This window comes from Mobula hypostoma, chromosome 14 (assembly GCF_963921235.1).
Source record: "Mobula hypostoma chromosome 14, sMobHyp1.1, whole genome shotgun sequence".
In the NCBI taxonomy this organism is placed as follows: Eukaryota; Metazoa; Chordata; class Chondrichthyes; order Myliobatiformes; family Myliobatidae; genus Mobula; species Mobula hypostoma.
In genome coordinates this window covers 10,315,560-10,459,738 of record NC_086110.1, presented here as the reverse complement: position 1 = coordinate 10,459,738, position 144,179 = coordinate 10,315,560, and the positions used below count along the sequence as shown (strand labels likewise).

At 44.7% G+C, this 144,179-nt stretch overlaps 2 protein-coding genes across 2 annotated transcripts in view; both read right to left on the bottom strand.

The window, feature by feature from the left end:
* tmem208 (transmembrane protein 208) overlaps positions 1-19,671 on the bottom strand; it is a 20,648-nt gene extending 977 nt beyond the window's left edge. Inside the window, exons 1-6 of the mRNA XM_063066664.1 lie at positions 19,530-19,671; positions 19,181-19,279; positions 15,734-15,793; positions 11,345-11,481; positions 6,137-6,221; positions 1-1,743 (exon numbers count right to left, since the gene is read on the bottom strand). The exon at positions 1-1,743 is cut by the window's left edge and continues 977 nt beyond it. Coding sequence (XP_062922734.1) covers positions 1,606-1,743; positions 6,137-6,221; positions 11,345-11,481; positions 15,734-15,793; positions 19,181-19,279; positions 19,530-19,535 — 525 coding nt within the window. The 5' untranslated portion in view covers positions 19,536-19,671 and the 3' untranslated portion in view covers positions 1-1,605. The remainder of the gene's footprint in view (positions 1,744-6,136; positions 6,222-11,344; positions 11,482-15,733; positions 15,794-19,180; positions 19,280-19,529) is intronic.
* An 11,838-nt stretch (positions 19,672-31,509) lies between these two features.
* On the bottom strand, positions 31,510-140,629 carry exoc3l1 (exocyst complex component 3-like 1). Its single transcript, XM_063066663.1, has 13 exons — positions 140,596-140,629; positions 108,034-108,194; positions 99,626-99,845; positions 91,939-92,611; positions 79,395-79,512; positions 69,264-69,389; positions 67,553-67,653; positions 66,840-66,947; positions 66,184-66,334; positions 65,016-65,138; positions 62,641-62,796; positions 44,417-44,541; positions 31,510-39,644 (listed from the first exon to the last, which is right to left on the bottom strand). The coding sequence occupies exons 1-13, from the start codon at positions 140,627-140,629 to the stop codon at positions 39,461-39,463; spliced, it is 2,280 nt and encodes a 759-aa protein (XP_062922733.1). The 3' UTR covers positions 31,510-39,460.
* Positions 140,630-144,179: the final 3,550 nt, after the last annotated feature.

Sequence of the window (144,179 nt, the reverse complement as noted above, 5' to 3'; positions counted from 1 at the left end):
GCCAATGAAGTACTCGTTAACCTGGGCAAAAGGTTTACACACAGTAAGATTCCACACATAGCAATAAGGTTATAACCCAAATCCCATTCTAAGATACCTTCATGAGATAAATACTTACCATGGCATCCAGGATAATCCCCTACTCTTATAACAACAATGCCTTGGGGTCTTTCACCAATACACACCCTCATCTGAGCCACACCACCTCCAGATCATAAGCCTGCTCCGAATGGCTAAGCAGTATCTGCTGAGAATTTGTGCTCATTTCTCCAAAGACAGTGAGTAGCAGAGTTCAACTTACGGTGTTGTGGACGACCGAGGTAGGAAAAGGAGAGTGCTAAGAAAACAAGTCTTGCAGGGGAGGTTAGATTAAGCATGCTGGCAGAAGGTTGCCAACATTCCAAGAGTTTTACATTTTGAGAAAGTATTACAAACTGCACTTGAACTTACTGGAGCAGAATCATAGACCCTAGGAAATAATTTCAAGTTCTAATTTCCAATCACAAATGGTAAAGGGGGGGTCACAAGTTCAGGGTACTCAGAAACAAGGAAGAAGTTCATAAACTTCTACTAAAATTAGATGTAAAAAGTTAGTTCCTGCTTAGCCAAGTTTCTACTGAGTAGGAATTAACTCAATTCATTTAAAAGACAATACTAGTAGGATTTTTCTAGCCAAGGAAACTATGGGAAATAGAGTCAAAGTGGTGGATGGAGTTACAGATCACTGATTGCTGAAAGGACAGATTCCTTTTGCTATTTCTGTACTTGTATCCACACGCGGACAACTAGGCCATGGACCACATCCCGAGCAATGATCCGCTGGAATCAGGTTTGCTAGCTCATAGTACAAAAATTGAAAAAGTGTGTCTGTGTATGGGGATGAAGGCATGCAGTTGCCATGGTAATGGCACGTGACTGGCCATATTAGCAAAAGATTGGAGACATCAGCGAACACAAGCATTCTCAGACTCAGGTCCTGGTCAAGTGGTGATAGGCTTCATGTTTGATAACTGACCGTGGGTTTCACCGGCGTTCAGCTGGGTCAGAGATGAGTCTCCATCGGTGCCAACGGTTCCACACTCAGGCTCTGCAGTGCAAAGGAGATGTGGACACCAAAAACAGAGCTCAGTCCATCCACAGTTCTTCCTTTGTCCAAGGCTTTCACATTAGCAATGTCCAAGTTGCTTAGTCCCAAACAATATCTGACACCTGAGGAATTATGCCCTAGTTATGAATTTGAGTAGACAAGGCATTGGGGAGGAATACTGCAGTGAACAACCACAGGGGATAACTAACAAACTGCAGCATGAGGTAGTGATCCACAAATGTCAACACATCTCATTTACCTTCGATCCACCCACCAGTTCAGTGACACAAGGCAGGATTCGAAGCTTGAGTAGTGCTCTTTTGGCCAGGGATAAATGCAGCATAGAAGTGTGGGGGCTGTAGTTCAGAAGCAGCGACTGTCTCTCAGTGCAGACAGGGCTTCAACAAAGTGGTGTCTGGGAACTTGGCAACAGGAGGGGTTGGGGGGGGTGGGGAGGTGGTGAGACTAGCTTCCAGCAATCCATCTGTTAACAAGTGTCTAGGAACAGCCCTGCCACCCTACTGCAGCTTCCTCATCTGTCGTCGCTCTTGCCTCTTCTGTTTCTTTTCGGATACATCCGAGTTCGTGGGAGGTTCTGCAGTAAACCAGGGTCCTAGGATATTCACCCACAGTAAGTAAAGAGCTCTTGCTGGTGCCTAAAAAAAAATCGAAATGTCAGAGTCAATCTGGGAGTACAAGCTTAAATGCTTAACTGAGTGAGAGCAGAAGTTTCCTCAGGGTTATAACTGTTTTGTAGGTACTATGTAGGGGAAAAAAAAGGGAGCTGGATTGGGAATTTCAGCTTTGTTCTCTGTCACACTGCAATTCCATACGCCTTGTTGATATGAATGAACTGATGGGTTGTGGGTTCAAGAGCCCCTTCAAATACTTTCATAACTATAACACCTTCATGGCTATAAGCAGCCATGTTTACCTAATATACCTTGGACTTCAGATACACCACCAAGTCATGTCATCTGCATAAATTCTCTGATGACTCAGCATTAGTTGGGGTGTATAAAGGGAGGATGGGAGGATGAATACAGAACTCTCTGGTGGAGAACTTTGTCAAATAGTGCAAGCTGAATCATCTGTAGCTCAACACCAGTACGATGGTGATGTACTTTAGGAAGACTAAAGGCTGATTTATACTTGTAGGTACTAGCTTACGCCGCAGCCTACGCAGGTGGGCTACGCCGTTGACAGCATTTATACTTGTGCGTTGGTGTGTCTGCATCGCTCTGCAATTCACCGCCAAAACGCTAGTTGGTGGTGGGGTTTCTATGCCACTGTGTTGAGTTTCTTCGTGTTGAAACTCAACACAAAGAAACTCAAACTTCAAACAATGGCGACTGAAACTGAAGGGGGGTGAATTTTCTGTGCTTGTCCGGCCACTGAGAGACATGGATGAGGAAATGCATTTCAAATATTTTCGGATGCCGGCAGGTAGATTTGTCGATTTGGTTCATCGTCGCCAACCATTTATTTCACATCAGTGTACGCACAATATACTCAGAGACTGGCAATCACCATTCGAGTTTTAGCTTCAGGTGAAAGTCAACAGGCTGTAGCAGCTGGCTACAAACTGGCATTAAGCACAGGGTCCTCCGTAATTTCGGAGGTCTGGAAAGCTTTATGGAAAGCATTGCAGCCAGAGTTCCTTCCCTGCCCTTCAGTCGCCCAATGGGAAGCTATTGCAGCGTAGGAGGAAATGCAATGCTACCAAGCGGACCAATCACAGTTGTTGCGGTCTGCGACGACGCGACGCGTAGTTACATTTTGGGAGAGGTGCATGTTAGGCTACGGCGTAGATACAGCGTAGGGTTCGCAGTTACGACATACATTTGACGCACAAGTATAAATCAGCCTTAAGCCTGCATTGCTCTGTTACTACTGATGGTAAGGATGCGAATGTGGTGAGGACCTACAAGTACCTAGGGGTGCACCTGGATCACAGACTTGAGTGGAGCACCAACACAGAAGCTTTGTCACAAGAAGGGCCAGAGTTACCTTTGCTTCCCGAGGAGACTGAGCTTTGGAGTATGGAGGCCTCTCCTTCACATGTCTATCAGACTGTTGTTACCAGTACAATCTTTTATGCGGTGGTGTGCTAGGGCAATAGCATCTACACAAGTTATGCCAACAGGCTGAATAAACTGATCATGAAGGTTGGCTCTGTTATTGGAGTCAAACTGGACACACTGGAGGCTGTGGTAGAACAAGGACCCGACGAAAAATCCTGGCAATTCTGGATAGTGTTACTCACCCTCTGATTGTGACTTTGGCTGAACAGAGGAACACTTTTAGTAACAGACTAAGACAACTGCGCTGCTCCAATGAGGTCATTCTTACTCTTGACCATTTTGCTCTATAATGAGTCAACCTATAGCCAGGGTTGCGATGACCAGCATAATGGGGGATTCGCATTACGCTTCCTGGGACTGCTCAGATGGAGTTTAGAGTCCTACAGTACAGAAACAGGCCACATGGCCCATTCATGCACATGCAATCCATGAAACACTCTTGGTGCCTTCACGATTCAAGTGCTTGTGTAGATACTGATTAAATGTTAACTGCTGAGACAAAGTATTTCAGATTCCAAGCACCCTCGGGCTCAATTAAAACTTCTTCCCTGGATTCCTTGTAAACCTTTTGCTCTTTACTCTGAGCCCATGTCCTCTCGTTTTAGGTATCTCCATGATTGGGAAAAAGTTTGTAACATCTGTCTCCCCTTTGTCCCTCGTGATTGTGTACACCTCTATTAGCTTCCTTGTCTGCTCCATGGAAAACAAACTCAATCTATCCATGTAACCAAAATGCTTCAATGAGACAGCATCCTGAAAAAGCTCTCTTCGAACCTCCCTAGTCCAACAGCATGGCAACGGCAACTGTACAAAATACTTCAACACCTGCCAAAGCAATGTTCTATGATATAGCACTATGACCTTCCTGCTCTTGTATTCTATGCACGAGCTAATGAAAGCATGTTTCCTATATACTTCCTCATCATCTCGTGCTTTTGTGCTGCCATCTTTGGGGATTCTTACGACTTGTACACCAAGGTCTCTATTTCTCATTGTCCAGGGGCATATCATTCAATATGCATGTCCTGCACCAAACACAAGTTTGGCTACAAGAGCTGTCAGCCTTTATAGTATACAGGCAGTACAATTAAACTAAAATGTCTGACTGGCAGTTCGTTCCTTCTTCATCTCCTGCACATCATGTTGTGCCCTTAACCGTTGTTCCTTCTTGAACTACACCCCATCACTACTCGGAAAAAATCCCTTGAAAACACAAGCATGCAGTAAATGGTGGAGGGGATCCTAACTGATTGTGTCTCAGCCTGGTATGGTAAGAATGCCTGAGAATGGAAGTCTGCAAAAAGTGGTGGAATCAACCCAGTGCATCAGAAGCCATGCCATTTTCAGCACTGAGCACATCTGCAAGACACCATTGCCATAAGAAAGCAGCAGCCATCATCATGGACCCCCACGGAGCTACGATGACACCTAACAGCGACTCCTTTGAGATAATTTGCGGAAACAGAACAGCTTATTTTCTTCCTTTGATGTCTCTCTTTCCTTTTTAGGATGGAGATCCTGAGCTGGAGTTACACTCAGACTTGGGTTCTATGTGGTGGTGTTACCCGCTCTCGGGAGCTCAGGACCGGCCACTTTTCGATATCCCAAGGATGCCGACTAGAAAACTAGCATGCCTTCGGGGTTCTGGGGCTTCACCGACTGAAATGTTGCAGGTGAAAAGGAACATGGATTGGCTGTCGGGTGTTCTGTACTCGGCAAATTGTGTGCTCTCTCTCTCTCTGATAGTGCGGGAAGATTTTGTTGCCGATTCTTGAGTTGGAGAACTCAGAATAAAAGCGACGCAGCAGACTTTATCATTGCAAGTTTTTTGTTTACCTCTCCCTGCTTGCTGTGTGAACGATTAGTTTTTGTGATATTGCAGATCATGAGATCATGTTCTCTCTTGGGGCTTTGCTATAGCTTGCTTTGTGGGTGGAGCTGATGCTTTTTGCCAAAGTGGGGGGAGGGGAGGGCTGTTGCTTTGCTGCTGCTTGTGCATGGGAGGTGGAGTGGGGGGGGGGCTTTGGGGTTCTAATGTTTTTACTGTCACTCATTCTTTGGTGCACTCTTCAGTTTTCATGTATGTCTACAAAGAACAAGAATTTCAGGATGTATATTGTATACATTTCTGATATGAAATGGAACTATTGAAGCATTCAGGCTAAATTCCCTTCTTGCTATTACCATCAGGCAGGAGGTACCACCTTGGCCTCACATCACCAGGTTCAGAAACAATCATTACCCCTCAGGCTCCTGAACAAGCGAGAATAACTTCACTCACCTCACCTCTGAACTATTCCACAACCTATAAGCATTAGAGATTCAGCAGATGCTGGAAATCTAGACCAACACAAAAAATGTTGGAGGAACTCAGCACCTATAAAAAAAAGATCAGCCGATGTTTTGCGCTGAGGCCCTTCGGATTCACTTCCAAGGACGCTACAACTCACGTCCTCAGTATTGGTCATTTACTTATTTTCTATTTGCACATTTTGCCTTCTTCTGCACTTTGGTTGCTTGTCTCAGTCTTTGTTTATAAGATCAGATATAGGAGCGGAATTAGGCCATTCAGCCCATTGAGATTGAGTCTCCTCTGTCATTTCATCACAGCTGATCCACTTTCCCTCTCAGCTTCAATCTCCTGTCTTCCCCCTGTATCCCTTCATGCCCTGACCAATCAAGAATGTATCAACCTGACTTAAATATACCCAACGACTTGGCCTCCACAGCTGCCTATGGCAATGAATTCCACAGATTCACCACTCTCTGGCTAAAGAACTTCATTCACTCTGTTTTAAAAGGACACCCCCTCTATTCAGAGGCTATGTCATCTGGTCTTACACATGTAGTTTTTCCAGAAATTTTATTGTATTTCTTTATATTCTTGTAAATGCTTGCAAAAAAAACTCACGATAGTATATGATGACATATACATAGGTTGATAATGAATTTAGTTTGAACTTACTAGGAGCCATAAGTACCAGAAATACATGGACACACAGCTGAGGACTTGCAGAATAGCAGTAAGCAAAATAATGTCCTTCAAATGCCTGCAAGAGAAAGAATGGGAGGTTAGCACCCATCAAGACAAGCTTTATGGAACTACCAATGACACACCCAACAATTTTCATTGACAGAAACAGCATTTAAACACACATATTTACTCCCTCAGTGTTGCACCAATGAGATTGCAGCTTTCTTACCATACATTGCTTCATTCCTTTTTGGCTATTAAACAAGTTTTAAAATTAACAATCGACGTTGCATCAGCTGAGCTTTTGCCACTTTCTGTGTGCCGAATACTCATGTTAGATGTAAATGAAGTTAAGACAGGGCCATTATAAATTCAGTGGTCACTTTATCAGATACCTCCTGTACCTAATAAAGTAGCCACACTGCGTTTACATTCATGGTTTTTTGCTGCTGTCTTCAAGGTCCATTTAGAGATGCTCTTCCACACACCACTGTTGTAACATGTGGTTATTTAAGTTAATTTCACCTTGAACAAGTCTGGCCATTTTCCTCTGACCTCTCTGATTAAAGAAGGTGTTTTTGCCCACAGAGCTGCTGCTCACTGGATGCTTTTTTCATTTTTCACACCAGACTCTGTAATCTCGAGTCTTTGAGCATGAAAATCTCAGGAGATCAGCAGTTTCTTAGATAATCAAACCACCCTGCCTGGCACCAATTATTCCACAAAGTCACGTAGAGCACATTTCTTCCCCTTTCAAATGCTCGGTTTGAACAACAACTGAACCTTTTGACCATGTCTGCATGCTTTTATGAACTGAGTTGCTACCACGATTGGCTAATCAGCTAAACGTATTAAAGGGCAGATGGGCAGGTCCATGAAATTAAGTCAGGCCCATCATAAATTCTGGAGTAAGAGATCGGGTGAAGATGACCAAGTTCTGTTTCATGCTCCTCCCTGTAAAAGTGGTTGTTAATGGTCTTAAACAGCAAGTCAGATTCCATTCAAATACTCTTGAAAAGAGTAGCTTTAGCAGCTTGTATGTCTGTGTGAAATGAAAATTGTTTTACTCTCAACCTGGTCATTTGCATCATTTATTTAGATACAATGCAGAACAGGCCCTACCGGCCCTTCAATCCACACAGACCAGCAATCCCTCGATTTAATCAGAGCCTAATCATGGGACAATTTACAATGATCAACCAACCTACCAACCATACATTTTTGGACTGTTGGAGGAAGCTCACAAGGTCACAGGGGTTGGGGTGGTGTTGGGGGTGGGGTGGGGGAAGAGATTCTGACTCTGAATTTATGTGCTACTGATACTTGTTCATCCCACATTATGTACTTAACAGTGAAAATTATTACATACCATTAATATGACAATATAATGTGTGCAGGGTAACAAAAGCAGCACTGCAGCATCAAGAGAATACCTGGTGTTGAACAACAACAAACAGCAGGCTTTCAATCTGCACCTATGATGCTGTGCTTTGATTAAAAGCTTACAGTACACTGTACAGGTATCTTACTTCTTCAGGTTTTTTGCAAAGTATAAAAACAATCGGCATCTTCGACTTGTTTTGGTGTTAGATTTTCATGATTAGCAGATGCTTTAAAAATTTAAGAAAAGGCACAGCATTAAATTTCTGCAACCAGCTTGCTGAACATTCACAATTACCTTCAATTTTCACTTCGTCATGCTAGATCTTTGCCTGTTTCATGATCAGCATACTGTTAAGTGGCATATATTCCAAAAGATCGTAAGACAGAGGAACAGAATTAGCAGAATTGACAAATCGAGACTATTCCGCTGTTAAATCATGGCTGATCCTTTTTTCTCCTCCTCAGCCCCACTCCCTGTAACCCGAGATGCCGTATCCAATCAAGAGCCTATCAATCTGTGCCTTAAATACACCCATCCACTTGGCCTCCACAGCTGCCTGTGATAACAAATTCCACAAATTCACCACCCTCTGGCTGAAAAAATTTATCTGCATCTATGCTTTAAATGGACACCCCTCTATCCTGAGGCTGTACCCTCCTGTCCTAGACTCCCCTACCATGGGAAACACCATCTCCACAACTACTGTCTAGGCCTTTCAACATTTGAAAGGTTTGAGAATCCTGATTGAGAAGTTGTAGAACCTGGGCCTCTGTACCTCCCTCTGCAATTGGATCCTCGACTTCCTAACCAAAAGACCACAATCTGTACAGATTGGTGATAACATATCCTCCTCGCTGACAATCAATACTGGCGCACCTCAGGGGTGTGTACCTAGCCCACCGCTCTTCTCTCTGTATACCAATGACTGTGCAGCTAGGCATAGCTCAAATACCATCCATAAATTTGCTGACGATACAACCATTGTTGGTAGAATCTCAGGTGGTGACGAGAGGGCGTACAGGAGTGAGATATGCCAACTAGTGGAATGGTGCCGCAGCAACAACCTGGCACTCAATGTCAGTAAGACGAAACAGCTGATTGTGGACTTCAGGAAGGGTAAGACAAAGGAGCACATACCAATCCTCACAGAGGGATCAGAAGTGGAGAGAGTGAGCAGCTTCAAGTTCCTCGGTGTCAAGATCTCTGAGGATCTAACCTGGTCCCAACACATCGATGTACTTATAAACATAGAAACATAGAAACATAGAAAATAGGTGCAGGAGTAGGCCATTCGGCCCTTCGAGCCTGCACCGCCATTTATTATGATCATGGCTGATCATCCAACTCAGAACCCAGCCTTCCCTCCATACCCCCTGACCCCTGTAGCCACAAGGGCCATATCTAACTTCCTTTTAAACATAGCTAATGAACTGGCCTCAACAGTTTGCTGTGGCAGAGAATTCCACAGATTCACCACTCTCTGTGTGAAGAAGTTTTTCCTAACCTCGGTCCTAAAAGGCTTCCCCTCTATCCTCAAACTGTGACCCCTCGTTCTAGACCTCCCCAACATCGGGAACAATCTTCCTGCATCTAGCCTGTCCAATCCCTTTAGGATCTTATACATTTCAATCAGATCCCCCCTCAATCTTCTAAATTCCAACGAGTACAAGCCCAGTTCATCCAGTCTTTCTTCATATAAAGGAGGCAAGACAGCGGCTATACTTTATTAGGAGTTAGAAGAGAATTTGCAAGACAACAAATACACTCAAAAACTTCTATAGTTCTACCATGGAGAGCATTCTGACAGGCTGCATCACTGTCTGGTATGGGGGTGCTACTGCACAGGGACCGAAAGAAGTTGCAGAAGGTTATAACTCTAGTCAGTTCCATCTTGGGCACTAGCCTACAAAGTACCCAGGACATCTTTAGGGAGCAGTGTCTCAGAAAGGCAGCGTCCATTATTTAAGACCTCCAGCACCCAGGGCATGCCCATTTCTCACTGTTACCATCGGGTAGGAGGTTAAAAAAAAAGCCTGAAGGCACACACAGTGATTCAGGAACAGCTTCTTCCTCTCTACCATCCGATTCCTAAACGGACATTGAATCTTTGGATATTACCTCACTTAAAAAAAAAATTTCTGTTTTTGCATGTTTTTAAAAAATTATTCAATATCATTGATTTACCTCTATTTATTATTACTTTTATTTTATTTATTATTACTATTTTTCTCTCTGCTAGATTATGTATTGCATTGAAGTGCTGCTGCTAAGTTAACAAATTTCACGTCACATACCGGTGATAATAAACCTGATTCTGATTCAATGAGAACCCCCTCATCCTTCTAAATTCCAGCGAGTACAGATCCAAAGCTACCAAACGTTCCTCATATGATAATCCTTTCATTCACGGAATCATCATGTGAACCGCCTCTGGACCCACTCCAATGCCAGAACGTCTTCTCTTAGATGAAGAGCCTAAAACTGTTCACAACACTCAAATTGCAGCCTCATGCGTGCCTTATAAAGCCTCAGCATCACATCCCTGCTCTTGTATTCTAGATGGCTTGAAATGAATGCTAACATTGCAATTGCCTTCCTCACCACTGATTCAACCTGCAAGTTAACCTTTAGAGTGTTCTGCACAAGGACTCCCAAGACCCTATGCACCTCAGATTTTTGGATATTTTCCCCCATTTAGAAAATAGTCTGCACATTTATTTTTACTACCAAAGTGCATGACCATGCTTTTTCCAACATTGTATTTCATTTGCCCACTCTTACCCACTCTCCTAATCTGTCCAAGACCTTCTTCAGCTTGCCTGTTTCCTCAACACTACCTGCCCCTCTACCAATCTTTGTATCATCTGTAAACCTGGCATCAAAGTCATCTATTCCACCATCTAAATCGTTTATATGCAGCATAAAAAGAAGTGGTCCCAACACTGACACCTGTGGAACACCAGTAGTCACTGACAGCCAACCAGACAAGGATCCTTTGATTCCCACTCGCTGCCTCCTACCAATCAGCCAATGCCCTAACCATGCCAGTAACTTTCCTGGGCTCTTAACTTGATAAGCAGCCTTATGTGTGGTACCTTGTCAAAGGACTGAACGTGCAAATATACAACATTCACTGCATCCCCTTTATCTTGTAGTTTCCTCAAAGAATTCCAACAGGTTCGCCAGGCAAGATTTGCCCTGAAGGAAACCATGCTGACTTTGTCCTAGCTTGTCCTGTGTCATCAAGTACTCCATAACCTTATCGCTCCAACACGGATGAATCTATTCTTTCTATCCACGAACAATTTAAAAATTTTTTTTGCTTTATAGTGTTTTTCTATTTTTTCATTAATTTCTGTTCATTACATACATGAGGTTTCTTCTCAGACTGCACAGAGACATGCTTGTTACCTGAAAAGCTTTCCAGCATTTTGTGACGTCATGTCAGCGATAAATAAAAACGAATGATGAAATTTTGGATAACCTGTACTGGAGTTTGATTCCTGCAAGGAGTTTGTACATTCTCCCCATGACTCCCACATTCAAAAAGACATAGACAGTTAGGGTCAGTGAGCAGTAGGCACTCTACGTTGGCACTGGAAACACACATGGGTTTCTCAGGACAATACTTGCTGATTTGAATAGACACAAAGTGCTGCATTTCACTGTATATTTCCATATACACATGACAAAACTAATGTTTTTCTTTATTTTTCAAAATTAATGACAGTGTTTCTCCTTTGGCTAATTCACTAAAATACAACATTCCAATACTTGAACAAACTGGGCTTTATTGCAGCACTGTGGACACTCACTCTGCCATACCCTGCTCCATGTTCAGGTCAATGCCGCTGTCGACAAGTGTGTTGTCGCTAGAGAACACGGGCTGGGCCATCCCTTGCATCCAACGGTAGCTAAAGCTGTAGACAACCACGGCAAAGGCCAGCAATCCCTGCCACAGAAAGAATGGAGTTTACTGAAGGAATCAGATTCAGTTTTGTTATTACTGACATACTGTAGTGCGGTTACAGTAAATGCAATACATAATATATGCTATAAAATGTAGTAAGAACTATATACAGTGGATTTTGGGTAATTGGGCCATTTGTCTATCAGGGCAGCCACTTGTTTGGGACGACTCAAAGCAGAAAAACTAATGCCGCTACACCAGTTAATTGGGACGGGAGACTTGCCGAAGTTTCTAACTAGCGCCAGTCACGTGAACTTGTTCGGCCATTAGACGCTACACCAGAATTAGAGCGTACAGCTTCTAAATAGCGTCAGTTGCATATGCTTGTGTAATATTATCCATTTTGGCTGACGGCCACCAATTCAAAAAGCAGCAATCTTTGATAATTTTGCTTCTTTTGACTTAAAAGAATTTAAACACTTGCCAATACATCAGGAAAAAAAAATGACACTAGCTGAAAAAAAATGACAGTACTGGACCAAATGAAAAACCAACCACCTAACACTATGTATTTATTGTTAGAATACAACACTACTTCATACAGAAAGGCAATGAAGGCAGTCTATTATTTTTACTAAGTGGGTGCACTGATTTTGTTCATTTACAGTCAATCAAAAGAACACACCAGCATACATTGGATGAACATCTATTAGAAACTAATAGTTTTATAGTACTGTAGTAGTATTGGTAGCATTCTAATTTGTTCTACATTTCATTTAAATACATAATTCGTTAATCAGTTAAACAACAGTTTTCTAAAAAAAACATTTTTAACTATCTCCATGAAACTAATTGGGCAGCTATTTCCATTTCAGCGAATTGGGGCAGCTACTTAACTGTGCAAAAACATACTGGTCCTGATATTGTACGATCAACTGGAATCCACTGTTTATAAAAAACAAATATGTAGTGCAAAATGAGAGCAAACAAGTGAGGAGATGTTCATGGAGTCAATGTCCATTCACAAATCTGTTGGTGCAGGGGAAGAAGCCGTTTTGAAAATGTTGAATGTGTCTTCAAGCGCCTGTACCTCCCCTCTGATGGTAGCAATGAGAAGAGGGCATGTCCTGGGTGGTGAGGGTCCTTAATGATGGATGCCACCTTTTGAAGATGTCCTCGATGATGAAGTGGCTAGTACCCATGATGAGCTAGCTGAGTTTACAACCCTCTGCAACTTTTTCTGATGCTGTGCACTGGCTCCTCTATACTAGATGGTGGGATGGTGCAGACATGTTTATGTAGTATGTCACCTACAGCCGTGTGACCCGGATTCAGGACCAGGTCGATCTCAGCAGTCTATATTCATAAAGCAGCGAAGAGCATCGCTGTGGTGCAACTGCCAGCCAAGTTTCCATGGATTGTGTATTTCGAGTGGGTTTGAAGAGAGCCGCGAGCTCTGTGTTGCATTCTCTAACACTGTGGCCCCACCTTCCCAACGCGGCCCGCAGACGCGGCCCCACCCTCCCGACGCGGCCCGCAGACGCGGCCCCACCCTCCCGACGCGGCCCGCAGACGCGGCCCCACCCTCCCGACGCGGCCCGCAGACGCGGCCCCACCCTCCCGACGCGGCCCCACCCGCCCGACGCGGCCCGCAGACGCGGCCCCACCCGCCCGACGCGGCCCCACCTTCCCGACGCGGCCCCACCTTCCCGACGCGGTCCGCAGACGTAGAACCACCTTCCCAACGCGGTCCGCAGACTAGGCGGAAAAGGTAATGCACTATGACCGTTCTTGAATGCTAACTATCCAAAAGGGTCAATTTTCATCTGCGATCCAGTCAGCTCGTGTCAACAGGGCACAAGGTCCTCGTGGTCCTTCCACACATTGTACAAATAAATAATACTGAATTTACAATCTACAAGAAAGATGCCAGTAGCTAGAAAAACTCCAGAGAATATTTACAAGGATGCTGCTGGGAGATGAGAACCTGAGTTATTGGGCAAGGTGAATAGGTTTGGACTTTATTCCACAGAATGTAGGAGAATGAGGGGAGATTTGATAGAGCTACACAAGAATACGAGGGCTATAAATGGGGTAAATGCAAGCAGACTTCTTCCACTGAGGTTGGGCGAGACTAGAACTAGAGGTTAAGGCTGAAAGGTTAACTGTTTAAGGGGAACATTACAGGAAACTTCTTCACTCAGGATAGTGAGAGAGTGTAACGAGCTGTCAGCAGAAGTGATGGATGTGGGCTCGATTTCAACATTTGGATAAGTATGTGGATGAGAGGGGTATGGAGGGCTATGGTCCAGGTGCAGGCCAATTGAAATAAGGAAGAATAATAGTTCATAATAGTCCAAAAGGCCTTCAATTGGGAAGTTTGGTACTGTGTAATTCAAGCCTTCCATTCCAACTAAAAGGACCAGCCTCAAAGGTCACTTGCAAATCTCTAACATCAAGCCAGAATCAGAAAACCACAACCATCTTGGACTGTTCAAAATCACCTTTTCAGGAGATTTATAGTGTTCAAGGTAGAAAGTAAATTTATTTTTTGCTTTGCTTTTAGTTAGTTGCATGGTGGGTTTTTTTTGGGGGGGGGGTTTTCCTTTTCTCTATTGATATATATATAAAAATTAGTATACTATTATGTTACCTTGGTATGTTATGTTTAAATTACATTGTTTGTAGTATTTTTTTTGTATTAATATCTTCTGTAATTTTATTATATTCTAACAGTGTATTAGTGTCTATATGGCTTACCTTTTTGTATACTTATTCAATAAAAAGATTTAAAAAGAAAGAAAGTAAATTTATTTTCAAAGTATGTATATGTTACCACATTATACCTTGAGATTCATTTTCTGCAGGCATTTACAAAGAAGAAACACTATAGAATTTTACAGAAAGATATACATAAACAAAGACTGACAAACAACCTATAAGCAAAATAAAATAAACTGCAAACAAAAATAATACTGAGAATGCGAGCTGCAGAGAGTCCTTGTACGTGAGTTGTTAGGCTGTAGAATGGGTTCATTCACACTGGTTCAGGAAGCCAGTGGTTGTAGTGTAATAACTGTACCTGAACGTGGTGATGTAGGTCCCAAGGCTTCCGTATCTTTTCCCTGATGGTAGTAACGAGGAGGGCATAACTTGGATGGTGGCTGGGTTGGTGGGGGGGGGGGGAAGAAAGGTCTTTTATGATGGATGCTGCTTTCTTGTAGTGGGAGTGCTCCATCAATATACTCAACGGTGGAGAAGCTTTTGCTTGTGATAGATGGACTAAATCCACGTTTTGCACTCATATCAGCTGGTGAAATCTGATGGGGGAGGGGAAGAAGCCATTTCTAAATCATTGAGTGCAGGTCTTCAGGCTCCTGTATGACCTCCCTGCTGGTAGCAATGAGAACAGGCTCTGTCCTGGATGTTTAGGGCTGTAGTGATGGATGCTGACTTCTTGAGTTGCCCCCTCCTGAGTATGACCTCAATGGTGGGGAGGGTTGTGTCCAAGATGGAGTTGACTGAGTGCAGCCTCTTCCAATCTTGTACATTGGAGCCACCATGCCAAGCTGCGAGTAGTCCACAAACTAGAAAGTTATTCCCTTCCTTGCAGTATTTATTTTTATGATTTAGAATAATTTTATGTCTTTGCACTGTACTGTTGCCACAAAACAACAAATTTTATGTCATAAGTCAGTGATAATAAATCTGATTCTGGAGCAGAGGTCAGACTGGGTTGTTGGGAGTCGTGAGGTAAACTCTACTTGCTGTACCACTATCCTGTATTCATCACCTGCCTGAACTCAAGCTTGTCCCTCTTGCAGGCAAATAGCCCAACGTCATTTTTGTAACCATCAACAGTCACTTAGTTAAGGCAACAAAAAGCATCACCATATGTGGTACCAAAGCCTTTAGTGTTAGAGATATGTTCAAAGTACAGTTTTTAATTAAAGTATGTATGCAGTATACAACCCTGAAATTCGTCTTCCCCACAGTCACAAAACAAACCAATCAGTTCAAAGAAAGAACATCAAATATCAAAACCCCCTCCCCAAGCACAAAAAACTCATGCGAATGGCAACAAAACAAAAAAACCGAGCAAAAGCACAGAATCTAAAAACACAAAATCAAAAGGCACATGATACTCATGGAAACATTTATCTTCAGGTAACTGCCTTCTACCACTTGATTACAAAGCCACTAAATAAAAGACTGAGGCTTCTGTCGGACTGCAGAAACAAAAACTAGATTGAATGACTAACACCATCAGGTTCAGCCTGATACAGTAACTTACCCAGGTCCAGAATGTGACAGAGCTATAGAAAAGGAGAAGCTTCACCGCTCCGTAAATAGCCTGTGGCAAAGAGAATGAGCAGGTTAAGGAGGCAACAAACCAGATAGAAAAGCAAGCTCTTGTTCATCTTTCTAGGGTACACTGAAGACGATTCAAAGGAGGTTCACAAAAATGATTTTGGGATTGAAAGACATCATGTGAGGAGCATTTGAAGGCTTTGGGCTTTTAGTCACTGGAATTCAGAAGAAAGAGGGGGAATTTCATTGAAACCTATTGAATGTTGAAAGGCCTCGATAGAGTGGCTATGGAGAAGATGTTCCCTATGCTGGGGGAGTCAAAGACCACAGAGCACAGCCTCAGAACAGAGGGGAATCCATTTGGAACAGAGTTGCTTTAGCCAAAGGGTGGTAAATCTGTGTTATTCTTTGCCACAGGTCGCCGTGGAGGCCAAGTCATTGGGCACATTTCAGGCGGAGGCTGAGATATATTTGATTAGTCAGGGCATAAAGGGATACAGGGAGAAGGCAGGAGATTGGTGCCGAGAGGGAGATGGATCAGCACACTCAATGGCCCAAATGGCCTAATTCTGCTCCTATATCTTAAGGTCTTTTAAAAAAAAATTATTTATTGAGATACAGCACAGAAGAGGCCCTTCCAGCTGCGCCGCCCAGCAGTCTCCCGATTTAATCCTAATTTACAATGACCAATTAACCAAACAACCTGTACCTCTTTGGATTGTGGGAGGATACCTGGGCACCCGGAGGAAACCCACGCAGTCATGAGGAGAAAGAACGTACAAGCTCCCTGTAGGTTGCTGTGGGAATTGAACCCAAGTTGCTCGTACTGTAAAGTGTTGTGCCAACCACTATGCCTGCATGCTGCATCAATGGTCTTAATATCTCATATAGTGGGAAGAAAACGTAACTCACAGGGCTGGAATAAATTCATAGATAAAGCACACCATACTGGTGTGGTCCACTGTATTACTTATTCTCGATTGAAATCATGTTTTAACAGGCAAGAATAAAGCAGAATAGGAACAGAGAGACCTTCAGTCAGATATCCAGTAAAAGCTGAGAGGGTCAGACTCTGCAAGGAAAGCGAAGGTTAACACAGATCAAGTTAGAGATTAAGCCAAGGGATAAAGCAGGCATCATTTGCCAAAGAGGTAGAATGGAATGCTAGAAGGGGCAAGAGAAATGGGCTCTATAGCAGCATGACACTATTAAAGCTCGGTGTTCAATGGAGTTCTGAGTTCAATTCCAACGTCATCTGTAAAGAGTCTGTATGTTCTTCCCGCGGAATGCATGGGTTCCCTCCTGGTGCTCTGGTTTCCTCCCACAGTCCAAAGACATACCAGTTAGAAGGTTAATTGGTCATTGTAAACTGGCCCTGATTAAGCTAGGGTTAAAACAGGGATTGCTGGGTGATGCAGCTGGAAAGATCGGAAGGGCCTATTCCACAATGTATTGCAGTCAATCAATAAATAAAGCTGGAGAAGATGGAGTAATGCTGGATATAAAGCAGACAAACTACCAAATAAAGTTGCAACCTCAGCCTGCTCCATCATGGGCACTATCCACATCAAGGGGATATAGTAATTTATAGTTTTCATTATGTACTGCAACGTACTGCTGTCGCAACACAACCAATTTCACAAATTGTATCTTCGCAAGAAAAAGTTTGTGAAACCTTTGCAGTTACCTGGTTTTCTGCACTAATTATCATAAAATGTGGTCTAATCTTCATCTAATTCACAATAATAGACAAACACAATCTGCCTAAACTAGCTATTGTACAACTTCTCGTCAATTCTGAAAACACCATTTAAACAATCAGTCTAAGTTCAAAAAAGTATGTGAACCTCTGGGGTAATGCCTTCTACAAAAACTATTTGGAGTCAGGTATTCCATTCAAGGGGATGAGATTGGAGATGTGTGTCGTAGAGTTGCCCTGCCCTATAAAGAAAAGACACACAAAGTCAGGTTACTGACAAAGCCTGCTCTTCTTAAGAAAGATCTGTTTCTGTGCACCATGCCTTGATTGAAACAACTTTCAGAGGACCTTGGAAGAAGGATTGTAGAGATGCATGAAGCTAGAGAAGGCTACAAAACCATTTCTAAAGACCTGAGTGTTCATCAGTCCACACCAAGAGAAATTGTCTGCAGATGGAGGAAATTCAGTCCTGTTGCTACTCTCCCTAGGAATGGACGTCCTGCAAAGATCACACCAAGAGCACAGCGTGCAACGTTGAAGGAAGTGAAAAAGAACGCAAAGGTAAAAGCAAAAGACCTACAGAAATCTCTAGAACTTGCAAAAGTTTCTGTTCATGTGCCCACTACAAGAAAAACACTGAACAAGAATGGTGGTCATAGAAGAATACCACTGCTCTCCAAACATGTCTCAAGTTTGCAAGAGACCACCTGGATATTTTACAATACTTCTGGGACAATGTTCTGTGGACAGATGAGACAAAGGTTGAACTTTTTCGCATAAATGCACACCGCTATGCTTGAAGGCAAAAAGGCACTGAACACCAACACCAAAGCATGGTGGAAGGAGATCATTGTTTGGGGCTGCTTTGCTGCCTTGGATCTTGGACAGCTTGCAAGCATTGAGGGAACAATTCAAAATTGTATCAAGGCATTTTTACAGGAGAATGTCAAGGTAGCGATTGAATGATGCAACAAAACATTGACCTGAAACATTAGAGTAAATCAACAACAGAATGGTTTAAAAAGGAAAAAAATTCCTGTTTTGGAATGACCAAGTCAGAGTCCGGACCTTAACCCAATTGAAATGCTGTGGCATGATCTGAAGGGGGTTGTTCACGCAAGGTTATCCCAGAAATATTGATAAATTGAAACAGTTTTGTATGGAGGAATGGTCTAAAATTCCTCCTTGCTGTTGTGCAAGTCTGATCAGCTGCTACAGGAAACATTAGGTGGAGGTTATTGCCATTATAGGAGGCTCTACCAGTTATTAAATACAAGGATTCACATACATTTTCCAGCCTGGACTGTGAATGACTAAACAACGTGTTCAACTGCAAAGTACAATTGTTTGTATGTTATTAGTTTAGGCAGAAAGTGTTTGTTTATTATTGTGACTGAGATGAAGATCAGACCACATTTTGAATAATTAATGCAGAAAACCAGGTAATTGCAAAGGGTTGACAAACTTTATCTGGCAACTGTGAGCTGGTGATATTAAACCTGATTTTGAAAGGGAAAAAGAAACTGATAATGCTAAAAATTCAATACAGAGCAGTTATGGTTAGGAGTTAGTTAAGTCAACCAAAATGGTTGAATGGTGTTTTATAAAGGTTAGAGCAAAACAGCATAGATACAAGGTCTTCAGTACATCGAGTCTATGCCAATTACCCTAGCAACCTGTGTCTTTGGAATATAGCAAGAACTAGTGTATGCAAAGGGACCTCCAACTTACATTAGCCCCCAGAATAATCCTCAGGTAGAACTTCAACGTCTGCTTGTTCTCTTCAAAAATCTGCTTCTTGCCTTTTGTTCCAACCTTGCCGGTTTTCGGCTACACAAGCCAGAAAGTATTTAATCAGAATCAGTGAGGCAAAGTATAAAGTTATATTTTATCCGTCCCGAGATATACCAAGAAACATTCCAAAAACACACACGGGGTATTATTAACGAAGGCAAAGTCCTTCAATTTGATGACCTGCACAGATTTTCCCCTCCCAATCCGTTCTTGCATCTTGCTCCAACCCACCCTGAACTCTGGCTCAGAAAGTCCTGGCCTCAGCCTCCCAATGCTCCGCACTCACCGCCATAGCTGCTGGTTCTCACCCAATATCGGTGACTGAACCACCGACCGAGGCCCCCGAACGGCTAGTCAGCGCTCCACCGTATTTCCGGCGCACAGTGTAATCGTCAACGACGTGACATACGCATTGACGTCGAGTGGTCGGGCGGGCTCTGGGGGTATGTCAGACAGGTGAGACCCCGCCCATGTCCTCGGAGCACCCTCCCGGTGTAAGCTCCGCTCACCTGTTTCTTTGGCAGTACAGTATCTGCGGGTCAAGTAGCTCGGCTTCCTCCACTGGATGATGCCTGTACCTGAATCCTTTCCTGCTCTTGCAGGTGTGAAGCACCTTCAATTACTCCAAAAGACTGAGGTTTGGTAAAATACTGAAAGGCTTTTATTCGCTGTACAATACGACCTCCACAGTGAGTGTCTGCCCCCGGACTGAGGGGCAGGGGCAAGGCGAACACCTTTATACAGGATTCTGTGGGAGGAGCCACAGAGGCAGTCAGCAGAGGGGTGTGTCCAGACAGGTAACCCAGTTACAACATATATACATGGTTTACCACATTCACCCCTCCTTTTTTTAAAAAAGAGTCCCGCGGGGTGAAGTGACTGACAATATTTACAAGAAGTATATTTACAGGTTAAGTCTATCAGGCGATCGAGTCTGTCGCTGTGATCTACGTAGCACCGGCGATGGCGGTTGTGCTGGCTCCGGCCTGACTTCAGGTGCCAGCATGTTAGGCATCGGTAATCCCTCGTGCGTGTGCGTCGCGCCCGATATGGGAGTGTCGTGTGGTGTCTGTATAGGGTTTGGGGTGCACGGTGTCTCGTAGGTACATACATTGGTGGGTACAGGGTCAGTAGTCACCACGGAGTGTTCAGCGTAGGGGCCCGGAGCGCCTGCGGGCGCCAGGTCGCGGATGGAGACCGTGTCCTCCCGCCCATCAGGTAAAACCATGTAGGCATACTGGGGGTTCGCATGAAGTAAGTGAACCCTCTCGACTATCGGGGAGTATTTATTGCTCCTCGCATGTTTCCGGAGCAGCACTGGCCCCGGGGACGTCAGCCAAGATGGTAGGGTGGTTCCAGTGGTCGATTTTCTGGGAAAAAAAAAGAGCCGCTCATGAGGGGTGGCATTGGTGGCTGTGCATAACGGAGCGGATGGAGTGGAGTGCCTCGGGAAGGACCTCCTGCCAGCGGGAGACCGGCAGTCCCTTTGACCTGAGGGCTAAGAGTGTGGCTTTCCACACTGTGCCATTCTCCTTCTCTACCTGTCCATTCCCCTGGGGATTATAGCTCGTGGTCCTACTGGTTGCAATTCCCCTAGCCAGTAGGTATTGGCGCAGCTCGTCACTCATAAATGAGGACCCTCTGTCACTGTGGATATAGCATGGGTATCCGAACAGAGTGAAGAGCTTGCGCAGGGCTTTTATAACTGACGTGGTAGTGGTGTCGGGGCAGGGGATGGCGAAGGGGAACCGCGAGTACTTGTCAATTACGTTAAGAAAGTACACATTGCGGTCGGTGGAGGGAAGGGGGCCCTTAAAGTCAACACTCAGTCGCTCAAAGGGGCAGGTGGCCTTGATGAGTGGTGCCTTTTTGGGTCGGTAGAAGTGCGGTTTGCACTCTGCGCAGACTTGGCAGTCCCTGGTCATCATCCTGATCTCCTCAAGGGAGTACAGGTTCCAGGCTTTCACGAAGTGGAAAAGCCGGGTGACTCCCGGGTGGCAAAGGTCTACATGTAGGGCGTATAGCCGGTCGATCTGTGTGCTGGCGCATGTTCCCCGGGATAGGGCATTGGAGGGCTCGTTGAGCTTCCCAGGCCTGTACATGATGTCATAGTTGTAGGTGGAGAGTTCGATTCTCCACCTCAGAATTTTATCATTTTTGATTTTGCTCCGCTGCTGATTATTAAACATGAATGCGACTGAGCGCTGGTCAGTTAGCAGGGTGAACCTTTTGCCAGCAAGATAGTGCCTCCAGTGCCTTATAGCTTCCACTATGGCCTGGGCCTCTTTCTCTACCGCAGAGTGCCGAATTTCAGGGCCTTGAAGGGTACGGGAGAAGAACGCCACTGGTCTTCCTGCCTGGTTGAGAGTAGCAGCCAGCGCAAAGTCGGAGGCGTCACTCTCTACTTGGAAGGGAATGGCCTCATCCACCGCATGCATTGCTGCTTTGGCAATGTCCCCTTTTATGCGGTTGAAGGCCGCGTGGGCCTCGGCAGAGAGGGGGAATGTGGTGGACTTGACCAGGGGGCGGGCCTTGTCTGCATAGTTAGAGACCCATTGAGCGTAATATGAAAAGAAGCCCAGGCACCTTTTGAGGGCTCTGAGGGTATTGGGAAGAGGGAGTTCCAACAAGGGGTGCATACAGTTGGGGTCAGGGCCAATGACTCCATTCTCCGTGACACACCCAAGGATAGCAAGTCGGGTGGTCCCAAATACATACTTGTCCTTGTCATAGGTGAGGTTGAAAGATTTGGCCGCTTGGAGAAATTTTTGGAGGTTGTTGTTGTGATCCTGTTGGTCGTGACCGCAGATGGTGATGTTATCCAGATATGGGAACGTGGCCTTCAGTTGGCACTGGTCCACCATCCTGTCCATTGCCCTCTGGAAGACAGATACACCATTCGTGACACCAAAGGGGACGCGCAGGAATTGATAAAGCCTGCCGTCCGCCTCAAAGGCAGTGCAAGGGCGGTCCTCCCGGCGGATGGGGAGCTGACGGTAAGCAGATTTTAGGTCTATGGTCGAGTACACCTTGTACTGTGCTATCTGATTGACCATATCCGCGATGCGGGGTAGAGGGTACGCGTCGAGCTGCGTGAACCTATTGATGGTCTTGCTATAGTCCACGACCATCCTATTCTTCTCCTCATTCTGAACAACGACCACCTGAGCCCTCCAAGGACTTGTGCTTGCCTCACTGACCCCCTCCCTGAGCAGCCGCTGCACCTCCGACTTAATGAAAGCTCTGTACCCCACGCTGTACCTCCTGCTTTTAGTTGCCACAGGTTTACAGTCGGGGGTCAGGTTGGCGAACAGCAGTGGGGGAGGGATCCTGAGGGTGGAGAGGCCGCAGGTGGTGTCGGTAGTGTGGCAGTTGGCATGATGTTGGGTGGGATGCGCGGGTCGGTGGGTGTGTGTGGTCAGTAGCGGGGTACGTGACATATCTCTACAAAACTGAGGATTTATGACAGTAATTGGCGGGAGGGCCCATCATACTTCATTGTCACGCTTTTCAGGTGGCTCTGGAAGTCCAACCCCAACAGCACAGGGGCACACAGTTGAGGCAAGACCAGTAACTTAAAGTCCCGATATTCTGTGCCCTGCACCACTAGCGTCGCCTCACAACCCCCCCCGGATGTCTGTTGTATGCGACCCGGAGGCCATGGTGACCCTCTGACTTACCGGCCGTATCATGAGTCCACAATGCTGCACCGTGGCTGGGTGGATAAAACTCTCCGTGCTGCCTGTGTCAAACAGGCAGCTTGTCCTGCACCCTTCCACCAGGATGTCAATCGTTGACCTTGCGAGCTGGTGGGGAGCGCTTTGGTCGAGGGTCACGGAAGCCAGGGTGGGGTCGCTGTCTTGGTCCGGCGTGGTGGGGTGCCCCGTGAGCACCCGTTAGTCGTAGGCGGTGGGAGGTGGCGCCGACCAAGATGGCCGCCCCCATGTCTCGCACGTGGTAGTGGCGTGCAGGGAAGATGGCGGCAGGGAAGATGGCAGCTCCCATGTCTCGCACGTGGTGGCAGTGTGCAGGGAAGATGGCGACCCTCACGTCTCGCACGTGGCGCTGCTCGATCCCGCTCGCGGTTTTGACTTACAGACCTTGGCGAAGTGGCCCTTCTTTCCGCAGCTGGAGCAGTTAGCTTGTTGGGCCGGGCAGCGTTTCCGGGGGTGCTTCTCCAGTCCGCAGAAGTAGCACTTCGCAGACTCACGACTGGCTGCAGCCGAGGTCGATTCGCCGGCAGGTTGCGGGGTCTGCGGCACCCACGAGGCCATCGGGGGATCGCGTGCCTGGAGAGCCTCGGAGTTATGCAGAGCGGCCTCCAGCGTGTCGGCCAGCTCGATCGCCGAATTTAGGGTAAGATCGGCTTTTTCCAGCAGCCGCTGGCGCACGTACACTGACCTGGTCCCCGTAACGAAGGCGTCTCTCACTAGGAGTTCTGCATGCTGCGCCGCCGTCAGCTCCTGGCAATTGCAGGCCCATACGAGTGTCTGTAGGGCCCGGACAAACTCAGCACTCGATTCCCCGGACCGTTGTTGCCGTGTCGCTAAGCGATGCCGAGCATAGACGCTGTTTATCGGCCGCAGGTATTGTCTTTTGAGTGCGTTCATCGCGCCGTCGTAGTTCGGCTGGTCTCTGATCAGCGAATAAACCCGTGGACTGACCCTGGAGAGTAGAACTCTGCGCTTTGCTACGGGGTCGGTCGCTTTAATCTCCTCTAGATACGCTTCGAAGCAGGCCAGCCAGAGTTCGAAAGCGTTTCCAGCGTCAGGCAATTGCGGATCGTGGTCTAATTTTTCTGGTCTCAGGGTCTGTTCCATGTTTTAAAACGTACAGCGAATAAAATTGGAGCACCTTCAATTACTCCAAAAGACTGAGGTTTGGTAAAATACTGAAAGGCTTTTATTCGCTGTACAATACGACCTCCACAGTGAGTGTCTGCCCCCGGACTGAGGGGGAGGGGCAAGGCGAACATATTTATACAGGAGTCTGTGGGAGGAGCCACAGAGGCAGTCAGCAGAGGGGTGTGTCCAGACAGGTAACCGAGTTACAACATGGTTTACCACAAGGTGATATAAGAATTTTTAGTAGGCTATTTGGCCCCTCGAACCTGCTTCACTATTCAGTAAGATCATACATGATCCAGCTTTGGCCTCAGAACTTTCTTATCATGTCACTTCTCATACCATTGACCTTCTTATAGTTCGAACATGTGCCAATCACTGCCTTCAAGATCCTTTAAAAATGCTGATGAGCGGAAGGATCTTGGGGTCCAAATTATTATTATTATTATTAGTAGTAGTAGTAGTAGTACTTTATTGATCCTGAGTGGGAAATCCTTTCATTACAGCAGCAACGTTTAAAAACACACTTAGCAGTGTGCAAACTGAACTAATAATAATGTACAGACTGATACACAATAATAATTTACTAATGTGCAATAATTTGCAATAATGTGCAATGATTATGTATGAAATAAAACAGAGACTATTGTACTATGATATGTGTTCTCCTGTCGCACAGAGATGAACTGTTGTATATGCTTATTGCACTTGGTAGGAAAGATTTTTTGTAACGATTCTTGTGACAGGGGAGCTGAATGAGTCTGTTCAAAAGGGTGCTCCACTGCTTATTCAGTAGGTCATGGAGAGGATGAGCCTGATTGTCCATCATAGATAACAGTTTGTTTAGTGACCTCCTATCCACCACTAACTCAAAAGGGTCCGGTTGTAGCCAAGAATGGATCCAGCCTTTTTATTTAATTTATTTAGTCTTTTTGCATCACCTGCACCAATGCAACTCCCCCAACAAAAAGCAGCAAAGGAGAGTGCAGTGGCTACAACAGACTGATGAAAGACCTCCAACATCCTGCTGCACACATTGAAGGATCTCAGCTTCCTTAGAAAATAGATAGCTCTGTGAAAGTGGCTCCAGTGGTAAGGAAGATGGTACGGAATGCTTGCCTTCAGTAATCAAGGGACTGAGTTCAAGAGTTAAGTTGTAGTTTTATGGAAGTCTAGTTAGATTCCACACACTCCAAACAGTCACTCTTCTCCCCTTTTCCATCAGGCAGAAGATATAAGAGCTGAAGGCATGTAACATTAGGCTCCTGGGGAGCCCCTATCCCACAGTTCCCTGTGGTAGAATGGACTCTTGACCACACAATATACTTTGTCATGATCCTGCTCCTTATTGCTCATCTGCACTTTCTCAGCAGTTGCTACACTTTGTTTTTCACTGTGTCGTGGTATATGTGACAATAATAAACTCCAAAAAACTGTTTCTTTCCTTCAGTTCTATTTGCCCATTACAGGATGGATGTGGAGGGTTTGGAGATGGTGCAAAAGAGGTTTATTGCATGCTTCCTGAATTAGAGAGCATTTACTAAATGGAGACATTGGACAAACTTAGGTTGTTTTCTGTGCAGCAGGGAGACCTGATAGAGGTTTATAAGATTATAAGAGGCATAGACAGAGTATATAGCCAGTATATTTTTCCCAGGGTTGGACTGTCCGATACCAGAAGACGTGCATTTAAGATGAGAGGGAGTAAGTTCAAAGGGGATTGTGTGGCATGCTTTTACTGTAGCGTGGTTGGTGGCTGGAGTGCCAATGTGGGTGGTAGAGGCAAATATGTGAGGGGTATTCAAGATAGGCACAGGAATGTGCAGGAAATGTAGACAGATGGGATTAGTTTAGTTGGGCATTTAATTATTAATTTCACCTGTTTGGCATGACACGTTCCCGTGTTTTACCATTCTATGTTCTATGCTCTACATTCTATGTTCTATGACTGTACCACCAATGGACAGCGGGGTAAGTAATTGCAAGAAGTCACAGCACCCTTAGAAAAGAAATTCTTCTTTGTCTCTGTTGGAAATGCTGAAATCTTAATCTGGAACTGAACCCATTGTTCTATTAAGAGAAACGTACTCTAATTACCCATCTTTGTCAGTGCCCCACAGATTCTTGTGCTTCAACAAAATCACCATTCTTTCATCTCTGCTCTAGTAAGCATAGCCCCAACCTGAACAATTTTTCTTCACACTGGGAACAAATCTGGTGGAACTTCTCTGCACTGTCCCCAATGCAAGTACATTTTTCTTTAAATTTGGAGACAGAAACTGTACAATGTTGTCAAAATGCCCGATCAATTTAATCAAAGCGTTGTACCAGACAGAAATAATCCCTTTAGCCAACCACTTCCATGTAGAACCTTTTGCCCATCTACACTATGGTATGGAAACACCAATTCCCTTGAATGGAAAATCGTATAAAAAGTAATGGATACGGTCCAATCCATCATGGGTAAAGCCCTCTCCAGCATTGAGTACATCTACCAGTAACACTGTCACAGGAAAGCAGCATCCATCATTAAGAACTCCCTTCACCCTGGCCATGATCGCTTCTCACTGCTGCCATCAGGAATAAGATTCAGGACCTTCACGACCCACCCCACCACGTTCCAGAACAGTGTTTACCCCTCAACCATCAGGCTCTTGAACAAGTGGGGATAACAGCACTTGCCCTATCACTGAATTGTTTTCACAAATTTAAGAATCATATTCAAAGACTCTTCATCTCATGTTCTCAATATTATTATTTATTTATTTATTATTGTGATGATTCTTTTTTCTTTTGTATTTGAAAAGAAAATAAGAGGTACTTCATGAATACTTCAGTATTCACTACGGAAAAGGATAGTCATAGTCATACTTTATTGATCCCGGGGGAAATTGGTTTTCGTTACAGTTGCACCATAAATAATAAATAGTAATAGAACAATAAATAGTTAAATAGTAATATGTAAATTATGCCAGTAAATTATGAAATAAGTCCAGGAGCAGCCTATTGACTCAGGGTGTCTGACCCTCCAAGGGAGGAGTTGTAAAGTTTGATGGCCACAGTCAGGAATAACTTCCTATGACGCTCTGTGCTGCATCTCAGTGGAATGAATCTCTGGCTGAATGTACTCCTGTGCCCACCCAGTACATTATGTAGTGGATGGGAGACATTGACCAACATGGCATGCAACTTGGACAGCATCCTCTTTTCAGACACCACCGTGAGAGAGTCCAGTTCCATCCTCACGACATCACTGGCCTTACGAATGAGTTTGTTGATTCTGTTGGTGTCTGCTGCCCTCAGCCTGCTGCCCCAGCACACAACAGCAAACATGATAGCACTGGCCACCACAGACTCCTGGAACATCCTCAACATCGTCTGGCAGATGTTAAAGGACTTCAGTCTCCTCAGGAAATAGAGATGGGAGATGGGCTCTGACCCTTCTTGTAGACAGCTTCAGTGTTTTTTGACCAGTCCAATTTATTGTCAATTCATATCCCCAGGTATTTGTAATCCTCCATCATGTCCACACTGACCCCCTGGATGGAAACAGGGGTCAACGGTACCTTAGCTCTCCTCAGGTCTACCATCAGCTCCTTAGTCTTTATCACATTAATTCTGCTCACACCATGTGACAAAGTTTCCTACCGTAGCCCTGTCCTCAGCCTCATCTCCCTTGCTGATGCATCCAACTATGGCAGAGTCATCCGAAAACTTCTGAAGATGACAAGACTCTGTGCAGTAGTTGAAGTCCGAGGTGTAAATGGTGAAGAGAAGGGGAGACAAGACAGTCCCCTGTGGAGCCCCAGTGCTGCTGATCACTCTGTCGGACACACAGTGTTGCAAGCACATGTACTGTGGTCTGCTAGTCAGGTAATCAAGAATCCATAATACCAGGGAAGCATCCACCTGCATCGCTGTCAGCTTCTCAGATCTTGTCAGCTGTCAGATCTTGGTGATTGTAGTGATGACTTGCAACTGGAGCATGTAGATGTTAAGAAGGAGAATGTGCTGGAGCCTTTGGAAAGCATCAAGTTGGATAAGTCACCGGGACCGGATGAGTTGTACCCCAGGCTACTGTGGGAGGCGAGGGAGCAGATTGCTGAGCCTCTGGCGATGACCTTTGCATCATCAATGGGGACGGGAGAGGTTCCAGAGGATTGGAGGCTTGCAGATGTTGTTCTCTTATTCAAGAAAGGGAGTTGAGATAGCCCAGGAAGTTATAGACCAGTGAGTCTTACTTCAGTGGTCAGTAAATTGATGGAGAAGATCCTGAGAGGCAGGATTTATGAACATTTGGAGAGGTATAATATGATTAGGAATAGTCAGAGAGGAGATATAAGAGTCTCAGGACCATTAGTGAGGTGATACTAGAGCCTCAACACTCTTATGGAGGAGATACAGGAGTCTGAAAGACCATTCGAGGGGATATAAAGGAGTCTCACGTCCATTAGTGAGGAGACACAGGAGACTCAAGGTCATTAGTAGGAGATACAAGAGTCACAAGACCAGTTTATAGGAAATACAGGAGTCTCAAGAGTGTTAGAGAGGAGATACGGGAGCCTCAAGACTATTGGAGTGGAGATACATGAGTCTCAATACCCTTAGAGAAGATATACTGGTGTCTCAAGTCCATTAAAGAGCAGATAGAGAACCCTCAGGACCATTAGTGAGAAGGTACAGGAGCCTGAAGACCAGTAGAGAGGATATACAGGAGCCTGGAGATCTTTAGTAAGGAGAGATAGGAGTCTCAAGACAATTAGGGAGGAGATGTAGGAGTCTCAAGACCATTAGACAGGAGATACAGGAGCTTCAAGACAATTAGTGAGAAGTTACAGGAGTCTGAAGAGCATTAGAGAGGAGATACAGGAGCTTCAGGACCATTAGAGAGGAGATGTGGGAGTCTCAAGGCCATTAGAGAGGAGATGTGGGAGTCTCAAGACTACTGGAGTGGAGATACACGAGTCTCAAAACCTTTAGAGAAAATATACTGGTGTCTCAAGTCAATTAGAGAGCAGATAGAGAACCCTCAGAACCATTAGTGAGAAGGTACGGGAGCCTGAAGACCTTTAGAGAGGAGATACAGGAGCTTCAACACCATTAGAGTGGAGATACAGGAGTCTCAAGGCCAGCAGAGTGGACATACAGGAGCCTCAAGACCATTTCAGAGGAGATACAGGACCCTCAAGTCCATTAGAGAGGAGATGCAGGAGGAGCCTCAAGACCATTAGAAAGGATTTGCAGGAGCCCATGACCACTTGAAAGGAGATGCAGGATTCTGACGACCATTAGAGAGGAGATACAGGAGTCTCAAGGGCAGCAGCGAGGAGATACGAGAGTGTCAAGAGCATTAGGGAGGAGGTACAGGAGTCTGAAGACCATTAGGCAGGAGTTACAGGACTCTCAAGGCCATTAGAGTGGAGATACAGGAATTTCAAGACCATTTTATAGGAGATACAGGAGTCTCAAGAGTGTTAGAGAGGAGATGCAGCAGCCTCAAGACTACTGGAGTAGAAATACATGAGTTTCAAGACCATTAGAGAGGAGATACAGGAGTCTTAAGACTATTAGAGAAGAGATACAGGAGTTTCAAGACCATTAGAGTGGAGACAGACAAGTCTCAGTACCATTACAGAAGATATACTGGTGTCTCAATTCCATTAGAAAGGAGATACAGAACTCTCAAGTGCAATAGAAAGGATATACGGAGTTTTAAGACCTTGTGAGAGGAGATATATGCTTCAAGACCATTGGAGAGGAGGTACAGGAGCGTCAAGATGATTAGAGAGGATATAGTGGAGTCTCAAGACCATCAGAGGGAGATTCAGGAGTCTCAAGACCCTTGGAGAGGAAATACAGGAGCCTCAAGACCAGTACAGAGGAGGAACAGGTCTCTCAAGACAATGAGAGGAGATACAGGGATCTCAAGACCACTAGACAGGAGATATAGGAGTCTCAACACCATTAGAGAGGAGATATAGAAGTCTCAACATCATTAGGGAGGATTTATAGAAGTCTCAGGGCCTTTAGAGAGGAGATATAGGAGTCTCAAGATGCTTAGGGAGGAGAGCGGAGTTTAGGATGATGCCGCCTAACAGCGACTGCTTTGCTTGCATCTTTGGAAACAGCTCTATTCCTATCTTTAATATCTCTTTATCTTCCCTTTCAGGGTTCTTTTGAAGACCCTGACCTGGAGCTACATGCTGACTTCGGTTCTTTGCGGAAATGGGACCCGCTCTTAGGGCCTCACACTTTTCGATATGCTAAGGATGCGGCCTGGAAGACTACTGCGCTTCAGGGTGCTGGATTTTTGTGGCTCTGGAGGTAGGCAAATTCGAGGTCGGTGCCGCCGCCTGAGTACGCGGAAGATCAAAAGCAGCGAGCTGGCTGTTGGCTGTGTGCCCAGAGACCCAAGTTCTTTTGGGCCCAGAGCTCGGAAAAAGCAACGCAACGGACTTCTAACACCGTAAATCAGCAAGTTGTTTTGTTATGTCTCCCCTCTCGCTGTGAAACGGGGACATCACCTCGTTTTTCCTTATTAGGTGGGGAGAGAGTCTTTGGGGTGCTGCAAGTCTGTGTCTTTATTGATGCTTTACTCTTCTTCAGTCCTTTTCCTCTTCCACCTGTCACCTTCTTGCTTCTCACTTCAACCACCCTCCTCCACCTAACCACCTGGTCACCTGCTCCTCACCTGGTCTCACCTACCACCTGTCAGCTTGTACTCCTTCCCCTCCCCCTACCTTTTTATTCTGGCTTCTTGCCCCTTTGTTTCCAGTCCTGATGAAGGGTCTCAGCCTGAGACGTGTTGGTTACTCCTCTCTGCAGATGTTGCCTGATCTCCAGCATTTTGTGTGTGTTGCACATTCATCCTCAATGTCTACCACACAGTCTGTAAACTCCATCTCACACACATACAACATGTTGGAGGAGAACAGTTTAAAACCTTTGAAAATGATTGCTGATCATATTACAAGACAAAAACCTCCCTATCACCAGCAACATCAGATTAAATATATTAAACCCTGATTAGATATCTGGAGTCATTTGAAATGTTTGACCACCATCTTCATCCATACTCCTGTACCTAGGTCCTGTCACTCTGTATATATAATCAATCTATCTAATATTAGCTAATCTTATGTAATTATATTTATTTTTTATTATGTCCTTTATGTTTATTGTGTTTTTTTATGTTGCATTGGATCCGGAGTAACAATCATTTTATTCTCCTCTACACTCGTGTACTGAAGAATGTCAATAAACTATCTTGAACTCAATCCCAGGCTCCTGAAGTTTATGAGGAATGTGTTGGATAATCCTACCAATGCTGATGGCACACCATACCATGATGGAACCAATGGCTGTAAACTTATCATTCACAAAGAAAGAGCCAGACAGAATCCAAATCCATTGTGCTTTTATTTTTAGGCAGGAATAAATATATCTAGGAAGCAAGCAAAAGTGTCTTTGAACCAGAAATATCCATGGTTTCTCTTCGAGTTTACACAATGTTCCTGGAACCATGAAAATTCAGATACCATGGGCAGTTCATTGGCTGCATTATTGGGTTGTGTTGCTGCCTCCTGGTGTCAGGGCATTTTCTTGCAGCTACTTTTAGCATTTACATTGCAATCCAGCAAGCAAGCAGCATTCCACTTCCCTAGCACCGTCTGCTTGAATCTAACAAGCCCCTGTGCAGAGTGGCTGTGGGGAGCCTTGCTGCTGTAGGTTTTGGTGGTGGAATGAAGAGGGGGAGATTGCATAGCCTCAGAACGAAGCAGTGCTGCATCATCTTCAATCTTTTTTTAAAATCTGGGATTCCATGCTTCTCATTCGGGGGAAGATCATCTGAGATTTAGGATCGTCTTTGGTGGAGGAGGTGATTATGGTGATTATCTTGGGTGATTATGCTGCATTCTGGGGGAGTAATTCGGCTGTGATTCATTGGTATCCTGCAAATGAGGGAGTGCCAGCTTCACAAACCAAAAATCGGACACAGTATGTCCAAGCTACCCTTTGGATGAGTATTGTCCCATCGGCAGCATACTAAGGAAGGCTGTGATTAGTCAATGTCCCTCCCCTAATCGGATCAGTATGAGTGAACCATATGGTGCAGTGGCACAGCTGTAGAGCTGCTGCCTTTCAGCCCTAGAGATGCAAGTTCGATCCTGACCTCAGGCACTGTCTGTGTGGAGTTTGCACATTCTCTCTGGGAGCTCTTGCCTTACCCCCCCCCATGCTCCAATTTCCTCCCACAACACACAAATGTGCAGGATAGTGGATGCTGTAAGTAGGTGAGCGTTAGAACTTGGGGGGAGTTGAAGGGAATGTGGAGAGAGTGAACAGGATTAGGGTGGTTGATGTCAGTTCATCTGCAAAACATTATTACATCATGGGTGTTGGTGGGATCTCACCCATCAGCTGCTCCAACTTCCTTCAGTATCCATGGATCTACTGACTGTGGAGCCCCTTGGCATGTCCTGAGGTTGTGAAAGGAGTGGCATAAATGTATGCCATTTATTGTAGACTGACAGGCTTAGCTAGATCCTGGTTCTGCCTGAGAATTATAAACATTGGTAACGGATAGTGGTCCTGGAATGAGCCAACATAAGGAGCCACCTACCAGGATGGACTGGGTTTTCCATCAACATCTCTTGGCATGGCCCTGGAGAAAAGAACTTACAACAATCTATTGGAGGCTCTCAGACAGTTGAGTAGCATCTGTGGTGGTGGAGGTTGGGAAAGGAATTGTCCATGCTTCGGGTCAAAATGTTGACAGTTCCTTTTCTCCCACGGATGCCCCATGGCCCACCGAGTTCCTCCTGCAGGATTGTGCTTGTTGCCTCAGATTCCAGTATCTGCAGTCTCTTCGGTCTCAGGGAGAGAGCTTTGCTTGTGAATAGTGGCAGTGTTTACCAAGCCATCAGGGTCTGCACACAGCCTCACGCAGTACTGCAGATGGCCAGAGCTGCGAGTTTACAACTCTCTACAAGTCTGCTGGGGAAGTCAAAGGCCCAATGTCTGCAAACATACGAGTCTGCTGGAGGCTGAATATGGCTGGTGCTGGGTTAGAGAAATGTGTATGTGCATGGGAGGGTGGGAGGGAGGAAGGAATGGTGTTGTGATTTGTTGCTTGGCATGTTCAGTTTTTGTTGCGTTCTGTGTTGTTCTGCCAAGAATGGTGGGCCTGCTATGTTGGCACTGAAATGTGAGGCAAAACTTGCAGGCTGCTCCCAGTGGTGTTTTGATTGTTAACATAAACAACACACTTCATTGCACGTCTCACTGTACAGGTGCTAAATAAATCTGAATCTGAGACCACAAGCTTTCAGAACCCTTTTCTTCCCAGTCCACAGAGCAGATAAAGGGTACCAGGGTGCGGTCTGAGTTCCAGTTCCAGCTCTAGGGATGGGACCCTGAGGATGTGGTCAGGCATTTGAAGCCCAAGTCCTGGAGTGAACTGCTGTCTAGCAATTGGACATCAGATAGGTTGGTGTTGGAATTGGGCAGCAGACTCCTGAAGGGTTGATAGGTGAGGGGTTAGTGGAGGAAGGATTTTCAGCTGTGGCTTTTTCTTTTCTTCATGTCCCTGATCTGGGCACTGCTGATGGCCAGCATTTATTTACCCTTGAGAAGGTAATTGTGAGTTGCCTTCTCCAATTACATCTGGCGGAGGTATTCCTATTGTGCTTTTGGGGAGCAAAATGGAAGATTTGGACCCTGCGATGATGAAGGGGTGGTGATATATTTACATGTCAGGATGGTGTGCAACTTGGAGGGGTATATGCAGGTTATGGTATTTTCATGTACCTGCACTATTGGGCATTCAAGCCACACAGGTTGCTGTTATGGGAGGTGCTGTCCATAAGATCATACGACATAGGAGCAGAATTAGGCCATTTGGCCCATTGGGGCTGCTTCATTATGCTGATTTATTTTCCCTCTTAACCCCATATTCCTGCCTTCTCTCCGTAACCTTTGACACCCTTATTAATCAAGAACCTATCAATTTCCACTTTATATATACCCAAGACTTGTCCTCTACAGCCATCTGTGGCAATGAGTTCCACAGATTCAGTTCAAAGTAAATTTATTATTAAGGTGAGACTTATTGTGGCTGCGCCCATCCAGGCTAGTGGATGGTAACGTATTAACCTCTTGATTTGTGCATTGGAAGTGGTGGGAAGTGCTGTGTATTTACTATTTCAATAATATTTGAGTGGTCTTGTATACAGTATATAGGTTGATTAGCTTTCCTGTTTGTTTAAATAATTAATTATGGGTTATATGTAAAAATACATTAATTGCATACATCATCACGGTACCACATGATACATGCGTGCCTCACTGAAAGTAAACTTGAATTTAGACCTGGATTTTGAACTCACGTGTCTTCCTTTGAAGTTTTGAAGTTACAAAACATAACAGGAAGTCTGGATGGGATTTGGAGCAACAGTTTGACAAGTCCATAATGGAGTCTGGAACAGAGTATTTGTGACAGAATCCAGACCAGGGACTATAGAGCAAGTGGTATTTGACAGCATTATTGACAATGGCTTCTGTCACTTTGCTGATGATTGAAAGTAGACAGCTTAAGTATCATTCAGCTGGGTTGGAATAGCAAACCATAAACACAAGAGATTCTGCAGATGCTAGAAATCCAGAGCAACAAGCAAAAAATGCTGGTGGAACTCGGCCTATCAGGCTACATCTATCTGTCAACTGTTTATTCATTTTCATAGATGCTGCCTGACTTGTTGAGTTCCTCTCCATTTTGTGTTTGTTCTGGATTGGATTGTAGCTGCTTTTGGTGCAGAAGACTTACCTGGGCAATTTTCTACATGGCCAGGTAGATGTCAATGTGGTAACTGCCTTGAAAGAGTTGCTTAGAGGCTGGGCTAATTGTGGAGCACAGATGTCTAGTACAACAGCCAGATGTAGACTGGGCCCTCCCGTGTTTGTTGAATTGGGTTTGTAGTCATTTCTTGATAGACCAGAGAGAATTGATTTGGCAGAAGTCAGGTTCAGTGATGGAGGGGACCTCAGGATGGACCAGTGATGGATCAGTCAGTTCCTCTTATGGCTGAACATGGCAAGGCAGCATGTAGGGCAACTGGAAAGAGTGTCAGGACTTGCCTAAGGCATGGGTCACAGCTGGGGATCCAGCTCCACCAAGAGAGCGGGGAAATATCTGCCTCGACATTCATGGCTGGGATGGGTCAGCCTTAAGGACAAGGGTGAAGAGGTTGTTTTTCCCATCAGAACATAAAGCTAATGAACAGTGAAAGAGACATCGCTCAATACAGCAAACATAGGGGATGCAATAGAAAACAATATTCACTACATTTGAAGTGTTTGAGCAGTGTTTTAAATCAATAGGTAGATGATCCAATGAGAGGAGAGACTGTACTGGGCTTGGTGTTGGGTAATGAGCATGGCCAGGCAATTGAGGAACAGTTGGAGAACAGTAACCACAACTCCATAACTTCCAGAATAGCTATAGAAAAGGATAGGTATGGTCCTTGTGGAATATTCTTAAATTGGAATAGAGCAAATTAAGGGCATTAGGCAGGAACTAATTAGAGTAAATTGGGAACACCTTTTTTCTGGCAAGTCCGCATCAGACATGTGGAGAGTGTTTAAAGATCTATTGCACAGAGTACAGGAAAGCTATGTTCCTACTAGAAGGAAGGACAGGGATGGAAAGATGGGAAAACTTTGTATGTCCAGAGAGGTGATGAAATTAGTCAAGGAAAAAAAAGGAAAAGTATGGAAAGCTTTGGAAGTTAAGATCAAACGGAGCACATGAGGAGTATAAAGAAGCCAGAAAAGAACTCAAGAAGAGAATTAGGAAAGCCAGGAAGGGCCATGAAAAGCCCTTGGCAAGTAGGATTAAGGGAATCCCAAGCCATTCTATACATACATCAAGAGCAAGAGGATAACTAGGGAGAGCGTAGGACCACTCAAGGATAGAGAGGGAACATTTGCTTGGATGCAGAGAATGTGAGTGAGGTACCTTGCTTCAGTATTTACTAAGGAAAAGGACATGGAGGACTAGTGCTGAGTGCATAAATATGCCAGGGCATTTTAAGGTCAAGGAGGAAGAGGTTTTGGGTGTCTTAATGGGTATGAAGGTGGATGTTCCCAGGGTCTGAGGGAATTAACCTTAGGTTATTGAGGGAGGCAAAAGATGAGGTTTCCAGGGCTTTGACAAGTATCTTCGTGTCCTCTCTAGCCACAGGTGAGGTCCTGGAGAACTGGCGAGTGGCTAACGTTGTACCTTAATTTAAGAAGGGAACAAGGAAAAATCCTGGAAACTATAGTTTCTTAGGGATAGGATATATGAGAATCTGGAAACCCATGGCCTAATTAGGGAGAGCCAGCATGGTTTTGTATGGGGCAAGTCAAGTTTTACCAACTTGATTGAGTTTTTCGACAGGGTGGTGAGAGAGATTGATGAGGACGGGGCAGTGAATATTGTCTACATGGATCTTAGTAAGGTATTTTTCAAATTCCCTCATGGGATGCTAATCTAGAAGATTAAGGTGCATGGGGTCCACAGCGAATTGGCTGTTTGGATTCAGAACTGGCTTACGTGTAGAGACAGAGACCTGGGTGAAAATGTAGATTAGTGGGTTAGTAAATTTGTGGATTATACCAAGATTTGTAAAGTTGTGAATAGAGTAGAAAACTGGCAAAGAATATAGCATGATATAGAGCACTTGCAAATATGGTCAGAGAAATGGCAGATAGAGTTTAACCCAGATAAATGTGAGTTGGTGCAGTTTGGTAGAAATATAAGGAGACAGTACACTGTTAAGGGCAAGTTCATAGCTCCTTGAAAGGTCGATAGGGTGGTTAGGATGGCTGATGGAATGCTGGTTTTTATTAATCAAGGGATTGTGTTCTAAAGTCAAGAGGTTATGTTGCAACTTTATAGAACTCTGGTCACATTTGGAGTATTGTATACAGTTCTGGTTACCCCACTGTGAGAAGGATGTTGTGGCTTTGGGGAGGGTGCAGAAGAGGTTTACTAGGATGCTGCCTGGTTTAGAGGGCATGTGCTATCATAAGAGGCTGGACAAGCTTGGGTTGTTTTCTCTGCAGCAGCAGAGGGTGAGGGGAGATTTGATAGAGGTTTATAAGATTATGAGAGGCATAGATAGAGTAGACATTGAGTATCTTTACCCTGGAGTAGAAATGTCTGATACCAGAGGGCATGCATTGAAGGTGAGAGGGGTGTAGGTTGAAAGGGAATGTGTGGTGTAAGAGCTTTACTCCGAGATGTGTGGATGCCTCGGATGCACTGCCTTGTTTGGTGGTAGAGGTAAATACATCAGAGGCTTTTAAGAGACATTAAGATTGGCACATGAATATGAGGAAGATGGAGGGGTATGGACATGGTGTAGGTAGGAGAGATTAGTTTTTGGGGATTTTGGTTTATGTTTCTGGTTTGGCGCAACATTGTGGACTGAAGAACCTGTTCCTCTGCTGTACTGTTCTGTGACTATGTCTATGTCTGTGACTTCTCAGTGAGTAAGGTTGGGTTGCAGTGGCTGTCCCCTGAACTAGGTTTGGGTGGTTTTCAGTGAGTGGGAAGGGGATGGTGCTCCAACTCAGGGACTGTGTGCTGGGGCCTCTCCAATAATGGTGAAATGGCAGGGTGAAAGCTGGCAGGAAGTTATACAGTGACTCAAGAGGTTCATTATATAGATAACCTGGTGAGCTCTGCGTTTGACCCTGGTGTTTCCTGGATTGGCTCCAGGAACTTCAGTGCAAAGCATCAGATCACTATGGCCTGAACTGGACAAGCACAATGGTTCCTTGTCTTGGCTCACCAGGTGTTAGATAGATGTGGGTTGACCCACCAGATCTCCTCCTCAACTTCCAAGCAGAATCAGACTTGAACAACAGGAATTCTGCAGATGCTGGAAATTCAAGCAACACACATCAAAGTTGCTGGTGAACGCAGCAGGCCAGGCAGCATCTATAGGAAGAGGCGCAGTCGACGTTTCAGGCCGAGACCCTTCGTCAGAATCAGACTTGACCTGTTTCAGGAGGTCTTCAGAAGATCAATCCGTGTATTGGTCTCCTCATGTTAATCTGAGACCAATCCAACATAGGAATGTGGCACAATGTGAACAAGTGTTTGATGTTGGCTTATCCTTGCTGCAGTGACATCTGACTTTGATGCCTTCCTACATCATGGACTACAGGGACATGTCAGTATGCTATTGTAAAACTGACCGCTCCTCTGGAAATTAACAATGTTATATGGTTATAATGCTCTAGTTTTTCATTCACCAGAAGGAACATGGCTAGCTTCAGCGTCTCAAATCCAGCAAAGACAGTGGTTAGTGAGACCAGCAAAAGGGAGGGTTGGGGGGATGGCTTCTGCCCTCAGCTGGAGAGCCTGTTCTCTGAGTGTGCTCCTTGCAGCTACTTCCTTCCTTTGGATGGGACAGGCCCCAGCCAACCTGAGAGGAGCTCAGGGAGTGGAAGGTTGAACTGAAGTGGGGAGCAAACCAAGGTCAGCAACAGTCAACATTTCCCCTCCCTTCCTCTCTCTTCTGCCAATCCACCAGAACCTAACCTAGGTGAAGGGCAGCCCCCAAACTTTTGTCTCAAGAGACTAATGGTGGCCATAATCCATGGTCTGTTGCAGACCAGGGACAATGTCTTTGAATGTGTCCTTATTTCCAGGCCTTTGAGGGTCTTTGGGAATGCTACCCTGGGAATACCCCCTGGGTAGAATGATACCTGGCAACCCCTTGCCTTGGAGACATTCCCTGCATCTGTGGGAGTGTCTGGAGTCATAGAACATAGGAACAAGGCAGCACAATACAGGCCCTTCAGCCCATAGTCATCACGATAACCATCCAAAGTAATCTTGACTGTCACATAGAGATTAACAGAGCTCATTCTAATCCCAGCCTCCTTGTGGGTGGGCCTGGCCAGTGAGAGAGGGAAAGAGGCAAATGGGAGAGGCTTGAAAAGCCAGGCTGGTCTGATGCTGCTCTCAATGTTGTCCCACGTGCTGCTTTGGAATAATGGATAATCTGCTGGGAATTCCAGGCAGAGTTAAATCCAGGTTGTGTGGGGTACATGCCTGTTGGCTGCATCGACTGAGCCAAGAAGGGAGGTCATTCCAGGAATCTGTAACATGCTGTATAAGTAGGAAAGGCTTGTACGTGCTGCAGAGATCTGAGGCCCTTGGTGCCCAGGGTTACCTGTCCAGAAAGCCCACCCAGGCTTGGGCATGGTGGTAGAAAAAAATCCTAACTCACACTGCCACCCAGCTGCCCACGATCACCACACCAGTTGTCTGTTATTGAGGGAGCCTCTTCTGAGGACAGAATTGATGCCCTGCGATCTAACCGCATTTGACAGTGGGGAGGCAGAAGGGAAGGATTGGAGCTGGCACCAAGATATCGGAGAAGATGGGCTGGTAGCCTTCTGGAGGCTGGCTGTTCTGCTCCAGCATGTCCAGCACTGTGCCGCGAACCTCTTTGGACACGTCCCCCCTGATGTCCAGCAGTACCGAAACATGCTCATCACTGGGAAAGGAAACGGTCTCTTAGTAAGGAACGAAGATGAAGTCTACACAAGTCTTTGCTAATGTCTCCTGGCTTGTTCATCCTCACTTACGCACAACCTACCAATACAGAATAGTTGAGCATCCATTCCACCTGATGCCCTCAAGTGCAAAGTTCTAAATCAGTGGGACGGCTGGCTGAAACACTGAATTGTAGTTGCCACAAAGTTAAATCAAGGCAAATATAGACCATAAGACCATAAAACATAGGCAATTCAAAACATTGACTCTGCTCCTCCACTCTGCCATGACTGCTTTGTTGTTCCTCTCAAGCTCATTCTCCTGCCTTTTCTATGACCTTTGACACCCTGACTAATCAAGAAACTATCAACCTCCACTTTAAATATACCCAATGACTTGGCCTCCACAGCCATCTGTGGCAATGAATTCCAAAGATTCAGTTCAAAGTAAATTTATTATCTAAGTACATACATGTCATATCATCATACACAACTCTGAGATTCAACACCCTCTGGCTAAAGAAATCCCTCCTCATCTCTGTCCTAAAGGAAAGTCCTATTTTTAGGCTGTGCCCTCTGAACCTATAGGAATAGAAAACATCCACTCTATGCCCACTCTATTTAGACTTTTCAGTATTTAGTAGGTTTCAATGAGATCCCCCTCCCCATTAGAAACATAGAAACATAGAAAATAGGTGCAGGAGTAGGCCATGCGGCCCTTCGAGCCTGCACCGCCATTCAGTATGATCATGGCTGATCATCCAACTCAGAACCCTGTACCAGCCTTCCCTCCATACCCCCTGATCCCTTTAGCCACAAGGGCCATATCTAACCCCCTCTTAAATATAGCCTCAACTGTTTCCTGTGGCAGAGAATTCCACAGATTCACCACTCTCTGTGTGAAGAAGTTTTTCCTCATCTCGGTCCTAAAAGTCTTCCCCTTTATCCTCAAACTGTGACCCCTCGTTCTGGACTTTCCCAACATCGGGAACAATCTTCCTGCATCTAGCCTGTCCAATCCCTTTAGGATTTTATACGTTTCAATAAGATCCTCCCTCAATCTTCTAAATTCCAACGAGTATAAGCCTAGTCAATCCAGTCTTTCATTATATGAAAGCCCTGCCATCCCAGGAATCAATCTGGTAAACCTTCTTTGTACTCCCTCTATGACAAGAATGTCTTTCCTCAGATTAGGGGACCAAAACTGCACACAATACTCCAGGTGTGGTCTCACCAAGGTCTTGTACAACTGCAGTAGTACCTCCCTGCTCCTGTACTCGAATCATCTTGCTATGAATGCCAGCATACCATTCGCCTTTTTCACCGCCTGCTGTACCTGCATGCCCACTTTCAATGACTGGTGTATAATGACACCCAGGTCTCGTTGCACCTCCCCTTTTCCTAATCGGCCACCATTCAGATAATAATCTGTTTTCCTGTTTTTGCCACCAAAGTGGATAACCTCACATTTATCCACATTAAATTGCGTCGGCCATGAATTTGCACTCACCTAACCTATCCAAGTCACCCTGCATCCTCTTAGCATCCTCCTCACAGCTAACACTGCCGCCCAGCTTCGTGTCATCCGCAAACTTGGAGATGCTGCATTTAATTCCCTCATCTAAGTCATTAATATATATTGTAAACAACTGGGGTCCTAGCACCAAGCCTTGCGGTACCCCACTAGTCACTGCCTGCCATTCTGAAAAGGTCCCATTTATTCCCACTCTTTGCTTCATGTCTGCCAAACAATTCTCTATCCACATCAATACTTTACCCCCAATACCGTGTGCTTTAAGTTTGCACTCTAATCTCCTGTGTGGGACCTTGTCAAAAGCCTTTTGAAAATCCAAATATACCACATCCACTGGTTTTCCCCTATCCACTCTACTAGTTACATTCTCAAAAAATTCTATGAGATTTGTCAGACATGATTTTCCTTTCACAAATCCATGCTGACTTTGTCCGATGATTTCACCGCTTTCCAAATGTGTTGTTATCACATCTTTGATAACTGACTCTAGCATTTTCCCCACCACCGATGCTAGGCTAACGGGTCTATAATTCCCCAGTTTCTCTCTCTCTCCTTTTTTAAAAGGTGGGGTTACATTAACCACCCTCCAATCCTCAGGAACTAGTCCAGAACCTAAAAAGTTTTGAAAAATTATCACTAATGCATCCACTATTTCTTGGGCTACTTCCTTAAGCACTCTGGGATGCAGACCATCTGGCCCTGGGGATTTATCTGCCTTTAATCCCTTCAATTTACCTAACACCACTTCCCTACTAACATGTATTTCCCTCAGTTCCTCCATCTCACTAGACCCTCTATCCCCTACTATTTCCGGAAGATTATTTATGTTCTCCTTAGTGAAGACAGAACCAAAGTAGTTATTCAATTGGTCTGCCATGTCCTTGTTCCCCATAATCAATTTACCTGTTTCTGTCTGTAGGGGACCTACATTTGTCTTAACCAATCTTTTTCTTTTCACATATCTATAAAAGCATTTACAGTCAGTTTTTATGTTCCTGCCAGTTTTCTCTCATAATCTTTTTTCCCTTTCCTAATTAAGCCCTTTGTCCTCCTCTGCTGGACTCTGAATTTCTCCCAGTCCTCAGGTGAGCTGCTTTTTCTGGCTAATTTGTATGCTTCTTCTTTGGAATTGATACTATCCCTAATTTCCCTTGTCAGCCATGGGTGCACTACCTTCCCTGATTTATTCTTTTGCCAAACTGGGATGAACAATTGTTGTAGTTCATCCATGTGATCTTTAAATGCTTGCCATTGCATATCCACCGTCAATCCTTTTAGTATCATTTGCCAGTCTATCTTAGCTAATTCACGTCTCATACCTTCAAAGTTACCCTTCTTTCAAGTTCAGAACCTTTGTTTCTGAATTAACTATGTCCCTCTACATCTTAATAAAGAATTCCACCATATTATGGTCACTCTTACCCAAGGGGCCTCTCACGACAAGATTGCTAATTAACCCTTCCTCATTGCTCAATACTCAGTCTAGCTCTCTAGTTGGTTCCTCAACATGTTGGTTCAAAAAACCATCCCGCATACATTCCAAGAAATCCTCTTCCTCAGCACCCTTACCAATTTGGTGCACCCAATCTATATGTAGATTGAAGTCACCCATTATAACTACTGTTCCTTTATTGCACGCATTTCTAATTTCCTGTTTAATGCCATCCCCAACCTCACTACTGTTAGGTGGCCTGTACACAACTCCCACCAGTGTTTTCTGCCCCTTAGTGTTATGCAGCTCTACCCAAATTGATTCCACATCCTCCCGGCTAATGTCCTTCCTTTCTATTGCGTTAATCTCCTCTCTAACCAGCAATGCTACCTCACATCCTTTTCTTTCATGTCTATCCCTCCTGAATATTGAATATCCCTGAATGTTGAGCTCCCATCCTTGGTCACCCTGGAGCCATGTCTCTAAACTCCAGCAAGGAACTCAGGGTGGATGGTCTGACATTTGCTATTGATCGGCTATCTCCGGTTTTAACTCACACCTACTCCCCAATGCCCAGGAATTCTGCTCATACTTCCTGCTGATTACACCAGCTACACTTCAATCACCAGGCCCCCAGTTTCTCTTTGGCTTTCCCCTGCTTTAATCCATGGTCACACACTCTACCCCATCGGGTTTTGTTCACCCTTCCTGCAGGCCACACTGATTGCACTTCAATTATCAAGCCCCATCACCCCACCCACTCCCTCCCACCACCCCCCCCACCCCCATCCAAGTTCCCATGCTCCCTGTACAATCACCAGGTTTAGTTTCTTGTGCTTCCTTTCTTATCGGGTTATTTGGAAAATGTACTGTCTACTGTATAACATCAAGAAGAAGTGATTTGGAAGTGTGTTGGAGTATTAATGGAATTACTTCTGTTAGTTTAGAAAATCTGCTTGTTTAGTACCATCAAAGTCCTCAAAGTGGCAGATTAACTGGGTTTTACTGTATTTCCTCCACTAAAAGTCTTTTAGTGGATGAAATCTGTGCCTTTATGTAGTCTGAACTGTGTGTTGCACCAATCTCACCTATACAGTTCATCATTAAAATACTCCCCCGAACAGCCACACAAAGCCCTCTGTTAATGGGTTATCAGAGATAGCCAATAAATGCTGGCTACTCAGGGATGAGTAATAAATGCTGGCCACTCCAGGATGGACGATAAATGCTGTCTTGCTAGTGATGTCCAGATCATGAAACATGAGTGCATGAGTATTAAGAGTGTTGATGAGAGCATTGCATCCCTCCCCACCCCCCATGGCCAGTGGGCACTGCTGCACTCTGAGAGGAGAGATGTAGCATTAGGGTCTCTCATTCTTCCAAGGGAAGGACACATAGTTCCATCATGATTGCACAAAGATAGATGTTCTCAGATGTTCTTAGGGGGAACTAGCGAGGTAGATTCAGATTTGGCTCGGTGATAGGGTAATGGTTCAATTTCAATTCTTCGACTGGAGACCTGTAGTGGGTGGGGATGGGGGCTGGGGTAGTGCACAGAGGTCAGTGTTGAGATCTCTGTTATTCATTATTTATGGAAATGATTTGGATATGAGTGCACACGGCATAAACAGCAAGATTGCTAATGATAGTAAATGTTGTTCGTAGTGAAACAGGTTACAATGAATTACAAAGAGATCTCAGTCAGTTCGGGAGGTGGGCCGAGGATTGGAGTGTGGCTGAAATACTCAGTGCCACACTGAGTCCATATGGACTGGTGAAGGAAGTGCAGCTTTGGTGGGAAGTGTTACCTGATATCGGGATAATTGGCCACCAAGCCAGAGACCTCCAGGCTGAGCAGGGAGCTGTCCGTCAGCTTGATGAATTCCGAGATGGAGGAAATCACGTTGGTGAGCCGATCAGCATCTCCCAGTCCCTGTAGTGGGCAGAAGCAAAGGGGAGGTGTCAGCAAGGTTCACCCTGTTAATCCCTGCCTTTCCTTACCATCTCAGCACCTTTGCCCAGTAAGTCTCAAATTTAACATCTAGATCAGTATTTGAGTACCATTACACTGGAAATGAGATCTTTGGAGCAAATGTCCAATGAAGGCATGGTGTCGCTGCTCAGTGTGAGTGATAACGTGGCAGTACTTCAGTAAGGAAGAGTTTTGGGTGCAAACTTCTCTCCCTGTTCCTTCATACCACCACCCATACCAACTCACAATTAATAGTTATCACTGCTACAGAAACTAACTGGCCATTTCCTTCCTTGCTGAGTTCATCACAAAAATAAGACACTTATTGCCTGTAAAGTGCTTTTAGGGTGTCTAGCAGTTTAGAAGGACCTGTATAAATGCAAGGCTTTCTTTCTTTGGAAGCAGAAAAACTCTCCCTCGAGTGTCTGTGCACTGAGTGTACATGGTACAGTATGTGGTACCCTTCATACCATGATGGTGTCACTTGTTACAGCTACCTAGTGATAGAGGGACCAGAAACAGCGTGAGAGGGCATGCTGGAATTCGTGCTAGGTTATAGGCTAACCCCAGTGGGCCGGCTGTCCCGTCACCGCTCTCTAGTGTCGCTCCCAGGAAACAAACTGGATTATCTTTGTCTGCAACTGACAAATTGCTATGAGCTTATTCTTACAGAAATATGTCTCCAGGACAACATCCCATGCACCATCAAATTGTGCTGATATTGTTGTGTGATCGTATGTGCTGTGATTTGCACTTTGGTCCCAGAGGAACATTGATTCATTTAACTGTATACCTGTGTAGGGTTGAATGATGATAAATTTGAACTTGAACTTAAAATGGAGAATTACAGTGGTTACTGTCTCACAAGTCCCTCTCCTCCAACAGTATGGCTGGAAACAATACTGAAGTGAATCCAAATAGTTATGTTTGGTATGGGGAGGGGGGGTCTCACCAAAGATTCAACTCCAGTCCACAGAAAGCAAAGGCTTTGAGAAGCTGAAAGCAGCTGTGAGATCTTACCTAGACACACAAAACAGGGATTAACGTAATAGATAGATGATTTAAATTATTTGTTTGTGGAACTTAATGTTACAGGGATACACTGTTAAAGAAATGAAAAATAGGTAAAAAAACAGAACTTGACAAATTGGTGTTCCTCCTCCTTTCCTTTCTTCCATGGTCCACTGTCCTCTCCCATCAGGTTCTTTTTTCTTCAGCCTTTACCTCTTCCACCTATCGCAGAAGTTCTCAAGCTTTTTGGGTTACCACCCCTTGGCTCCCAGACTACATCCCCAGTATCCACTTCCCTTTCCGGCCATTGCATAAAAACAATAAAGAATTTTGGTTTACAATACACAGTGAAAGAAATAGGAACTGTAAATTCAAAGCAGTGACAAATAGTTGCAAAAACATTCAAATTTAGTTAAAGCTACAAATAATATTATTTCTTTATTTAATTACTGTAAAACAAATTTTCATCAACAATTTTTAAGTGTATATTTGTAGTCCAGCTATTCAGTACTTCACTGCTTTTTCACCCTTCAATGAGATGGATAGGTTTGGTGCAGTGATATCAGCTTCTCAACATGAGCACAACTGCAAGCCCCCGGGGTTTAGATGTTCTAACTCTCTGGAATATGGATAGCTGGCCTTTAAAGATTCAAGCCCACCCTGCTAATTGGCAGCCATGCTTTGTTGCCAGGATTTTAATATTTAAATAGCATCTGAACTGAGGTTCAGCGCTCAATCATGAGCTCTACTTGAATTATCAGAATCAGAATCAGGTCTATTATCACCGGCACGTGAGGTGAAATTTGTTAACTTAGCAGCAGCGGTTCAATGCAATACATAATCTAGCAAAGAAACCAATTAATAATAATAAATAAATAATAATAATAAATAAACAAATCAATTACAGTATATGTATATTGAATAGATTTTAAAAATGTGCAACAACAGAAAAACTGCATATTTAAAAAAAAAAGTGAGGCAGTGTCCAAAGATTCAATGTCCTTTTAGGAATTGGATGGCAGAGGGGAAGAAGCTGTTCCTGAATTGCTGAGTTTGTGCCTTCAGGCTTCTGTACCTCCTGCCTGATGGTAACAGTGAGAAATGGGCATGCCCTGGGTGCTGGAGGTCCTTAATAATGGACGCTGCCTTTCTGAGACACTGCTCCCCGAAGACGTCCTGGGTACTTTGTAGGCTAGTGCCCAAGATGGAGCTGACTAGATTTACAACCTTCTGCAGCTTCTTTCGGTTCTGTGCAGTAGCCCCTCCATTCTAGACAGTGATGCAGCCTGTCAGAATGCTTTCCACGGTACAACTATAGAAGTTTTTGAGTGTCTAATGTCTAGTTTAGTACTCTGTTCTTATTTCAGTCTTGTATCGTGTCTCAATTCTACTCCAGCACTTGGGTCCTAACCACCCTCGTCTAGATCTCTCATCACAGTACGATTGAGCCTAACATGGATCGGGTGGGGTTTTAGAGCTTCCTGTCAGCTATGGGTAGCCATAGTGAGAAAATTTCTAGACAGAGCTGGGAGATACATGACCTCCAGGTCACCAGGCATCACAAGCTGGAAACCAGAGTCACTTGGGTGAGGCTGTCCATCATTCTGCAGAGTCAGTCCATCTTCCAACCCTGGAGAGATTTGATGGTGACTTGGCTCTTATGACGGCTTCCTCACTGAGTGTTCGCCGGTGTTTGAGCTCCGGCCATCCTGGCTCCCTACAGAGTGCTGAAAGATGGCCTTCATGATCTCTCTCCTGACCAGGAGAGCACCGGCATGGGCCAAGGCGCATTGGGAGTGGAGGTTGGAGATTTTCTCAGATTTAGAAGAATTCATGGTCACCATGAAGAAAGTGTTCCATCATCCATCAGGAGCAAACAGAACCTCAGGCCGTCTGAGGAAGGTGTGCCAAGGCAGTTGGTCAGCAGCCGACTAAGCTATTGAGTTTCAGACTTTGGCCGAAGAGAATGGCTGGAAAAGGGAGGTCCTGGCTCGGATCAATTAGTCTATCTGCCTCGATAATTGCCTGGTGTGGGCTACCTCAAAAGGTCGAAGAGGGTGAGGCTGAGCCCAGCCTCAACGTATGGCAGTTCCACTTGCTGACCTGGACAATAACAAGTCCATCTCCTGCTCAGGATCTTGTTGAGCCCATGCAAATCGGCTGCACAAGACTCTCCGCTTATGAGAGGTCCCGGAGTTGAGGTCAAGGTTGCTGCCAATACCACGGGTAAGCAGGTCACCTGTGGGCCAAACGTCCGAAGCTGCAGCTGTCAGGAGAACAGCTTAGATTGTCCAGTGTCAGGAGGACCGTGACGCTAGCTGCCATTCCTCCCAACCCTACTAATTATAGCGTCACACTGAAGGTGCAGATCTCCTGGGGAAGGAACCGGCGAGAGGTGAAGGCCTTTGTGGACTCTGGGGCAGCAAGGAAATTTTCTGGACTTGGGGACTGCCCATCGGCTCAAAATACCCCTCCAGGAGTTGAGCCACCACATGCCTGCAACAGCCCTGGATGGTTGTCCACTTGTTTCAGGGCACATCCTGCAGCAGATATCAGTTTTGCAGATGAGGAAAGAGGAACACGTGGAGGACATTTATTTCTATATCATCGTTTCCCCTCACACACCCCTGGTCATTGGGCACCCTTGGCTGTCCCAGCATAACCCTTCTGTCAGCTGAAAGGAAGGGAGGATCATTGACTGATCCAGTCTCTGCAAGAGTGTATGTTTTCGGCTTGGTGTTCTGTCCTCAGACTCTCCTGAGACCAGTGGCCAACAAGGAGGCACTTTTTTCGGAATAACTTGGAGGCTTCAGGAGACCCAGTCCTGCCTCCAAGGGCAGATAAGCCGGCTCCAGCCAGCAGGACTGTGCAAGTCCTGACCCTGTCTAGTCGAGGGGGGGGGGTGGAGTGTACTTGAACTAGAGAGAGGGGGTCTCTAGTTCAGGAGAAAGCCAAGGAGGTGCCCAAACAGTCTGGAATTCCATCAGCTAAGCCTAGGGGATCCAGTCACCAGGTCTCATCCAAGGGAAAGGCTCTTAAATGTAGACAGTTGGAGCCTAGTCCCAGGAGCACAAACACGATTTATAACACCTCATTGGCATTGTCTGAAGACTTGGATGAGGATTTGGACTCTGATTTGGTCTTTTGTTTCAACTAAAGACTCTAGTGAACCTATGGAGGAAACTCGAGTCTGCCGAATCACCCCTGCTACCTAAGGGGCCTCAGGAATCATCCTTGGAGGGAGGTTTGGGGTAGTTGAAACACCCAAGTGGGTTGAAATCCCTTCCGTCTACAAGGATTTGGAAGAGGTCTTCAGCAAGAGAAAAGCCTTGACTCTTCCACTGCTCCGACCCTATGATTGTGCTCTCGATCTACTGCTTGGTACTTGTCCTCTGCGGGGTCGATTACACGCGCTCTCAGGCCTGGAGAGAAACGCTCTGGAGACGCACATAAAGGAGGCTCTTGCCAAGGGGCTCATTTGGCCCTCCACCTCACCAGCCAGCGCAGGCTTCTTCCTCGTACAGAAATAGGATGGGAGCCTGCAGCCATGCATCAATTACAGAGGGCTGAATCGCATAGCAGCTAAAAAATCATTACTCCTTTCCACTCATGAACACTGCCTTCGAGGTTCTTCGAGGAGTAAGAGTATTCTGGAACCTAGACTTGTGAAGTGTGTACAATTTATTTTGCATAAAGGAGGGTGATGAGTGGAAGACTGCATTAGACAGACTGACGGGGCACTATGAATATCTGGTCATGTCCTTCGACCTTGTGAACGCGCAAGCGGTTTTCCAGACCTTTATAAACAACGTGCTCTGGGATGCTTTCCATAAATACGCCTTTGTCTTCTTGGATGATATCTTAATCTTCTTGAAGCCCGTGGATGAGAGTGTCGCTCATGTCAGACATATCAAAAAGAGGCTTCTAGATGATGAACTTTATGTCGAGCTGTGTTGGATCGCGGTCCTCAATTTGCGTCAGATTTATGGAGGGTGATCTGTACACTGATTGGGGCAACAGCAAGTCTTTCCTCTGGATTTCACCTGAAGTCCAATGGCCAGATGGAATGGGTGAACCAGGATATGGAATGAACCATCAAGTACCTGGCTTCAAAAAATCCAGATGAGTGATGCAACTATTTGATGTGGGCAGAGGTCACTCATAACACTTTGCAGCATTCTGCAGATGGGTTTTACAGGTTTGAATGCCAATTTTAATATTCTCTGCCGCTCTTTCCTGAGCAGTAGGCTGAGGTTGGGGTCCCTGCGGCCGAAGATCTCGTCCGATGCTACAAGGTAAAACGGACTAGGGCAAGGGAGATTTTGTTGGTCTCTACCCAAAGGCTGAAATAAAGGCTAACCACAGGAGTAGAGACCAACATTACAGCCTGGGCATCAGGTCTGGCTATCTATTCAGGATTTTCCTCTCCAGGTGGAGTCCAGGAAGTTGGCACCCAAGTTCATTGGATCCTTCAAGGTTCTCAAGAAAGCAAACCCAGTGGCTTATACCTTGCAGCTCCCCAAGATCCTCAAGATCAATTCCACTTTCCACAGTTCTAAATTAAAACCTGTGAACACCAGTCCTTTAGCCCGCCACAATCAATCCCGCTGTCACCCAGATTTGTCAATGGGGAACAGGTCTTCACCATAAAAAGAATTATGGGCTCATGAACTGTGCGGGGTGTTTGGCAGTTCCTCATGGACTGGAAAGGATTTGGACCTAAGGAACAGGGCTGAGCTTCTGAAACAGGCATCTTGGATCCAGCTCTTATCCTTGACTATCAACATTGTCTCTCCGAGGTTCAGTCCTCAATCATCAGCTCTACTTCGATTATCGTCTGGTGTCTAGTTTAGTAACACACAAAAAATGCTGGAGGAACTCAGCAGACCAGATAGCATCTGTGGAAAACAGTCGACTGGCTACTTGGATTTCCAGCATCTGTGGATTTTCTCTTATTTGTGATTGGTCTAGTTTAGCCAATTGGTCCTGTTCTCATTCTTCTCAGTTGCCTCCAACCTCTTTCGAAGAAACATATTGATGCAGTTATAAAGAAGGCAAGACAGCGAATATACTTTATTAGGACTTTGAAGAGATTTGGTATGTAAACAAAAACATTCAAGAGCTTCTATAGATGTACTGTGGAGAGCATTCTGACAGGCTGCATCACTGTCTGGTGTGGGGGCTACTGCACAGGACTGAAAGAAGCTGCAGAGGGTCATGAATTTAGTCGGTTCCATCTTGGGTACAAGTCTACAAAGTACCCAGGACATCTTCAAGGAGTAGTGTCTCAGAAAAGCAGCGTCCATTATTAAGGACCCCCAGCACCCAGGGCATGCCCTTTTCTCATCAGAGAGAAGGTACAGAAGCCTGAAGGCACACACTCAGTGATTCAGGAGCAGCTTCTTCCCCTCTGCCATCCGATTCCTAAATGGACATTGAACCCATCAGCACTACCTCACTTTTTCAATATATATTATTTATGATTTTGCACGGTTTTTAACCTTCAATATACATAAACTGCAATTTATTTATTTTCCCCCTTCTATATGTATTGCATTGAACTGCTGCTGCTAAGTTAACAAAGTTCATGATACATGCCGGTAATAATAAACCTGATTCTGATTCTGATGTGCAATGTGCAATTTATAGTAATTTGTAATAAATACTGTAGTATGTACAACAGGGCAGTCAATATAGCATAGAAATACAATTGTATCTGCATGAATTAATCAGTCTGATGGTGGGATGTTGGAAATGCATGGTCATGCACTTTGGTAGCAGAAATAAATGTGCAGACTATTTTCTAAACGGGGAGAAAATCCAGGAATCTGAGATGCAGAGGGACTTGGGAGTCCTTATGCAGAACACCCTGAAGGTTAATTTGCAGGTTGAGTCGGTGGTAAGGAAGGTAAGTGCCATGTTAGCACTCATTTCAAGAGATCTAGAATACAAGACCTCTGCAAGGGACTGGCAGCTGATGGTGGACCTCGAATGGCAGCTGAAGTTCCCCAACCATATTGCAGCCACCACCCTGCGACCAGACATTGTCCTAGTGTCTGAGTCTACTAAGCAAGTGGTGCTGCTGGAGCTGACAGTCCCATGGGAAGATAGCTTGGAAGAGGCTTTTGAAAGGAAGCTCTCCGAGTACACAGGACTGGTCAGCAATTGTCAGCAGGCTGGATGGAGAGCGAGGTGTCTCCCAGTGGAGGTTGGTTGTAGGGGATTCGCAGCCCGTTCCTTAGTTAGAGCCTTCAGCATTTTGGGCATCGAGGGAGAGAGGAAGAGGAGAGCCATCCGCAGTACCGCCGATGCAGCAGAGAGGGCCTCAAGATGGCTGTGGCTCAAAAGAGGGGAGCCATGGAGTCATAAGTAGCTAGCCATCTGGACACAAGGTGGGGTCTGATCAGCCCCAGCTGGGTCACCTGGAGGAGGTTGTATGATGTTGAAAGACCCGAAACACCTGATAATTCCAGGAACATCACTGAAGATGTGTCCAGAAGCATCAATAGATGTATGTACACAGCGTGAATTAATCAGTCTGATGGCCTGGTGGAATGTTGGAAATGCATGGTCATGCACTTTGGTAGTAGAAATAAATGTGCAGACTATTTTCTAAGTGGGGAGAAAATCCAGGAATCTGAGATGCAGAGGGACTTGGGAGTCCTTATGCAGAACACCCTGAAGGTCTAGAATACAAGAGCAGGGATGTTATGCTGAGGCTTTCTAAGGCATTGGCGAGGCCTCAACTTGAGTATTGTGAACAGTTTTGGGCCCCTCATCTTAGAAAAGTGCTGGCATTGGAGAAGGTCCAGAGGAGGTTCACAAGGATGATTCCAGGAATGAAAGGGTTATCATACGAGAAACATTTGAAGGCTCTGGGTCTGTACTCACTGGAATTCAGAACAATGAAGGGCGAGTCTCATTGAAACCTTTCGAATGTTGAACGGCCTAGACAGAATAGATGTGGAAAGGATGTTTCCCATGGTGGGAGAACCCAGGACACGAGGACAGAGCCTCAGGATAGAGGGGGACCCTTTCAAAACAGAAATGTGGAGGAATTTCTTTAGCCAAAGGGTGGTGAATGTGTGGAATTTGTTGCCACATGCAGCCGTGGAGGCCAGCTCGTCGGGTATATTTAAGGCAGAGATTGATAGGTTCTTGATTGGACATGGCATCAAAGGTTATGGGGAAAAGGCCAGGAACTGGGCTTGAGGAAGATATAGAAAAAAGTATCAGCCATGATTGAATGGCGGAGCAGAATCGATGGGCCAGATGGCCTAGTTCTGCTGCTATGTCTTAAGGTCTTATTGTCCTGGCTTTTATGCTGCGGTACCATTTCCCGGATGGTAACAGCTGGAGCAGTTTGTGGCTGGGGTGACTCAGCTCCCCAATGATCCTTCGAGCCCTTTTTATACACCTGGCTCTGTAAATGTCCTGAATAGAGGGAAGTTCACATCCACAGATGTGCTGGGCTGTCCGCACCACTCTCTGCACAGTCCTGCGATTGAGGGAAGTACAGTTCCCATACCAGGCAGTGATACAGCAAGTCAGGACACTCTCAATTGTGCCCCTGTAGAATGTCCTTAGGATTTGGGAAGTCATGCCAAATTTCTTCAACCGTATGAGGTGAAAGAGGTGCTGTCGTGTTTTTTTCACCACACGGCTGGTATGTCAGACATCCCACCCTGCAAAAATTCATTTCAGGGAGGTAGCACCATCAATTTGCGGGCGACTTCTGGGAGAGGTGGGATGTCTGCAGCCGGCCAGCTGGTTTAAATAACGTTAGCTATGCTAATGAACGAATGATACCTGTTAAACTCACCTCAACATGTCTTTCACAGTCTTAACCCGCCATGGGCAATAGAAGAGTCACTGTTGCAAACAGTGCAGCGAGCAACACTGTCATTATTTTCGACCCCTATTAGGCAGGGGTACACTTTAGTGTAGTCTGGGGTGACGTACGTTTTTTTTTTTTTGGAACACTCTGCCATGGTGCGCTGTCGCTCGTGCGCTCTCTCTCTCTCGTGGTCGCTCGCGCGCTCTCAAGCGCTCTCGCTTGCTTTCTCTCTTGCTCTCTCGCACTCCCTGTCGCTCTCTCGCTCGCGTGCTCTCGCTTGCTTTCTCTCTCGCTCGCTTGCTTGCTCTCGCTCTCTCTCGCGCGCACGCTCTCTCGCTCTCTCGTGGTCGCTCTCGCGCTCTCTTTTGCTTTCTCTCGCTCGCTCTCAAAAAAATTGATTTCCATGATATTGTATATAATTTGCGGGCATCAGGGAGCCACTATTCATATGCGGGAGACTCCTGGAACTTCCGGGAGAGGTGGGATGTCTGGTATGTACGGCCACTTGAGATCCTTGGTGATGTGTATGCCGAGGAACTTAAAGCTGTTCACCCTCTCAACCCCCAGATCCATTGATGTCAATAGGGGTTAGCCTGTCTCCATTCCTCCTGTAGTCCACAACCAACACATTTGTTTTTGCGACATTGAGGGAGAGGTTGTTTTGTGACTGTAGTGGACAATATGGGCTTGGTGAGGTCTGGGAATTCACCCAACAGTCGAGTAAACTCATATGTGGTGGTTCATGCGCTTGACAGGGTTGCTGTGGGGAACTTACTGGGGGAGCAGGGTAACTACCCAAAATCCTTGACATCCACAAGCTGGCAGTTATTAAGATCAACCAATGGTCCCTTGAGCACACAGGAAATCCACACCGAGGAGAGGTCTAGCCACTTCAGCCAGGACAAAGTCACATATGTAACGTTGTCCTTTGAAGTAAAGCATCACCTGTTGTGTCCCATAAGTCTGGATCTTGCTGCCATTGGTGGCCTCCTGCGAGGTTTCGTCCCTCTTTGCCTTCTCATCAGCAGTAGACGACCCTGGCAGCTGAAACCTCTGATGTCCCAATGCGCTGGCAGTGTTGAAGCAGCAAGGCAGTCAGCACTCCCTAGTGTTTGTACTAAAGCAAGCATGTAAAAACACAGGCCCGGCTCTTTTCCATCCGTTTTGCAGGCACGGGCATCCTTATGTTGGGGGCCTTGCTGACTGGGCTTATTGGGGTAGAGGAAGGAGGAGGAATGATGTACCGCAGCCTAGCTGAGTGTAGACTATCAGTCATCTTAGCAAGCTCCCTGTAGTCATTCATGGGTGCATTAGCGAATGCTATGCAAACTTGACCAGGCATTTGTTGCATGAAGAGTTCTTTAAAAAATAAAACAAGAATGGTGATTTCCCAGGAGAGACAGCATGAGGTCCATTAGCTCCAAAGGCTTACTTTTGCTGAGACCAGGTAAGGTAAGGTAAGCAACTGTTTGGCATGCTCAGACACTGATAGTCCAAAAGTCTATAAAAGGTGAGTTTTGAGGGATCAGTATTTATCCCAAGGAGGTGTTCTAGCAGACTCAACACTTGCAGCTGAGGAATTGTTGAATGATGCTACCACGTAGTAGAGTTTGGTGCTGTTGGTGGAAATTTCTCAAAGTGCGAATTTGGCCTCATCTTGTACAAACCAAGTGATGGCATTTTGCTCCCAAAACTCCATCAGTTTCAAAGTGACAAAGTCGCCAACAGATTCAATAACTGTGGAATTGTCCTAGAGCATTGGGGTCACCAATGTAGGTTTTCAGAAATAAAACCAAGTAAGGTGTTTTATGTTTAATGAAACCCATAGCACATTTTATTGAACTCCTAAATCTGAACACAAAATGTGCTAAAAAATCCTTATGTAACAAAATCATCAAATCAGATCAGTTTGTTAAAGAGGAACCCTAACTCAATGTCGGTGGTTGTGAATTATGTACATTTCTCCCAATTACGTTACCCTACAGACCAGCATGTTCTCTGTAGAAGGAATTGCAAATTCAAACCCAATAGAATGCACACAAAATTGATCAAAAAGAAAATTTACAAGTATGTAATAAAATGGGAAATTTACAAGGACGTTGCTGGAAGCTGAGGATCTGAATTATAGGGAAAGGTTGAACAGGTTAGGACTGTATTCCCTGGAGTGCAGGGGAATGAGGGGAGATTTAATAGAGGTATACAAAATTATGTGAGATATAAATGTGGTGAATGCATGCAGGTTTATTCCTCTCAGGTTGGGTGAGACTAAAACTAGTGGTTATAGTTGGGTGAAAGGTGAAACATTTAAGAATAATTTGAGGTGAAACATCTTCACAGAGGGTGGTGGAGTGTGGAGATAGTAGACGTGTGTTCAATTGTAACATTTAAGAGAAGCTTGAATGAAAGGGTTTCAGAGGGATATGGTCCAGGTGCAAGTAGATGGGACTAGGCAGAAGATCAGGTCAGCATGGACTAGATAGGCAGAAGATCAGGTCAGCATCTACATGAAACACTGTCATAGGAAAGCAGCATCCATCATCAGAGATCCTCACCAATCCTCTTTTCTCGCTGCCATCAGGTGGAAGGACAAGAGCCTCAGGACTCACACCACCAGGTTCAAGAACAGTTACTACCCCTTAACCATCAGGCTCTTGAATAAAAGGAGATAACTACACTCACTTGCCTAGCCATTGAGATGTTCCCACCACCAATCATCTCATTTTAAGGATTCTTTATGTTGTTATCTCATGTTCTTGTGATATATTGCTGTTTATCTATATTTACATTTTTACAGTTTGTTATCTTCTGCACTTTGTTTGATCTTTTATAGTTAAGAGTATGCACACAGAAAATCAATCTCAGGGTTGGGTATGGTGACATGTATGTACTTTGATAATGAATTTACTCTACCTTGAACTTTAGTACTCAATGACCCTAAAGGTTGCTGGCTAATAGGCAGTGGCAACATTTTAATGATTCCATAGACAGGAATAGTCTCCATACTGAATGAAAGGGTGGAATGCCAAAGGAGCAGCGCACAGGTAAATGGGTTACCATCAGGCGAGGGAAGGGGAAAGGGCAGGCAGAACAGGGTTCCCCTGTGGCCATTCCCCTCAACAACAAGTATACCAATTTGGATACTGTTGGGGGGGATGACCTACCTGGGACAAGCTGCGGCAGCCGGATCTCTGGCACTGCAGTGCAGAAGGGAGGGTGGAAGAAGAGGAGAGTGGTAGTGATAGGGGACTCGATAGTTAGAGGTACAGAAAGGAGATTCTGTGGTCGTGACAGTGACTCCCACATGGTATGTTCCCTCCCGGGTGCCAGGGTCAGGGATGTCTCTGACCATGTGCACAGCATTCTGAAGTAGGAGGGTGACCAGCCAGATGTCATGGTACACATTGGTACCAATGACGTAGGAAGAAAGAATGAGGAGGTCCTGAAGGGTGAACATAGAGAGCTTGGTAGGAAGTTAAAAAGCAGGAGCTCGAGGGTGGTAGTCTCAGGATTGCTACCTGTGTTACGTGCCACTGAGGGTAAGAATAGGATGCTCTGGAGGGTGAACACGTGGCTGGGGAACTGGTGTAGGGGGCAGGGTTTCAGATTTCAGGATCATTGGGACCTCTTCTGGGGCAGGTGGGACCTGTACAAGAGAGATAGGTTACACCTGAACTACAAGGGGACCAATATCCTTGCAGGCAGGTTTGTTAGTGCTTTTGGGGAGGGTTTAAACTAGATTTTCAGGGGGATGGGAACCAGAGTGCCAGAGCAGATAGTGGAGCGGGGTTGAAAATAAATGATGTTAAAAGTTCATGCAAAGTCACAAGTAGAAGGGTTGTGTGTGGTGGTAATAATCTTCTGAGGTGTGTCTATTTCAATGCAAGGAGTATTGTGGGGAAGGCTGACGAGCTGAGGGCGTGGATTGACACATGGAATTACGATATTATAGCCATTAGTGAAACTTGGCTGCAGGAGGGGCAGGACTGGCAGCTTAATGTTCCAGGGTTCCGATGTTTCAGACGTGATAGAGGCAGAGGAATGAAGAGTGGGCGGGGGGGGGGGGTGGCGTGGCATTGCTAGTCAGGGAAAATGTTACTGCAGTGCTCAGGTAGGACAGATTAGAGGGCTTGTCTACCGAGGCCATATGGGTGGAGCTGAGAAGCAGGAAAGGTATGACCACATTAATGGGGTTGTATTATAGACCACCCAACAGTCAGCGAGAATTGGAGGAGCAAATCTGCAGAGAGATAGCAGACAAATGCAAGAAACATAAAGTTGTGATAGTAGGGATTTTAATTTTCCACGTATTGATTGGGATTCCCATACTGTTAAAGGTCTAGACGGATTAGAGTTTGTAAAATGTGTTCAGGAAAGTTTTCTAGATCAATATATAGAGGTTCCAAAACGAGAGATTGCAATATTAGATCTCTTATTAGGAAATGAGTTAGGACAGGTGACGTAAGTGTGTGCAGGGGAACACTTTGGTTCCAGTGATCATAACACCATTAGATTCAACTTGATCATGGATACAGATAGATCTGGTCCTTGGGTTGAGATTCTAAACTGGAGAAAAGCCAAATTTGAAGAAATGAGAAGGATCTAAAAAGCGTGGATTGGGACAGGTTGTTCTCTGGCAAGGATGTGATTGGTAAGTGGGAGACCTTCAAAGGAGAAATTTTGAGAGTACAGAGTTTGTATGTTCCTGTCAGAATTAAAGGCAAAGTGAATACGAATAAGGAACCTTGGTTCTCAAGGAATATTAGAACTCTGATAAAGAAGAAGAGAGAGATGTATGACATGTATAGGAAACAGGGAGCAAATGAGGTGCTTGAGGAGTATAAAAAGTGCAAAAAATACTTAAGAAAGAAATCAGGAGGGCTAAAAGAAGACATGAGGTTGCTTTGGCAGTCAAGGTGAAGGATAATCCAAAGAGCTTCTACAGGTATATTAAGATCAAAAGGATAGTAAAGGATAGAATTGGTCCTCTTGAAGATCAGAGTGGTCGGCTATGTATGGAACCAAAAGAAATAGGGGAGATCTTAACCATAGAACCATAGAAACTCAGCACAGAAACAGGCCTTTTGGCCCTTCTTGGCTGTGCCGAACCATTTTCTGCCTAGTCCCACTGACCTGCACACGGACCATATCCCTCCATACACCTCCCATCCATGTATCTGTCCAATTTATTCTTAAACGTTAAAAAAGAACCCACATTTACCACCTCGTCTGGCAGCTCATTCCATACTCCCACCACTCTCTGTGTGAAGAAGCCCCCCCTAATGTTCCCTTTAAACTTCCCCCCCTCACCCTTAACCCATGTCCTCTGGTTTTTTTCTCCCCTTGCCTGAGTGGAAAAAGCCTGCTTGCATACCCATCATAATTCTGTATACCTCTATCAAATCTCCCCTCATTCTTCTACGCTCCAGGGAATGAAGTCCTAACCTATTCAACCTTTCTCTGTAACTGAGTTTCTTAAGTCCCGGCAACATCCTTGTAAACCTTCTCTGCACTCTTTCAACCTTAGTTATATCCTTCCTGTAATTTGGTGACCAAAACTGAACATAATACTCCAGATTTGGCGATATCCTTGCAGGGAGTTTTTTGCCTCCGTATCTACTAAGGAAACTGGCATGGAGTCAATGGAAATAAGGCAAACAATTAGTGATGTCATGGAATCTATACAGATTGAGGAGGAGGAGGTGCTTGCTATCTTGAGGCAAGTCAGAGTAAATAAATCCCCAGGACCTGACAGGGTATTCCCCGGGACCTTGAAGGAGACTAAGTGTTGAAATTGCAGGGGCCCTGGCAGATATATTTAAAACGTCGGTATCTACAGGTGAGGTGCCAGAGGATTGGAGGATAGCTCATGTTGTTCCGTTATTTAAAAAAGGCTCTAAAAGTAATCCAGGAAATTATAGGCCGGTAAATTTGACGTTGGTAGCAGGTAAATTATTGGAAGGAGTACTGAGAGGTAGAGTCTACAAGTATTTGAATAGACTGGGACTTATTAGGGAGAGTCAACATGGCTTTCTGCGTGGTAGATCATGTTGAACCAATCTATTAGAGTTTTTCGAGGAGGTTACCAGGAAAGTGGATGAAGGGAAGGCAGTGGACTTCAGTAAGGCCTTTGACAAGGTCCCGCATGGGAGGTTAGTTAGGAAGATTCAGTCGTTAAGTATACATGGAGAGGTAGTAAATTGGATTAGACATTGGCTCAATGGAGGAAGCCAGAGAATGGTAGTGGAGGATTGCTTCTCTGAGTGGAGGCCTGTAGATAGTGGTCTGCCACAGGGATCAGTGCTGGGTCCATTGTTATTTGTCATCTATATCAATGATCTGGATGATAATGTGGTAAATTGGATCAGCAAATTTGCTGATGATACAAAGATTGGATGTGTAGTGGACAGTGAGGAAGGTTTTCAAAGCTTGCAGAGGGATTTGGACCAGCTGGGAAAATGAGCTGAAAAATGGCAGATGGAGTTTAAGACAGACAAGTGTGAGGTATTGCACCTTGGAAGGACAAACCAAGGTAGAACATACAAGGTAAATGGTAGGGCACTGAGGAGTGCAGTGGAACAGAGGGATCTGGGAATACAGATACAAAATTCCCTAAAAGTGGCGTCACAGGTAGATAGGGTCGTAAAGAGAGCTTTTGGTACATTGGCCTTTATAAATCGAAGTATTGAGTACAGGAGCTGGAATGTTATGGTGAGGCATTGGTGAGGCCGAATTTGGAGTATTGTGTACAGTTTTGGTCACCAAGTTACAGGAAGGATATTAATAATGTTGAAATAGTGCAGAGAAGGTTTACAAGGATGTTGCTGGGACCTGAGTTACAGAGAAAGCTGAATAGGTTAGGACTTTATTCCCTGGAGCGTAGAAGGATGAGGGGAGATTTGATAGAGGTATATAAAATGATGATGGGTATAGATAGAGTGAATGCAAGCAGGCTTTTTCCACTGAGGCAAGGGGAGAAAAAAACCAGAGGACATGGGTTAAGGGTGAAGGGGGGAAAGTTTAAAGGGAACATTGGGGGGGGACTCCTTCACACAGAGAGTGGTGGGAGTGTGGAATGAGCTGCCAGATGAAGTGGTAAATGCGAGCACACTTTTAACATTTTAAGAAAAACTTGGACAGATACATGGATGAGAGGTGTGTTAGAGTGAGTTTTTTGTGTAGATGATTTGTTTACACTTAAATGACTTTGGTCACCAGACTTCTATTTGACAAAGTATTGTGGATTGAGTCCACCACAATGGGCTTCCTAAAAAGGTGTGAATACCAGATGCTTCTGGCGCTGTAATTTGACCTAATGCTGTAGTTTCGAAGACAGTATTATCTATACATTATAAATATCAATTGTCTTTTATATTAGCACATAAAATGCCAAGTAAATCCTAAATGCTGTGGATACCAACTCAGACACGTTGGCGTCGGAAGGAAAGGGTGGTGTGATATTTTGTATGTAGCGTCAAAAGGATGCATTGTCTGTAACTTTTTAAGTAGGGATTGCCTTTATGTTTAGCATATAAATATCAAGCCCACATTGAGCTAGCAGACCTTTCTGCGGAAAGCGTCTCCGTCCATAAGATGCCTGCTGTACCTTGTTGTGTCGAAGAAAGAAGCTGCTTTGTGACTCTGTCTCTCCGGTAATTTCATCCATGCTACAACAAGGTGTATGGAGGGATATGGTCCAGGTACAGGCCAGTGGGACTAGGCAGAAAAATGGTTCAGCACAGCCAAGAAGGGCCAAAAGGCCTGTTTCTGTGCTGTAATGTTCTATGATTCTATGGTTTGGAAGGTACAGTGGAGTCATAGAGTGGTACAGTACAGAAATGAGTCCTTTAGATAGATAGATAGATTGACATACTTTATTAATCCCGAGGGAAATTGACTTTGGCCTGCAATGTCCATCTGCATTCATCTTCACCTGCATAAGGTCCAATTGCTCTCTTTGCCTTTGTGACTCAAGTATTTGTATAGATGTTTATTAATTGTTCCAACTCATATTGGTTAGTCTAGGTAGGGAGAGCAGATTTCCTTCCATGGAGGGCATTAGTAAACCGAATGGATCTTAAAACAATAATTGATGTTTTAGTAGTTGTGGGGCCTCTCAAAGTGCTCTCAAATATCACTCAAAGTGGAGTGATATTTGGAAACTTGACTTTTTGAAGCATATCACACATGAACTGTGTGCAAAAGCTCTGCAAGAAAATCCTTCATGACCCGCTACAGGCCTGCTATGTATGTTTTATGAGAGTGCAGATGAATGAGAGTGAAAACGATCAAACCTCAAGGAGATCAGAGTTCTTATTGACGTGTTTGTTGCTGTTAAAATGAATACCTCTATATATAAAATGCAGTGAGCACATGTTGTTGTAACCGGGCAAAACAGAACATAAGATTTTTGCGCACACTGGTCATTGCAAATGAGAGAGAACACTGGAGAGATTGGACCATAGGAGAAAGGGAAAGATGGGGGGACCCAGGGGGAAGTGAAAGACAGGTGAGAAGAGGTAAAATGTCAGAGTGGGGAATAGAAGAAGAGCAAAGGGGATAGAAGAAGAAGAGCGAAGGGGGGACACATTTTTTTTACAGAAGGGGAAATTGATATTCATGCCACCAATTTGGAGGCTACCAAGATGGAATATAAGGTGTTGCTCCTCCACCTTCAGGGTGGCCTCATCATGACACAAGAGTAAACATACGGCTGGTTACTAGCCTAGCAGTGGCTTCTTAAAACTCCAGGATGGAAGCCTGCCATTGTACTCATCAGGTAAAAGTGGAACTGCACACATCGAAATTTGGTGCTAACGCTTGACACTGCAAAAGGGCTTACCTCGCTCAATGTATACACAGCACATGTGAAGTAGAGACAGTGGGAGAAAAGTAGATACATACTATAAGAATAATAGAAACTTTGGATCGGGGAGCATTCTTTCTTGGATGAGCGACTCCCCAATTGACATCAGCTTGTAATAACAAGAGAGTCTGTTCTGAACATAAACCCTGGACTCGGTGTGAATTCTTTCCATCTACATTTACCCTGGCAAACTAATGGTTGGGGACTGAGCATCAACAGTTATTCCTTAAGCACGTGACTAACTCTCCAACCCACATAAATATGCAACAAATAGCACAAAAGCTGAATGAAGGACAACACAGGTCAGTGCTTTGCAATTTATTAAATGTTATGACTGTAGCTCACTCACCAGATTACAGAAGAGTTCTTGCAGCTGTGTGGCATCGTGAAACATTCTGTGCGACATCTTCTCCCGTTCAGTGGGATTCTTGCAGACAATCTTCTTCAGCAACAGCCTGCGTAAGTATTCAACGACCACCATACGAAGGCCCTCGACCAGCATGAACTGTGGGGTCAGCACAGCATGGAGACTTCATCATGACACCCGGGAATATGCGGTGGCTATAAATGGGCAGCTTTGCCACTGCTTTCGCTTTCCATTATAGCTCTGCTTCTTAGTGAATCACACTCCTCTCTTACCCTCAGTCAGGAATCATCAATTCCCAATGAATTAGAGCACCCCATTGTGTGGATGCATGGCTCAGTCACCCCTGGGGTCACTGTCCACTTACATTGCTTCTCACAACTCCAACATTATTTGTCTACGTTCTCACCCTCTGACTTCTCCCAGTCACCCAGTGACCTTGCCTACAGCTTATCTCCAAGGTCACCCTATCAGAGATTTCCCCCACTCCCCCAACTTCTTCTGTCTCCTTCCCAGCTCCGATAAAAGTTCTTCAGTCTTGCAGACATCAACAAAGTCATGAGGAGGATAAATAAGGTGGTGGTCACAGTCCTCTTTCCATGGTAGGGGAGTCAGGTTTAGAGTGGGAGGGGAAGGCTTTAAACAGGACCTGAGGGGAATCCACTTCACACAGAGGGTGCTGGATGTTTGGAAAAAATAACCAGGAGGAAGTGGTAGAGGTGAGGTGCTAATACACAATGTGACAAGACACTTGGACAGGTACACAGATAAGAAAGGCGCAGAGGGAAATGGGTCAAATAGCGGCAAATGGGACCTGCTCAAACACACATATTGGTTGGCATGGACAGTTGGGCTGAAAAGCCAGTTTCCATGCTGTATGACCTGAGACATTAACTCCGCTTCTCTTCCCACAGACACTACCTGACTGGTGGGTATCCCCAGTACTTTCTGTTTTTAATCTTAGCTTGTTGTCAGCTGGCTGAAACAACAGCATGAGAATGGGGATGATGGGCATTAGTGTCTGGGCTCTATTGTCACTTGGCCTCATTGTCTCTAGGTCCCAGTGAGACCCTCATAAACCTACTGCAGCGGCATCATAACTTGCCTTTCACATTCTCACACACTTGCATTGCGAATCCCCCTGAATCATAAAGATTGAAAGGAAATTAAAGTAGAATGCTCATGACCTTCTACAGATGCTCAGTAGAGAGCATCCTAACATGCTGCCTCACTGTACAGTACAGAAGCTGCACAGCAGCGGGCAGGAAAGCTCTACAATGAGCAGTCAAAACTGCCCAATGCATCACCAGCAGCAGCCTGCCCACCATCAAGGACATATATACAGAAAGGTGCTGGACAAAGGATATCATGAAGGAGCCCACCCACCCTGCTCATCCCCAATTTACATTAGGAAGGGGACTATGTAGCATCCATGCCAGGACCACCGGACTCAAAAACAGTTACTTTCCCTAAGCAGTAAGGCAGAACAACACCTCCACCCACTAACGCAGTCCTCCACCACTACTTTGTCATTTCCAGTCAGTCACCTTAGGTACAGACACTCCTGTACCTACAGTCACTAAATGTATATACAATCAATCCATGTATATAAGGTATCTTATGGATTTATATTTATTGTGTTTTTTAATTGTGTTCTTTATCTCATTGTGTTTCTTTTGTGCTTCATCAGATCCGGAGTAATAATTATTTTGTTCTCCTTTATACTTGTGTACTGGAAATGACATTAAACAATCTCAAATATACAAGAGCTACTGATGATCATGGGCTTCCTCCTCACCATTTTACATCCTTAGTAAAATCAAAATGGGGATGGAGATAAAATAATAATTAAAAGAACAGCAGAAAATCTGAAATAAGGATAGGAAATGCTGGAAATGCTACACCAGCAGATTGGTGTATCTGTGGAAAGAGAAACAGTTAAATGTTTCAAGTCAAAATAAAATAAACAAATTGAACCTTAGTGTAGTGGTTACATAATGCAATTACAGCACCAGTGGCCCAGGTTCATTTCCCACTGCTGTCTGTAAGGAGTTTGTACGTTCTCCCCGTGACTGCCTGGGGTTCCTCCAGATGCTCTGGTTTCCTCGCACTTTCTAAAGGTGTTTGGGTTTGTAGGTTAATTGGTCACATGGGTGTAACTGGACAGCATGGGCTCATTGGACCAGAAGGACCTGCATCTCTAAATAAGTAAACAAAGGAAGTTGCTATTGGTTCATAGTTGGATTACCCAAGCATCCTGCTTTCTGTCCCTTTACAGCGGGTCATTAAACTTCTTGCTGGGTCACATTAGAGATGGGCAGAAGGCAGACACTGAGTGAATGGCAGAGCTCAATTCTCACCTGGAAGATGGGCTCCCTGATGCGGATGAAATAACTGTAGTATGTGTCCAAAATACTGCAGGCGGAGTCAATGAACTCGGAACCAGAGAGCCAGGACCCAGACATCAATGTAAGGAAATGAGGCTAAAAAGAGTGTTCCCAGTGAGTTTAACACCCAACAACCAATGCCAAAATACACTTTAAATAACAAGATTCAAGACTACACAATGGACATGAAAGACCTTTGATCAGATAAATGGGATATTCCCCCATTTTTAACCACCCTAGTCTCTATCCAAATTTGCGTAAGGCTGATAAAGCATGGGTTGGTTATACAGTACTCCACTAGTTACTGAAGTTCATAGGCCATTTTCAGAGGGGAAACAATAGTTTGCCAACTTGCTATGGGACAGGACTCATGTTGGTGAGGCCTAATTGGGAGCATTGTGTGGAGTTCTGTCCACCTGCCTACAGGAAAATTATTGAAAAGATTGAAAGAGCACAGAGAAAATTTACAAGGATGTTGCCAGGACTTGAGAACCTGAGTTACAGGGAAAGGTTGAGTAGGTTAGGACTTTATTCCCTGGAGCGTAGGAGAATGAAAGTGCGGTTTGATAGAGGTATTCAAAATTATGAGGGGTATACAGTAAACGAAAGCAGTCTTTTTCCACTGTGGTTGTGTGAGTCTAGAACTAAAGGTCGTAGGTTAAGGGTGAAAGGTGAAATACTTAATGAGAACATGAGAGGGAACTTCTTCGCTCAGAGGGTGGTGTGGGTGTGGAATGAGCTGCCAGTGGAAGTCGTGGCTGTGGGCTTGATATCAATATTTAAGATTTGGATAGGTACATGGATAGGAGGAATATGGAGGGCTATGGTCCAGGAGTGGATTGATGGGACTTGGTATAGCATGGACCAGATAGGCTGAAGGGCCAGTTTCTGTGCTGCAGTGCTCTGTGATTCAATCTGAATAAGATCAAAAGTTTCCTTCCCCAAAGTAAATAGGTTTTTGATGCCAGAATTGTAAACTCTGTACAGAATTGTAAATCCTAAATTGCCTGATTGGAACCCACAACTTGCTGCTTTGGGTGCCTGAAGTGATCCAGTATTAACACTTCCAATCCCTGCTTATTAAACTGGTGATCCCACCCACTCCAGTCCTTCACTGAGTGAGCAACGCTCAGTTGAGTACCTGCAGCTCCAGGAGCATTTCATCTATCAGTAGCCTGCAGCTCTTCTTCATGGCTCGATCCACAGCCGTGTCAACGGTGTGAGCAGCTTTCAAGCAGCAGTCATTGTGGGATCCTCCATCGCTTTGCTGCTGTAGCCACTGAACTGATTTCCTGAAACACAAGGGGGACAACGTCACTCAACCCATGCCCAAATGAAACAACCTGGTTCCTCCTCCTCCCAACCACTTTTCTTGTTCATCCAGCCAATAGGAACTTCGGAGCAGTTTCAGTTCTCCCCTTCTGCCAAGATCCTTGTTTCTATGGACCCTTATCAATATCACCCCGGCTCAAATCCCAAGCTCTGGTCGATTGTCCTTCACTGGTCGGAGGACTGAGTTCAAGAGCCGTGAGCTGTATAAAGCCCTGGTTAGACCACACTTAGCACAACGTTGCGAAATAAAAGGCCTGTAGAGTGTTCTATGTTCTAAGTGCTGGATACTCTCGGATCAAGGCTGGGAAGAGGGTGAAATCTAATAGTGCACACACGCAAACGTGGACCCAGACACCAGCTTCCATTGTTCATTCATCCTGCACTCTGCATCACAAGAAATGCTCACCACATTCCCTTCTCCCAGTGATCTGATGTACAGACAGTAACTGAGAAATCTCCTCGTACCTGAATGCGATACAGTTGTTGACGGCAGCCAGGAGGTTCAGCATGTAATGCTTAGGCTGGGTATCCTTACTCCGTTCCCTCCCATAGCTGATGACAGTCTCGCGGAACCTAAAATATACATCAGGTCCGTAAAGTACAATGGATCAGGATGGGGGGTATCTACATTTACAAAGAGCACTACCATAGGAAAGCAGCATCCATCATCAAGGACACCCAGCATTCAGGCCATGCCTTCTTCTCTCTACCACCATTATGTAGGAGCTACAGGAGCCTGATGTCCCACACTGCCAAGTTCAGAAACGATTATTACCCTACAACCATTTGGCTCCTGAACTGGTGTGGATAACTTCACTCACCTCAACTCTGAACTGATTCCACAACCTACAGATCCACTTTCAAGTTCTCATTATTATTTATTTCATTTTTCCAATTTCTCTTCCTTTGCATATTGGTTGTTTGTCAGTACAATACAATAGAATTTTTAAAAATCTGTACATAAGCAAAGAACAGATTTTTATAAATTCTATTGTATTTCTTTATCTTCCTGTAAATGCCTGCAAGAATGAATCTCGCGGAGGTATATGTTGACACGTATCTATTTTGACAATAAATTTAACTTGACAGAATACACTCCATAGTTTTCTCATCACTGTGCGAGTTGGCAGCAGCAGAGAAGATGTGACTCCTTCCTCCATTGACTTTATGGAAGTTACCTGTACAGGAAGGACTCGAGCTCCTGCAAAGCCATCACGATCACTTGGTCTCTTAGGTGGTCACCAATCATCGTCGCCACCTGGACGTTCTCTTCCAGCATCTGGATGGGAGAGGAAAAAGTTTGATGCTCAGGGCAAGAATGCATAGGGTACATTCCACATCCCTCATGAGCTGTGTCAGCATCCCTGTGTGACCACCGGCCTCAAGGCCTGCTGGCTGCTGCAGACTGTGAGCAATGGCAAAACTTCAGGGCTCACCCGCAGAGCAGCCGAGCAGCACAGCCAGTAGAATCACTGCTTGGCGGCTTTGGCGATGCGGGTTCGATCCTGACCTTGGGTGCCATCAGTGTGGATTTAGACCATATGACATAGGAGCAGTATTCGGCCATTCAGCCTATCGAGTCTGCTCTACCATTCAATCAAGTTTGCAAGTTCTGAGGGTCTCTGCGGGTGCTCTAGTGCCACAAGTGGACACGGAACTGGAAGTTGAGTTGACCCATAAGGAGGGTAAGGTTACCCTATAACTGCTGGCTGGAGGCAAAGGTGTTCCAGCCCTGCGACACTAGCAGATGGTGAGAGTGGAGCAAGCAGCAGTTGACAGCTGTTGGATCTGGAGATGACATTGTCCAATAGATTCTTCTTAAATCCAGAAAGAGATGCACATTTTGTTATTAGATGTTCATCACAGTAAAGCACTGCAAGCAAATAACAGCAGCAGGTAACAAACTCTATCAGACAGCACCTATGGAAGGGAATAAACAATTGATATGTCAGGACGAAACCCTTCATCAGGACTGGAAAAGAAAGGGACAGAGGCCAGAATAAGAAGGTAAGGTAGGGGAAGGAGTACATGTTGACAGGTGAAAGGTGAAACCAGGTGAGGGAGAAAGCTGGTTAAAGTGGGGGAGGGAGGATGAAGTACAAAGCTGGGAGGTGATAGGTGGAAGAGGTAAAGGGCTGAAGAAGAAACAATTTGATATGAGAGGGAAGTGGACCAAGGACCAAAGGGTACGAGGAGAGGCACCAGAGAGAGATGAGGGGCAACTGAGGAGAAGAGAATGAGTGAGAGGGTAACCAGAATAGGGAATGTAAAAAGAGAGAAAGACCCTCCAAACTTCTAACCCCCTCCCCATCCCCCACTTGGTCTCACCTATTGTCTGCCAGTTTATACCCTTTCCCCTCTCCCCACGCTCTTATTCTGGCTTCTTCTCACTTCTCAGCCTGAAATGTTGACTCCTTATTCCCTCTGCAGATGCTGCCTAAACTGCTGAGTTCCTCCAGCATTTTGTGTGTGTTACTCTGGATTTCCAGTATCTGCAGAATCTCTTGTGTTTACCTTTAACGAACTAACTCTAACAAAGAATCTTCCTGGTGATCCTTCTTTATACTGAAAACTGTTCCATTTGGAGTGATAAGGGGATTTTCTTGGATAAGAACAGCCTATGAGACAATTCAGTTTATGCTGGCATGACACAGACATACAGACAAAAAACTACATGAAATACAGAACCAGCTATACTACAAATGACTGAAAATCCACTGAACATTTATGGACAAACAGGTGATTATACCAACATATAAGCAAGCATAAAGAACATTAAACTACAAAAAGAAGTGAGAATGGGTAATAATTTAGTCCCTAATCCAACATGCCCAAGGTCCTGGGGCCGCCACAGCATGTGCAGCGGTACGATGCCGCTGTTCCGCCCACCTGAGTCACGATGGCCGGCAGGCTGGAGTGATAGTAGCCCTCGTGGTCAGACTCTGGCCCCTCTTCACTGTGCCAGTCACTCATCTCAGCGTCCAGCGCCTTCTGCATCCAGTCAGACAGTGCCACCTGAAACATGGAGGATTCAGGATTCAGTTACATCAGACCTCGTGAGTGCTTTCCCCAGGTAACCAGGCTTCCTCGAGCAAAGCTCTGGTTCTGACACTGGGCTTGTTTATTAACCTGGTCTTGCCTTTCAAATTGGATCGGAGACTGGGCTGGGCCACACCTGAGACAGCTGTTTCACGTGGTGAGGCAGAGGAAAATGGAAAATGGCAATAGGTCACTTTGTCTCTGGGTAGAGTTGTGGACCTGGATAGTATGGAAGCAGGCCCTGATATGAAATATGAGAGAGTTGCCAAATCACTTAATATCTTAATTAATGCATATTTTACACCATAAACTTTGTATCTGTTAACTCGGAGTGACAGACAGGGGTTCATCTCAACAACAACCTCCTCCTTCCCATGTGTGACACAAAGATGACAAGCCAGTAGGGAAAGGAAATGGCCTCCTGCTCCTTAAAGAGGATCTGACACCATTTTGAGATGGTGGGTGGGATCACATTATGTCCACAGAATCCTGTTGCAGCTGGGGCACCCAGACTCCTTGGCAGCAGGACACACTGGATCTCAGTGGGTCTGTGGAAAAGGACTATGTCTGAGCTTCTACTGCTGTACAGGTGGCTGAGTCAGGTGGGGAAGCCCCTGGAACAATGAAACAGGTATCACCTCAGAGTTAAATGTTCAAAGTAAATCTATTATCTAATTACATATATGTCACCATTTACTACTTTGAGATTCATTTTCTTGCAGGCATCCATAGGATAATAAAAAATAGAATAGAGCTTATGGAAAACCATACACAACAAAGACTGACAAAGATCCAATCTGCAAAAGAAGGCAAATTGTGCCAACAATAAATTAAAAAGATAATAAATAATACTGAGAACATGTAGAGTCCTTCATATTGTATCAATAGGCTATGGAATCAGTTCAGCAGTGAGGAGAGTGAAGTTATCCATGCTGGATCCCTATCAGGAGGCCACATGAGTGCTATGTTTGTTTGTGTCTTTTTTCCTTTATAGTCTACACTACAGAATGTATGAACCATGAATATAAAGTTTTTATTGCTTACACTCTTCCTGAAGTCAAATGAAGTAATTTGTTAAATTAAAAGAGCTGTCTTATTTAGAGATACAGGCCTTTCCAGCCCACAAGCCTGCACCACCCAAATGGGCAGCATGGTAGCACAGTGATCAGCACACCACTTTAATGTAAAGACAATCCGGGTTCAATTCCCGGAGTTTGTACATTCTCCCCATGACAGTGTGTTTTTTCTCTGGGTGCTCTGGTTTTCATCCACAGTCCAAAGCCGTATTGGTTGGTAGGCTAATTTGGTCATTGTAAATTATCCGATGATTAGGCTAGGATTGAATCTGAGGGTTGCTGGGCAGCGCAACTGAAAGGACCCGAAGAGCCTTTTCCGCGCTGTATCTCAATGAATAATTAAATAAACAAACATGTCCATGTGAGCAATTAACTCACCAACCCATACGTCTTTGGGACATGAGAGTAAACCTGTGGGAGAGCGTACAAACTCCTTCCAGGCTGCAGTGGGAATTACACTGGCACTGTGATAGTGTTACACTAACCACTGCTCTACCATGCCACCCTTTGTCTTGTTTACTCTCTAATATTCTGTCTGGATTCGTTCTGGACTCCCGTTCCCCACCCCCACACCCCCACACACTGCTTCCTAACCTAACTTTCCCATATACTTCCAGGGGTGTCTTGATTGAAAACATGCTGGGAACTTAAATGGCTTTATTTCAAGTTAATTGCTTGAGAAATTGAATGTCACAAGAAGTTCCATTGAAGAGATTGAGTGCTGTTATCAGTGAGCTCACTGCTGTGTTGTCTTTGTGGGAAAAGGGTTGTTCCCTGGAATCTGATTCATTGTCTCATAAACAGTTAATTTATGCTGGCTGTCAATCTTCACTGTCTTGGGCGATGCATGGCTTGAACATACTCCAAGCTGTGTTTCTGAATTCTTCAACAAGGCGAAAAAAGAACTACATTCATACCAGCCCTAATCCTTATCTCGCGATGCTCAACAGTTTGGTGGGGCGTGGTCTTTTGCACGAAACGGGGGTATAATACTAACGCTTTTTAAGCACTGATCAGACCACACTTGGAGTATTGTGAGCAGGTTTGGTCCTTTTATCTAAGAAACAATGTGGTAGCAGTGGAGTAGGTCCCAAGGAGGTTCATGAGAATGATCGTGAGAATGAGAAGGTTAGCATATGCGGAGTGTTTGATGACTCTGGGCATGTTCTCATTGGAGTTTAGAATAGTTGCGGGGGGGGGGGAGAATCTTTGAAACCTATTGAATAATGAAAGGCATGGGTAGAATGGAGATGGAGCAATGTTTCCTATAGTGGGAGAGCTTAGGACCAGAGAGCACAGAGTACAAGGACACCCCTTTAGAACAGAGATGAGGAGGAATTTCTATAGGCAGAGGGTGGCGAATCTGTGGAATTCAATGCCTCAGACAGCTGTGGAGGCCAAGTCATTGTGTATATTTAAAATGGAGGTTGATAGGTTCTTGATTTGATTAGTCAGGGCATCAAAGGTTACGGGGAGAAGGCAGGAGAATAGGGTTGAGAGAGATAATAAATCAGCCATGGTGGAATGGTGGCGCAGATTCAATGGGCAGAATGCTCTAATTCTGCTCCTATTACTTCTAGTTTTCTGGTCTTATTGACAAAGTGAGTGTGGGACATGAGTGGTAGTGGGTAGTTTGGAGAAAAATCAAAGGAAGGCATCCCTTTCATGAAGCCCAGTTTGGGTGGGGCAGGGAATGTCACAGAGGTCACTGGACATAGGATCTTAAGCAATAAGTTTGTTGTAACCTTTGAGACTGAAGGCCAGAAGAAGCTGTGGTGAAGGGTTCAAGGAGATGGTTGGCGGTGGAGGAGGGAAGTCAGGGATTTCCCTATCAGGGTAACGTTGGATATGGACTTGGTACAGTGGTGGCACAGTTGTTAAGTTACTGGACCAACAATCCTGAGACCCAAGTTTAATTCTCATTGTTTTAGTGTAGTTCAATTTGTATGAACATCACTTTCTGTGTGTAAGCTCATTTTTCTATCATTTCCTGCATGGATTAATTGGATTTCAACTGCAGTACATGGTGGAAAGATACCTGTCTTCAGCCTCTCTTTATTTGCCCTTGAAGCAGCAATATATTTTCACAAGTATTTACATATATATATTATGTACATATTTACACACACACACATATATATACACAATAGACAATAGGTGCAGGAGTAGGCTATTCGGCCCTTCGAGCCAGCACCACCATTCACTGTGATCATGGCTGATCATCCACAATCAGTATCCAGTTCCTGCCTTATCCCCATAACCTTTGATTCCGCTATCCTTAAAAGCTCTATCCATCTCTTTCTTGAAAGCATCCAGAGACTTGGCCTCCACAGCCTTCTGGGGCAGAGCATTCCCTATATCCACCACTCTCTGGGTGAAAAAGTTTTTCCTCAACTCCATTCTAAATGGCCTACCCCTAATTCTTAAACTGTGGCCTCTGGTTCTGGACTCACCCATCAGCAGGAACATGCTTCCTGCCTCCAGCGTGTCCAATCCCTTAATAATCTTAGATGTTTCAATAAGATCCCCTCTCAGCCTTCTAAATTCCAGAGTATACAAGCCCAATCGCTCCAATCTTTCAACATATGACAGTCCCGCCATCCCGGGAATTAACCTTGTGAACCTACACTGCACTCCCTGAATAGCAAGAATGTCCTTCCTCAAATTTGGAGACCAAAACTGCACACAGTACTCCAGGTGTGGTCTCACCAGGGCCCTGTACAACTGCAGAAGGACCTCTTTGCTCTTATACTCAATTCCCCTTGTTATGAAGGCCAGCATGCCATTAGCTTTCTTCACTGCCTGCTGTACTTGCATGCTTGCTTTCAGTGACTGATGTACAAGAACACATAGATCTCATTGTACTTTCCCTTTTCCTAACTTAACTCCATTTAGATAATAATCTGCCTTCCTGTTCTTACCAACAAAGTGGATAACCTCACATTTATCCACATTAAACTGCATCTGCCATGCATCTGCCCACTCACCCAGCCTGTCCAAGTCACCCTGCATCCTCATAACATCCTCCTCACATTTCACACTGCCACCGAGCTTTGTGTCATCAGCAAATTTGCTAATGTTACTTTTAATTCCCTCATCTAAATCATTAATATATATTGTAAACAGCTGCGGTCCCAGCACTGAACCCTGCGATATCCCACTGGTCACCGCCTGCCATTCCGAAAGGGAGCCGTTAATCGCTACTCTTTGTTTTCTGTCAGCCAGCCAATTTTCAATCCATGTCAGTACTCCAATGCCATGTGCCCTAATTTTGCCCACTAATCTCCTATGTGGGACTTTATCAAAGGCTTTCTGAAAGTCAGGGTACACTACATCCACTGGCTCTCCCTTGTCCATTTTTATAGTTACATCCTCAAAAAATTCCAGAAGATTAGTCAAGCACGATTTCCCCTTCATAAATTCATGCTGACTCGGACTGATCCTGTTACTGCTATCCAGATGTGTCGTAATTTCATCTTTTATAATTGACTCCAGCATCTTTCCCACCACCGACATCAGGCTAACCGGTCTATAATTCCCTGTTTTCTCTCCTCCTCCCTTCTTGAAGAAAGGGACAACATTAGCCACCCTCCAATCCACAGGAACTGATCCTGAATCTATAGAACATTGGAAAATGATTACCAATGCATCCACGATTTCTAAAGCCACCTCCTTAAGTACCCTGGGATGCAGACCATCAGGTCCCGGGGACTTATCAGCCTTCAGACCCAACAGCCTGTCCAACACCATTTCCTGCCTAATATAAATTTCCTTCAGTTCATCCATTACCCTAGGTCCTTTGGCCACTATTATATCTTGGAGATTGTTTGTGTCTTCCCTAGTGAAGACAGATCCAAAGTACCTGTTCAACTCGTCTGCCATTTCCTTGTTCCCCATAATAAATTCACCCGTTTCTGTCTTCAAGGGCCCAATTTTGGTCTTAACTATTTTTTTCCTTTTCACATACCCAAAGAAGCTTTTACTATCCTCCTTTACATTCTTGGCTAGTTTATCTTCGTACCTCATTTTCCCACTTATTGCCTTTTTAGTTACCTTCTGTTGCTCTTTAAAAGTTTCCCAATCCTCCGGCTTCCCGCTTGTCCTTGCTATGTTATACTTCTTCTCTTTTAAACAGGAAATTAGAAATGTGTGCAATAAAGGAACAGCAGTTATAATGGGTGACTTGAATCTACATGTAGATTGGGTGAACCAAATTGGTAAAGGTGCTGAGGAAGAGGATTTCTTGGAATGTACGCGGGATGGTTTTTTGAACCAACATGTCGAGGAACCAACTAGAGAGCAGGCTATTCTAGACTGGGTTTTGAGCAATGAGGAAGGGTTAATTAGCAATCTTGTCGTGAGAGGCCCCTTGGGTAAGAGTGACCATAATATGGTGGAATTCTTCATTAAGATGGAGAGTGACATAGTTAATTCAGAAACAAAGGTTCTGAACTTAAAGAGGGGTAACTTTGAAGGTATGAGACGTGAATTAGCTAAGATAGACTGGCAAATGACACTTAAAGGATTGACGGTGGATATGCAATGGCAAGCATTTAAAGATTGCATGGATGAACTACAACAATTGTTCATCCCAGTTTGGCAAAAGAATAAATCAAGGAAGGTAGTGCACCCGTGGCTGACAAGAGAAATTAGGGATAGTATCAATTCCAAAGAAGAAGCGTACAAATTAGCCAGAAAAAGTGGCTCACCTGAGGACTGGGAGAAATTCAGAGTTCAGCAGAGGAGGACAAAGGGCCTAATTAGGAAGGGGAAAAAAGATTATGAGAGAAAACTGGCAGGGAACATAAAAACTGACTGTAAAAGCTTTTATAGATATGTAAAAAGGAAAAGACTGGTAAAGACAAATGTAGGTCCCCTACAGACAGAAACAGCTGAAATTGAAGGGATTAAAGGCAGATAAATCCCCAGGGCCAGATGGTCTGCATCCCAGAGGGCTTAAGGAAGTAGCCCAAGAAATAGTGGATGCATTAGTGATAATTTTTCAAAACTCGTTAGATTCTGGACTAGTTCCTGAGGATTGGAGAGTGACTAATGTAACCCCTCTTTTTAAAAAAGGAGGGAGAGAGAAACCGGGGAATTATAGACCGGTTAGCCTAACGTCGGTAGTGGGGAAACTGCTGGAGTCAGTTATCAAAGATGTGATAACAGCACATTTGGAAAGCGGTGAAATGATCGGACAAAGTCAGCATGGATTTGTGAAAGGAAAATCATGTCTGACGAATCTCATAGAATTTTTTGAGGATGTAACTAGTAGAGTGGATAGGGGAGAACCAGTGGATGTGGTATATTTGGATTTTCAAAAGGCTTTTGACAAGGTCCCACACAGGAGATTAGTGTGCAAACTTAAAGCACACGGTATTGGGAGTAAGGTATTGATGTGGATAGAGAATTGGTTAGCAGACAGGAAGCAAAGAGTGGGAATAAATGGGACCTTTTCAGAATGGCAGGCAGTGACTAGTGGGGTACCGCAAGGCTCAGTGCTGGGACCCCAGTTGTTTATAATTTATATTAATGACTTAGATGAGGGAATTAAATGCGGCATCTCCAAGTTTGCGGATGACACAAAGCTGGGCGGCAGTGTTAGCTGTGAGGAGGATGCTAAGAGGATGCAGGGTGACTTGGATAGGTTGGGTGAGTGGGCAAATTCTTGGCAGATGCAATTTAATGTGGATAAATGTGAAGTTATCCACTTTGGTGGCAAAAATAGGAAAACAGATTATTATCTGAATGGTGACCGATTAGGAAAAGGGGAGGTGCAACGAGACCTGGGTGTCATTATACACCAGTCATTGAAAGTGGGCATGCAGGTACAGCAGGCGGTGAAAAAGGCGAATGGTATGCTGGCATTTATAGCGAGAGGATTCGAGTACAGGAGCAGAGAGGTACTACTGCAGTTGTACAAGGCCTTGGTGAGACCACACCTGGAGTATTGTGTGCAGTTTTGGTCCCCTAATCTGAAGAAAGACATCCTTGCCATAGAGGGAGTACAAAAAAGGTTCACCAGATTGATTCCTGGTATGGCAGGACTTTCATATGAAGAAAGACTGGATGAACTAGGCTTGTACTCGTTGGAATTTAGAAGATTGAGGGGGGATCTGATTGAAACGTATAAAATCCTAAAGGGATTGGACAGGCTAGATTTAGGAAGATTGTTCCCGATGTTGGGGAAGTCCAGAACGAGGGGTCACAGTTTGAGGATAAGGGGGATGCCTTTTAGGACTGAGATTAGGAAAAACTTCTTCACACAGAGAGTGGTGAATCTGTGGAATTCTCTGCCACAGGAAACAGTTGAGGCCAGTTCATTGGCTATATTTAAGAGGGAGTTAGATATGGCCCTTGTGGCTATGGGGATCAGGGGGTATGGAGGGAAGGCTGGTGCAGGGTTCTGAGTTGGATGATCAGCCATGATCATAATAAATGGCAGTGCAGGCTCGAAGGGCCGAATTTTCTATGTTTTTCTATGTTTTATTTTTATACTGTCCATTACCTCCCTTGTCAGCCACGGCCTCCCCTTACTCCCCTTAGGATCTTTCTTCCTCTTTGGAAGGAACTGATCCTGCACCTTCCGCATTATTCCCAGAAACACTTGCCATGCTGCTCCACTGTCATCCCTGCTAGGGTGTTGTTCCATTGAACTTTGGCCAGCTCCTCCCTCTTAGCACCATAGTTCCCTTTGTTCAACTGTAATACTTCCGAGTTTCCCTTCTCCCTCTCAAATTGTAGATTAAAACTTATCATATTATGGTCATTATCTCCTAATGGCTCCTTTACTTTGAGGTCCCTGATCAAATCCAGTTCATTGCACAACACTAAATCTAGAATTGCATTCTCTCTGGTAGGCTCCAGTAAAAGCTGTTCTAAGAATCCATCTCGGAGGGACTCCACAAACTCCCTTTCTTGGGGTCCAGTACCAACCTGATTCCTCCAGTCTACCTGCATGTTGAAGTCCCCCTTAACAACTGTAGCATTACCTTTGCGACATGCCAGTTTTAACTCTTGATTCAACTTACACCCTTCATCCATATATATAGATACACATACATATATTTTCAATTAAAATCCCTGAAGGAAGCTTCCACCTCAGGTGAATTTTGAGAAGGTGTTTAAATTACTGCATAGCTTTGTATATCCGCACTGTGAGGACAGTAGACCCACTGTTGCATAAAACAACTTGTCTCATTATTGAGGACCACAGGTGATTGTTGAGAATATCCGTCAAAATCGTTCATATTCCACAAAGACTGGTCTATATGTGACTCCATACCCATTGATGTGTTTGACTGAAATGGCCACAAGCCATGTTATTCAGGAGTCTTTTGGGATCAGCAATAAATGTTGGCCTCATTCCGGATATAAATATTAAAAAATGCCAATCTAGTGACGACAAAAATGATTCTGCAGATGATGGAAGCCTTGAGCAACAGATACAAAATGCTGGAGGTACTCAGCAGGACAGGCAGCATCTCTGGAGTGGAATAAACAGTCAACATTTTGGGACAAAACACTATCAGGACAAGAAAGGAAGAGGCAAGACACCAGAGTAAGAAGGGGGTTGGGAGGGGAAGGAGTACAAGCTGCAGATGAAAGGTGAGACTGAGTGAGAGGGAAGGCGGCTGGGGAGAGGGATTTGTTGTGAGAAGCTGGGAGGTGATAGGTAGAAGAGGTAAAGGGCTGAAGAAGGAATCTGATAGGAGAGGATGGAAGACCAAAGGTTGTCAACCTGAAATGTCAACTGCTTATTTCCCTCCATAGTTGGTGCCTGACCTGCTGAGTTCCTCCAGTGTTGTGTGTGTGTAGATTTAGTGATGAAATAACAAAACCTGCTGTTGTCTGCGAAATCTTTATTGTACAATATAATCTTATGACTCCCAGGGCAAACACATGAATACTATCAATGTAAGTACAACCAGAAGGCTCATCTGACTACTTATCCATTATCTATTCAATCAAATTCAACCCATCGAGCCAGTTCCAACTTGCAGTAAAATCAAGTCTGATCAACTACCTCAACATCAAACAAGTTGGGGGTGGGGTGGGTGGAGGGGTTCTTTTTGCCACAACAGCCAAGATCTCACTCGGGCCAGCAATTTCAATTCCCCTTCCCATTCCCACACCAATATACCTGCCTATGGACTCCTCTACTGCTACATGGAAGCTAGACACAGATTAGAGGAACATAATCTCATATTCTGTTTTGTTAGTCTCCAACCAGACAGCAGCAACGTTGATTTCCCTAACTTTCTGTTCTGTTCTTTGTTTTCTCTTCTCTCTCTAGGCTCATTCCTCCTTCTCTTTCCCCCTCCCCATCCTCACGACCTGCTCATCATCCATACCTGGTTCCATGGCCCACTTGACCTCTCCTATCACATTCCATCTTCTTAAGCACTTTTCATAAGGCATAGGAATAGAATTAGGCCACTCAGGCAATCGAGTTTGCTCTATCACCTTCCATCTTCTCACATCATTCCCACTCCCCACCCACCTACCTACCCTCTCTCCTCCAGGTTCATCTATCATCTACCAGTTCAAGCTCCTGCCCTCCCCCTACCCCTTTTATTTTGGATTCTGCCCTCTTTCTTTCCAGTCCTGATGTAGGGTCTCGGTCCGAAATGCCGACTGTTCATTTCCTTCCACAGATGCTGCCTGATCTGCTGAGTTCCTCCCCTATCTTGTGTTCATTGCTCAAGATTTCTGGCATCTGCAAAATCTTTCATGTCACTGTAACCCTGCAGTTGCAATCCCAGCCTCACACTGTGAGCCACTGCTTTGATTTGCCATTATGAGTATCTGCAGAGCTGCTGCTTAAAGTTGGGTTTTTCCAAAAATCATCTGATAAATTTGAGTGCTGGCTGGCCCGCCCAAGCTTAAAACCTTATATACTCACCCGCACAGCATTTACATATTTAATCTGCAGCTGTTCCAGAGCATCCTGAGAAATCAGAGGGCCCAGTGAGGCGACATCAACATCAGGAAAAAGATCAGGATGATCCATCATTTCAGGACTGCTGGGGAAAAAGAAAATTAACAGAAAGGAAAACAGGAAGCAAGGAAGCAATAACACCATTAGGAAAGATTAACCTTCAGAGGCAATTACAAGCACATTATTACCAGCAGCTGCTTCTGAAGCAGGTCTCCTTCCCTTCCATCAGAGGACATTTCCTGTCAGCAGGAATGTTCAAGGCCAAGGAATTAGGGAGCCAATTTAGTTAAAGAGTGTAATGAGAACAAACAGGTACAGAATGTTTGGAGTTTAGCAGAACGAGGACAGATGCTCTTCAAGCATAAGGAGGCCATGAATATAATGTGTATAAATGGGATTAGTACAGTCAGGGTGCAAGTGTTGGCACGGAAACAATGCGCCAAAGTGCCCATTCCTGTGCTTTACGACTCTAATACTCTACGAATCCTATAGTGGGGGAATCTAGAATTACAGGCAGAAGGATGTCCCTTTAGAACAGAGATGAGGAGTTATTTCTTTAATCAGGGGATGGTGATTCTGTGTCGCAGACGGCTGTGGAGGCCAAGTCATTGGGTATATTTAAAGCAGAGGTGATAGGTTCTTGATGAGTAAGGGTGTCACAGGTCACAGGGAGAAGGCAAGAGAATAGTGTTGAGAGGAATCTCTTCTTAAGAGGCATGACACGGTAAATGTTGAGATGTTGCCACTAGGAGGAGATTCTCAGACGAGGATATGATTAGAGAGTCATACAGCACAGAAACAGGCTCTTCCGCCCAACTGGTTCATGCCCACCAAGATTTCCATCTAATCAAGTCCCATGCTGTCCGTATCCCCCAAAACCTTTCCTGTTCACACGTATCCAAGTACCTTCCTGTCCATGTACGTGTCCAAGTACATTTCCTTCTGGCTGCTTGTTCCTACACTGACCATCCTCTTGGTGAAAGTGACCCATTAGGTTCCTATTAAATATCTCCCCTTTCATTTACGCCCATGCCTTCTAGTTTTTGATTTCCCAATGCTTACAATGGTTACATGATTGAGGAGTGGGGGTGGGAGATTGTCAATCATAACTAAGGTAGTTATGAACTTCTCCTGACACTGGATGTTGGATCTCTGGAATACTCTCCCTGCAGAATTGTGGAGGCTGGATCGTTGGGATATTTAATGAGGAAATACAAACGTAGATCATAGCTCAGGGAACTGAGAGCAGTGGGGTATTGGCACAGATGAGTTGACTGGGGAAGATCGGCCAAAATCATATTGAATAATGTGGCAGGTTTGAGTTACTGCATGGCCTGCTCCTGCTCCCAGTTTCTTGTGCAACCATCAAGTTATTGAAAGTACTGAGTACAGGAGTTGTGATGTTATGTTAAAGTTGGATAAGTATTGTGTGCAGTTCTGGTTACTTATCCACAGGAGAGATATCACTAAGGGTGAAGGAGAGCAGACAAATTTTACAAGGATGTTGTTGGGACCTGAGAACCTGAGTAATACAGAAAGGTTGAATAGGTTAGGTCTTGTTTGCCTGGAGCTTAGGAGAATGAGGGGAGATGTGATCGAAGTATACAAAATTATGAGGGGTGTATGTGAAGGGTACGTTTTCCACTGAGGATGAGTGAATGGATGGGGGGAGGGGTATGGAGGGCCTTGGTCTAAGTGTAGGTTGATGGTACTAGCCAGAATAATAGTTTGGCATGAACTAGATGGGCCAAAGAACCTGTTTCTGTGCTGTACTGTTCTATGTCTCTCTGACTATGACTGTATTTATTCAATTTGTCCCAGGTCTTTGCAAAGAGTGTCCAATTAGTCCTCCCCTACTCCACTCTGCAGCTTAACACTTTTCCAGTTCTAATGAAAGGTGTTTGACTCTGCACCTCTCTCTAAGGACACTGCCTGACCTGTTGAGTGTTTCCCGTGTTTTCTGTTTTTGTTCTGATCCCCAGCACCTGCAGCTTTTGGTTGCTTTTAACCCTACTTCTCTGTCCCTTCCCCATAGCTCTGGGGACTCTTCCTTCTTAAGCTGAGACTAACAAAAAGTGATATTTGCTGCCCTTTCTTTAATGCGCTTTCATTATTAATGATATTACTTTAATATTACTTTCACTGTTCCGTTTCACTGATAACTGCAGAATGTTCAGTTCCATTTGCAGCTCCTCAGTGGTTTGTGGATTGGACACTGTGGTTCATGTTACGGTGTGTTTTGGATTTATGCTTACTCCTTTTTTTGTTGCTATTTTGTGTGATTTTGTTTGAGGCAGACTGGCTCTGTGGTCCGATGTTAAGATAACGAGTGATACAGAGCTGGATTGAACTGAACTGAACTGAATAAGCCTGGACTAGTTGGGTGTTTTGCATTCTGTGTTTCTCACTTGTTTTTTTGATGTTTGTGTGATTTGTCCTTTTTTTGTGTGTAGGGGGCTGATGTTTTTCTTTCTTGTTTCACGGCTGCCTGTATACTGCCTACATACTTTGATAATAAATGTACTTTGGATCTTTGTATGAAGCAGTTGTGCCTGTGTGCAGCAAGGTCTTGGTAGTATTCAGGCTGGCAAGTAACATACACATCACAAAAGTTCTGGGGAGAAAGTCAAACACCTTAGCTTTGACTATCAAAGATTTAAAGATTTCAATGCTATTAACATTGTTGACTGACCCAGCATCAACAGCCCAGAACTTGACTGGGCCAGCCAAATAAATAGCAGGACCACACGAGGTGTGCTGACGCTGGATGTCCTGTATGACTGACCTGATTGCAATGTAAAACCTGCAAGGATGGCAAGAGAATACTCTGCACTCTGATGGTTGTACCTCCAAAAGCTCTCAAGATGCACAATACCATCCAGGGCAAAGCTGTCTATTCAATTGGCAGCCCATTCACTACCCTGAAGACTCACTCTTGTCCACTGCTAGACAAAGTGCAGCCATGTCCTTGGACTCTTTAATTTTACCTCCATTATTAACAATTTAAAAGATAAAGATCAACTTTTATTTGCCACACATACATCAATACAGTGAAAGGTGTCATTTGCATCAACGACCAACACAGTCTAAGGATGTAGGGGCAGCCTGCCAGTGTGGCCATGCTTCCAACACCATCATAGCATGGCCACAAACCTCGCCCGTAATAAGTCTTCAGAATGTGGGAGGAAATTGGAGCACCCAGAGGAAACCAACGTGGTTGTGAGGAGAACGAAGCAACTTCTTACAGGCAGCAACGGGAATTGAACTCTGACTGGTGATCTCTTGTGACGTAAAGCATTACACTAAACTCTACACTACCGTGCCATCCCTGTTATTGACCCTTCAGATTCCGTGACTATTTTTCTGTCACTCTGTTGAGTGCACAGATATTGTTGTATTTATTACTGCTATGTATATAGTTTAATTTGTCAGCTTCATGGGAGCACTGTATTGAATTGACTTTATTACTTACATCCTTCATATACATGAGGAGTAAAAATCTTTTACGTTATGTCGCCGTCTAAATGTGCAATGTGCAATTTATAGTAATTTATAATAAATATTATGTACAACAGGATAGTCAATATAGCACAGAAATATAGTTGTGTCAACACGAATTAAGCAGTCCGATGGCCTGGTGGAAGAAGCTGTCCCGGAGCCTGTTGGTCCTGGCTTTTATGCTGCGGTACCGTTTAATTGCACCCTGCTGTATGTGACAACAAACGAATCTAACCTGAATCAGAACTGCTTCCAGTGTGTACCCTCTATAGCATACTGTATATCACTGTTCCTTCATTAGCTCCGTTTTGAAATCTGGGAACTCCTGCTCCTGCTGCTCTTCAACAATCAACACCAGCATTACCTCAGTACTAATCAATAAGCTTCAAAATCTGGACCTCTCTACCTCCCTCTGTCACCACATCCTTGACTTCTCAGCTGGAGACCACAGTCAGTACAGATCGGAAACAAAATCTCCTCGCTCACAATCCTCGCAGGCTCACCTCCAGGATGTGTGCTTAGCCCACTGCTCTGCTCGCTCTAAACTCTTTCTGTGTGGCTAGGCACAGCTCAAGCGCCACCTATGGTATAAATTTGTCAATGACACATCCGCTGTTACGATCTCAGATGCTGACAAGGAGGTGGACAGCAGAGAGCTAGGTCGGTGGCACCGCAACAACCTTGCACTGAACTACAGTAAGACCAAGGAATTGATAGTGGACTTCAGGAAGGGGAAATCGAGGGATCGCATACCCTTGTCAAAATGTTGGCAGTGGAAAGGATGAGCAGTTTCAAGTTCCTGGCTGTCAACATCTCTGAAGATATATCCTGCCCTCAAAATGAACGCATTTTGTGACTGATTTAGATTCTCCCTCCTCTACTGCATTGTGGCTGTTTGTTCCTTATGGCCATGCAGTGCTTCAAGGAGGCAGCTCATTGCCACCTCGTCAACGATAATTAAGGATGGGCAGTAAAACTGGCTTTACTAAAGCTGCTCATAAAAGTGGGAAATATACAAATACAAATTCAAGGAGACCAATGAAGGGACTCAAAACAAGTTTCCTGTCAAATTATGAGGCTATAAGGCTAGAACTTGCGGGTGTGAATTGGGATGATGTTTTTGCAGGGAAATGTACTATGGACATGCGGTCGATGTTTAGAGATCTCTAGCAGGATGTTAGGATACATTTGCCCCGGTGAGGAAGATAAAAAATAATAGGGTGAAGGAACCATGGGTGACAAGTGAGGTGGAAAATCTAGTCAGGTGGAAGAAGGCAGCATGCATGAGGTTTAGGAAGCAAGGATCAGATGGGTCTATTGAAGAATATAGGGAAGCAAGAAGAAGGGGCTGAGAAGAGCAAGAAGGGGGCATGAGAAGGCCTTGGCAAGTCGGGAAAGGAAAACCCCAAGGCATTCTTCAATTATGTGAAGAACGAAAGGATAACAGGAGTGAAAGTAGGACCGATTAGAGATAAAGGTAGGAAGATGTGCTTGGAGGCTGTGGAAGTGAGCGAGATCCTCAATGAATACTTCTCTTCGGTATTCACCAATGAGAGGGAACTTGATGATGGTGAGGACAATATGAGTGAGGTTGATGTTCTGGAGCATGTTGATATTAAGGGAGAGGAGGTGTTGGAGTTGTTAAAATACATTAGGACGGATAAGTCCCCGGGGCCTGACGGAATATTCCCCAGGCTGCTCCACGAGGCGAGGGAAGAGATTGCTGAGCCTCTGGCTAGGATGTTTATGTCCTCATTGTCCACGGGAATGGTACTGGAAGATTGGAGGGAGGCAAATGTTGTCCCCTTGTTCAAAAAAGGTAATAGGGATAGTCCGGGTAATTATAGACCAGTGAGCCTTATGTCTGTGGTGGGAAAGCTGTTGGAAAAGATTCTTAGAGATAGGATCTGTGGGCATTTAGAGAATCACGGTCTGATCAGGGACAGTCAGCATGGCTTTGTGAAGGGCAGATCGTGTCTAACAACCCTGATAGAGTTCTTTGAGGAGGTGACCAGGCATATAGATGAGGGTAGTGCAGTGGATGTGATCTATATGGATTTTAGTAAGGCATTTGACAAGTTTCAACACGGTAGGCTTATTCAGGAAGTCAGAAGGCATGGGATCCAGAGAAGTTTGGCCAGGTGGATTCAGAATTGGCTTGCCTGCAGAAGGCAGAGGGTGGTGGTGGAGGGAGTACATTCAGATTGGAGGATTGTGACTAGTGGTGTCCCACAAGGATCTGTTCTGGGACCTCTACTTTTCGTTATTTTTTATTAACGACCTGGATGTGGGGGTAGAGGGATGGGTTGGCAAGTTTGCAGATGACACAAAGGTTGGTGGTGTTGTAGTGTAGAGGATTGTCGAAGATTGCAGAGAGACATTGATAGGATGCAGAAGTGGGCTGAGAAGTGGCAGATGGAGTTCAACCTGGAGAAGTGTGAGGTGGTACACTTTGGAAGGACAAACTCCAAGGCAGAGTACAAAGTAAATGGCAGGATACTTGGTAGTGTGGAGGAGCAGAGGGATCTGGGGGTACATGTCCACAGATCCCTGAAAGTTGCCTTACAGGTAGATAGGGTAGTTAAGAAAGCTTATGGGGTGTTAGCTTTCATAAGTCGAGGGATAGTGTTTAAGAGTTGCGATGTAATGATGCAGCTCAAAAAACTCTGGTTAGGCCACACTTGGAGTACTGTGTCCATTTCTGGTCACCTCACTATAGGAAGGATGTGGAAGCATTGGAAAGGGTACAGAGGAGATTTACCAGGATGCTGCCTGGTTTAGAGAGTATACAATATGATCAGAGATTAAGGGAGCGAGGGCTTTACTCTTTGGAGAGAAGGCGGATGAGAGTAGACATGATAGAGGTATACAAGAATTTAAGAGGAATAGATAGAGTGTACAGCCAGCGCCTCTTCCCCAGGGCATCACTGTTAAATACAAGAGGGCATGGGTTTAAGGTAAGGGGTGGGAAGTTCAAGGGGGATATTAGAGGAAGATTTTTTACTCAGAGAGTGGTTGGTGCGTGGAATGCACTGCCTGAGTCAGTGGTGGAGGCAGATACACTCGTGAAGTTTAAGAGACTACTAGACAGGTATATGGAGGAATTTAAGGTGGGGGATATATGGGAGGCAGGGTTTGAGGGTCGGCACAACATTGTGGGCCAAAGGGCCTGTTATGTGCTGTACTATTCTATGTTCTATGTTCTATGTAGCTGAAACACACACACAACCCATATGGTTGATCAGGAGTGGTCGACACTGGCTTTGTTTCCCTGCACGTGAAGATAGTGTGATTCAATGTTTTGGAGGGTCCTCCAGGCAGAAAAATTGTGCATGAGTAGGGAGTGTTTGCAAGAATAATATTTGAGGAAAGATAACACAACTCACAGCATCCTGGAGACTGTAAAGGCTTTAACAAATAAATCTATTCTATTTTATTGCTGTTGTCCAGGCACTAAGCAGCTGGAACAGCCTTTGCTGGTTATTGCCAGTGAACCTAGCTGGCCAAATAAAACAGCACATGGACCTCTGATTCCATAATATCCAATTAAACAAATCTCTCCTTCCTCAGAGTGCCATGGTGGGATTTGAACTTGCATTCCCCGGATAACGTATCCAATAAATATAACTGCTGTACTTCTGTACCCAGCCCTGCTCCCTCACTGACCAGTTGCCACAATACATAGCATTTTGGTTACTCAATAAATATTTTAAAACCCCGGGCTAATGATTTGGAGAAATAAGTTCAGACCTCAATCATCGTAGAAATTAAGTTCAGTTAGTTAAATAGATCACACGTAGCACAGTAGGGTAACAGTTAGCGCAACACTTTACAGCAGGCAACTGTAAGATTGTGGTTTGATTTCCACCACTGTCTGTAAGGAGTTTAAACATTCTGTCAGTGACCGCATAGGTTTCCTCCCACATTCCAAAGATGAGTGGTTGGGTTAGTGAGTTATGGGCATGTTATGTTGGGGCTGGAAGTGTGGTTGCCCCCAGAAATCATTGATTTGATCTGACGCATTTCACTGTATGTTTCAATGGGACAAATAATGACAATCATAATTATGTGTGACTTGGACCTGCATCGTTCCACAGATGTTGCTTGACCTACTGAGTGTTTCCGGTACCCAGATTTCAGACTTCATGTATCTGCAGTTTCATTGATTTATTTTAATTAAGTAAAATCTGATTTTCAAACATATCATCAATCACAATGAGCTGCATATCACCTCAATCGCTATAGATTAACCGTCCTGTGGTGCTAGACTACTAATGACCGACAAGACTGATTACAGCCAAGACAGACTCAGCTAGTTGTCCCTTATGAACTTCCAGTACTTTACCCAGCACCGACACAGCTCTCCTCCTTGACAACCACGCTGCTCAGGTGTCCCAGAATCCCTTGGTAGAACCTGTCACTTGGCAATACATTAATGTTAAGCAGTGATAAGAGGAGGAGGCTCCATGAACCACCTCAACAAAGGCAAAACTCTCCATTTTCCATTCAAAAGGCAAGGATGAGGCCAATGGAGTATCAAGTGGGCTGTCCAGCTCACCTAGCCCTTGACACCTCTGGACTTCTGTGAGTTCAATTAACTTCACAGAATATAGAACACTACAACAGAGATTAGGCCCTTTGCCCATGTTCAAGTGGTTTTTGGATTTAGCTGATAACTTGGGCCACCAGTCTTCAGATCTGAATATGGATTGTGGATTTGATTTTAATGTAGTTCTGAACAATATATTCACCGAACAGGCAGACCAGGAAGCAGGCACTTGGCTGATTGTCTGCAAATGCATGAGTCCGATCAGCATTCTGTGAGTGTCACAGCATGGCTGTGAGAGTGATTAACGCTTGTTTCGGGTGTGATGTTGGGAAGATTGGAAATATAGATTTGTTTTAATTGTGCTGAATTTTTTTTTGATCTTTTGCACATAAGATATGTGTAGTGCTGTGCACAGGAACAGCTTTCCAGCTAAAGAATCTCCATATGATGTTTGCTGTATCTTGCTTTCTCAAATAAAGGGGCTGCTTCATATCTACCAGTACTTTTCTCCGATTATTTCATTCACACAACAACAGCCCACAATGTTGTGCGAACTTTAAACCTACTCTAATCTCAACCTATCAATATATCTGCATAGCCCTCAATGTTTTAAATAATCCATGTGCCTACCTAAGTTTTTTAAATATCCCCTTTTGTACCTGCTTCTATTACGACCCCTGACAGAGTGTTCCATGCACCTACCACTCTCTCTGTAAAAACCCCTCCTCTGATATCTGCCTCCATACTTTCCTCCGATCAGTTTATAAGTATGCCCCCTCATATTAGCTATTTTTGGCTGGGGAAAATTCTATGGCTATCTGCTTGATCTATGCCTCTTATCATTTTGTACACCTCTAGCAATTTGCCCCTCATTCTCCTTCGCTCCAAAGAGAAAAGCCCTAGCTTGCTCAATTGGTCCTCATAAGACATGTATCTAACTCAGGCAGCATTCTGGTAAGTTCTTCTGCACTCTCTCTAAAGCTTCCAAATCCTTCCTATAATGAAGTGACCAGAACTAAACACAATACATCAAGTGTGGTCCAACCAGGATTTTATAGAGCTACAATATCATCTCACTGCTCTTGAACTCAATCCCTCGACTAATGAAGGCCAACACACCATATGCCTTTTTAAGGTATCTTCACAAGGTATCAGAAAACAATTGATACAGTGAAGGACTTTAACCCCTTATACCATTCTGGCTAAAATACTGAAGGTTTGTGATCTGCACTTAGCTGTGCCTCTGGCCAGCATTTCAATACAAATCAAACATGTGCAATCTTTGCACAGGTAAATCCCATTCACAAAAGCAATCTGAGGTAGCTTTGCCAGATAACCAGTTAACAACTCAGTCTTTTATAAAAATATCTAGCCTTGACTATAGACTGCAGATTGGAATATTAGACTAGAACTAGAGGTCACAGGTTAAGGGTGAAAGGTGAAATATTAAGGTGAAGCTGAGGAGGAACATCTTCACTCTGGATGGTGAGAATCTGCTAGTGGACATAGTGGATGTGAGTTTGATTTCATCATTTGAGAAATCTGGATGGGAGGGGAACATAGGACTGTAGTCCACGTTGAGCGGACTAGGGAGAATAACATTTTGACACAGACTGGATGGGCTGAAGGGTCTGTTTCTGTGTTGTGGTGCTCTATGACTCTATATAAAACTTCTCCATTCTTTATTCTAATACTTTGATGCTCTGGTTTGAGACCCTTAGCCAGGGGAGATAACCTCTGTGTGACCAACCACCTTATCAAACCGTGTAGCAATTTTGTCATTCCCAGTGATACCCCCTTTGATTCAGTTGAATTTTAGCAAGTGCACATCTTCAATCTTTCCTCATCTGGCAACCTACTAACATTGGAACTAGTTAAACATATCTATGCTGCATTCCCACTATGGCAAGTATATCTTTTTTTAGGTGAAGGAGTCAAGAATTATATACTGCACTCCAGGTGATGTCTAAGGTCTGTCTCAGTAAGGCCCTCCATAACTGCAGTAAGACATTTCTACTCCTGTATTCCGTCTTGGAATAAAAACTATCACAGCATTCACCTTCCTAATCAATTGTTGCAACTGCATGTTGGCTTTCAGTGGGCTTGTATACTCCTCATCCACTTCAACATCAATCTCTTACCAACTGACATGCCACCTCTTTGGTGCACACTTTTCTGTCAAAAGGAACCAAAGAGGGAAATATTTTTCCACATTTCACTGCATCTGAACTGTCCTTGTCCATGAGCTCAGTTTGGACAGGATGATAATAAATGCTCCATTGTTGAAGAATGGCTGTAAGGATAAGCCAGGAAGTGACAGGCCAGTGAACCTGGCATCAGTTGTGGGTAAATTATTGGAAGGTATTCTAAGGGACATGATTTATAAACATGTAGATCGACATGGTCTGATTGGAAATATCTACATGGTTTTGTGCATGGTGGATCAAGTCTAACTAATCTTATAAAGTTTTTGACGAGGTAATAAGGAAGTTTGATGAAGGAAAGGCAGAGGGCGTTGTCTGCATGGACTTTCGCAGTGCTTTGATAAAATCCCACATGGGAGGTTGGTCCAGAAGGTTCCGTTGCTTGGCATTCAAGCCTAAGTAGTAAATTGGTTTCAGCATTGGCATGGTGGGAGAAGACAGAGAGTGGTAGTAGGTGGTTGTTAGACTGACAAGTGGTGTGCCACAGGGATCAGTGCTGGGTTAGATGGTAATGTGGTAAATTGGATCAACTAATTTGTGAATGACACCAAGATTGAGTACTGTAATGGACAGTGAGGAAGGCTATCAAAGTTTGCAGCATGATCTGGTCCAGGTGGGAAAATAGACTGAAAAATAACAAATGGAATTTAATGCAAGCAAGTCTGAGGTGTTGCAGCAAACCACAGTAGGACTTACAAAGTAAGTGAAGTGTGTCATAGAACAAAGGGTGCAAGGGACTAGAAATCTATAATTCCTTCAAAGAATCCAGGGAAAGTTAAAAGGCATGCAAGAGAGAAACAAAGGGATTAATATAGGAATTAGTAGATGGATGGATCTACTAATTCCTATAAAATGCATAATTGATGACCAGCATGGAATCAGTGAGTTGAAGGGTCTATTTCCTTGCTGTATCTCTCTCACAAACAAGAGAAAATCTGCAGATGCTGCAAATCCGAGCAACACACACAAAATGCTGGATGAACTCAGCAGGCTATGCAGTATCTAGGAAAAGAGTACAGTCAAATTTTTGGGTCGAAACAAAAATGCTGAGGAGCAGATTTAAAAGGTAGGGGGAGGAGAGAGAGAAACACAGGTGGCAGGTGAATCATAAACACAAAATACTCTGCAGATGCTGGGGTCAAAGCAACACGCTGGAGGAACTCAGCAGGTCGGGCAGCATCTGTGGAAACATTGACTGATTGTTTCCACAGATGCTGCCTGACCTGCTGAGTTTCTCCAGCGTGTTGTGAGTGTTGCAGGTGACAGGTTAAACCTGGAGGGGAGGGGCGAAGTAAAGAGCTGGGAAGTTGATTGGGTGAAAAAGACAGAAGGCCATGGAAGAAAGAAAAGGGAGAAGGAGCACCAGAGAGAGGACAAGGAGATAAGGAGAGAGAGGGAAAAGGGATGGGGATTGGTGAAGGAGAAGGGGTGGGGGCAGTTTGAGAAATCATTTTTCATGCCATCAGGTTGGCGGCTACCCAATAGAATAGAAGGTGTTGTTTCTCCACCCTAAGTGTGCCCTCATCATGACAGTGGAGGAGGCCATGGATGGACATATTGGAATGGGAATGGGAAGTGGAATTAATATGGTGGCCACTGAGAGATCCTGCTTTTTCTGGCAGGTGGAGCGAAGGTGCTCGGCGTAATGGTCTCCCAATCTACATTGGGTCTCACCGATATGCAGGCGGCCACACCAGGAGCACCGAACACAGTAAGTGACCCTAACAGACTCGCAGGTGAAGTGTTGCCTCACCTGGAAGGACTGTTTAGGACCCTGAATGGTAGTGAGGGAGGACGTGTAGCACTTGTTCCACTTGCAAGGATAAGTGCCAGGAGGGAGATCAGTAGGGAGGGATAAATGGACAAGGGAATGCATAAGGAGCAATCCCTGCGGAAATCAGAAAGTGGGGGGAGGGTGAGGAAAGATGTGCTTGGTGGTGGGTTCCCATGGGAGGTGGTGGAAATTTCAGAGAATTATGTGCTGGACATGGAGGCCGGTGGGGTAGTAGGTGAGGACAAGAGGAACCCTGGTAGAGTGGCAGGAGAACAGGGTAAGAACTGGTGTGCGTGAAATGGAAGAAACGCAGGTGAGGGCATCGTTGATGGTTGTTTACTTGGATCTCTATTACTCTATTGCTTGGACCTTAATCCATTGTTTTTTTTCTGCTTGTTGAGATTACAAGCAACACCATTTACCATTTGGATCATTTCTCAAAGTAGTGTATGTCTAAAGGTGATCACTTGCCCTGCCACATACCTGTGGTAGACATGTCGTATCCAGTGCAGCACAGTGTAGATCTCACCCTTCTCCAGGTCCCAGGATATTATATCCTGTAGATGTCCTGAGAGGCAGATGTGGTGGAGCATGGCGTAGGTCTGAAGGATGTTATAGTGCGGAGGACAACATTGAACCATTAAGTGTTTTACTACTTTCAAATCATTGAGGACATTGTTCTGCAAGGCTGATAAATGATTTGCCAGGCCTGGCCCCTTTGTGTCCGTGTGCCTTGCTCTGAACTGCGCTGCGGTTGATTGCTCAATAACCTTAAAAAACATCTGTCTCAGGTTCTTGGGCCGTCCGGGGGGCAGAAATTTGTGTTGGCTTTGACTATCCATGGTCACCTGGTCGATCTTCTCTTCCCGCTCGATCACGCGAATAGCCGAGACGAAGAGGGCGGGGTCCTGCTTGACCAAGGTCAGGCCACAGCTCACCACATCCCAGAGTTCCTTGGCGAGGTCTTCATTGAGCTGGCCGACACCACTGAAGTATGACAGGACGACTTGCTCGCCTTCTGTGTTCTGCTTGCCAGCTCGGTGCAGCTGGTAAAGGATGTCGTCTCGCCAGCACTCCATCTCCATCAGCTTGGTGTGTGCCTCCAGCAGCCTCCTCTCCTCAATCAGCTGCTGTGTCTCAGCCACAACTTCGGGGACTGCAACAAACAGCTCACACAGTTTGATAGCACTTAACATTTCAGAGTGACAAGTCACTTCATATTTAATCCAAATTATGTGCTAGCTGCAAACCTTTATTTAATCATTCCCCCATCCCTTGTTGTAGACCTCCTCCTTAGAGCCACATGGCACAGCAAGAAGTCCAACAGCCCAACTCCTTCATACCAACCATCTTAACTGAGTATGAGAGTCATAGAGCAACACAGCTCAAAAATTAGGTAAATATTTGCTCTAGAATTTTGGTCCTGCTGGTGGTATAGTGGCATCAGCACTGGACTTCAAGGCAGAAGGTTCTGAGCTCAAACTCAGCCGGGTCCCAACCTGGGCATCAGCAGTATTTGAGACCTGGCAACCTACTTCCGTCTCTTACCATGAAAATCCTATGAAGTGTATGGTCCATGAGGTCACACAGAGTTGGACTCAACAACAACTGAACAACAATTAAAGGGAAGCTACCTGTAAGAGTTAATTGTGTGTGATTTTTGTGAAGTTGTGGTGTGCAGGCTTTTTGTATTCTTGGGGATAGAATCCTGGAGCCATAGAGCACTACAGCTCAGAAACGGGCCCTTCAGCCCATCTTCAGGTGGTGGTAGCGGCAGTTACATTAGGGGCTTTTAAGATACTTAGCCCACATCCACCACTTCCACTGGCAGCTCCTTCCACACTCTCATCACCCTCATATTCCCCTTAAGCATTTTACCTTTCATCCTTAACCCATGATCTCTAGTTCTAGCCTCACCATCCTTAGTAGAAAAAGCCTGCTTGCATTTACCCCATCTATACCTCTCATAATTGTGAATACCTCTATCAAATTTCCCCTCCTTCTCCTATGCTCCTTGTTCCATTGGCTCATGTTTGATCCATGTCCCTCTAAACAAAAAGTCTCCGATTATCCATGCAAATAGAACACAGAAGTCATTCACTATAACCTACTGGTACTGGTGAACTTTGGGAGATCATCACCGATGCATTTGATATCACTGTGGTCACTAATTGTCCCAGGGTTCTAAAGGCAGTACCCTCAGGGGCATTATTTTCCAAACTTTCCCAGATTCTGGGACAGTGCCAGTGCATTATGGTAGAAATTACTTAATTGCTACTAGTGAAGGAAGAAAAGTTAGCGTGAGATAATATGGTAGGAAAATGTTAAATTCCATCGTTACGGAGTTTAATAGTCAGCTTGAAAGGAAACCCTTTCTTGAAGAAATCTCATGGGATTATTGTTTTGGGGCAGTAACAAACAGGTTAAATAAGAGGGAATCAGGGATTTTTTTTAAATCTATTGTCATACAGCACAGAATAGGCTCTTCTGCACCTTCAATCTGCACAGCCCAGCAAACACTGATTTAACACCAGCCTAATCACAGGACAATTTACAATGACCAATTAACCTACCAACCGGTAGGTCTTTGGACTGTGGGAGGAAACCGGAACACCCAGAGAAAACCCACGTGTTCCACGGGGAGGACATACAGACACCTTACAGATGACATCAGAACTGAACTCTGAACTCCAACACCTCGAGCTGTAGTATCGTCGCGCTAACTGCTACTTTATTGTGATGCCCAGTGCTATATCTGGATTTTCAAAAGACACTTTGCAATGGGACAGTTAAAAGTTTGTTACATAAAATTCCAGTGGATCTGGAAATAATGCATCTGTCTGAGTAAAATGTTGTTTGTAGAATAGATTTAGATGGAAAGATGGTATTTCATGTATCCAGATTGCTGTTGATGTATTTGGGTTTCGGAAAATGCATGATTGAGTTCCCACTTTGAAATTGTCTCCAGCTCTGGTTTAATCTAGATAGCCAGGTGAAACTTTTTAAATCGCGAAGGTAAGTATGTTTTTAAAAGTATACCAGTTAAGCTATTTTATGTTGAAAAAGAGGACCATGTAACTGAAAAGGGGTAAAAGAAATAGGAGGTGACAATGGAGTATGACCCTGGGAGAAAGGGAGGGATGGGGCTTGTTTTACTTTTGTTGTTTTGTTGCTTCTTGTATTCTGTGTTGTTTGCCAAGCATTGTCAGTATGTTATGTTGGTCTGGGATGTGTGGCAACATGTGCGTATGTTTCAATGTACAGGTGATAAATAAACTTGAATCTTGTACATGGGGCACAAAAAGTCCAGACAGAGATGTAGTCAGAGTGAATAAATGACCAAGAGGGTAGCAGATGAGATAATGAGAGTGGGGATAAGAGAAAATTAGAATTGGGAGATGTAATTCGATGTTGAAGTGGAGAGTGAATATAGGGAATTATTTTGAGAAGAGCAAAAAGCTAACAGATAGTTACAGGAAGCAGGAAGGCAAATAAGCTATGGACTTTACTGCATGAAACTTAAAATTTAAATGTAAGGAAGTCTTGATCGGATTATATCAGTTCTTGGTAAAATCTTATCTGGAGCACCAGATGAAGCATCTACGGTAAGAAAGAATATACTGGATGTGGAAACATTGCACTTTGGACCAACTAGATTGATTGTCATATTTTTCCTTGCAACGTAGAGGAAGGCCATGCTGCCCATCGAGTAGATACCATCTCTTAGAACAATCCTGTCATTGCTATACCCCAATAACCCTTACACACTCCCATTAACTCCACCCTGATTCTTCCACTATACTAGGGACAATTTACCATGACCAACTAACACTCCCAACCAGTAGGCCTTTGGGCTGTGTAAGGAAACTAAGGTACCTGGAGGAAGCCCATGCAGTCAGAGGACAATATAAATTGTCAGTAAGATAAAAGTAATCTGAATGTAATCCATGGTCAATGAAAATAAGAGTCAGAGGACCATGCAGCAGAGAAACACTCCCTTCGCCCATCATATCCGTGCTGAGTTTTCAGCTCATCCCCGCTAATCCCAGTTGTCTGCATTCAGACCACAGCTTTCTATTTCCACCTAACTGCCTTTTAAGTCAGAATCAGAATCAGGTTTAATATCACCGGCGTTGGTCGTGAAATTCATTATTTTGCAGCAGCAGTACAATGAAATATGTAATAATAATAAAATATAAATTACAATCAGAAATATATATGAAAAATAAATTAAGTAAGTAGTGCAAAAAGAGAGCAAAAGAGAAAACGTAAGTGAGTTTGTGTGCATGGGTTCATTGTCCATTCAGAAATCTGATGGGGGAGGGAAAAGAGCTGTTTTAAAGCATTGAATGTGTGCCTTCAGGCATGCATTCCTCCTTGATGGTAGCAGTGAGAAGAGGGTAATGATGGATGCTGCCTTTTTGAGGCATCACCTTTTGAAGATGCCCTCGATGCTCTAATAGTGTAATACTGACATCTCTACCAAAGGACAAAAACAATTCCTCCTGCTTAGCCAGTGATCTGGCTGCTCCCTCCCAACAATCTCTCTGTACCCAAGATAAGAAATTCCAGGAAAATATTTGTTTCCTGTTTTAAGTAGGAAGAACAAAGAAAGCCCTGTCCACATAGCAGCAGGGAATCTTTTGGCCAGATACCAGGCAGGAAAGAGGTGGAGGTAACTATAGCTGGGATGACTGCTCCATTCCACTGCATAGGTCTAGTTCTGAAGAGGAGAATCAATGATGTCTGTTTTCTCACTGTGAACTTACTTAACATCAGCCTCAGCCAAACATCACCATCCCACCAACAAATTAATTTTTCACTGGTTTCAATCATCTTGATTGCAATCATATCCAGTGAATAGCATTGTGAATAAACAATACGTCAGTTTACCATTGGAACGTGACCAACTTTGGTACCGCTTCCACTCATAGCTGCAGCAAGAACAAACTTCCCATCATCTGCAAAAATCCTTCCAAGAATAACAGCCATTGAGGAGAGTCAATAACAAGATATGTTGTTTCTCTGTAACTTCTGCCACCTTCAATGGGACCCTACCGCCAAATGCACCTTTACCTCCCCCTCCACTCTCCACTGTCCGCAGGCATCATTCCGTTAAACCCAATACAGCCTCCTCTGTGTTGGTGAGACGTGCTGTAAGTTTGCTGAGCATCCACAAAAGGAGATTTTCCCGGTGGCCAACAGTTTTAATTCCTATCCCCATTCCTGTTCCGACATGTTGATCCACAGCCTCATCTTTATATTTCATCACGGTAGCCTCCAGCCTGATAGCATAAACATTAATTTCTTCTCCAGGTAATTTTTTCCCCTTCCCTTCCTTTTCATTCTATTTCTCCTCTCTGACCTCTTGCCTCTTCATCCTAACACTCACAACACGCTAGAGGAACTCAGCAGGTCGGGCAGCATCCGTGGAAACGATCAGTCAACGTTTCAGGCCGGAACCCTTCGTCACAAAGAGTTCCAGCCCAAAACATTGACTGATCGTTTCCACAGATGCTGCCTGACCTGCTGAGTTCCTCCAGCGTGTTGTGAGTGTTGCTTTGAACCCAGCATCTGCAGAGTATTCTATGGTTACCTCTTCATCCTTCCCTACCCCACCCACCTGGCTTGTCCTCCTTCTGGTCTTCTATCGTCTTATTCTGGCATCTTCCTTCTTCCTCTCCATTCCTGATGAGGAGTCTCAGCCCATAGATGCTGCTTGGCCTACTGAGCATTTTGTGTGTGTTGCTCTGGATTTCTAGCATCTGCAGAATCTCTTATTTATGATCTTCCTTCAAATGCTTGGAAATTCTAGAGTCATAGAGCTCTGCCATACAGAAATACACCCTTTGTCCCATGCTGAACTGTTATTCTTTTTTGTCTCTTGTCCCATCAACCTGCACCTGGACCGTAGCCCTCCATACCCCTCCTGTCCATGATTCTCTCCAAACTTTCTTAAATATTGAAATCGAACCTGCATTCACCACTTCTGCTGGCAGCTCGTTTCACACTTGCACCACCCTCTGAGTGAAGTTCATCTGAAATGTTTCCCCTTTCATCCTTAACCTATGACCTCTAGTTCTCATCTCACCCAACCTCAGTTTACCATTTAAATATATTTATTATTCAATTTATTCTCCCTCCCCAGCCTGTTCCTGTTCCTGTTCCTTACACCCGCCTTATGCTATCTGCCCTTCTATGTCAAGGTGGCTGGAGCATTGATCATTGTACTGGGATGTTTGGAAGGGTAGTGTTGGTCTGGTCACTGGTTGTGAGTGAGCGATTGGGTCCAGTTTCCCGGCCCTCAGTTTCTGAAAGGACAATGAACCAACCTATGAGCATTACCTCACTATTTTTGCTCTCTTTTTGCACCACTTATTTAATTTAATATATATTTCTTATTGTAATTTATAGTTTGTTATGTATTGAATTGTACTCTTGCTGCAAAACATCAAATTTCACAACATATGAGGAGGGGAGGAGAAGATGGCGGTGCGACGGCTCCGAAATGATATCGCATTTGTTAAGTAGGGGCCGTGCACAATCCTCATTTGATGGAGACAGACGTGAGAAGCACAGAGGAACATCTGGAGAAACTTCTGAAATGCCTGCTTTACTGTGCGATCGAGAATCTCCGGAGGGGAAGGCCCCAAATCCTCAGCTTTGCCTATTGCCTGTTGCCGGGGCTGGGGTCGAAGCGCTCGGCAGAGATGGTGCTTGGTGTCGGAGGACTGGTCGGACGCTCGAAGTTTTCGGACGGACTCGAGAGTTGGCTGTGGTCGGGTGCTTCCAGGGTGCTGCATCAGCAAGTTTGCGGCGCTGGAGGTTCATGACAGGGAGAGTTTTTCTTCCTTCTACCGTTCTGCGTGAGATGATGGGACTTTCGAGAGACTTTGAGACTTTTTTTTACCGTGCCCATGGTCTGTTCTTTATCAAATTACAGTATTGCTTTGCACTGTTGTAACTATATGTTATAATCATGTGGTTTTTGTCAGTTTTTCAGTATTGATTTGTTTTGTGTTTCTGTGATATCATTCTGGAGGAATATTGAATCATTTCTTAATGCATGCATTACTAAATGACAATAAAAGAGGACTGCGCGTCCTCATAATCTAATCTAATCTAATATGTCAGTGATATTAAACCTGATTTTGATTGTACAAAGGGACAGGACACTACAGGTTTGCTCATTAATAAGTCATTCAAACTTCAGTAGGTAAAAGCACTGTCTGTCCAAGAAGAGGTACTGATTTCTGATCTGTGAACTTTTCCTGTGGTTCAGTCTCAGACAGAATGCTTTCAGGCAAAAGAACTGCGGCAGAGATTTATGTCAGCAATCCTGCTCAGTGATCCCCTGTATACAGAGGGAGCCCGTCAGTGTTTGCCCAGTCCCTGGATGAGGCATCAGACTTGTTGCAATGTGTCAGTAGGGAACGCTGCCCTAGTGCTGGTCAACATAGATTCCACCAGCACAGAATCAGGTTCTTTGACCTGCTACATGCTGACCTTTTAGCCGATCTGCATTCATCCTATGTGCAAGAGTTAGGATCTTTCAATGCTTTGTTTATCTAAGTGTCTGTCTAAATGCCTCTTAAACATAGTGATTGTCTCTGATTCCAGCATGTTTCAGATAGCATCTATTCTTTGTGTTATGAAAGCTCTCTCCTCAAATCCCCTTTAAAACTGCTTCCTCTCACCCTGAAGCTAGGCTCTCGTGTATTTGATACCCCGATGAGGATTTTGACCACCTACCCTATCTGTACCTCTCATAATCTACATCCACCTATCACATCTTCGCCTCCTTCAGTCCAGGAAAACAAGACCAACCTAACCAGTCTGTGCCCAAGATGGAAGTTCAAATTGTGCTGCTGTATAATTTACGGTTAATTTATGTGAATGTTGTGTATCTGATGCTATGTGGCTGAGATGCTGCTGAAACTAAGTTTTCCATTGCTCCTGTGACTAGGAACTTGACCTAGGCTTTGACTTCAAGCATCCTGCAATCCACATGAACTGAGGTGGTGAGGCCATTTGGTGTACTGGGTCAGTAATTCTGGCCCAGCTAGCCTCTTAGAAAATGGGACTTGTTAGAGAGCTGATCACAATCCTTAAATAGGTGGGAGGTGGGAAATGGGAAGCAGGCAAGTGGAATATTCACCAGGCTCCTTACCTGAGAAGACTTGATGCAGATTGTGCACTGCAGTGGCCAACTGGACGTGGTCAGAAACCAGGCCGCTCAGCTGGCTGAGGCTCTCGAAGCCGTTCACCTTGTTCTGGCACTCCTCGTGCACCTCCACCATCGTGCGGCATACAGCTCGGACATCGTCCAGTGAGGTTCTCAGCTGCCCGAGGCCTGTCCCAACCCCTTCCAGGTAGGACTGAACAGCAGACTGCGAAACAAAAGAGCAGCCATTCCCTCAGGCGGACAGTGAGCACGTGTACTCGCGCATCTTTGGGGTACCCCTCTCACCATTCCTAGCTGGGATTCACAGTTCCTCCCCATCTGTACCCTAATGGTCGGGATACTCAGTATCGGAAAAGAAAAGTATTTACATGTGGGAACAGCAAAATGCAGCTTCACCTCACCTCCCCCCCTCCTGCCATCGGAGCCTTACACTTACTCTTCAGCCAGTCATGCCTATGAGTAAGGAAAAAAGTCAGTTTGATTTGTCCTTGGTATGTGTAAAAATATGCAAAATAATGATGATGAGATGATAAGAGCAATTGATCGTGTAGATAGCCAGAGGCTTTTTCCCGAGGCTGAAATGGCTAACACGAGAGGGCACAGTTTTAAGGTGCTTGGAAGTAGATACAGAGAGGCTGTTAGGGATGAGTGCATGGAATGCTCTGCCGGTGACGGTGGTGGAGGCGGATATGATAGAGTCTTTTAAGAGGTTCCTGGATAGGTACATGGAGCTCAGAAAAATAGAGGGCTATGGGTAACCCTAGGTAATTCCTAAAGTAAGGACATGTTCGACACAGCTTTGCGGGCAAAGGGCCTGTATTGTGCTGTAGGTTTTCTATGTTTCTTTAAAATCGTGGTTGTGAGACCAAATGGTGTCAGCTTGGAACGTGGGATGCTTTGAGGAAGTAAAGGGGAACCAGTCGAAAACCTTGCGAGTAGGTCACGATGATCAAACATGCTTGACTGCGAAAGGGAAGATAATGTACAGGTGCAGAGACCGCCTGGTAGCTGACTGTCAGAAAGTACTGGGTAAGGGGACCTGAAGAGAGTAACTTCTTCATGCAAGTTGGGATCTTCTTTTAGGCTGGGTCAAGGCCAGTGCTGAGAGAGGAAGGGAGGGAGAGAGAAAGAAAGAGGGAGGGAGAAAAAGGGAGGGAGAGGGAGGGAGGGAGAGGGAGAGGGAGGGAGGGAGGGAGGGAGAGAGAGGGAGAGAGAGAGGGAGGGAGAGAGGGAGAGAGAGAGGGAGGGAGAGAGAGAGAGGCAGGGAGAGAGGGAGAGAGAGAGAGGGAGAGAGAAAGGAAGGAAGGGAGAGAGTGAGAGGAGGAGGCAGTGAGAGAGAGGCATAGAAAGAGAGAAGGGCTTAGAGAGAGAGGGGAAAGGGGCAGAGAAGGAGAGGTGTAGAAAAATAGAGAGGAAGAGAGAACAGCATAGAAAGTGAGACTAGAAAAGGCACTTGTGGTTCCTCTGAATAGATCCGTTCAGTGATTGGTTATAAGTTTTATTTTGTTTGCTTCTCTATCTCTACTAAGTGTTTCCCATCCTTTCTGTATTTCACTCTTTACTCTAATAAATTAATTGCATAATCCGTAACGCATGTACAGTGCTTTCTTTGTATGTGGATACCTCTTGCTGCTGAATCAGGAAAGAACAAATTCCAAAAATATTTTATGTTACACCATGCTAAATCTTTGAAAGAGCCTTTCCGTGAAAAGTACCATAGAAATTTACACTAGAAGGTCATTCAACATGCTGTGTGCATATTGGGCAAAAATTCAGATGAATTCCACTTCCAAGTACAGGGAAGCTTTCTGCCTCCACCAACCCCTGTAAGAGTTATATTTTATACTTTACTGTCACCAGACAATTGGTACTAGAATGTACAATCAACATAGCAATATTTGATTCTGTGCTTCACACTCCCTGGATTACAAATATTAAATATTATAAATATTAAAAATAGTTACAATTAGTAAATATTAAAAATTTAAATTAGAAATCATAAATAGAAAATAGAAAAATGGGAAGTAAGGTAGTGCAAAAAAACTGAGAGGCAGGTCTGGATATTTGGAGGGTACGGCCCAGATCCGGGTCAGGATCCGTTCAGCAGTCTTATCACAGTTGGAAAGAAGCTGTTCCCAAATCTGGCCGCACGAGTCTTCAAGCTCCTGAACCTTCTCCCGGAGGGAAGAGGGACGAAAGGTCTGTTGGCTGGGTGGGCTGTGTCCTTGATTATGCTGGCAGCACTGCTCCGACAGCGTGCGGTGTAAAGTGAGTCCACGGACGGAAGATTGGTTTGTGTGATGTGCTGCGCCGTGTTCACAATCTTCTGTAGCTTCTTTCGGTCTTGGACAAGACAACTTCCATACCAGGTTGTGATGCATACCATAGAATGCTTTCTATGGTGCATCTATAAAAATTAGTGAGGGTTTTAGGGGACAGGCCAAATTTCTTTAGTTTTCTCAGGAAGTAAAGGTGCTGGTGGGCCTTCTTGGCAGTGAACTCTGCTTGGTTGGACCAAGTCAGGTCATTTGTGATATTGACCCCGAGGAACTTAAAGCTCGACCGCCGATGTAAATTGGGTCGTGCAATCCGCTACTCCTTCTGAAGTCAACAACCAATTCCTTCGTCTTGCTGACCTTGAGGGATAGGTTATTGTCTTCGCACCATGCCACCAGGTTCTTAATTTCCTCTCTATACTCAAACTCATCATTACCCGAGATACGGCTTACAATTGTTGTGTCATCAGCAAACTTATATATTGAGTTTGGTGGAAACTTGGCTACACAATCATGGGTGTACAGTGAGTACAGCAGGGGACTGAGTACACAGCCTTGTGGGGCACTGGTGCTCAGAGTGATTGTAGAGGAGAGCTTGTCCCCTATTTTTACAGCCTGGGTCCTGTCTGTGAGGGAGTTGAAGATCCAGCTGCAGATCTGAGTGCTAAGGCCCAGGTTCCGGAGCTTAGGAATCAGTTTATTTGGAATGATGGTATTAAAGGCAGAGCTGTAGTCAAAAGGAGCCTTACGTATGCATCTTTATTTTCCAGGTGTTCTAAAGAGGAATGTAGGGCCAGAGAGATGGCATCTGCCGTTGACCTGTTGCTCCAGTAGGCGAATTGCAAAGGCTGTGGTTGATGTGTGCCATAACCAATCTCTCAAAGCACTTCATAGCAATTGATGTCAGAGCCACAGGTCGATAGGTATACCAACTACTGACCGGGTAAACAAACTTGCTCAACTCTGATCTAATCCCAGGTAAGTTACGTCTGTTCTTTCAGTTCTTTCTGTTGGCCCGTATAAGTGCCTCAGAATTTTAGGGATCCAAACCAAATCTCCTCCCCATCTTTATGTTCCAAACAGAAAAGGACTTGTGTAATGACTACACCCTCCAATCCTGCAAACAGGATTGGAGACATTATTGCATGTTCCCTATGACTGTGTGACTTTCCTCTGGGTGTTCTGCTTCACTCCCACACCCCAAAGGTTTGCAGGTTGGTTGCTGTAAATTGCCTCAGCTGTGTAAGTGAGTGGGAAAATCTGTGTGGGAGCAGTTGATAGGAACATGGGGAGAGTGAAATGGGATTAGCAGAGGATTAATTTAAATCAGGGGTTCTTAACGTTTTTAATGACATAGACCCCTTTGGCAAACTGGTGAAGCTGGGTTACAAAAGAAACCAATTATATTGAAATCCGGTTATCAAAATACTAAAAAATAAATCTGTGATATAGTAATATATGTAAAATGCTAAATTTCATTTGGAGGTTTGTTAAAATAAAGGTGTAAATTTTTTCCCCATCCAAGTTTACAGACCCCCGGAATCTATCCACAGACCCCCGAGGGGCCAATGGACCACAGGTCAAGAACCCCTGGTGTAAATGGATATCAGGTGGTCAGCATGAACCCTCTGCTCCTCCTCTGCTGTTATCTCGCTTACTCTGGAGTGACAGAGCCAGTATTGTACAAAGTGCTTCCATTCTGAAATAAAGGAAGTCCCTTTCTTTCCTCATAACCTTGTAGTTTTTATGCTTGCAAGCATTACTCTAACTTACTTCTTCATGTATGTTATCCAGCCTTTTGTAATACACGGTATGCTGTGTAACAGGTAAAATTCCCTGGTTAGGATTCCTACTGCTATGCTGTGAGGTAGTTTATATTAGTAGTTTTCTATAAAAGCAGTGTGCCATGCTTGAAAGTGTGTTTTGTCTTCAAAGATAAAGACACATGTTGTCCAACTTAGGAATGTGAGTTAGCCAATCAGGTTTGTGGATGTGGGAGAAGGTTCCAGAGAGCTGTGGGGAAGAGTTTCTGAAGGACAGTAGTCTGGTTTGGGGTCTTTTTGCTGGAAGCTGTGGAATGGGGCACAAGGGAAGATGCCACAGAATGCTGTTGGAAGAGAGAGAGAGTCCCCTTTACAAGAAGTGCTTTGTACAGATGAATGGCCACAAGGAGGAAGAGCCAATACTCCTGAGAGTGTCAGTCTGTTTGAGATGGACTCCAAGTGAAGGTTGGAGTGTGAAGGGTGCTGTCACACAGACCGTGGGTCTAGCACGTGAGAAAAAAAATACGCACCCAAATACTCCAATCTGATCTCCAACGACTATATGCACATTGGGCCTTTTTCTTTTCTTTTTCTATTAACTGTTTGATAAAGCTGAACTTGGTAAATATACTTCCTTTATAATTTTACTCTGGTGTATGATCTGTCATTTCTGGGCTACCGATAACTGTGTATGGGCAGTATTTACACAGCATACAATCAAATCGAGGTTCCTTTAATTGGAACATCACGACATTCCTGTTTCGTTGAACCCCAAATCACACCAACCCTAGATGTGTGTTGTTTATGAAAGGTGGCCTTCTCACCACTGAATCCGTGGCTGTTAGCAGAGTCAGAGTTTGTATATGAACCCTTACACCCTTATATGAGGGTCACACAGGAAAAACTTCTCTTGCTCCTCACTTGCCCTGGATCATTTTCCAATTGTCTTGTCTATGACCTCTAAGTGCTAACCATCCTGCTAGTGGAAACACTTTCTCCCTTTCTCTCTTTGCAGAACTCATCACTGGGGCTCCACAGGGGACTGTCTTGTCTCCCTTTCTCTTCACCATTTACACCTCAGACTTCAACTACTGCACAGAGTCTTGTCATCTCCAGAAGTTTTCGGATGACTCTGCCATAGTTGGATGCATCAGCAGGGGAGATGAGGCTGAGTACAGGGCTACGGTAGGAAACTTTGTCACATGGTGTGAGCAGAGTTATCTGCAGCTTAATGTGAAAAAGACTAAGGAGCTGGTGGTAGACCTGAGGAGAGCTAAGGTACCGGTGACCCCTGTTTCCATCCAGGGGGTCAGTGTGGACATGGTGGAGGATTACAAACACCTGGGGATACGAATTGACAATAAACTAGACTGGTCAAAGAACACTGAGGCTGTCTACAAGAAGGGTCAGAGCCGTCTCTATTTCCTGAGGAGACTGAGGTCCTTTAACATCTGCCGGACGATGCTGAGGATGTTCTACGAGTCTGTGGTGGCCAGTGCGATCATGTTTGCTGTTGTGTGCTGGGGCAGCAGGCTGAGGGTAGCAGACACCAATGCATCAACAAACTCATTCGTAAGGCCAGTGATGTAGTGGGTATGGAACTGGACTCTCTGACGGTGGTGTCTGAAAAGAGGATACTGTCCAAGTTGCATTCCATCTTGGACAATGTCTCCCATCCACTACATAATGTACTGGTTGGGCACAAGAGTACATTCAGCCAGAGACTCATTCCACCGAGATACAACACAGAGTGTCATAGGAAGTCATTCCTGCCTGTGGCCATCAAACTTTACAACTCCTCCCTTGGAGGGTCAGACACCCTGAGCTAATAGGCTGGTCCTGGACTTATTTCCTGGCATAATTTACTTATTACTAATTAACTATTTATGGTTTTATTACTACTTAATTATTTATGGTGCAACTGTAACGAAAACCAATTTCCCCTGGGATCAATAAAGTATGACTATGACTATCTTAATTGCAATATTATAAACAGCTTCATCAAAGTCACAAATCTTCTCATTATTGAGGACATAGTCAAAATGCGACGCCTCGAAAATGTAACATCCAAGATTAAGACCTCCCACTATCCTCATCTCATTACTACCACTGGGGAGGAGGTAAAGAAGCCTGAAAACACATACTCAGCATTTTAAGAATAGCTTCTTCCCCACTGCCAGCAGATGTTTGAACAGACAATGAACACATGAACAGTATCTCTCTCTTTTTGTACTACATACTTAATTTTTAAATTTGTAGTATTTTTTATTTATCACACAGTGGTGCTGCCACAAAACAACAAATTTCACAACATCTGATAGAGGTGTATAAGATGATGAGAGGCATTGATCGTGTGGATAGTCAGAGGCTTTTTCCCAAGGCTGAAATGGCTACTACGAGAGGTCAGACTTTTAAAGTGGTGAAGTCGGATACAATAGGGTCTTTTAAGTACTGTATGTTTTGAGGTACATGTGACAAATACAGCTAATCTTATCTCTAAATCAGTGGAACTTTGCAAAGTGACAATCAGTCCATCAGATTTCTCCATAACATGCAGATCATCATGGTTAATTAAACCCAAAATTATAATGTTATAAAGTTTTACCTGCGGAGTAATGGAAACGATTTTAAAAAAAGAGAATTTGAAAAAAAAATGCTATGCGACGGAGGATCAGGCTGGATACGGGATGGACAAGAAGGGAAACGCAGCATCAGTTAGAAGCTGAAGACACGAACTGTGAAGAGTGGAATTAGTAGTGAGTACATTTACGCTACTAACTTGAAACCCTCAGGGTGAAATCCCTGGAGGAGAGACAATAGCGATAAAAGATTTATTGAAGCTACAGCTTTAACGAGACACTATCAGCAGAGACCAGTGTCCAAAATCCCTACCGTGTAGTCGGGAATTAGTTCTGCAAAATCATACTAAGGCATTTGGTCAAGTTTTGTACATGTTTGTGAATTGACTTACTGTGGACGATGAACTATTTCACCCAACGAACCAAGATGGCGAGCCACCCAGATGAAGAACCAGGGCGGGAACGTAACGTGTAATGACACAGGGATTTAATACGGTTGGATGTATAAGTTTATTTTCATTCGAAGAAATCGAATTTGATTTTCTGCAAGAACTGATTTTTTTGCACAGACTTTGATAAGGTACTGAATGAGATTTACTTTATTTAAGAGTTGTGATGTTGGAGAATGTTGTTAAAAGGTGTTAAACTGTGTACATGTAATTTTTGAATTTGAATTTAAACTTGTAGATGTACTGCCTGAAACTGAAACTGAAGTTAACTATAATACTTGAGAATAGGAGTTATATTTGGTTTTTGAACTAACTAGGGATAAGTGAAAAGGAAAGATTAGTCTGTAAACTTTTAAATAGGGAATAACTCTAGATTTAATTAGTTAGAAAAATTGGAGTAACAAAGTTTATTCTAATGAATATCACTGATTCTGACTAAACAGGAATTTGGCTTTTGTTGGTATCTAAGATTTGGAATGTAAACGTGTTTGAATTTTGAATTGTTCTTGCTCATGTAAATATTTTGTGCATATTGTTTTTTTCTTATAATCAAAACCTTATTTCCAGTGTGTGGTTTCTGTTCACCGCCTCCTTCCCATACCTAGACTCTTCTGATGGCCTATTAGCACCCAGTGTAATTTGATTTTCTCAAAAGAGTGGACAACTAGTCACACACCATAAGGCTGGTGCTACACAGGTGTTACAATCAGTTCCTGCGGATTTATTGGCTTCTTGTGTAATTAATAATTCCAGTACTGTTCATTAATACTTAAATCCTTACAGGTTTTTGCATCTGCTACTGTGAAGCTACACACAAAATATTTGTTTAATTCCTCTCACAAACAAGAGAAAACCTGCAGAGGCTGGAAATCCAAGACACACATAGACCTGGCTTCTAGACCCAAAACATGGACTGCACTCTTTTCCAGAGATGCTGCCTGGCCTGCTGAGTTCCTTCAGCATTTTGTGTGTGTTGTTTAATTTCTCTGCCATTTTCCTTCTTCCCCAGACCTCCTATCTCAGGCTGGCAAGGATTCACATGAACTACTGTCAGTCATTTCACTTTAACCTATGGCTGTAGCACAGAAGTTTGTTTCTGTATTCCTTGCTGAATTTCTCTCACAGTCAACCTTCACCTCCTGCAGCATTTCTTTTTGGTTCTCATTTACTGAAATACTCTCAAGGCTTTGGCTTTCTGTCCTTCAAATTTTCCTTTGATCTGGCACTGCCCTCAACTTCTCTTTTAGGTGATGGATGGACACTTTCACACCCTAGTGACACCTTTGACAGTGCATTGACACGTCGCAGCCTCACTTTCACACTTACCTTCAGCCTGGACTGAACAGAGGACGTTCTTTGCGTTTCCCTCTTGCGGTACTGGCCCAATCTCTCTAGTTGGTCTGGACGGTAGAAGATCCCTGAGGCCCATTTTAAGGCAGCTCCACGGGCCAGCTTCTCAGCTTTCTCCAGCTCGGGCCATGCACTGTCTAGCAGAATCAGAATCAGGTTTATTATCACCGGCATGTGGCTTAAACTTTGTTAACTTAGCAGCAGCAGTTCAATGCAATACATAATCTAGAAGAGAAAAATAAATATAATAATAATAATAAACAAGTAAATCAATTACAGTATACGTATATTGAATAGATTAAAAAATGTGCAAAAACAGAAATAATATATATTAAAAAAAAGTGAGGTAGTGTTCAAGGGTTCAATGTCCATTTAGGAATCGGATAGCAGAGGGGAAGAAGCTGTTCCTGAATCATTGAGTGTGTGCCTTCAGGCTTCTGTACCATTCTGGTAACATTGAGAAAAGGGCATCCCCTGGGTGCTGGAGGTCCTTAATAATAGATGCTGCCTTTCTGAGACACTGCTCCCTGAAGATGTCCTGGGTACTTTGTAAGCTAGCACCCAAGATGGAGCTGACTAGATTTACAACCTTCTGCAACTTCTTTTGGTCCTATGCAGTAGCCTCTCCCCTCCACCCCATACCAGGCAGTGATGCATCCTGTCAGAATGCTCTCCACTGTACAACTACAAAAGTTTTTGAATGTATTTGTTGACATGCCAAATCTCTTCAAACTCCTAATGAAGTATGGCCCCTGTCTTGCCTTCTTAACAGAGGGACAGGAGTGTTCAAAAAATCCCTTCCCTTCTATGTATAGAAAGTCCTTTTTTATCTTTGAAATATCTCACCATGTTGGTTTCTGACTAGTTGGTATGAATCCTGATTGGGGCCTTCCAAATGGTAGGACTCTCCTCTGACCCTACTTGAAGCTGATTGCTTCCCCTTTACTCTTAGTCAAGTTCCAGAAGGTATACTTGTCACAGCTTTATGTATGTACATACTGTAGGTCATAGAAACATTAGCAATGGTTGTTATAGAGTCGTTGGGTTATATATTAAGTAAGCTGGACCCTCAGCTCAACCTGACCATGCCACCTAAGTTGTTTTAAATAAGCTAGTCCCATTTGCCTGCATTGAATTCTGTCTGGACCTTTTAATATTCGATAGGTTGTAATCTTATCTTGAATGGCAGGAATCCTGCAATCTGAATGATTTGAAGCCAGATTTGTAAACCTGAGGTGATGAGTTACAATTGGAGTTTACCACATATCCTCTAAACCTCTTTGACAAAACATGTTCTTAGTATTTTTGTTTTGCACATTGGCTGTTTGTCAGTCTTTGTTTATGTTTTTTTGTAGTTTCTATTTCATAGATGCAGGATGGCACAGTAGCATAATGTCACTACAGCAGCAGCAGCAACCTGGGTTCAATCCTGTTGCAGTCTATAAGGAGTTTGTACGTTCTCCCCATGACCTCGTGGGTTTCCTCCCACATTCCAAAGATGTATGATTTAGTAAGTTAATTGGTCACATGGGAGTAATTATGAGGCGTGGGGTGGTTGGGCTGGAAGGGCCTGTAACTGTGTTGTATCTCTAAATAAATGAATAAATAACAAAACACATTGATGAAGGTAGTGCAGTCGATGTAGTGTATATGGATTTCAGTAAGGCATTTGATAAGGTTCCCCATGCAAGGCTCATTCAGAAAGTAAGGAGGCATGGGATCCAAGGAGACCTTGCATTGTGGATCCAGAATTGACTTATCCATTGAAGGCAAAAGGTGGTTGTAGATGGTTTGTATTCTACATGGAGGTTGGTGACCAGTGGTGTTCCGCAGGGATCTGTTCTGGGACCCATCCTCTTTGTGATTTTTAAAAATAACCTGGTTGAAGAAGTAGAAGTGTAGGTTAGTGAATTTGCTGATGACACAATTTGGTAGGTCAAATTTGAAGGCAGTTTATAGTATTAATGGTAAGACTCTTGGCAGTGTGAAGGATAAGAGATATCATGGGGTCCATGCCCATAGAACACTCAAAGCTGTTGCCTGGGTTGACAGTATTGTTAAGAAGGTGTATGGTGTGTTGGCGTTCGTCAGCTGTGGGATTGAGTTCAAGATCATGAGGTAATGTTACAGTATATACATTCACCCTGAGCAGGGTGAATGTACGGAAGGCAGCTGGTCCCGATGGAATACCTGGCCGTGAGCTCAGAGTCTGTGCAGGGCAGTTGGCCGGGGTCTTCACGAACATTTTTAATCTGTCCCTGGCCCAGGCAGTTGTCCCCACAAGCTTCAAGATCGCCACCATCATGCCAGTGCCAAAGCATTCCACCGCCACGGGCCTGAATGACTTCCATCCAGTTGCACTCACCCCCATCATTGCAAAGTGCTTTCAGAGACTGGTTCTACTACATCTGAAATCCTATCTGTCCTCTACTCTGGACCCCCATCAATTTGCCTATCGCACCAACAGGTCAACAGAGGATGCCATCTCCACAGCACTTCACTCTGCCCTGACCCACCTGGACAGCCCCAACTCTTACGTCAGAATGCTGTTCATTGACTTTAGTTCGGCATTCAATACTATGATCCTCTCCAAGCTGATCACCAAACTTTCCCAGCTTGGTATTAGCGTATCACTCTGCAATTGGACCTTGGACTTTCTGACTAACAGACCCCAATCAGTTAAGTTAGACAACCTCTCCTCCTCCACTCTCACCCTGAACGCTGGCATGCCTCAAGGCTGTGTGCTGAGCCCTCTTCTGTACTCCCTTTTCACCTATGACTGCGTTCCTGTACATGGTTCTAACTCCATAATCACGTTCGCAGATGACGCCACGGTGGTTGGCCTGATCAGAGGGGATGACGAGACGGCCTACAGGGACGAGGTCCAGCACCTGGCTGCGTGGTGTGCCGACAACAATCTGGCCTTTAGCACCCAGAAGACCAAGGAGATCATTGTGGACTTCAGGCATTCCGGGAGTCACACTCATATCCCCATCTACATCAACGGAACTGTAGTGGAGTGTGTATCAAGCTTCAAATTCCTTGGTGTCCACATTTCCGATATCTCACCTGGTCTCTGAACTCCTCCATCCTGATCAAAAAGGTGCAACAGCGCCTTTATTTCCTGTGGAGCATCAAGAAAGCTCACCTCTGTCCCAGGATACTGATGGACTTTTACCACTGTATCATTGAGAGCATACTCACCAACTGCATCTCAGTGTGGTATGGCAATTGTCCCGTATCGGACCGTAAAGCACTCCAGTGTGTGGTGAAAACTGCCCAGCGGATTATTGGCACCCAATTGCCCACTATTGAGAACATCTACCAAAAACGCTGCCTGGGCAGGGCGAAACGCGTTACCAGGGACGCATCTCACCCTAACCAAAGACTTTTTACTCTCCTCCAATCCGGTAGGCACTATAGGAGCCTCCGCTCCCGCACCAGCAGGCACAGGAGGAGCTTCTTCCCTGAGGCTGTGACACTGCTGAATCTCTCATCACAGCGCTAAGCAGTATTGCATCCGTATTGTACTGTCTCAGTACTTTTTTTTTGTTTAGGTTTGCCATTTATTAAGTGAATGTGTGCTGCACTGTTCACTTCAATAAATCTTTTCATTTCTTGCCTCATTTCATGAGGATGATAGCTCATACAGAATTAAAGTACCATTTGTTCCAATAGCTCTCTTTTTTAAAAAAATTTTTTAAATTCAATTTTGTCTCAGTACTTTTATATTTGTGTGCTGTAGCACTTTTTAAATCACAGTTATTTTGTAAATAACACTATTCTTTGCATTTCTGGTCAGATGCTAAATGCATTTCATTGGCTTTGTATCTGTACTCGGCATGATGACAATAAATTTGAATCTAAATCTATAAGAGCTTCGTTTGATCCCACAGAGTACTGTGTTCAGTTCTGGTCATCTCACTACGGGAAGGATGTGGATACTATAGGAAGACTGCAGAGGAGATTTACAAGGACGTTGCCTGGATTAGAGAGTGTGCCTTATGAGAATAGGTTGAGTGAACTTGGTCTTCTCTCCATGGAGTGACAGAGGATGAGAGGTGACCTTATAGAGGTGCATATGATGATGAGAGGCATTGATTATGGGATAATCAGAGGCTGTTTCCCACAGCTGTAATGGCTAACACGAGGGGGCACAGTTTTAAGGTGCTTGGAAATAGGTACCGAGGGGATATCAGGGTAAGTTTTTCACATAGAGAGTGGTGGGTGCGCGGAATGCACTGCCAGCGGCAGTGGAAGCGGTACAATAGGGACTTTTAAGAGCTTCTTAGATAGGTACATGGAGCTTAGGAAAATAGGGGGCTATGCAGTAGGGTAACTTTGGGCAGTTTCTAGAGTAGGTTACATGGTTGGCACAGTATTGTGGGCCGAAGGGCCCGTAATGTGCTGTAGATTACTATGTTCTATGTAAATAATATTATATTTCTTTATTTTTCTTGTAAATGCCTGCAAGAAAAGAGATCTCAAGGTAGGATAACACATACCTCTTCCTACTTTGGCAATAAATTAACTTTGAATTTTGAAGCTTTTCCTGTTCATGTACCTTTTTCTTTGTCTTTTAAATGTCATAATTCTACCCACCTCTCCCACCTCCCCTGGCAATTTATTCCACATAGTCACCACCGTCTGTGTGAAAAACTTATCTCATGTAAACTTATCCCCTATTGTTTTCAAGCTCTGCCCTTTGGTTTTGGACTCACCTAAAGATTGTGATTGTTCACCTCATCTGTGCCCATTGCAATCTTATAAAACTCTTTAGATTAGGGGTTCCCAACCGGGGGTCCATGGACCCCCTGCTTAATGATATTGGTCCAAGGTATAAGAAAGGTTTGGAAGCCCTGCTCTTAGGTCACCCCTCATGCTCCAGGGAATAAAGTCCCAGGTTATCCACGTTTTCTTCATAACTCAAATCCTTCAGTCCCAGAAACATCCTCATAAGTATATCTATATCCTCTCCAGTTTAATGATACTATTCCTATAGCTGGGCGAATAGAACTATATGCAGTCTTGTACATCCCAGCTCCTGACTGATGAAATCAAACATGTCAAATGCCTTCTTTGCCTTCCTGTCTACCAGAGTTGCCACTTCCAATGAAAACGATCTCTTTGTGTAGGTCTTACTGAAATGCAACACCTTGCATTTATCAGAACTAAACTCTACCTGCCACTCCTCAGCCCAATTCAGGTCCCACTGTACGAAAGCTTAGAAAACAGTCTTTGCTTTGGGAGAAAACTCCTGTGTGATCTTCGGTATTTTTGAACATTGATATGACCAGTGGTCTTAGAGTCATTGAGCACTACAGCACAGAAACAGGCCCCTCAGCCCAGTAATCCTGATGAAACATTACTCTCCTTGGCCCCATCTGGACCATAGCCCCCCAAACTCCCCCCATAATCCAAATTTCTCTTAAATATTGAAACTGAACCCGCATCTACCACTTCCACTGGTAGCTCATTCCACACGCTCACTACCTTCTGAGTGAAGTTCCCCACCTATCACCCTTAACCTATGGCCTCTAGTTCTAGTCTTATCCAACCTCAGAAGAAGAAGTCTGCTTGCATTTACCCTACCTGCTGTATACCCCTCGTAATTTTATGTATCTCTGGCAAATCTCCCCTCATTCTCCTGCGCAGCAGGGAATGAAGCCCTAATCTGTTCACCCTTCCCCTATAATGCAGGTCTCTAGTGCCAGCAATATCCTTGTGTTCTTTCAGTCTTTCAACGTACCCATCTACCTCGCCGTCTCAGACCTGTGACCACGTGACACCTATTGGGCAGCTCAGGTGAGCTCTGACATTATTCATGACTTTGATGGACAGATTCAGGAAGATGAAAACTATTCTGAGCAGCAGGAAGATACACGAAGGTAAAGCAAACCTTATTTCCTTCTCTAACACATCAAATACAATGTTTGTGCCCAAGGTCACCAGGAGCCAAGCTAAGCTCACCCAGTAACACATTATACAAAGAACTCTGCCTACTGCAGGGTAAAAATATAACAATTTAAACTTATCATGGAACTATTGCATTAAAAAAAAAGGTATCCATTAGTCTTGCGAGACCATGGATCTGCGCCTGGAAAGTCTTCACTCTCCAGGGCGCAGGCCTGGGCAAGGTTGTATGGAAGCCCATGCTGCAAGTCTCCCCTCTCCATGACACCAATGTTGTCCAAGGGAAGGGCATTAGGACCTATACAGCTTGGCACCAGTGTCGTCGCAGAACAATGTGTGATTAAGTGCCTTGCTCAAGGACACAACACTTGCCTTGGCTGGGGCTCGAACTCACGACCTTTAGGTCGTTAGTCCAATGCCTTAACCACTTGGCCACGAGCCCACACAACTATTGCATAACTCTTCTTATAAATGAATAATTCAAATTCCACTGTTTTGTTTTCTATTTTGATATTTTCTCTTTTCTAGATATTTCCAACAAAATCAAGAGTGTGAGATAGCAACAACTATTTTGTTAGTTTATATGATGAGGGCATCAGCATTTTTGCCCGTCCTTAATGCCTTTGGGAAGCTGGTGGTAAGCTGCTACCTATTGACGTCAGGACTCTGGCTATGCTGTTGAGGTAGGGAAAGCTGGATTTGGACACAGTGAAAGTGGAGGAACAGCTGACCAACACTGACTGGTCAATAATCAACTCATTGATGTTCAGCCAGATTCCTATCAGGCTCCAATTAGCTTTAGATATTGTGCTGAGTTAGAAATAACTACATATACAAGGGAGGATTTCTATATATGAGATAAGAATGGCCACCCTCGACTTTGAAAGTGCACCTGACTGATAATGTCACTGAGATGGCTTGTGCAACAGGGAGTCGGGGATGAGTTACAGAAGCAGCAATTCATCATTCCACAGAAAATGAATTTCAGCCTCCTTCCTGTCTTGTTTACCACAATGTAACTGATTCAGATTTATTTATCCAAAATACATTGAAACATACAGTGATTTCTGTTAACAACCAACACACCCAAGGATGTGCTGGGGGAAGTCCTCAAGTGTGGTCACACATTCTGGCACCCACATACCTACTATGTTCAGCAGAACAACACAAACACAAGAAAATAGAATATACCAAGCAACAAAGCAACAGCAAAACAAGCCCCACGCCTTCCTCCCACCCACCTGCATGCACGCACACATACTCAGTCCTCTAAACCCAGAACGGACCTCCAGCCTCCAGCGGACCCATGGATCTTGAGACATTGGACTTTTGACTTCCCTAGTGGACTTGCAGAGATTCAATGTACAGGCATTGTTCAACCTGCAGTAGACATGCATGTACTTCCTCCCCCGGAGATACATGATGTCAACAGAAAAGTGCACTTCAAAATTTCTTCTTTTGTTCTGGGAACATGGGAAACAATGCCAAAGTACTTGCTGCCCAGAAATTGTGTCTGATTTCTTGGCTCCAAATTTTCAACAATCATAACACCATAATAATAATCAATAAGGCCATTCAATCCATTGAGTCTGCTGCACTATTCCATCATGGCTGATCTATCATCCCTCTGAACCCTATTCTCCTGCCTTAACCCCATAACCTTTGATACCCTTTCTTGTCAAGAATCTATCAACTTACACTTTAAATATACCCTGTGACTCATCCTCCACAGCTGATGTGGCAAAAAATTCCACAGATTCACCACTCGCTGGACAAAAAAAATCCTCCTTATCTCTGTTCTAAAGGGATATCCTTGTATTCCTGTATCCTTGTATTTGTCCTCTGATCCTAGGCTCTCCCACTGTAAGAAACTTCCTCTCCATGTCCACACTATCTCAGTCTTTCAATATTTGATAGGATGCAATCCTATCTTGAATGACAGGAATCCCATAGTCTGAAAGATTTGAAACCAGATTTGTAAGCCTGAGGTTATGAGTTACAATTGGAACCAACCACAGTAGAATGTAATATCAACATTAGATTAGCAGCCAGAGTTTGTTAGAAACATAGAAAACTTACAGCACAATACAGGCCCTTCAGCCCACAAAGTTGTGCTGAACCTTAGAAATTACTAGACTTCCCCATAGCCATCTATTTTTCTAAGCTCTATGTACCTATCCAAAAGACTCTTAAAAGACCCTATCGTATCTGCCTCCACCACCATTGCCGGCAGCCTATTCCACGCACTCACCACTCTCTGAGTAAAAAACTTACCCCTGACATCTCCTCTGTACCTACTCCTAGCACCTTAAACCTGTGTCCTCTTGTGGCAACCATTTCAGCCCTGGGAAAAAGCCTCTGACTGTCCACACGATCAATGCCTCTCATCATCTTATACACCTCTATCAGGTCAACTCTCATCCTCCGTTGCTCCAAGGAGAAAAGGCCGAGTTCACTCAATCTGTTTTCATAAGGCATGCTCCCCAATCCAGGCAATATCCTTGTAAATCTCCTCTGCACGCTTTCTATGGCTTACACATCCTTCCTGTAGTGAGGCGACCAGAACTGAGCACGGTACTCCAAGTGGAGTCTGATCAGGGTCCTATATAGCTGCAACATTAGCCTATTGTTGCCTGTTTGAAATGGACTTGAGGGTGTCAGGAGGCAGTCCCACTATTTGCATCAGAGGCAAGGATTTGAAATGAGCCCATCGGTGCCAACCTTTCTGCCTGTCTTTGCTGATCCTGTTTGCTCACGTTAGGTCCGTATCCTTCTATGCCTTAGCAACAAACACAAAATGTTGGAGGAGCTCAGCATGTATGGAGAAGAATAAACTGACGTCATGACTAGAAAGGAAGGGAGAAGAAGCCAGGATAAGAAGATGGGGGAGGGGAATGAATACAGACTGGCAAGGTGACAGGTGAAACCAGGTAAGAGGGGAAATAAGTGGGTGGGGGAGGGGGTGAAGTGAGAATCTGGGAGGTGATAGATGAAAGAGGTAAAGGGCTGAATAAGAATGAATCTGATAGGGGAGGAGCGTGGACCATGGGAGAAAGGGAAGGAAGAAGGGCATCAGAGGGTGGTGATGGGCTAGTGAGGATAAGAGAAGGGCTAAGAGGGGATCCAGAAAGGGTAATGAAAGAAGAGAAGGGGGAGGGGAAGAAATGACCAGGTAAGTGAAATTGATGTTTGTGCCATAAGATCATAGGATATAGGAGCTGAATTAGGCCACTTGGCCCATCGACTTTGTTTTGCCATTCCATGGCTGATTTATTTTCCCCCTCAACCCTATTCTTTGCAACCTTTGACTCCCTTGCTACTCAAGAACCTAGCAACCTCCATTTTAAATATATCCAATGACTTGTCCTCCACAGCCATCTATGGCAATGAATTCCACCGATTCACCTCTCTCTGGCTAAAGAAATTCTTCTTCATACCTGTTCCTAAGGGACATCCTTGTATTCTGAGGCTGAGCACTCTGGTCCTAGACTCATCCACTATAGGAAATACTATTTCCACGTCCACTCTATCTAGGCCTTTCAATATTCATTGGGTTTGAATGAGATCTCCCTCATTCTTCAAACTCCAGTGAGTACCATCTCAGAGCCATGAAATGCTCCACATATGTTAACCCTTTCATTCCCAGGATTATTCTTGTCATCCTCTGGACTCTCAGGTTGAGTGCTAACCAGAAAGGATATGAATTGTTGCTCCTACAATCTGAGAGTGGCCTCATTGTGGCAGTAGAGGAGGCCATGGGCCGAAATGTAAGAATGGGAATGGGAAGCAGAATTAAAATGGATGGCTACCGGTAAAGGTCACCCTTTGATTGGTGGATGGAGAGAAGGTACTTGATGAAGTAAAGCCACAATCTACGTCAGGTCTCTCCAATGCAGAGGAGACTGCTCTAGGAGTACTGGATACAGTGGACAACCCTGATAGATTTACAATTGAAATGTCGCCTCATCTGGAGGGAGTGTTTGGGACTCTGAATGGTGATGAGGGAGGAAGTATAGAAGCACGGTTAGCACCTGTCCTGCTTGCAGGGGTAAGTGTCTGTCTGAATGCTTCCTAAATGTAGTAATTGCATCTGACTGCATCACCTCCTCTGGTATTGTCTTTCAGATATCAACCGCTCTCTGTACTAAAAGAAACGAATTCCCAAGATCCCCTTAAAACTCCTACTTCTCACCTTAAATCCTTAAACCTCTTGATTTTGACACCCCTACCATACTATCAATGCCTCTCATAATCTTACATACTTTGTCAGCTCACCCCTCAGTCTCCTTCACTCAAGGGAAAATGTGCCCAGCCTATCCTCCATTCCAGCATAATCCTGGTGAATCTCATCTGCACTATTGCCAGGATGTCCTTGTGTCTCAGAGTGACACGTTTGCAGAGTGTGTGCGGGTGGGTGGATGTAAAAGAGAGAAAGAGGACAGAGAGAAAGTGTGGGGGGGTGGGCTGGAGTGAAAGAGGAGAAGAATGAAGAGTGGGAGAAAGGGAAAGAGGGTGAGGAGACAGAAAAAGAAGAGAGAGGAGGGAAGAGACAGAGGTGGGGGAAGAGAGAGACGGGAAGAAAAAGGGAAAGAGAGAGAGGGGGAAGAAAAGAGAGAGGACTAGAGTGGGAGAGACCATGCCACCCAATTGACACAGTAATCCGAACAGCGTTGAAATGTGGGAGGAAACCGGAGAACCCAGAAAAAACCCATGAGGTCACTTGGAAAACGTATGAACTCCCGGCAGAGATGGAATTGAACACTGTAATAGTGTTAGCCTAACTGCTACACTACTGTATCACCCCAGGGAGAGTAAAAGATCAAGAGAGGAGGATATACAGATAGATAGATCTGGATTACTATTGATCCTTCCCTAACTTCAGCGCACCCCACATTATTACAGCCATCTTTCTAGTGTGGTCACATTTCGTGTTGTTATAAATTTTCATGCCGTAAACAACAAAGAGATAGCACAAAATAATTTGGTTTATAATGCTGTCTGCAATATATAATTTGATTGGATACTTGCCCTACTTCTTTATCTTCTGGGATCTTCCCCTACACACCTGGCCATGGTTTAACATCTCTTCAGAAAGATAGATGAGGGACTTCACCAAAGTAATCATGTTTTTGCAACAGCACAGCAGCTTTCCTGGTCTTTTCTTCTTTGGTATTAGCCCACAAATTACCAGATTTATTTGTTCAATTTCAGAAGTCGCTGATGCGATTGTAGCTCATAACCTCCAGCTTGTAAGTCAGGCGCCATTACCACCAGGCTATTCTACCCATGGGCATACCTTTCACACCTTGTATATTGCTCTTCTACAGATGGGACGTTTCAGTGTAAGTCTGAATGCTAGATAATTCCAACACACACAAAGTGCTGGAGGAACTCAGCAGACCAGGCAGCATCTATGAAAAAGAGTAAACAGTCAACGTTTCCTTCATCAGGACTGGAAAAAAAGATGGGAAGTCAGGTGATAGGTGAAACTGGGAGAGGGGGAGGGGTGAAATAAAGAGCTGGGAAGTTGATTGGTGAAAGAGATAAAGGGCTGGAGAAAAGGGAGTCTGATAGGACAGGGTTGAAGACCATGGAAGAAAGGGCAATTACTGGAAGTTCGAGAAATCGATGTTCATGCCATCAGGTTGGAGGTTACCTGGTTTCACCTATCAGCTGCCACCTCATACTTCTTCCTCCCCTCCCCCCACCTTCTTACTCTGGCTTCTCATCTTTCTTTCCAGTCCTGATGAAGGATCTCAGCTCAAAATATCAACTGCTTACTTTTTTCCATAGGTGCTGCCTGGCCTGCTGAGTTCCTGCAGAGTTTTGTGTGTGCTGCTTTTGATTTCCAGCATCCGCAGATTTCCTCGTGTTTGAGATATTTGCAACAATCCAGCATTCCATCAGCACAGGTACAGTCTAGAGTTGGTGTTTAAGACCTACAGTAATTGTCTCGTATCCAGAGGTGAATGCAAAAAAAAAGTGCATGAGCAAAATGTAAGAATCTAATAAAGGATGTGCTGGCATTGGAGAGGGTCCTGACGAGGTTCACAGGAATTATCCTGGAAATGAAAGTGTTAGCATATGAGGTGCGTTTGATAGTTCTGGGTATATACTCACTGAAGTTTAGAAGAATGAAGGGGGATCTCATTGAAACCTATTGAATGTTGAAAGGCCTTGCTAGTGTAGATGTAGAGAGGATATTTCCTATGGTGGGGGAGCCTAAGACCAGAGAGCTCAGTCTCAGAATACAAAGATGTCCCTTTAGAACTGAAATGATGAATTTTTTTACCCAGAGAGTGGTGAATCTGTGAATTTATTGCAACCGACAGCTGTGCAAGTCAAGTCACTGGGTATATTTAAAGCGGAGGTTGATAGTTTCTTGATTAGTAAGAGCGTCAAAGGCTATGGGGGAAGGCAGAAGAATGGGAAAATAAATCAGCCATAGTGAAATGGTGGAACAGATTTGAAGGGTCAAATGGCCTTATTTTCCTCCTATGTCTTATTGTAGTTCCAGTCAGGACCAGCTAGCTCACAAAGATGGAATGAGTGAACTGTGCTTGATCCAGTGACAGCATTAAAATGTGAGTAATGCAAAGATTTTAATTAATTTGTCAGGACTAAGATGCTGAATCATAATAAATGGGAAGGCTTAATTTGGGTAGCAAGCAAAACATTTTATGCGCTGGAACAATAAACAAGAAGCCACAGCTACTGCAATGGAGAGGAAACATTTGCACCTGTCCTTACAAAACCAGTTCAAAAATAACTCTGACTAACTTTGATGTTCTTTCTTTTCTTCCTCCTTTTTGTGTGTGCACCATCTGACAGGCTCCTATTACTTTCCGTTAGTTTCGGCCTCTCCTTTCCTGACATTGATGACTCATTTGACTTCCTGCTTTGGAATCCGTGCAGAAAGGCTGAGACCCCTGAATCAGGGTGTTGGCGGGGTTAATAAAAGTAGTACACACTAAGTGCTGGAGGAACTCAGCAGGTCAGGCAGCAGCTATGGAGAGGAATACGCCATCAACATTTTGGGTCAAGGCTCTTCATCAAGACTGGAAAGGAAGGGGGAAGAAGCCAGACTAAGAAGATGGGGGAGGGGAAGGAGTACAAGCTGGCAGGTGATGGGCGAAGCCAGGTGATGGGGAATGTGGGTGGGCAGAAGTAAGAAGCTGGGAGGTGGAAAAGGTAAAGGGCTGAAGAAGTAGAAACCTGATATGAGAGGTGAGCTGACCATGGGTGAAAAGGGAGGAAGAGGGGCACCAGAAGGAATGAAGGGCAGGTGAGGAGAAGAGAAGAGGTAAGAGGAGTGACAGAATGGGGAATGGAAAAAGAAAGAAGGGGGAGGGAGAGTGTTTACCATAAGTTCCAATAGGTTTGCATCTACCCAGCCAGAAAATGAGATGTTGCTCCTCCAAACTGAGAGTGTCATCATTGTTACAATAGAAGAGTCTATGGACTAACATGTCAAAATGGGAATGGGAAATAGAATTAAACTGGGTGGCCACAGGAAAAACCCAGCTGTTGTGGTGAATGGAACAAAGTCGGTCATCAAATTGGTCCCATGAGAAGTGGAGGTGTGATACCAGTTTGGAAGGTGAATTGTGGGGAAGTCGGTAACTGTTTCTCAAGCGCTAAACTCAAACATTATTAGGAACTCATTAGCCGAGGAAGGCTTAAAAACAAAGCCTTATATTAGAAATGGAAGCAGCATTGCCAATACATAAACCTGGGACAGTTAGCACCTCTCACCTGATGAACTCAGACCATGTGAACCCAACCCTAGATTTATAGGTATAGACTTATGGAAGGATATACCCGAATTTCAGACTCATGGACCACGGGGATTATAGACTGAAAATATCCATTTCTGATTCTCATAGGTAACTTCCTGCAGCAAATATGTGGCCACAGGGACACAAGCTGAATGGTCCAATTTTTGTTTCCTGCCCAGTAATCCATCTGAAATTAAAACAGCGGAAGCCATGTGATGTGTAGGGGAACCTGAAGGGAAGCATAGAGTGACTGAGCCTTTGTCAGACAGTCATGGGACAGGTTGGTAGCAAGGCACCAGGAAACATTGTTATGCTCGACCAGAAGTTTGGAGTCAAAGATGAAAAAAAGGTCGAGTCTTCTTCCCATATCCTAATAAGTCAAGAGACTGAAAAACGGTTATGCATAGTTTATTCTTTTTATTCACTCATATTTCTATGTTGCAGTTGTACAGGACGATGAGAAGACACTGAGGGGATTGCGTACAGAACTGATTCCCTTGTTATAAGAAAGATGTACTTAAACTAGAAGAGAGTGCAGAGAAGGTTTATGAGGATGCCTACAGGACTCGAGAAACTGTGTTTTCGGGAAATGTTGGGCAGGCTAGGACTCTAGTCCTTGGAATGTACAAGATTTTATGGTGATCTTATAGAATCAAGAGGGGCATAGGCAGGGTAAATACCCTCTAGTCCCCTTCCCTGGGTAAAAATGAAAACCAGAGAGCATAGGTTTAAGGTGAGAGGGGCGAGGTTTAATAGGAATCTGTGGGTAACTTCTTTGTGTATATGGAATGAAATGGCTGAAGCAGGCATGACAACATTTAAGAGACATTTTGATAAGTACATGAATAGGAGAGGGTTAGAGGGATATGGACAGATGGGACTATCTTGGTGGGGCCATGCTTGACATAGATGAATTAGCCCAAAATGTCTTTTTCTGTGCTTCATTACTCTATAACACTCATGGAGTCCTAGTAACTGGCCATGCCTTTCTGAAGTGACGGTGAGATGCTCTTGTAAACCATTTCAGTGATTGTGGTGAAGGTACTCCCTCTGAACTCATGATGTGGGTATTCCAGGGTTTTGCACAGCAGTGATGAAGGAACATTGAAAGAATTCCATAAACACGAGGAATTCTGCAGATGCTGGAAATTCAAGCAACACACATCAAATTTGCTGGTGAACGCAGCAGGCCAGGCAGCATCTCTAGGAAGAGGTACAGTTGACGTTTCGGGCCGAGACCCTTCGTCAGGACTAACAGAAGGAAGAGCTAGTAAGAGATCTGAAAGTGGGAGGGGGAGGTCCAAAATGATAGGAGAAGACAGGAGGGGGAGGGGTGGAGCCAAGAGTTGGACAGGTGAGATTCCTCCGTCTCCGCCGCATCTGCTCTCAGGATGAGGCTTTTCATTCCAGGACGAGGGAGATGTCCTCCTTTTTTAAAGAAAGGGGCTTCCCTTCCTCCACCATCAACTCTGCTCTCAAACACATCTCCTCTATTTCATGCACATCTGCTCTCACTCCATCCTCCTGTCACCCCACTAGGAATAGGCTTCCCCTGGTCCTCACCTACCACCCCACCAGCCTCCGGGTCCAACATATTATTCTCCATAACTTCCGCTACCTCCAATGGGATCCCACCACTAGGCACATCTTTCCCTCCCCCCCCCCGCGCTTTCCGCAGGGATCGCTCCCTACGCGACTCCCTTGTCCATTCATCCCCCCCCGCCAACCCTCCCCACTGAACTCCCTCCTGGCACTTATCCTTGTAAGCGGAACAAGTGCTACACATGCCCTTACACTTCCTCCCTTACCACCATTCAGGGCCCCAGACAGTCCTTCCAGGTGAGGCGACACCACCTGTGAGTCGGCTGGGGTGATATACTGCATCCGGTGCTCCTGATGTGGCCTTCTATATATTGGTGAGACCCAACGCAGACTGGGAGATCGTTTTGCTGAACACCTACGCTCTGAGAAAGCAGGATCTCCCAGTGGCCACACATTTTAATTCCACATCCCATTCCCATTCTGATATGTGTACCACGGCCTCCTCTACTGTAAGGATGAAGCCACACTCAGGTTGGAGGAACAACGTCTTATATTTCGTCTGGCATGAACATTGACTTCTGTAACTTCCGCTAATGCCCCACCTCCCCCTTGTACCCCATCCGTTATTTATTTATATACACACATTCTTTCTCTCTCTCTCCTTTTTCTCCCTCTGTCCCTCTGACTATACCCCTTGCCTGTCCTCTGGGTTTTTTTCCCCTCCTCCCCCTTTTCCTTCTCCCTGGGCCTCCTGTCCCATGATCCTCTCATATTCCTTTTGCCAATCAACTGTCCAGCTCTTGGCTCCATCCCTCCCCCTCCTGTCTTCTCCTATCATTTTGGATCTCCCCCTCCCCCTCCCACTTTCAAATCTCTTATTAGCTCTTCCTTCCGTTAGTCCTGAGGAAGGGTCTTGGCCCGAAACATCAACTGTACCTCTTCCTAGGGATGCTGCCTGGCCTGCTGCGTTCACCAGCAAATTTGATGTGTGTTGCTTAAAAGAATTCCAATCAATTTTGGTGCTTGACCCTTATTTCAGAGTTTCTACCTGCTGTTGAGGGAGGGCCTGTGGGATTTCTAGACTTTGGCCAGGTCTATTCCATCAACTGATCAAGCACAGCCATTGGATATTGGCTAATGCACTACAAGGGCATCATAATCAGGCCTGACCCTCATTTTGCCATCCAATAAAATCCTGACTGAGCACTTGGTGGAGAACTTAGCCAGGACAATCCAAAGACATATGGGTTAGTAGGTCAGTGGGTCACATGGGTGTAATTGGGTATCACGGGCTCATTGAGCCGGAAAGGCCTGTTACCACGTTGTACCTCTCAATCAGAATGGGGTTGAGAGGACTTGATGGGCTGAATAGCCTAATTCCGCTCTCATGTCTTATAGTCTTATGGTCTTTTGGTGATGAAATAAGCATTAAGTAAAAATAATGGTTGACCTACAGTTAGCAGGGTGTCAGTCAGGTAAAGAAAATAATCTAACTGAGGTGCTAGAGGATGAGATTCTACCCTTCAGGTCATCATGCGAGGTATCTGGTTTCAACCTGCTGTCATCTTGCTGACCCTCCTTTATTGAACGTAGTTTCCCTGAATTAAGGATTCTCTTCTGGGTCAGTGTAACCCCAGGTCAAAAAACTACAAAATATACTTTCAACTCTTAATATTTTTATGCTGTTGACCCGTTTGTCAGTCCGGTGAAGCCTATAGACCCTTTGTCAGTCCAGTGAGGCCTATGGGCCCCTTTGTCAGTCCGGTGAACCCTATGGACCCCTTTGTCAATCTGGTGAATCCTATGGACCCGTTTGTCAGTCCAGTGAAGCCTATGGACCCTTTGTCAGTCCGGTGAACCCTACGGACTCTTTGACAGTCCAGTGAGGCCTATGGGCCCCTTTGTCAGTCCGGTGAACCCTATGAACCCTTTATCAGTCCAGTGAGGCCTATGGGCCCCTTTGCCAGTCCGGTGAGGCCTATGGGCCCTTTGTCAGTCCGGTGAACCCTATGGACCCTTTGTCAGTCCAGTGAGGCCTATGGGCCCCTTTGCCAGTCCGGTGAGGCCTATGGGCCCTTTGTCAGTCTGGTGAACCCTATGGACCCCTTTGTCAGTCTAGTGAGGCCTATGGACCCTTTGTCAGTCCGGTGAACCCTATGGACCCTTTGACAGTCCAGTGAGGCCTATGGGCCCCTTTGTCAGTCTGGTGAACCCTGTGGACCCCTTTGTCAGTCCAGTGAACCCTATGGACCCCTTTGTCAGTCCAGTGAAGCCTATGGGCCCCTTTGTCAGTCTGGTGAACCCTATGGGCCCCTTTGTCAGTCCAGTGAAGCCTATGGACCCTTTGTCAGTCCGGTGAACCCTATGGACCCTTTGACAGTCCAGTGAGGCCTATTGTCCCCTTTGTCAGTCCAGTGAAGCCTATGGACCCTTTGTCAGTCCGGTGAACCCTATGGACTCTTTGACAGTCCAGTGAGGCCTATGGGCCCCTTTGTCAGTCTGGTGAACCCTATGGACCCTTTGTCAGTCTGGTGAGGCCCACGGTCCCCTTTGTCAGTCCAGTGAGGCCTATGGACCCTTTGTCAGTCCGGTGAAGCCTATGGACCCTTTGTCAGTCCGGTGAACCCTATGGACCCTTTGTCAGTCCAGTGAGGCCTATGAACCCTTTGTCAGTCCAGTGAACCCTATGGACCCCTTTGTCAGTCCAGTGATCCCTATGGACCCTTTTGTCAGTCCGGTGAAGCCTATGGACCCTTTGTCAGTTTGGTGAGGCCCATGGTCCCCTTTGTCAGTCCGGTGAGGCCTATGGGCCCCTTTGTCAGTCCGGTGAGGCCTATGGACCTTTTGTCAGTCCGGTGAGGCCTATGGACCTTTTGTCAGTCCGGTGAGGTCTATGGATCCTTTGTCAGTCTGGTGTAGGCCCACGGTCCCCTTTGTCAGTCCAGTGAGGCCTATGGACCCTTTGTCAGTCTGGTGAAGCTTACAGACCCCATCTCAAAATAATGTATTTAGATATTTAAAATACACAGTTTTACAAAAGAAGGCAATTACATTGAAATACAGTTATAAAAATATTAGAAAACAAATTTGTGATATATGTGTTTCTCTATGAGCACAATAAATAACAAGACTATACATTTAAAATACAGGAAAATTAAAATTAAATTTTACTTTTTAACGATGTATCAGTGTGAAGGCTGTTGTTGCTTAGTTTGAATATGAACATGAAACTGTGGGGTGGTCTTGGACAAAGCAACATACATATCATATTGGAGATCCAATTGCAGGGCTGCCTGATAGTTAGCCAGCTACATTGCACAAGCGTCTGCAGACAGGAAGACTGCAATCACGTTTGATCTAGCGGCAGGTCTAGTGCCTACCATAATTTCAAAGTAGTGAAGAGTGTGCAGTAAACAATATTTTGAGATACTTGTAACAACTGTAATGTAACATGAAAATCTCTATGATTTCTATTGGTGACAAAGTCACAGGTACTGCTAATATTACTGAGATTTATTACCTACATTCAGATATCCCACCCTGCAAAAACTCATTTCAGGGAGGTAACACCATCAATTTGCGGGAGACTCCCAGAACTTCCAGGAGAGGGGGGATGTCTGCAATAGAGTAGCTCCTTAGCAGCTAGTTTAAATAACGTTAGCTATGCTAATGAACGAATGACACCTGTTAAACTCACCTCAACATGTCTTTTACAGTCTTAACCCACCATGGGCAATAGAAAAGTCACTGTTGCAAACAGTGCAGCGAGCAACACTGTCATTATTTTTGACCCCTATTAGGCAGGGGTACACTTTAGTGTAGTCTGGGGTGATGTACGTTTTATATTTTCTTTTTTTGGAACACTCTGCCATGGTGTGCTCTCTCTCTCTCTTTCTCTCTCTCTCTCTCGCCCTCACTCGCTCGCTCACTCTCAAAAAAAATCGATTTCCAGGATTTTGTATATAATTTGCAGGCATCAGGGAGCCACTATCAATATGCGGGAGACACTTGGAATTTCCGGGAGAGGTGGGATGTCTGTACATTCACCATTGAAGGAAATGCTAAATTTCAGTTAGAGGTTAGTGGAAGTAAAGGTGTAAAGTTTTTCCCAGACCCACTGGAACCTATGCACAGATCCCCAAGGTTAAGAACTCCTGTTCTTCTAACAGTTAGAGGAACTTAGCAGGTCAGGCAGCGTCTGAGAAAGTAAAGGGCTAGTGTGTGTTTCAGCGTGAGACCTTGTATCAGGTTCTTGATCAAAAACAATCAACCATCTCTTTGCCTCGCCCAGCAATCTCTTTGTTGGTTGCTTCAGATTCCAGCATCTGCATCGTCTTGTGTCTCTCTGTGAGAAAAGTCATTTTAAAGGACCTGGCAGTTTGGAGTCTGGGACGGCAGTATGAGGAAATCTCGAGGAAATGCCTGCTCTGTGTCAATACCAGCCAGACACAAACTAGGCCAAGAACACAGGACAGCTTCACAAAAGTCGTACAGGTAGCCTCCATCTAAAATTTAGTGCAAATATTTACCTTGTTTCCTCCTTAATGCTAGCAGTAGGCTTTGTTGTAGCTGATCCATTTCAAACTAGTGTGTGTGTAGCTGAGATTTCATCAGCCAGAAGTATTTGGATGGTAATTTAACATGGTCAGTATTAAGCACTGAATCATGCCCTATAGGGACACTGCTGGTTTATACCGAATCAGGAAGTTGTCAGCCCGATCCATGATTGTGTTTATGGGAAGAGCAGGCTCTGGAATAAACATGCTCGTATTCCCATACAGAGGCATCCCATCAATCTTCTGAGCTCTCAGTGCTGCCATTAGCTCCATTATTCAAACATCACATGATTAAAACTGAAGATATTCAGTCTGAGGTGCACAATTCCAAAGTCACTACTTAGCAGTTCAAGCACAACCACTTGGAACAAATGGAGGAGAAACATTTGCATTCAAGGCTATTCTGGGATCTGCCTTCACCCAACCAGTCTCTTGTAAAATCTGCAACGACTCATTTCACCACCTGGCTAACTACGTTTAATAGGTTGCAGGTCAGGCATGGAACTGATTAAAGAGCACATTGAGATGTCCGTAGAGCAGGGGTTCCCAAACTGAGCTCCACAGTTAATGATGAGGGTCAAGGCATAAAAAAGATTGGGAACCCTCACAATAGAGGAATGCTGCCGACTGGCACACTCCAGGCTGCGGAGGGATGCACAGACACTTGGAGCAGCCATTGCGGAGTCTCAGTGAGGAAGGACCTCAGCATTGGAGTTCTTCAGCTACTGAACTGGGAGGGGCCAGGCTGGGTGAGGGAGACCCTCAATTATTGTAGTACTGTAACACCCAAGGGGCAACATGGGTGGCAAAAGTGCTATTGGTTTTAAGGAACATAATAGAACATTACTTAACACATTGACTGTGAATGTATAAAAAGGTATTGAGTTGTGTATTCTTATAAATATAGTATATTTTGATATTGCTATATAATACTGTTATCACAAGTGAAATAGTGCTTTGCACATAGAATGTACTAATAGGCTGATGGCACGGCTGTATAGACTTGACAACACTGTCAATACAAAGGAAGTTATGTACTATATTGTATTTCTTGTATATTTTCATGCATAGATTGTATATCTGAAATAAAATGCCTTTACTATGCCTTTATTCATCAACCTGAACAGCACCTTCACTCCCTGAGAAACCTTTCCCAAAATCTTGCATCATGGAGTCGTACAACACAGATCAGGTCCTTTGACCCATCCATAAGCATTCATTTACACCTGCCCACCTGTCACTCAACTCTCCCCACGTTCTACACCAGAGACAATATGGAGCGGCTGCAATATACCACTTGAGTTTGAGATGTGGAAGGAAACCATAGCACCAGGCAAAAAACCCATGAAGTTATGGAGACACACAGATTGGAAACAGGCCATTCAGCCCATCTGGTCCATGCTGACCAAAGTTCCTAGCTAAGTGAGTTCTAGTTGTCTGCATTTGGCCCATATCCTTCTTAAGCCTTTCCTATTCATCTACCTGACCTTAAAGGTACCTTTTAAATGTTGTTAATGCATTTGCCTCATCCATTTCCTCAAGTGATGACCACTGTCTGGTTGAAAAAGTTTCCCCTCAGGTTCCTATTAGTTCTCTCCCTTTTCACCTTAAACCTGTGCCCTCTCTTCCCTGGCAGAAAAACTTCCACATTCACCCTTTGTCTGCCCACCATAATTTATGCTCCTCCATAAGATCACCCCTCATTCTCCCTCACTCCAATGAAAACAGTCACCACCTGCTCAACGTCTCGCAAAACTCAGTCCCTTAAGTCTCAACAGTATCCTTGTAAATGGTGTTCCACAGGGATATGTTCCGGGACCTCTACTTTTCATGATTTTTATTAACGACCTGGATGTGGGGGTAGAAGGGTGGGTTGGCAAGTTTGCAGACGACACAAAGGTTGGTGGTGTTGTAGACAGTGTAGAGGATTGTCGAAGATTGCAGCGAGACATTGATAGGATGCAGAAGTGGGCTGAGAAGTGGCAGATGAAGTTCAACCCAGAGAAGTGTGAGGTGGTACACTTTGGAAGGACAAACTCCAAGGCAGAGTACAAAATAAATGGCAGGATACTTGGTAGTGTGAAGGAGCAGAGGGATCTGGGGGTACATGTCCACAGATCCCTGAAAGTTGCCTCACAGGTAGATAGGGTAGTTAAGAAAGCTTATGGGGTGTTAGCCTTCATAAGTCGAGGGATAGAGTTTAGGAGTTGCGAGGTAATGATGCAGCTGTATAAAACTCTGGTTAGGCCACACTTGGAGTACTGTGTCCAGTTCTGGTCGCCTCACTATAGGAAGGATGTGGAAGCATTGGAAAGGGTACAGAGGAGATTTACCAGGATACTGCCTGGTTTAGAGAGTATGGATTATGATTGGAGATAAAGGGAGCTAGGGCTTTACTCTTTGGAGAAAAGGAGGATGAGAGGAGACATGATAGAGGTATACAAGATATTAAGAGGAATAGATAGAGTGGACAGCCAGTGCCTCTTCCCCAGGGCACCACTGCTCAATACAAGAGGACATGGCTTTAAGGTACGGGGTGAGAAGTTCAAGGGGGATCTTAGAGGAAGGTTTTTTTTACTCAGGGAATGGTTGGTGCATGGAATACGCTGCCTGATTCAGTGGTGGAGGCAGGTACACTAGTGAAATTTAAGAGACTACTAGACAGGTATATGGAGGAATTTAAGGTGGGAGGTTATATGGGAGGCAGGGTTTAAGGGTCGGCACAACAATGTGGGCCGAAGGGCCTGTACTGTGCTGTACTATTCTATGTTCTATGTTCTAAACCTCTGCACTCTTTCCAACTCAACAGCATCTTTCCTATAGCAGAGTGACAGAAACTGAACACAACAGTCCAAATTTGGCCTCACCAACGCCTGTACAACTGCAAAATAACATCCCATCTTCCATACTCAATAACACAAGAGATTCTGCAGATGCTGGAAATCCGGAGCAACACACAAAATGCTGGCAGCACTCATCTGAACAGGCAACATCTATGGAGGGGAATAAAAAGTTGATGTTTTGGGCCAAGATGCTTCATCGATCCTAATAAACAATCGACGTTTTGAGTCAAGACCCTCATTACTACCCTGTTCACCTGTGAGGCTATCTTCAGGCTCTTCTATTTCATCATACTCTGAAGATGAGAAGGTGCCAACAATACACAGGTAATAACTGACGTTAGGATTGGAGTTGGGTTACTGAAGACTTGAGGCAGTGGTCCTTATCAACTTTGACTAGTTCAAAGCTATTTACTACTGGGAGTCCAAACTCAGCAGCAAGTAAATCAGCTTCTTCATCAGATAGGATCCATGCAGAGAACAGAGAAAAATCCAGTGAAGGCAAAGCTCAAATCCTACATCAGTGCTAGAAACCCAATCCATTATTTTAGGCAATTTTCAAAATGGGTCTCAAATGGATATTGTCACAAACAAGAGAGAATCTGCAGATGCTGGAAATCCAAGCAACACAGACAAAGTTGCTGGAGGAATTCAGCAGGTCAGGCAGTATCTATGGGAAAAAGTATGGTCGACGTTTCGGGTTGAGACCCTTCGGCAGTTACTGTTGGCACCTTCTCATCTCCAGAGTATTATAAAATAGAGGGGCTTGAAAAGGGCCTCACAGGTGAACAGGGTGGTGAAGAAGGATTTTGGCATCTTGGCCTTCTTTGGTCACTGCATTGAGTACAGAAGTCCCGATGAAAGGTCTCGGCCCAAAATGTCAATTGTTTATTAGTACTGATGAAGCATCTCGGCCCAAAACATCAACTCTTTATTCCCCTCTGTAGATGTTGCCTGATCAGATCACTACAGTGTGCTGTGGAAGTAGTGCATCATGAAATCATTTTGCAGCCAAAATCGATATTGAGCAAAGGTCACTAGTGACAGCCTAGCAACACATGAAAGGAACTGGATTACTTACCATCACTCAATACATCTTACGCCTTGGGAAATTTAAAAGTTTCCCTTTACCGCAGGCTCTCCCAACCTTTTTTTGTGCCATGGACCCCACCATTAACTGAGGGGTCCGTGGAGCCCAGGTTGGAACCCTTCCTTTTCAGGCTTCTTAAAGTGACACTGTAGCTGTGAGACACACATAAAATGCTGGAGGAACTGAGCAGGTTGGGCAGCATTGATGGAAATGAAGAAACAGTAGACATTTTGGGCCAAGGTGGTAAAAGGTCTTGGCCCCGAACGTCGACTGTTTATTCTTTTCAAGAGATGCTGCCTGATCTGCTGAGTTCCTCCAGCATTTTGTATTTGTTAATCTGGATTTCTAGCATATGCAGAATCTCATTGTGTAACTGTACCAGTAAGGAAGTGTTTAGAATTTGTTCTGCAGGAACACAGAACATAGAACAATATAGCACAGCACTGGCCCTTTGGCCCACAATTTTGTGCACCCCTTTTAACCTGTTCCAATATCAATCTAAACCTTCCTTCCCACATCGTCCTCTATTTTTCTTCAATCTAAATGCCCATCTGAGAGTCTCATCAATCTCCCTAATTTACCCGCTTCCACCACCACCCTGGATATTGCATCTATGCACACAGCATTGTGTATTGAAACCTACCTCTGATGACTCTTCCCTATACTTCCCTCCAAAATGTATTACATCTGTCACGGTTTATTACAATATGTTGCAATTGTGTAAGATGCTGGTAAATGCCACACTTGGAGCATTCTGTACCGTTTTGTTCACCCTGTTATAAAAAGGTGTTAGTAAACTAGAAAGAATACTGAAAAGATTTGCAACAACATTGCCTGGACTTGAAGGCTGAGTTACAAAGAGACATTGTATAACTAAGACGTTATTCCTTACAACATAGGAGATTGAAGGGTGACCTGATAGAGGCACGTCGACAACAGACCGTAGGAGATTAAAGGGTGACCTGAGAGAGCATGAAAGCACATAGTCTTTTTTCCCAGAGAGGGGGTGATCAGAAAAAAGGCATAGGTTTAAGATGAGAGGTTCAAGAGATTTAAAAGGGACAACAGCTTCTTCATGCAAAGGGTGGTACATATTTGGGATGAGCTGCCAGAAATAATGGTCCTAATATGCATACTCAACCACTATGAAGGCACCTAAGGAAGGACATGGGTAGGAGAAGCTTGCAGGGCCACAGGCCAAATGCAGGCAGGTGGGACAAGCCCACAGAGGTACATGTTTGGCATGGATGAGTTAGGCCAAATGGCTTTTTCTGTGCTGTAAGACTCCATGATTTTCTGATGTAGCTGCACTTACCAGTCCTGCTTTTGCCTGCTTGAGTGCCCACATCAGTGCTATTGGATGGAAAGCAGGCATGGGTCTGAATTGTTGCTGTGTATGTCACTCTCTGCTGGGAACACCTCACCTAAACTCCAGAGACCCAAGCAACAGCACTTCAGTGAGGGACCAGGTGAGTGGTGCTTTGTCAGACAGGTCATTCTGAACTGACTTCAAGACAAGGCTTCACATGCTCTCTCAAAACATTTCCAGCATCCTGGCCAATTGTTACCCTTCAATCAGCAGAACTAAAAGCATAGATCAAAGATCAAAAGGTCAAAGTAAATTTATTTCAATGTATGTATATGTCAGCCTATGCAACCTTGAGATTCATTTTCTTGCAGTCATTTACAGGTTAGTTAAAAATAGAATTTATGAAAAAAACTATTCATAGCAAAGTATGACAAACAACCAATATGCAACAGAAGACAAGTTACACAAATAAATAAGTAATACTGAGAACATGAGTGTAGAGTACTTGAAAGTGAGTCTGTAGGTTGTGGAATTAGTTCAGTGTTGAGGTGAGTGAAGTTATCCATTCTGATTCTGGAAGCTGATAGCTGAAGGGCATTAACTGTTCCTGAATCTGGTGGCTCCTGTACAGCCTTCCCAATGGCAGCAGTGAGAAGAGTGTATGGCCTGGATGGTGGGGTTTCATGATGGTGGATGTTGCTTTTCTCGTGGCAACACTCCTAGAAAGCAGGTCATTTGATCATTTTTGTGTGTAAAAATTAGCTGTTGCTTTTATAACATGTGCTGCTCATGACTAGCAGTGCAGTAGTCTGGGTTCAAGATGCATTTTTAATTAACGACCCTTTCACATGTTGTCCTCTGACAGCTTGTTGTCTATTTAAAAATTGCCTAGAAACCCCTTGCCAAGTTTTTTGAATTACTGATAGTCCCTTGACTTTGACCAGCTCTTGAATGACTGAAGCAGTCACACTGAATGCAGCATCCAGCCCACAAGACAGATCAGGGATGAGACTGATGCAAAAGAAAAATAGAGAAAGAGAGGAAGGAGGAGAACAGGTGAAGGACTTGAAAAAGACGGGAAGGGGAGAGGAAGAGAGAAATAAATGAGAATAATCAAAGGGGAAAAAGTTGCTGCAGCTTGTGAAAGGAAGGAGGGAGACGGAAGTAAAAAAGGGAGCAAGAACTTGAAGAAAGATGAAAGAGATGGAGTGAGAAAACGAGAAAGGAAGACAAAAAGACTGCAGCAGTTTGGAGTACAACAGATACAGATGGCACCAGCCCTTGGCAAAGTCTTCCAATATTCTTATGTCAGCAGGCATTTGAAATGTCCTGCTGCTTGACTGTACAGTCTAGCAACGTTGTGGCATATGTGGCAAGATCATTAATTACTTGCCCCTCCTCAAATACTGCAGTCTCTCCTCCCCTGACTCTGAATAGGCGTCAGTCTCACACCTGGCAGCATCTTAGTCAAGTGACCATTATTTATGTGAGATTAGGGTCGTCAGGAGGAAATTGTGTTGTGTGGGGAGTCATAACCAAGCCGTCATTACCTCACAGAGAAAGATGGAGTATTCACTAGGTTGTTATATAGAAATATTCTAATTTTAGGCATCAGAAACCCTCATTAATCACCCATACCAAAAGCAGCTAACTCTGTGCAGATGGTAGTTATTCCTCAATACTAAAGTCAGATGGTTCAATAAATTCATCCAAGCCAGATATACTCTCAGTGGCCACTTTATTAGGTACATCTGTACACCTGCTCGTTCGTACAATCAGCCAATCATGTGGCAGCAACTCTATGCATAAAAGCATGTAGATGGGATCAAGAGGTTCAGCTATAGTTCAGACCAAACATCAGAATGGGGAAGAAATGTGACCTAAGTGACTTTGACTGTAGAATGATTGTTGGTTCCAGACAGGGTGGTCTGAGTATCTCAAAATACTCTTGCTGATCTCCTGAGATTTTCATGCACACCGTCTCTAGAATTTACAGGGAGTGGTGCAACAAAACAAAACAAAAATACAGTGAGTGGTAGTTCTCTGGATGAAAATGTTTTGTTAACGAGATAGGTCAGAGGAGAATAGCCAGACTGGTTCAAGCTGACAGGAAAGCGACTGCAACTCTAATAACCTCATGTTACAACAGAGGTTTGCAGAAGAGATTCTTTGAATGCACAACACAGCGAATCTTGAAGTAGATTTGAAGGCCACAAACATACATTCAGTGGCTAGTTTGTTAGGTACAGGACGTAACTAATAAAGTGGCCACTGAATATACACACTGCACCTGTATCTGTAGCAATGTATAAAACAGTGAATCCGTATTCAACAAATTTAGGAGCCAAACATTTTAAGAAATCACAAGGTGATTTTAGGTGAAGATGGCAAGACAGGGGTTGCATACAAGACTGGAAATGGATAAAGCTGCAGTTCAGGAGTGGAGAAAAAAAGTCTGATGAAAAATGTCCTTAGTAAACCCTTGGAGAACAAAGGAGACATCCAAGATACTGGAGTCTGAGACAACAAATAATCTGCTGGAGGATCTCAGCAGTGGAGCAGCATTTGTGGGGAGAAAGGAATTGAGTTCCTCCAGTAGATTAAGACCATAAGACATAGGAGCAGAATTAGGGCATTCAGCCCATCGAGTCTGCTTCACCGTTCCATCATGGCTGATTTCTACTGAAAAAAAAGTGAGCCTAGATCAATAAAACCAGGGGAGGGGGGAAGCTATGAAGTGACCAAGACTGGGAGACAGTGGTTTCCAAGGCAAATATGGAAAAGAATAACTAGTGAAAATCTTTTAAGGAAGTAAATCAAACCAAACTATCTTTACAAATTTATTCCGAGAAGAAGGTGGGGTGGCATTCAGTGTGAGCCCTTTTATTGGAAGTATAGGTGGATAGAGATGAAATTGTCATTAGAAGCTAGAAAGTGGGAGACTTGTTGATCAGTTACATTGGGTCAAACTTCACAAAAGAGAATTAGCGTAACAAACTTTCATTACTGGTGGACCCTTAGTGGCACTGAGGTACAAAGAGATCCATAGCTCACTGACAGTGGTTCGTCTAATGGATAAGGTGGCACAATTGCCTTCATTGGTAGGGGTGATGAGTGTAAGAGTAAGGAAGCCAAGCCGCAGCTACACAAAACATCAGTCAAACTACACTTGGAGTATTGTGTGGATTTCTGGTCACCCCATGGCAGGAAGGATGTAAAGACGATACAGAAGATGTTTGCTAGTTTGTTGCCTAGATTAGACAGTATGAATTATAAGGAAGGGTTGGACGGACTTGAGATGTTCTCTCTAGAGTGCTGGAGGGTGAAGACAGACCTGATAAAGATTTTTAAAATTATGAGAGGCATCGATACAGTAGAGAGTCAGAAACTTGTCCCCAGGGTCAAAAAAAGTCTAACACCTGAGGACATGCTTTAAGGTTAAGGTTGGGACATTTAAACATAACATGAGTGCTAGATTTTTTTAATGCAGAGAGTGGTAGGTGGCTTGAATATGTTACCAGTGTTGATAGTGGAAGCAGCCAGTTTAGTGAAGTTTAGGAGGCTTTTAGATAGAGACAGGTAAATGGAAGGATATGGATGGTACATATCATGAGGACTTTTAGTATAACTTGGTGCTAAGATTGGCACAACATTGTGGGCCAAATGGCCTGCCCGGTGCTATCCTGTTTTATGTTCTATGTACAAAAGGTCCAAAGAAGACTGCAAATAAATTAAAAAAGGAAAAAGCAGGATCCACAAAACAATCAGGTATCCCTCAACAAGTAACAATGATTCTTGACAGGCTATCAGCAAAAACTGTTATTGACCCCAAGCTCCATCTTCATGTACTGTTGCTACAGACATTCCATCATCAAATAGTAACCCATTAGTTAGTGGTCTTGGTTTTGAGAACCGTTCAGCAAATACTACTGTCATGGTCCAGATCGGGGTCCCTTTAAATTTACTTTGTTTACGTTACGATCCGGACCGTTGACTCCGTTTCCCTTTGGTTCCGTTTTTCCCGTGTCCCTCGGCTTTGGTGATTAAGAGGCAATTAACGCTCGGCTGAACCGGTAGTTTATAGTCTCCGGCTTTTAGCCATTCGGCGCGGGAGCGCCTGCAAAGTCATCAAAGGTACGATGTTCCGATGTCATTTGGCCAGAGCAAGCCTAGTCTCTGCCGAAGCGAGTGCCGGTAATTCGCCCTTCCTCACCGGAGCAACCCTGTCCAGTTACCTCGCCAAAGCAAGTCTGCAAAGTTTCCTCATCAAGGTGGGTCTGTTGGTTAACCCGCCGGAGAGAATCAGGAGCCACTGTCTACTGTTCCTGGGCCGAGTCTAGAGTTCGCCACTATCCGGCAGCATCCAAGTACCACATCCAAGTCCTGGCTCCGGCGGTATCCAAGTACCACGTCCAAGTCCTGGCTCTGGCAGCATCCAAGTACCATGTCCAAGTCCAAGTCCTGGCTCCAGCGTCATCCGAGTACCAAGTCAAGTCCTGGTCCTGGCGGCATCCGAGTACTGTCAAGTCCTGGCCCTGGCGGCATCTGAGTACCTAGTCAAGTCCTGGCCCTGGCGGTCTGTGATTCCTGTCCTACCCCCGTGTCTGAATCCCTTCTCTGCCCCTCTCGCCTCTAGCCCTCATCTGTAGCCCTCGCCTGCACCTCAGTCTAGTTCTATCGCTGGAGCTAGATAGGTACTGTGTTGTTCTTTGGTGTTTGTCTTGTCTTGTCCTCGCCTCCGTGGGGTAAGTCAGGCCATCTTGCTGTTGCTCCGTGGGGGGTCATGTCTTGTCCTGTCTTGTCCTCACCTCCATGGGGTAAGTCAGGCCGTCTTGCCGTTGCTCCACGGGGGGTCATGTCTTGTCCTCGCCTCCATGGGGTAGGTCAGGCCATCTTGCCGTTGCCCCACGGGGGGGGGGGTCATGAGTCCCGGCCCTATGTCCTGTTCCCAAGGAGGGGTCCCAACTCTGTGTTCTGTGTGTGTGTCCATGGTTCCATGTACCTGCTCTCCCGAGACCGAGGCTCTGTTTTTCCATGTTCCTCCTCTCCCTGGCCCATGTCATGTCCATGCCTGGTTCTGGGGTCTGAGCCCAAGGCAAGACCCAGGTACTGGGTCCTTGCCCAGTCTCTGGCTCAGAGTCCATACCGTAACCTCACAAGATGTGTGTTGTATTTGGGTCCACCCTTGCTCCCAAGTCCCCACCATTGTGACAACTGCAGTTTCAAATACACCACCAGCCATACTTCAAATCAGATACAATGCAAGGTTCACATTCCTCTCAGGTGAGGACAACTGTTTCAGATACTGTGTCAGCGAGGACACGTGTTCAGGTTGTCAACTCACAGCTCCTGTGGGTTCACATCCTCAAGCCGTAAGATTCTCCTCCTGAAAGCAATTAGTTCAGTTTCTTCATTGACAAATACTATTTGTTCAGCTTCTCCATTAGCAAGTATTGTGGACTGAATTTTCATCTGTGGTATCCCAACTATTAGTACTCCAAGCCTCTTCTCCAAGGATAATCACCTTGTCATTGTGGAGAGACTTGTCTGTTCCTAAGATCTGGAGTTTAGACATCTAGTGATTAGCTACTGGTAGGGTCACCTATGGTGTTAAGGTCAAGGGTAAACTTCCAGACAAAGAACAACCTAATCGAGATCTCAGTGGGGGAGTTGGCAGAAGATGATGACACATCTCAATGGCAGTGAATGCAAAGGAAAGCTGCAGCAGCGGATGGTTCCCAGTCATCCTGCACTCCGTGCCACTGGATCCTGACCCCAAACTGTCGTGGATCGTGTGGCGGCTGCCTGTGCTTCAGCCTCGCCACGTTAAACAAGTCACACACGGGCGTTCTCCATTAAGATCCATCATCATAAGGTCCCTGTTATGTGGATCCTAAATCGGCCTCTCCAGCCACCAGAGGACCCACCCCCTTTGGAGAACATCATACTCGACTAGAATGATCGCATTACTGCCGCTGCTCCAAGTCAATAACTATTTTGCATAGAGATAAATAATTTTTAGTTACTATCAGCTGGGTCCCCCAACAAAAAAATCCTGTTCCCATAGTCATTCCACAAGTTCAAAAAGCTGCTTTATTAAGCAAGTCTTATCAGATGAAGTGATATAAGACAACCATCAGTTTCAAAATAAGGTGCATCAAGGCGCGTCATGAATTGATGCGCTAAATCGGGGTTTTCCCTCCACAACACAAATGTGTGCTGGGCACTCAATGCAAACTTTTTCTTGAATACAAATAATTAGTCCTGGCTTCTAACCTGTTTTTTTTTGCAGTTCTATACCGGTTCGTTCCCATGTTAACGTTTCATGAACTGCATCTTGGACCGTTTGGAGACTAGTGTTTACATGTAGTTAGTAATAGTGTGCATGAAAGCATGACATCTAATCCTGGCCATTACATCCCTAAGAGAAGTGCTCCGACATTTTCGGACTACACAATTGCATATTCATTTCCGTCCAGGTTCCTGTCTGTATTTTTTAAAATAGCAAATATATTGTCCGTGTGTCAAAGTCATTGGTCGCGTCTGGCACCGGCCCAGGATATTCCAAATTCCGCTGCAGCACCCGATCATCTAATTGGACAGATTCAGTGGCCGATGTAGCTTTTTCGTGTGGGAAAGGCGGATTTGGTTAAAGAGGTGACACTACAAAACAATTTAAAGTTCAAATCAACATTCCATCAAGCTAATCTTCTATAATAATCTCACCATGAACCCATTGACTTTTGTGGGACCTTGGTGCGTGGGGGACGCCCCCTCAAAACCAAACTTCCTGCGCATTTCTACGTTGTGGTTCGGCACAGGCATGAAAGATGCTGGGGGAAGTCGGCGAGTCAGACCGCATCTATTGAAAAATATGGACAGTCGGCATTTCGGGGCGAGACCCAATCCTGTCCACTGCGGACTAGTGAAACGGTGAAAGAGAAGCCCAGATATCCGTACCAACCCCATCTGGTTCCTCTACCAAGTCATTACAAGTTGCCATCCGGACGTCCTCCTTGTAAAATCTTCCCAAAGGCAGGGGTAGGATTATTAAGCGAATCAGGTCTCTGGGGATTGTGGGTGGGTCAGAGAGAGGGGAGAGAGAGAGATCTGACTGTGATAAGCGATTCATTGAAGTTTTTTTCAATCGGCGGAATTTGACAGAAGTGAAATTGAAATTCCAGAAATGTCTAATTCAAACGCCGCAGAGAGATCAAGATAGCTGGCATTTAAAACATAGATATTTATCCCTTCGCTTATGCCCCGAACGCCCTGTTGAAGAGACAGACCTAATATTTTTTAACCTGTTGTCTATAATAATCTCAAGTGTGACTGTTCCTTACTCACCCTCCCTAGAACAGTGTGATGAACAGCCGCAGTCTGGTGTATGGGAGGAGACCTACTCCCAAGTTCTGAGCGATTGATGCACTGCCCTCAGGCTGGCTCATGGGACGGAGGTTCCCGGGACGGGTGTGGGGCAGCGCAGTGTTGTACCAGCCGGCTCCCTTACCTTGTTTGTGATGGTTCCCAGCCTCTGTAGACATCCCCTGTGCGGTCGCCGACGGACTGTGGATGGCAGTAAGTGGTCACATAAGAGGCGGAGAGCAGGAGGGGGAGGAGAGAAGAAACAGGACACGGAGCGCTGAGTCAGTTTCCTCCGCAGCGGCGGGGAGGAGAGTCCGGCAGCAAGAGGAGGAGAGAGGGGAGGAGGGTGATCAGCTTGGGACAAACCAGTAAACTGGGGGAACAACGCTCTCTAACCCAAACTGGTAACGTCCGGAGAAGCAGGGCAGGATACGAAACCAGGGACCCCTGTGTGGACAAAGACTGAAACCCGGGACCCCTGTGTGGACAAAGACTGAAACCCGGGGCCCCTGTGTGGACAAAGACTGAAACCCGGGACCCCTGTGTGGATCCTCCCCCAACATTACACAGCCTTCCAGCAGACAGTCCACTCCCTCACCACCCCCACATTACCACCGTCAACCCAACTCTTCAGAATCCTAGCCCCCCTCACCCCACAAGATCCACTCCCTGCCCACTCAGCCGTCTTCCTCTTGACATTCCTCCTACTCTGACTGCAAAGGTGGATGCAGCCTTTGGATTCCTCAGCATTGGCTTCACCTCCTCTGAACATTCATGGTCAAATGTGGACAAGGAAACCACCTGATCACTAAATCTTGCTCCCCCCCCCAACTCACTTTCACTAGTTTCACTGCTCTTTCCCTGGGTGGCACAGAGGAATAACGATCAGTATAACACTTTACAAAGCCAATGACTGGAGTTAAGTTCCTGCCACCCTGTACAGAGTTTGTACCTTCACTCCGTGACCACGCATATTTCCTCCACTGGCATTGTGGGATTTATGTAGAGGCCTAGTCACTGGATATATTTAAATCAGAGGTTGATATGTTCTTGTTTGGTAAGGGTGTGGCAGGTACAGGGAGAAGGCAGGAGAATGGGGGTGAGAGAGACAATACATCAGCCATGGTGGAGCAGGCTCGGTGGTCCCAATGGATGAATTCTGCTCCGATATCTTCTTGTGTTATGGGCTCTTGGGTGTTCCGGTTTGCTCCCATGTTCAAAAGATGATGGGTTAGGAAATTGTGAGCATGCTATGTTGGTGCAAGAACTATGGTAGCACTTGCAGGCTGCCCCCAGCACATCACATCCTCAGACTGTGTTGGTCATTGATGCAAATAATGCATGTGATGCAAATAATCTATGTTACATGTGAGAAAAAAAACTAATCTTTAATCTGTTTGTACTGACAGTGCTAAGGCATAGAATGCACTCTGGTGTCTCCAGTGCCCATTACCATGGATAGCTTGTTATATCACAGATCTGATTGAGCTCTCCAGGTCAAACCTGCTTAACCTTGCCCTGTAGCATTCTCTGTATCCTTGACAGCTTTGGTAGGTGTGTCTGTCTGCCAGTTCTTGTGCAGAGAGCTGCATTCGCATTGAAAACTCTCCACAGCGTAAACTGGCATTAAAAATCATGCTAAGCATGGCTGTGTCCATCTGGACTGCCTGAATGAGTGCATGTCCAGAAAATTTCAAGAGCTTAAAACCTACAGGTCAAAGGTACCTTCTTGATTGGTACTATGCACAACACCCCAAACTTTATCCCCTCCTCTGCTGGTGCTTGATGACTGCAGTGTGCAGCATCTGCTTGTTACCAGCTCGCCCACTTCTCTAACCCTGTTCTTTATCACTAAGAAGAGCAGTTGCAGCAGGTACCTCAGAAAACTACCACCTTCTTGGATCTCCTCCAAGTTGAGGGTCATCTATTGTGGGCAAATAAGTTGCCCGCCCTCCTTCATCATTCAAGTCTACATCCTGAAATTGCCTCCTCAACAGTCCGGTGGGAGCACTGTCACTGGAAGGAATACGGTGGCTCACTAACCTCTCAAGGGCAACTTGAAATAGACAAGAAATAGTGGGCTTGCCAGTAAAGACCAGATTCTGAAAAATAATAAAGACGTCAGCAGGAAGTTGGCAGAGGCAGATACATTAGGGGCATTAAGAAATTCTTAGCTGGACATGTGGATGAAATAAAAATGGGGACTAGGTAAGAGGGAAAGATTAGGATGATCTTAGAGTAGGTTAAAAGGGTCTCTACTGTGCTGTAATATTTTATATTCCATGTTTTAAACCACTTCAAACAGCATTGTATACCTATTGAAAACATGGCAGTGAATCTGATCTGCATAATCGACTCAAGTACTTCAGCAATATTTACTTGTCATAATTACAGTCTGAAAATGCAATGTAACTAATCACAGACTATGCTTGCTTCTATTGGACTGGTGGTTACGGTGGAGGAACATACTTGAGGAGATGATTGACAACTGGAAGCACGGAGATTAGAAACTAATTCTGAGTTGAGATGAAATTTTATATATATAATTGCAGAGTGATGCAGCTAGTGGAGTCATTGCCTTCAGCACCAGAGCCCCCAGGTTCAATCCTGTCTTCTGGTAGTGTCTGTGTGGCGTTTGCATTTCCTCCTCTGTGACCAGGTGGTCACAAGGGAGGAAATGCAAACTGTAGTTCACGTTATGATGTGTTTCTGGTTTCTGATCACTCCTTTTTTGTTGTTATTTTGCACAATTTTGATCAGGGCAGACTGACAGTCAGCAAGCGACACAGCATTAGATTGAACTGAACCGAGCGGAACTGAACATTCTTGGACTGTTTCGATGATTTTGTGGTTTGATGTTTTATATTCTGTGTTTTTCACTTGTTTTTTTTGCTGTTTGTGCGGTTTTTTTGTGCATTTGGGTTTTGATGTTTTCCTTTGAACAGGTTCCATGGTTTCATGGCTGCCTGTTGGAAGACAGATCTCAGAGTTGTATACTACATACATAAAGGCATCTGTCAGTTTTGCGAGACCATGGATCTGCGCCTGGAAAGTCTTCACTCTCCAGGGCAAGGTTGTATGGAAGACCAGCAGTTGCCCAAGCTGCAAGTTGTCCCACTCTCCACGACACCAATGTTGTTGAAGGGAAGGGCATTAGGACCCATACAGCTTGGCACCAGTGTCATTGCAGAGCAATGTGTGATTAAGTGCCTTGCTCAAGGACACAACACGTTGCCTCGGTTGGGGCTCGAACTTATGACCTTCAGGTTGCTAGTCCAATGCCTTAACCACTTGGCCACGTGCCCACACGCTACATACTTACTTCGATAATAAATGTACTTTGAATCTTTCCTTTTACAGTTTAACAATATACCTGCCCCACTGAGTATTTCCTGCTTTGTCTATTTTTAGAAACATAGAAAACCCACAGCACAATAAAAGCCCTTTGGCCACAATGCTGTGCCAAACATGTCCCTACCTTAGAAATTACTCGGCTTACCCATAGCCCTCTATTTCTCTAAGCTCCATGTACCTATCCAAAAGTCTCTTAAAAGACCCTATCGTATCTGCCTCCACCACCGTTTCCAGCAGCCCATTCCATGCACTCACCACTCTCTGAGTAAAAAACTTACCCCTGACATCTCCTCTGTACCTGCTCCCCAGCACCTTAAACCTGTGCCCTCTTGTGGCAACCATTTCAGCCCTGGGAAAAAGCCTCTGACTATCCAC

Excerpts from the sequence above, each read along its gene's own strand:
- exoc3l1 (XM_063066663.1), bottom strand. The coding sequence starts at position 140,629 with ATGTCTACAGAGGCTGGGAACCATCACAAACAAG. Across the intron at positions 108,195-140,595 it reads TGGGAACCATCACAAACAAG|ACAGTGCATGGCCCGAGCTG; the intron begins GTAAGGGAGCCG and ends TGATTCTGCTAG. Across the intron at positions 67,654-69,263 it reads TGCCGGCCATCGTGACTCAG|ATGCTGGAAGAGAACGTCCA; the intron begins GTGGGCGGAACA and ends TCTCCCATCCAG.